Source organism: Xyrauchen texanus, chromosome 29, assembly GCF_025860055.1.
Source record: "Xyrauchen texanus isolate HMW12.3.18 chromosome 29, RBS_HiC_50CHRs, whole genome shotgun sequence".
In the NCBI taxonomy this organism is placed as follows: Eukaryota; Metazoa; Chordata; class Actinopteri; order Cypriniformes; family Catostomidae; genus Xyrauchen; species Xyrauchen texanus.
In genome coordinates this window covers 37,773,578-37,904,729 of record NC_068304.1, presented here as the reverse complement: position 1 = coordinate 37,904,729, position 131,152 = coordinate 37,773,578, and the positions used below count along the sequence as shown (strand labels likewise).

Here is a 131,152-nt window from a genome sequence, read left to right as displayed (position 1 = left end):
GGACGTTTGTTTACATTCCTCTCTCGGAATGCCTTCGTGATGTCACAGGAGCCAAACGTTCGATCTGGAGTTTTGAAATGAACTCCTGTTCTCTTTCCAGTGGGCGTCTGGCGCGTGTTAATATTTCGCGAAAAGACGAGGGGCGAGCGTTTTTAAATCCACGCGACACCACACGCACGCCCACTGCGCGCGGACATTCTGAAGCCGTCTAATCTCCGGCAGCAAAACTAAAGCCGTTTAGGGATCCATTTAGTGATAAGCCCGAGAGCGAACATGGATGGAGAGGAATTTGCAATGACGAGAGCGATGCTGACCGGATCTGTATGGCTGCTCTGCTCCCGTGGAAACTAGAAGAGACCAACATCGCGCGCGTTGTCATTAATAAACCTTGCCAACCGCTGATATTTACCAGTCTCCGACTTTTTATATATTTTTTTAGAATCCACGTCTCCAGAGTTACGCAAACATGGGCAAAGACGAATGCAAAACCATGTTGGACGCCCTGAACAAAGTAACGGCTTGCTACAGGCATCTGGTGATTGCTTTGGGGAGCACGTCGGATTCTCAAAACCTACGAGAGGAACTTAAAAAGACCCGCAATAAAGCCCAGGAGTTGGCCGTGGCCAACAGGACTAAACTGACGACTCTTTTGAAAGACAAGAGCATCAGCAAAGACGACCGCGCCGAATACGAGCGCCTCTGGGTGCTCTTCACCAGCAGCATGGAGCTCCTGGAGGTGGACATGAAGAGATCCCTGGAGATCGGGCAGGATTTCCCACTCAAAGTGCCAACGAGACACCTCATCCAAACGGGCATGACCGGCAGCACCACGACCGTGGCGGCCCGAGCCATGAGCGTCCAAAACATGAAATACGAAGCGGACGCGAACATCGACACGGCGGATCTCAAAGAGCTGGAGACCGAGATTGCACAGGTGGACCAGATGATGGAGGAGATGGAGATGAAGGTGCAGGTGGCGCATTGGGCTGTCGAGGCGAAACAGGAAGCGGGCGCCGAGTTAAAATCCACAGCCAGTGTCGGAAATTCGTCTGTCGGTGTCATCTCGATTTGCGAGGAGGAACCCAAAGAAACGGTGGAAACAGAAACTGACATGATGAAAGTATTCGCAGGCATTATATTCACTGCGGTTTTATTAATTGCCGGAATTCTGGGCTACCTGGTGATTAATCTTTGAGTAACGGGTCTGGTTGCAGATATGTAGTTTGGCCTGTTTATCAGGATGGCACTGACTCAGGGCTTAGATGTTCGGTCGGAATGTACATGGAGGCAGCAACATGTTGCTTTAGTAGGTCTGTGAATTTGTGGAGGCATGATGTCTTGATGTCATGATGTCATGATGCTGGAGATCACCTCCCCAGCATTTAGATGGCAGTGCTAGCAGCTAATGGCCCATCATTCTGATTACTCTACTAAATAGAAGGCAACAGATCATAATCAGGATTTATGAGCCAAAAAGAAATTCACTGCATCACTTGAAACTTAAAGAGGACTTAGTTGTAGCATATACATTCTATATGTGTCCTATACAGAGTAGTAGGCGTATCAGAAAGTGGACATTTGGTCACTGGATGAAGACCCACGACCAACTTGTGACACTTGGACATCATCAAAAGGCTCTGCATATTAAACCGATGTTTGTTTCTCAGTTTATATTAATAGGTGACATATATGAGGTTGCTCATGATGTCACCCTGTTCTACAGATGGCCCGTCATTGACTGTTTGCACTCTGGCGAAATGGGCCTTACAGTAGATGTGTCGCTGCATACTTTGCAACAGTTTCAACATTTTAGTGTTTGATTTGTACATAGGAACTATACTCATGTCATATTAGTGTACATACAATATATTTATTATAATAAATGAAGTTAATGATGCTTGTGTATTATTTGGATTTTTAGGCTGTGAATCATGCCCATCACGTTGATGTTAAATACATAACATGGGTAAAGCTGTAATGTCATATAGCAATCACACTACAGTTGGTTTACATTTAGAGTACATTGAAATCTTAAAAACTTTATTAAAGAGGTGGTATTGCATAGCTGGCCTGTTCACAGAAATGTAGCCATCTCTTGTGGCCCATTAGATATATTATCTAATGAATGCTGATTGAGCCTGTCTTCACTGAAAACCCTTATAAGTATAATTGCACTCATTTAATTGAGTAAACTCGTTCATATTGAATAAACTTACCTATATAAGTTGAGTTAGATGTAAGTAGACTTCACTCAGATTTGCTATTTATATATTGTTTTTTTTCTACTGTTAATAATTTTAATTGAATTGATTCGATTTTAGATCAAGTAATAGCATCAGCTCAAATAAAGATGATAACTGATCCAAGGTCAGTTATAAATGAATTCTCAACAGAAATGCATACTGTATATACCTGTACTTCAGTTGAACATGCACAAGGAGACCTGTGATTATGATAAAAGGGTCCAACTTGACTAAATGGGACAATGATCAACCCAATGGTGATGCCACACAAAACATCTATTTTCAACATAACAACATGAATAATACTACAAAAGAGCTAAAACCGCTATGAATTCTTAATAACAACTATTTCAATTCCCCAAAATGTTCCCTTTGACCACGAAAACATAATTAAATAATTAAAATGCAATGCATTGTGGGTATTCCCCATAGCCTCACGTATGTACTCAAAATGTTGAGTGTATTAAAACTCAAAATCTTAAGCCTATGGATTTTTTAAGATAAATAATTTCAATGAACTTAAATATTTGAGTTGTGAGCCCAAAACTTGACATTTCGAGTAAAGACGACTTTACGGTTTGCAGTGTATGCAATCTAATTCTTGCTCGAAGTTTGTAATAGTTATTTTTAAACTCTGATCCCCACCTTTAGACTTTATTTTCAGACTTCAGGATTTAGTTTGAGATCAATTATTGTTGGCAGATGCTTCTTGCTCAGCTAATTAAATGGGTATTTATAGAAGAATTCAGAATCCCATTTGCCTTGCCTAGTCCTTCACCGTAGCTCTACCACAGATCAGGAAGTCTTTTTTGAGTTTTAATGTGATTAGACGTTAGTCCTCTTTACCAAAGGAGGATTTGTACTGAGGTGTACAAAATACTTCCATTGTGTCTGAAAGGGTATGAAGATATGTACGTTCATAAAACGATTAGTAGTATTCCTTATATAAATTGTCTGCATGAAAAGCATCAAGGATGAAAAAGGCTTTATGTGGTATTACATCTAAATTAACCGGTTTGATTCAAGCCAACAACACTACTTAACATCAGTGAATCAACATGAATACATCAGATTGCACCAACAAGACAACTTTTAAGAGTTAGATCACGTAGACGTACATCCTTAAGGGAAAATTGCAGGTTTTACTGGATACAAATGAATGATAAAACTCTGTACACAGACTAGGCCAATAATTTCATCATCATAATCATCATCATCATCATCATCATCATCATCATGTCTGTACAGTGTGGCCAGCTTTTACCCAAGTTTGATCGATTAATTAGTCTCCCTGCTGTGTGACTCAGGGGCATTTAATGATTGGAACAACTGCTTGTTAAGTGGCGGCCTAGAATGGACTGTCAGTTAAGAAAATCGATGCCATTTAAAGGCCAAGTAATTCTCAGTCTGCGTACTCTGGCTCTCTTAAAAATGCACAGTGAAATATATTACTATGCTGCCCTGCCACCTGGTGGAAAATTACAATGTATTGCACATAAATAGAGTAGCATGTTCTATTGGATAAATAAGCTCTTCTTCTTTTATTTACATTTTTTACTCTTCTTCTTTACAGGGACTGTCAGCTGTGGAGTGAACATCAGTGTGTGTGTGGAAAATATATACATGTTTTATTTGATAGGGATTTTTCCACATCTGATCTAAAAGTTGATTAGTTTGGGATTTCATAGTGATCTAAATTGAAAGGAATATAATTTGTTCCATCTCCTGAGAATGATACAGTTCATTTGTTCGTTCATTTGTCTTTGGATTTGCATGGTTTGAACTTTGTTTAAACTAATCTGAGGCATGATCCACTGGCCTGTTATAGCGACATGGTTGTCATGGAATTTGGAGCTGACACTTGTGACATCATAAAGAAGAGGTGGAATGTTATTCGAGATGGAACGTCTGTTGGCTATATAAAGTCCGTGTTTCTCCAGGTTTGGCGAGGACACGCTCGAGACCACTCTAGAGAGAAGATTCTGCGAGGTGAATGGGGTAGTGCGTTAATTGACATTTTATTCAGATTAGACATTTTATACATCATGTAATGTAAAGTAAAGTGAAAGCTGAGAATTATTTTTTAAACAAACACCGGCCGATACAATGAGTGGATACAATGACACCCAGGACGGAAAGGGGCGGCGACCTTGGTGCACATGTTAAAGTTTTGTACATTTGTACAGAGATGATTTCACCTCTAAAGAACAAAATTTTTGGCCAGGCTTCGATCACTATTTAAATGCAATTGTTTTCAGTAACTGATGCCATTGTAAACGATCACTATTCACGAGTCAGCCATGATTAAATTCATTCACAAGTGAAAGTGTCTAATAACAGGGCAGTTTCTGAAATTCATCCAGTAGTTTCTGCTGGTCATGTGATTCTAACATGGCAGCCCCCATGAGGGGGTGTCGATTTTTAACAGCTAAGGTTACTGATACAACTGGAGTCTTAATCTCATGTTAATGGTCATGATTTTATACCTTTGTCAAAATTGCAACTTATTTCTTTAGGAGTAAAACTTCTGAATGAGGAAAAAATGAAAGAGTGCACCTTTAAATAACTAAAACCCCAACTTTGTTGTGCCCTTAACATGTCAAGCTGAGCTCAGCAAACAATACAATGATTTTTAATTTTGTTCCCATTTTAATTATCCAATATTGTCACTCTTATCTCAATTCCATCACACTTCTTCCACTACTAGGCAACATATTTTTAACACCATTTTACATTAAAGTTAATATGTCGAATTTGTAATGTATGATATATTGACTATTCCAGCTTTTTGTTACAATATTCTTAATGTGGTAGTAAGTAGTGAATAACTAAACCACATCACAAGTTGACAGTGAAGAAATTGTTGCAGGGTTGTGTGTAAAATCTGTTGTATATTTTTAGTTTTTTAGTTTTTGCTCAAAATGGCCGCTGTTCCTCGTGTGGTGTAGGACAGAAGACCACATAGCATGCATGAAATCAATGAATAATCAATTATATATATATATATATATATATATATATATATATATATATATATATATATGGATGAAAAGTTCTGATTTAATATCTTAATTTCATGTGACAGGGTTGAGTAGTTGAGTTTGACCATACCCATCAGATTAAATCTTGAAAATATGAATACAAATGATTTCTTACCTATTTCTGCACCATGCTGTTGAAGAAAGCTGAATGATGTCACTTCAGGTTAAAAATGTCACAGATGGATGGAACACAAATTTGTATGGGCTGAAAATGGTTAATGTGATGGGGTTTTCAGACTGAGAGACAAAATGTATAGCCTGGTTTAAATATATAGGATAACTATCATTTTATTGTATAATTTGGATTAGATAATTTTATGAGTGTAACAAAGTTTGTATTTTTAGGGCAAGTGGAGGAGTCAGGAGGCAACGGAAACAGTCAACATGAGTATATTATTACTATTTTATTCGTCTCTTTGATGAGCCAATTCATCAGACTCCAGTCTCTGGCAAGAATCGAATCTCCATTGTCTCACACCGCCTTGCCCCACAGGTCAAAAACCCCTGCTGTAAATAAATATCTCTTTAGTTCACACACATGCAAAGTATTCCAGAGTCATGATTGTCCACTAAAGACTAAAATATAAAAATAATTACAGTAGAATTTGGTTGCTATCTTTCAGTGTCAAGTATCACGTGTGTCTAACAGCAATTTTGACCATGGCCTTAAATAGCTTGTGAAAATAATGATTCTGTCTGCATGTGAATTATATGTTATTTGAACATGAGAACGTTTACCTGTTTTCTTTGACCTATATTGTTGTTGTTTTTGTTTCCCTTGATGCCAGCTCCCCCCATATCAATGACCTTACGTGAGATGTAAGTCCATTTAGACAATACCTTCTCAAATTTTTTTATTTTATTTTTTTATTTTCACCTCAGAAACATCTCCAGACTGCGTCCCTCACTTTCGCAACACTCCACTGAAGTTCTTGTCAATACCTTGGTGACCTCTCGGATCGACTATTGCAATGCGATCCTGCAAGGAATCCCCAATAAATTACTTCACCGGCTCCAACTTCTCCAAAACTCAGCTGGACGCATTATTACCCGTACCAAATCTATTGATCATGTCACACCCCTGTTGATTCAACTGCACTGGCTCCCCATATCACAACGAATCAACTTTAAAGTCTTGTTAATGACATTCAAGGCTCTGCACAACCTCGCCCCCTCGTATATCACAGAACTACTTCAGATTTACATACCCACGCGCCCACTCCGTTCATCATCAGCAGGATTATTGGTAACCCCAGACATCAGACTGTCCACAATGGGAGCAAGGACCTTCTCCCATGCGGCACCAAAACTCTGGAATTCTCTTCCCCATCATATCCGTGCCATAGACTCCATTTTGCAGTTCAAAACCACTCTCAAAACTCATCTTTTCAAGTCAGCCTATAAACTTTAAGAACCTCCACTTTTCCTCCATCAGCAGTAGCCTCTTGGATGTTTTCTTTTTAAATTTATTTTATTATAATTTTCGTTCTTTTAATAGCTAATATTATTTTTTATTTCAATTTTTTGTTGTAAGGTGACCTTGGGTGGTTTGAAAGGCGCCTAAAATTAAATGTATTATTATTATTATTATTATTAAATACCTGCTTATTACCAACTTTCAGCTTCCTGAAAGCGGAAATTCAAAACAAATAAAACAAAAATATCAGGGAAATTATATTTTAAAGCGGGTCTGAGATTAACATCATGTGGAGTTCATTATGGTTCACAATTGGGCTAAGAGCAATCCGGCTTAATGTGCAGAGGTGAATCACTATTCATGAAGTAGTATGTGCCTGTTTTTTTTTTTTTTTTTTAAATCAATCAGAAACGTAATTTAATTTCTCTTTCATTTTTATTTAAATGTTGTCTTCCTTAATCAAAAGAGTGCCATGCAAAAATATGCACTATATCCTATGTTATAAGACAGGATATGAAATATAGCCCTACCAACCATTTATGTACACAATAAAATAAAATTAGCCATATAATACAATACAACAAGCCAGAATCAGTCCTGAAGCAGCAAAGACAAAACAATTATTAGACTGTGAGATGATCCATTCATTATCAATTGACTGTAGAGGTTGACATTTGACCTCTGGTCTCCAGGTTCGGTAGATCAGAACAGCAAACACCATACCAACAGCTGCAATCAATCAACCAACCAACCAACCAACCAATCAGTCAATCAATCAATCAATCAATCAATCAATCAATCAATCAATCAATCAATCAATCAATCAATCAATCAACCAACTAATCAATCAATCAACTAATCAATCAATCAATCAATCAATCAATCAATCAATCAACTAATCAATCAATCAATCAATCAATCAATCAATCAATCAATCATCAATTTCTGTTTTCATAGCCACAATTTCACAATTAGACAATACCTGTTTGCTTTCTCGGTTACCTGCTCATTACCAACAGTTTCCTGAAACAGAAAATCTCATGAAATCAGACTTTGAACGGTGCTTGCTAATAGTGTAGATTTATTCATTTGGCAGACACGTTTATCCAAAGCGATTTACAGAGCATGCAATGTTCACATTTCATCAGTATATGTGTTCCCTGGGATTCAAACCCATAACCTTGGCACAATGCTCTACAAGTTGAGTTATAATAGCTGGAAAGGCAGATGTGCAATAAACTAATCTTATCATATATAAAAGAGATACTAAATGAAAAAAACTTTTGCCTTTTTGCATTGCATTAAGGATATAATGTGTCAGTGATGAAATAGCATGATAAAAGCTTATGAGAGTCAAATAAAAACATCAAATCAGGTAAAAGCAAGACTATACTAAGAATGAGATCATTTACACCTTGGCTGCATTCGAAAGCTGGAAAATGCTGTCAATGGAGCCTATATACAGAGGTATGATGAATAAAGCTGCCTTTAAAACTGTTCTGACTGAGACCAGTCTCCTAAGAGTTCAATTCACCCAAAAACACTGTCGCTTTAGCCATCAACTGATTTGGCAGCAAGGCAGCCATTTAAATGAACTAGTACATGAAATGAAGTTGTCACGTACATAAATTAGGACATGAATAAGCTTTCTGCTCCAGTAATACATTTACATTTACATTTATGCATTTGACAGACGCTTTTATCCAAAGTGACTTACAGAGCCCTTATTACAGGGACAGTCCCCCTGGAGCAACCTGGAGTTAAGTGCCTTGCTCAAGGACAAAATGGTGGTGGCTGTGGGGATCGAACATACAGCCTTCTGCTTACCAGTTCAGGGCTTTAGCCCACTGCAATACCGTAAAGATAATTATTTTACAGTGATATTTACAAAGTTTGTTTACATTGTAATTTGAGATCTCTTTTGGATTTCAAAAATAAAGAAAGTCCCTTTTCAGAGTCAGTCCACTCGGTGGCCATCTTGGGAATGACCAAAATCTCCAAAATGATTGCTCAAGATTTTGATCAAATAACATTTCAAATCAGCAGCAAACTCTGACATCAATGGTATCATGAATTGTGTTTCTTCAGCTCAGATCATGCTAAAAAAATATATATTATTTCTGGTTGGTCCAGCTAATGCACATGCTTGTTCTTGAGTTAACTGTCTGTAATCATAATGGGTGTTCCAATTTCTCCCATTTATTTTAATACAAGTGCTCCATCTCAGGCAAAATAGTCTCTGGATAAAATTACTTCCTTCTTCTAAGAACCGCTTTACATAATGAGAACTTTACATTTACATTTAGGCTTTCCGCTATGACCCGACAAAGAAATATCATCAGGTAAATGACAGGTCTTTTCAGTGTATATTAACCAGCATATCTAATGAAGTCTGTTTCGGGAGATTTGCCAAGCCTTTTCATGAGAGTCCACATTTTTCTGCGTTTGTTCTTTGCGGACATTGTGATGTTTAGCTGAATAATTTGTTAAAATCTATTCCAAAAAGCATGTTTCTCAGCTAAGGGGTGGCTGTGCCTCAGTTGGTAGAGCGGGTCGGCCACTAATCGCAGGGTTGGTTGTTCGAATCCTTGAACTTGGGCAAGACACTGAACCCCAAGTTGCTCCCAATGGCAAGCTAGCACCTTACATAGCAGCTCTGCTGCCATTGGTGTATGAATACGTGTGTGAATGGGTGAATGAATCTCAGTGTAAAGCACTTTGAATACTGTTAAGGCTTAAAAAGGCGCTATATAAGTGCAGACCATTTACCATTTCTCCATAGTGCTGATACTTTGCAAAGTCGCAATGACTTACCCGTCAAAGTTTATGGTGTGGGTAGATGACGTGAAGCTAAGGTCCGATGTTAGTTACATTGATATCATTAACTACTTCAAATTGTTATGAAAGCCAACAACTGCATAAGTTGAGCCTGAACTCATTATTACTCCAACCAACACTTAAAGGAATGCTCCGGGTTGAATAAAAGTTAAGCTTAATCGACAACATTTATGGCATAACATTGATTTCCACAAAAGTTTGACTTGTTTCTTCTTTTCTATAAAAAAAGTAAAAATCGAGGTTGCAGTGAGGCACTTACAATGGAAGTTAATAATGCCAATCTGTAAACATTGAAAAACTGTTACTCACTCAAAAGAATAGCCCCAAAACAACCATCAGCACAACGATTTAACCAACTTTACTGCTCAAATAACACATTAATGTTAAGTTTTAACAGAAGAATGTAATGTAAGAGTTTTATACAATTATAAGCTTCACATTTCTGCATTTAAACCCTCCAAAAACTGGCCGCATTCACTTTCATTGTAAGTGCCTCACTGTCACCGCGACGAAAAGAAAAGATGAGACCGAATTCATTTTGTGGTAATCAACAATATGCCATAAAGGCTGTTGATTGACCTTAACTTGACCCCGGTATATTCCTTTAAAATGGTTGTTGTTCTCCATCTGGATTGCTTGTTTTGGTAGTTCTAACATCACATCTTGCGGAGACGGAATTAGAAAACAGTCCTGCGGCAATTTGAATCATCATGGGACCTCCCAGTGGCTGGTCAGGAAAACTGGTTTGAACAGAGTGCTTTTGCACTCAAAGTAGTTAGCAAGAGAGCGTGAAGACAGACCACAACAACAATACTCTTATGCTTGTTTATTTCTCTTTGTGGATATACATTGTTTGAACTGTTCTTTTAATTGAATAGCTGCTCTTTTTCTTCACATTTCCATTTTTATTTAAACTTTATCAGCAGCAAACAAAAGAGTTCCATGTAAAGATATACACTACACGTGTATATGAAAATAACCCTAATCATCAATTGTATATATTATGATTTAACAGGTCAAAATACATTGGATCAAACTGAGACAAATCTTTCAAAGCCCTGAAACAGCAAAATGGAAATGATTTCTTAGTCTCTCAGATAATCCATTAAATTTCAGTATTATGTAGTGGTTGATATTTGACCAGTGGTTTCCTGGTTTGGTAGATCAGAACAGCACACACCATCCCAATAGCTGCGAGGAGACTTCCAACTATGAACACTAGATTTAGGTTCAAAGCCGTGGAGGACACTGAGGAAAATAATTTATAGTGTCAGTTAAAAAAGCAGTAGCCCTATTTTCATAAAGAATAAAATGATTGAACAAATTAAAATAAGATAAACAAGTAAATTAACACGTAAAGTAAGTAACATACCTTCACGCTCAACACTCCTCTTCAGTCGCAGGGGTCCCTGAGAGACGAAGTGACTGGAGGTCTGGATGGGAGCTTCTCTTTTGTGATGGTGGTGTGATGGTGGAGCTACTGTGCTGTCAACGCAGCCCTGAGAACAGCGGGTGTTGGGATTGTTTGCCTCACATAGGATCACTGAACAACTGATATACACCTAGAGGGACAAAAGAGAGAGTCATTGAGTCCATGAATATCTCATAAGGCCATAAATTAAATGAAGAGTTATGCTTTCTCTCTGCTCCCGTAGGAGCACCTTTTACTATTGTCTCAACTACTCCACTGCTGCAGCAATACTTTCACAACTGGCTCTCCTAGAACCATCACCACAGCTGAAGTGCTTCCCTCCTCCTTACCAGTTCACAAATGCAGTCAATTTCTATTTTTGCTCTGCTTTTGTGCACTTTTTGGGGGTCAATCATAACTACAATACATTATAAACATTAGCCCTTTTCTTGCATTCATATAACCAACTACTACTTTCTTTACACACTTGTAAAAATGTCAGCCATGCTTGCAAACTGGTTGACTGGTCATACTAAGAGACTGCTGGTCTCAAGTGTGTTTTTACCCTTTTGGGGGGTACCCTAGAGCTTGAGCCATACTTCAGGCTCGAGCCCCTCCCTTTCAGACAGCAAGCCAAATTTGTTTACCATTTCTGCTTCAAGGACTACGTGGACATGCAAACTTGTGAAATGGAGTTGCAAATGAAGGTTCAGGAGGAGCTTGCCAAGTTATTCCTATCCATAACAATGCAATAAGCATAGAAGCAGCTGCTTACCTAACTCCCATGACAATTTTCCGGCATCCCTCCAGCACTGAAATCCTCCTTAATTTTTCTAATGATTTTTAATCTTAACTTCAATTAAGTAGTCCAAGTGGGGGAACTTAGAGTTCGAGACGTGCTTCGTGCTCGATCTCGCCCTTTTACGGACAGCAAGCCAAATCTGTTTACCTTTAACAATCTGTTTACCATTTCTGCTTCAAGGACTAGGTGGAAAAATTTCTTTTTTTACCTGATCATGAAGTCCAATGAATTTGAAGGCTTCCATTGCAAAGCGGACCATTGGATTGTGGCTTGTGTAGAACTGAACTGTTTCATCCAAGATGCACCTGAAGTGAATAAAATCAACCAATTAATTGCCAATTGTGACGAAATGATGATGAAATCTTTTTTTTTTTTTTAAGTCTTTGTTCTGATTTCCATGTCAAATATCATAGTCACTATCAATGATCATGGTTTCATGCATGTTCTTACACTGATTATGAACGCCATGAACGCTGTTCTTTTATCTGGGTAATAAATGGACACTGGTAGATTTTTGCCCATTATCCCAATTTCACTCTTTATCAGCGTTCTTACCGGCTTATCTAATATATGCAAGTGTTGTTGTTGTAGACAATTATGAAGTATATATATATTTGCGTGCTGTAGGTTGTAGGAGTATCTGTGCATTTATTTGCCAGTACAACACAATGATGGGAAAACGGGTTGAAAACTGATCTGACCATTCAGACTGAAACATGATTTCAAACCACATAAGAATTTATCCAGATTTAGTCTGGTTCTTGCTGTTCAGACTACAAAAAAAAAAAAAAAAAAAGATGTATATATACATATATTTATTTGAGTGGGATACATCAAAAAAATCGTATTTTTGCTGATCCATCGTGAAAGCATTTTTCTTGTTTACACTGCGTCCATTGTTCATGGTTGGTTGTTCTTACCCATTTTGGATGATTGAATAAGGCGTATGGTAGTTCGGATCATTGAAAGGTGTTGCAACACATGAGTCGATGAAGAGCTCAGTGTTGTTGATTGAAGACTGGGATTCGATCTCCATGTATATCATTTCACCGAGCTCATACTCCACAGGATATGTGTTTGGGTCCACCTTTAAGGTGTAGTCTGCTGTTTCGAAGAGTCCGAAGCTATATGTGAGGGTACCGAAGCCTTTCTCTGTGATGGTGGTCGTGTGTCTCTGTGCTGTGAACTGCAGTGAAACATTGTTGCTCTTCTCATAACGGCAGGAGAACTCAATCTCCACCTCGTGTTTTCTGGTAATGATGCTGTTTGGGTCATCAGTCGAGGTAATTTCATTTTTAAAAATGATGTACAGATCGTCCTCCTATAAAAGAAAGCACAGTGTGAATCTAGAGAAATATTCATGTTTTGTTACTGGAGTCACAAAATGTGGCAAAAAGACATTAAATGATGTTTAGTTTATTTCTTGAGAGGAAGTGCTGAAATGTGTATTGTACTTAAGTACATGAACACAATGCTTCTAGCTACACAAGCTCAATTTTGTGCAATTTTTGGTTGTGTTCCAAAATGTGCCAGACCACATTTCTGTTACCTGATTAATGAGCTACCACTAGTACATTTTCATTAATGCATTTAGATGATGCTTTTATCCAAAACCACATCCGGTTACTCTATTGCCCCCCTGATTACGGAGGTTTGTTAACACCACGCTTGCACAAGAGCACATTTTATGTATGCTCATCAGGACATGCACATGTAATACGTAGACCCCAGTGTAGTTAAACTCCAAAAATAACTCCTTTGCTAAACTTGATTCAATCACTGACAGTGGTTCCGCATGTTTGAAATAAGTTTTTGCAAGTTAAAATTACCATGTAATTTCAACTTTAATAATTCAAGCAGAGGGAACCCAACAGAATCAAGTAAACCCACCAAAATATTTGCATCTCAAAATAACTCAAATGAAACTCTTTAATGACATGCTAGCAAGAGACAGTAAATGTTGGCATGCTAAATACATGGTGGTGGTAAGCACAACTGTGTGCAACATTGTCACTATGCTATGGTTTGCACAACAATTACGAAAACTCAAAATGTGAGAAAAGATTCACCTCAATCATAGTTCCACAGGCATTGAGGGAAAAGTTTGCTAACACGTGAGTGCCGTTTGAGTCTAAAGTGCAGGCGGGATTGTTGAGTCGCAGATAGTCCTTGTGCAGCCCGACAGAGTCCACCTGCTCAATTTCAATGACCATGTTGGTTCCAGTGCAAATCACATTTGCATCAACTGTAAATATAAGCCATCACTGACAATTAATTACCACAATTAAGCTTTGTTTGTGCTTACAACACATGGAGGAGCAGGTATAGGCTGATACACAAAAAATGTGACTGTACTGCTTTTTACAGATTAAGTATGAAAGACATCTTAAATAGGGTTGCCAACTTTTCGTTATGTGAATACAGGGGAGGTGGGGAGGGTTTGCACCCCCTCGAGCATTATGATGCTTCAATATGGGATACAGTACCTTCACTACAGGATGTTTTAAGCACTTTCCAAGCTTAAATACTGGACTGCAGCCGTTAAAATACAGGATCAAGAGTACAGGACGTCGTGATTTCTGCCAAAGTTCGACATTTTGTCTCGGCTGATACGAGACAGTTGGCAACCCTAATTTTTAAATGTATTGCCAGTCAAAAGATTAGACACACTTGACTGAATTTATCAGATATAAGATTTATCATAAGACCCTTTAGATCTGAGTGCTTATTCTCAAAACTTAAAATTAGATTTGCAGACAAATGCAAACAGATCCTGTGCATAAATTGCATGACATTTTTTAAAGGAATTAAAGGACTAGTTCACCCCAAAATGAAAATTCTCTCATCATTTACTCAATGCCATTACATGCATCCCAGATGTGTTTGACTTTCTTTCTTCTGTTGAACACATGAGAAGATTTTTAGAAGAATATTTCAGCTTTGTAGGACCATACATAAGTGAATGGTGACCAGACATTTGCAGCTCAAAATCACATAAATAAAACATACATTTAGAATTAAACCAAAAGACTCCAGTGATTAAATCCATGTCTTCAGAAATGATATGCAATGTCTGGGTGAGAAACAGATAAAAATGTAAGTCCTATTTTTTTTTCCACCTTTACATCTGAAAGTCACATGTGGTGCCTGTTTAGTTTCACTTTCACCAGTGAAAGTGAAAGTGGAGATTTAGAGTCTAAATTATTTAAATATGGTTCTGTTTCTCACCCACACCTATTATACTGCTTATGGAGACATAGATTTAACCACTGGAGTCATATGAATTACTTTTACTTTCCTTTATGTGATTTTTGGAGCTTCAAAGATCTGGTCACCATTCACTTGCATTATATAGACCCACAGAGCTGAAATATTATTCTAAAAATCTTTATTTGTGTTCTGCTAAAGATAGAAAGTCATACACATCTGGGATGGCATGAGTGTGAGTAAATGAAAAGAGAATTTTCATTTTTTGGTGAACTGTCCCTTTAAGGAATAGTTATTGAAGGAAAAACTGCAAACAAGTGTCTAGTGTACATGGATTGAAACTTCCTCAATACTGCTTAGAAAGCATCTCAGGATGCACCTCATGAAGTTGATTGAGAGAATGAACAGTAGCCTACAGAGTACACAGAGCTGGAATCTAGACAAAGAGTAGCTACAGTATTTTAAAGAAACTCAAATATAAGATTTTTTCTATCATTTGTGTTCCAACTGGTTTACTCTTATTCTAAGATGTAGAAAGTATTAATAATGAAGAAATAGAAGGTGCGTCCAAACTTTGACTGGTAGTGTTCATACAAATGTGAATTACTAACCGGTCTGTCGTCCAACGGTGACAATGACACATCTCATTTCAGACTGATAAATGCTAGATCTGGAAATACATAAGAAGAGCTATGAAATACAGTTCATATAGTAGGTTGCTAGTAGCACTCTCATAAATTGAGAATGAATACAATGCACACCCGCTTGAGCTCTCCGCAATGAAACAGACAGGAAAATGATCTCCAAGATCCTCTGTCATTGGCATCCATCTGATGGCGTACTCTCCAGTGCTCAAAGGGTGCTTAGTTATGTTCAGAGGGCCACTAATGATGACATCAGAAACCCTGGAAATGAACAATAAAATCAAGCACATCTCAAACACACATCGGCACTCATAAATACGAATTCACGCATATTTCTGTGAAGTGACTTTACGTTGAATAAGCTGCTGTGGCTTTAACTCGGATTTCCAGTTCATTGAGTGGTGTAGCATGAATTGTTTCTCCGTTGTGGGGAGTTGGTGACACAAAATGAGGAATGTAGAGTCCCTCAGTGCAGGACGGAGCAGGCGGGTCAACTAAATATCAAAATATCAAAACAAACAAGTTGTAGAAACCACACACATTTACATACACATTATCTTGATATATCGGTTAAGCCTTGAAAAAGACATTTCAGTGGTTCACAGCTATTGGAATATTCCTGAAAACAATGAATCTATCTATTTCGAGTAAACATGCACATTATTTTCCTGCATGTTTTCTCTGTAAATACTGGCAATGCTCTCTCTTGGCATTAATCACACAATATTTGTGTAATTTTATACTGTCATTTCTTCTGTAATCTCTCTCCAAAGATTTGTTCTTCAATAGCTTGACATTTGAAATCTGTCTGTATCTAATGTCAACCGAAATTAACTTTTTTTTTTGGACATGCAAAGATAGAAATGATTGTTCAGATATGGTGGATATTCTGAAAAAGATTATCCAAAATGCTGATTAACTTGTTTAATATTTTGAGGTATTCAAATAAGCCCATAAGGGTTTCTAACCTCTCCTGCATATTCTATTTTTGTAGTCAAGATGCAAAAAAATAATAAATAAATAAAATAAAAAGCCATTAAAGGACACCATTCACACACACACACTGTGGACTAATTGCAAAAATTGGTCAATTTTGTTCAGAAACCCCCCAATTACTAATAAAAAAACCCTCCAATTATTCATAAATAATATTGTATGTGTTTTGTAAGCATGTAATTCTGGTTCTGTTTACTCTATCTCACTTTGAAAAGTCTTATTTCATTCAACTAGATGGCAGCAAGCACAATAATATTTTTTCTATCACATTCCATAAAAATATGCAGATCTGAAATGTAGGTGGCACTATAATGCATTTTTATCCCTCACAGATGTGCTCGTCAATAGACTTTCAATCACTAATTGTCATTTTATGCACCACCCTCATTGTTTCATTAAATATCTCATCCTCTGAGTCGACTAGAGTCTCAATCTAGTGACATTAGAGAGCTGAGATCCTTGTCTTTGCGACGACATATAACATTTTATCATCAATAGTCAAAAACATATTTTTATGATGATTTGTTTAGCATGCTTTTCCTGATGGATGGCAGATTTTGTTCTGGACATCTAAGATATAACATTGGATTTTTTCAGCCAAACAAGCTCACAGCTAAGTAATATAATGGCTAATGTTTTAGACAGCTGCCTAAGGTAAAATCATATATGAAGTTTTTAGATATTTGGGGCTTACAGCAGCAATGATCAGTGCATAAAAAGACGTATGTAGTTGATGACTTAAAAAAAAAATCACATTTCATTTTGTGATTCTTTTGAAAATCTTTCAAACTGTATTATTACGCAACAAAATAAACTATACAGTCACATCCCTGAGAATGAGAGCTTTCATTTGATATATGACTTGTTAATTTAATTGCCATGTCAAAGACTTTTGTATTCATATTCATATTTATACCACATTACCTCTAGGGGGCGCTAATTTGCGACGAAGTTATTTTCAGGCCTTATTTTGTAACTTTGTGTAACAGAAATGCAGAAGTGATGATATTCTCTGGAAAGTTCAGGCTCTAAGCTGTCAAACGATACCTCACATGCCTGACATATGTAACGTTTAAAATGTAAACTTTTTTCGCGATATAGCGCCCTCCTGTGGTCCCATCAGTGTGTCCATAGAGTTTAATACCAGCTTATTCCAGATGTCTTATTCAGAGTTTTGAAAAACGGGATGAATCTTATTTGTGGCAATGGAATGAATTCATTTGTACAGTATGAAGCTCCTATTATAGTATAACCAAATTTTCCTTAACATTGCATTTTAATATTGTGCATGTAAAGGCAGTATATTGCATATTTTTATCTTGACCAAATCATGAGAAAGCCTTACCAAGGAGACTAAATTGCAGAGGGATCTTGCTCAATGGATCATAAGAACGTTGATGTGGAGGTATGGTAGTCGTGGTGAACTGTTGATTTGGGTATGTTGTAGTGGTAGTTGTGGTTTGCAGCCAAAGCCACCATGGTGTAGTTGTAGGTGGAAGCGTGGTAGTTGGCTGCAGTGTAGTGGATGCTTCAGTTGTAGTTTCAGGGGTTGTATACAACCAGGACCAAGGTGAGCGTTTGTGTCTTCCACCGCCCAGAGGGCATCTGTAAGACTGGGTTCCATCCGTGTAGGACAGGCTGATGTGCTGTCTTGGGAAGTCCTCCAGAACCAGTTCAAATCCATAGACTCCTGTGTTGTAGGTATAGCTATAGTCTAGAGTGCAGGCATTCTAAGAAGGAATCAATACATACATTTGTCAAAACAGGTGCCAAAATAACACTTTTAAACAGTTTTTTCAATTATTTATGCTCTTTCTTACTTGGTCTAGTTGGAAACCACTGGGCTGGTCACATGTGTCACATTCATTATTCTGTTGAATTCCATATCGACATCTGACCTGATCGCCGTCTGGGTCAAAGGCCATCAAGCGGTATGTACGAGGGCAGTTTTGAGGAACACTAAATATTTCAATATACATAATCAGACATTCATAAAAAGTTATCTACAAATATATGGGTCATTGACATATTTGGTTGTCCATGGTGATAAATATTATAAATCTAGTTTGAAGCACACGTGTTAATTCTGCAGAAATTATTTGTGTCCATAATGGTTTAATACATTTTTGAAAAAACATGTATATCATTTTCTGCAAAAATTATTTAATGATTTAAAAAATTTCATTTTGGTTGTAACCACCAAATAAAAGATATTAAAATGCTTTCCTTGCACATTGAATATATGTGAGTGTAGCCTACACAACTAAATATTTCATTTTCCCCCCAGATTTCAATAAAAGGTTGCATATGTACAGTATATATATATATATATCAGGAATGTTAAAGAATAGTTTTCTCAGGGTTACTCCAAATGTCCTGAACAAAATGTGTCAAAATATCTATTATTTAAAAAAAATTCACATACAGGTTTATAAATATGAATCATATGTTAAAATAAAATTGGGTCACTGCTTATTTTAAAGAAATTATACAAAAAATTATTCTACACGACTCCAATATATTCTTTCCTTTGATTTTTTCTTTTCTTTTTATAATTTCAGCTTATTCAGTTTGATTTTGTATTTTGGACGTTTACACCACATGACATATTTTTAGCCCCAGATAAAATATCAAAATGACTTTGAACAGTACATGAACATGTTCATCATAGCAGACGTGCGTTCAAGTAATTATTTTGTGTGAATTGCATTTTTAAAGAATATTGAATTAACTTAATATATCCAGACAAAAAATAGCATCATGTCATTGACCCATATTAACTCACATTTTTGTGCTCAATATTTGTCAGTGTCTTTTTTTTAATAGTTTAATATGTTTTATGTTCACTAAAGATAATGTAAATGTACAAAAATATGTTTTTGGTTCTTGACATATTAAAGTCATTATGAAATGGAATTGGACCCTATTTACTTTAATGGACGGCCCTGGTCTTACTGTGCACAATTCGACAGTGCACGTGCTTTCAAATATTATTTTATCTTTACCGTAAAAGTGGTAAAATAGTGTTCAGAGGCGACTGGTTGGGCTTATTAGTGTCAGATCTTAAGCCAAGATCCACGTGTGTCCAGAGTCTCCAGGAACCAACACCGTTAACTGTGGGCACCCAGCAGCAAGAATAGTCCCTATAATACAATCAGAACAAAATTCTCTCATCTTTAACAATTTCTCCTATTGTAATCCTCAGAAGAAAGAAAGTCAAATAGGTTTGGAATGACTCGAATGAATATGCATAAATGACAAAATACACATCTTTTGTTAAACCAATAGTAATACATTACAAAGCTATTTAAAATAATTATGGATGGCTTACTGCAGATCAAATGGCATATTCCCATTGATGTTTCTTGTCACAACAGCTTCATTTTGGCACCAAGTGTTAGTGTAAGCGCTTCTTCCATTAGAGCTGCGATCAATCTTTGCACTGACTTGTTTGCTCTCATACCCACAATTCCCAGAGACGCAGTAATATGGTTCGTAATAACACCAAGTCTCATCATACGTTTGCTTGATGCGAAACTCGACCTTTTGATAAAAGAGAGACACACACTTTTACCTAACATGCTGATGATGAGTTACATTACTGCATTAGTTACAGTTACAGTTACATTTTAGAACTTCTTTTTAGTACTTAAACGGTTTGAAAAGTAATTTGATATTAAAGGAATATTCAAGGTTCAATACAAGTTAAATAAAATAAAAATAAAAATAAATAAAGTTGGCTGCACTTTTCAACAGGATTGTATTCAGTAACATTTGATAACTATATTAGTTAACATGAACTAGCAATAAAAAATACTTTTACAGCACTTATTACCGGTGGGCTTGGTTAATGTTCATTTCTATGAATTAACATGGACAAACAATGAACAATTGTATTTTTAAAAACTAAAATGAATCAATGCTGTTAAATTATATTGTAAATTGTAAGTTAATGATAATGCATTTACTCAAGTTAAAAATTGCTGCCTTATTTTAGACTGTTACCAAATGACGGACGGGTCAAACTGATTTTTGTGGTGATCAACATTATGCCACAGATGCTCTCGATCGAGCTTAACTTGTATTAAACCTGTAATGTTCATATAAAGCAGGGATGAACCAATGTATCAGTTGTATGAACAATGTATTTATTGCACTGTATAAAGTTTATAATATTCTTTTTCTGCTTGTAATATAAAGAAACACCTACCAAAATAAATGCCTAATGTTAAATTCATTAATGCATTAAATGCATTCATAAAAACATAATGCTCTTCCAAGCAGATGTACATGGACTCGGGCTGCACTGCTGTTTTGTTGTGATGTTATTGCCATTATTGGTTTTGGTTTTGAGAATTGTTTTTGGTGTCCTATGTTGGCCCTTCTCAGTTTGAGGTGATAGCTATCACGGTCACACTGGTTTATTGAATTGTGTGTGTGTGTGTGTGTGTGTGTGAGCGTGTATTTATCACTTTGTGGGGACCAAATGTCCCCATAAGGATAGTAAAACCCGAAATTTTTGACCTTGTGGGGACATTTTGTCGGTCCCCATGAGGAAAACAGCTTATAAATCATACTAAATTATGTTTTTTGAAAATGTAAAAATGCAGAAAGTTTTCTGTGAGGGTTAGGTTTAGGGGTTGTGTTAGGTTTAGGGGATAGAATATAAAGTTTGTACAGTATAAAAACCATTATGTCTATGGAAAGTCCCCATAAAACATGGAAACACAACTGTGTGTGTGTGTGTGTGTGTGTGTGTGTGTGTGTGTGTGTGTGTGTGTGTGTGTGTGTGTGTGAGCGTGTATTTATCACTTTGTGGGTACCAAATGTCCCCATAAGGATAGTAAAACCCGAAATGTTTGACCTTGTGGGGACATTTTGTCGGTCCCCATGAGGAAAACAGCTTATAAATCATACTAAATTATGTTTTTTGAAAATGTAAAAATGCAGAAAGTTTTCTGTGAGGGTTAGGTTTAGGGGTAGGGTTAGGTTTAGGGGATAGAATATAAAGTTTGTACAGTATAAAAACCATTATGTCTATGGAAAGTCCCCATAAAACATGGAAACACAACATATGTGTGTGTGTGTGTGTGTGCACAAGCATGTGCACAAGTGTGTGTGTGGTAATGGTGTGTTGGGCCCGTCCTGGTGCAGTTTCTCTTCCCTAGCGGTCGGCCCCTGCTCTCTTTTAGAAGCTTTTTTAAAGACAATGTATTGCCTTTGTCCTATGTCGTATGCAAAAGAAATGTTATTGTCTATAAAGTGACTCCAGTTTCTTTTGTTTAGTAAAATTTATATATATATATATATATTTAATGCATGGTCTCATCCCTCACTGGGTACAACGAACCTGTGTCCTCGACCAAGGTTGTTTTTCTTGTTTCAAGTAAGCTTTAAGATTTTTTGGGTGAGTCCCAAAGTGGCGTAGTTGGCTACATTTATAAATATCTCTTCATTGCACTGAACTACGGCAGCCCTCTAGCTCCCCACTCACCGCATTATCATTGTTTTTATATTTTTTTACTTATCTTTCGTTGTGGCTCTCTTAACATTTTGGCCTGTCATGTGTTCAAAAAGTTAAATCCATGTTCAATAGAAATGATTGTTTGTAAAATTGCTAATAACATATGGTTAGCATCTTTGGGGTATTTAAAGCATGATTAATTTGAAAAACAGTAATTTGTTGACAAAAATTATTAAGTGGCAAAATATCTGTATCGGCCTATAGTTTTTTTTTGTTGCTAAAATTTATTTATTTTCAATAATCAATTACATCCAAAGGTTTTTAATATCCATGCATCCCTACTTTAAAGGGATCATTTTCTTTGTTCAATTGATATCCAGTGCACTAATAATGGTGTGGAAGTTTTTAAACACACTTTTATATCGCAAAAATCTGTTAAGATCTGATGCAGGAAGAATGGAATAGATTGCAGAGATAAAGAAAAGTCATTTGTAAAATGCCAATATTGGTGATTCGTTGCATTGTAAAACAATTCTGTCAATTTAAATACAATTTCTTAAAGTAGATTGCTGGAAAAGATCAAGCTCATTGTGAAATGACTATATTTCTAGATTGGGAAAATATAATTTACAGTAAATTCACTATACATTTTTTGTTTACAGTGCCTTATATTGCTGACAATAATTTGTGTGTGCACATATATATATATATTACTAAAATATGAATGCATGTTTTCTGCTCAAACAGAAACTATGCATTATATTTAGAGTGAAATTAATATGCATATGTTTATCTCATGGAGTATATAAATTCATATTTATTTGTATTATATATTACTGGTTAAATAAACACTTTATAAAGTATTAAGATATATTACAACACGCTCCTCTTATACTGTATCTCACCCTAATGCTCCCGTCTGGATTGGTTCCTTTAGGTGAGAAGGTCAGTGAGCCTCCATAATAATGTCCTGCTGAAGCAATAGAAACTAGAAGCAGAAGATTCAACACCAGAGTTGGAGTCATCATGGTGTCTGAGTCCTTTAGCTCTTTCTAATTGCAGAGAGCACCTAATCACCTGCTTTTATACATCTCAGGAGGAATGTATTCTATTGAATAGCATAGGGCTAGAACCAAATTTGAGGGCAGTTGCATGCCTCTTCAAAGAAATCACATGGTCAAAATGTGAAACTAGAAACTGCTTTGACATATGTTTGTGATGCTTGTTCAAACAAACGCATCTTCTATGGCAAAGAATGCCATATTCAGAAGTCTCCACTACGGGCTAAATATAGTCAGAACTTAATGTTTCTTGGTTTGACAACACGTGAACGTTTTGCTGTTTTCTTTGCCCTATATACTTCTGTTTTTGTCCCAGATGCCAACACATGCACAACAGATCCAAAACTCAATCAAACATTGATATGAGCAACATTCTCTGGGCTTCAGACTTTGAAAGGTGCTTGCGGATTTATAACAGGTGGAAGGATTAAAGAACAGAAAAATAACCACACTTTTGTTTTGTTTATATCTCGCTAAATATTTGTGTTGCATGAATGTGTCAGTGGTAAAACATTCTGTTGAAAACTTATCAGGGTAAGAAAACAATGTAAATCAAATCAGGTAAAACTTGTTATTGGAGAATTCCTGACTGGACAGGTAAAAGATTATTGGTAACACTTTACAATTAGGTTCCAATTGTTATCATTAGTTAACAACATTATTAAACATGAACTAAAAATGAACAGCACTATAACAGCATTCATTAATCTAGTTAATGGACATTTCAACATATACTAAAGCATTTTTAAAATCAAAAGTTGTATTTAACATTATTTAATGCACTATGAAAGATGAACAATTGTAGTTGTATTAACTTACATTTACAAAGATTAGTTAATGCAGTAAAACAAATATTGTTAATTGTTTGATCACGATACCTAATGCATTAAATAACGTTCACGAATGGAACCTTATTGTGAAGTGTTACCAGATTCTTTAACAATCAATCACTCATATTTTAAGATTGATGTCACAACATTTATTTTAAATTAGGACCTGCATTAGCTTAGAACAATTATGAGTACATTGCATTCAAATCTGGACTGGATTTTCAAGTTCAACATGAATCATGAGAACATTTAGTTTTGATTTTGTTTCAGCACATACAAAAGAGGCAGTCTCTACTAAATGTAGGATGCCACATAACAATGTACTAACGTCTTTAACTACTGTAAAAGACTAAAATCCACTTTCCTTTTACAGGAACATAAAACTGAACACAATTGAATGGTTGCGGCAGAAGACATTTACATTTATGCATTTGGCAGACGCTTTTATCCAAAGCGACTTACAGGGCACTTATTACAGGGACAATTCCTGTCCCTGTAGATAAGACGTATGTGGCAGGGGCGGAGGAGCGTGATTCCACACACCTGACCCTAATCATGCTAATCAAGCCTTAGAGAGAGATAAGGGCTGACTGGAGACTGCAGAGAGAGAGAGAGAGAGAGAGAGAGAGAGAGAGAGAGAGAGATTTATGGACAGCTGTCTGATGCCTGTGTGTGTGTGTTTGTCTTTTTGGTTAAGTTTATAATTTATTATTATTATTTATTATTAATATTAATATTATATATTATTAATATTATTTATACTGTCAAGCCGGTTCTTGCCACCTACTTTCCCTTTAACCCCTTTACACTGGTGCCAAAACCCGGGAAGGAGAAGGGGGGTGCCGTAGTAGAGTCCTCGCCACTACCATCCACCCCAAAGGAGTAGCCACGGCCATCTGCCGGGGTACGGAGGAGCCTGGCCGCCTGAGAGCGGACGAACGGTCACCGACCGCGAAGGGAGAAGGGGCTCCTAACTGACCGCCTGGAGCTCTCAAGGCCGCTGCCAGGGGCAGACCCCTACCAGCCGCTAAATGCGGCGGGGTCGTGATGATGGGTCATGCTGCCAGGGGCGGGGGAGACCCCTTCTGTTTCCCGGGAATGCGGCGGGGCGCTCCGTCTTTGGCACGATCGCTGTTACGGTGTGTAGGTGCCACAATTTGTTTTGTTTCCCTTCCCTTGTCCCCTCCTTCATCCAGGTAGATGGGGATGACCTGCCGGCAGATGGGGTGGAAGGCACACCCCTCCCCAGGGACAGGGGGGGGGGGGGGTGTACGTAATGCAGGGGGCTCCCCAGCCTGAGAGAATGAGGAAGGAATTTGGCAGGGCAGAGGGCGGGGCCGGGTCGTGATTCCAGGATGAGTTCTCGATCGCTGCATCGGAGAAACCACAGGCGATGTTAGCTGCCCACCCAGTCTGAGGCTGACGCAGAGCTGACCGATATGCTTGCCCAGGCTGCTGCAAGTATCGGGATGGACTGGAACCCATCCGTCCTTCCCTGAGCCCTTGCGGCTAGATGCTTGGTTCCTGGGTTCAGGGCACTGTCTCCGCCCTGCATGCCATGGCCCTCCTGCAAGTACACCAGGCCAAGGCAATGAAAGAGCTGCATGTGGGTAGTCCTGATCCCGATGCTCCCCCCCGCCGTGAGGCCCCACCCCAGGTATGTCAGACGTGATCGTTCCCCTTAGTGCCCCTCGTCCGGAGCTTGGTCGTGTGGCTAACGCTTTCCAACCTGTCGCTGAGGCTGGCCAGGACCATCAGACTTGGCTACGCAATTCAGTACTCCATGTGCCCGCCCCTGGTTCAGTGGCGTCTGCTTCACTTCAGTGCATGGCGAGAATGCCGCCACCAAGGGCGCGATAGAGCCTGTCCTTCCAGCCAAGATGAAAGGGTTCTACAGCCCTTACTTGATCATACCAAAAAAAGGCGGTGGTTGCGGCCAATCTTGGACCTGCGAGTTCTGAACAGGGCCTTACACAGACTCCCGTTCAAGATGCTGACGCAGAAACACATTTTGACGTGCGTCCGGCATCAAGAATGGTTTGCGGCGGTCCTGAAGAAAGTGTACTTTCATGTCTCGGTTTTACCTTGACACAGACCCTTCCTATGGTTTGCTTTCAACGGCCGGGTATATCAGTACAAGGTCCTCCCCTTCGACCTGTCCCCTCGCTTCTTCACTTCCCCATTAAGGGGAATGGGAATGGGGGCGTCCACATATATCAACTAACTCGATGACTGGCTGATTCTAGCACACTCTTGAGAATGGCTGAGCCCACACAGGGACCTGGAACTCATGCATCTCTGCCATCTAGGGCTTCAGGTCAACTGGGAAAAGAGCAAGCTCTCCCCGGTTCAGAGCATCTCTTTTCTCGGCATGGAGTTAGACACGGTGTCGATGATTACGCGCCTCTCAAGCGAACACGCACAGTCAGTGCTGAACTGCCTGAACGCATTCGAAGAGTCTGATCTGAAGAAACTGTTATGTTTTTCTCTGTATCTCAACATAATGACCTATTTGTATTGGAAGGCATTTATTGAAAACTTCCTCATTCATATGTGCTTTGTTTAGAACTGAGCAGTCACATACTGATGTATTTGAGGAAAAACAAAACTCTCTTTTGTTGTTCATTTTGAGAAGTTTCCTGTAAACCATTTTTCATTAGTGTTTGTTTAGTTTAACATGACACTTTCTTTTGACTCTACACAAAGATATTGAGATTTTTTATTTACAAAAGCAGATCAGAATCTGAGCATTGTCCGCTCAGGAAGAAAATAGCACTTGATGTTTAAAGATCTTCACATGTTTGTGTCCATTTGGTTCTCCGTCACATAAACTTGCAACATGTTATTATCATGTTTTTGTACATAGATTGCTGGCATTATTAGAATGAGCTGTTAATACACTCTCTCCTGTCGTGTCCATGTGACTTTGTGTTTCCCTTGTGTGCCTATGGGTGCTTCTCATATCCTAAATTGGGCATCCTGTCGTGACAGATTCTCCAAAACCGCCATCGAAGCTCAGTCGAGTCAAAGATTTCTTGGAGGTGCAAAGTTCTGACTCCAAAAATAGACTTTACTATAAAAATAACAAAGCCGAGATGGTTTATGAAGCATTTAAAGTTACATTTTAGAACAGCCTTTTTTATACAGTTTCTGTTCTCTTTGAGGATGGCTTCTTCATCCAAAAAGTAACCCATGATATCATCCAATAACATCATCCAATATGCCTTGATTATTTACGTCACTCCTTCTAAAAGGGCATCCTGGCTTACCTTACTTAAGTGGTGGCAAAAGCATAACTATTTTATTTTTTATGCATAAAACACACTGTAATCACTTCATATGGGTACATATTTCATATTAACTAACAATCATTACTTTCTGCAGTTATTTGACTAGTATATTCAATTATTTCCTTTATTTCAGTTTATTGGTCACACACAACACATCCCTGTGAGAAGTGTGTGTGATGCCACAGGTGTAACTTCTTTTTTTATACTTGACACATACTTGACCCAAATGCTCCCTATTTCTCTTAATACATGCATCTCGATTCATCCCAGTACTCCAAATTTCACATATTGTCTGCATCAAATCATGCATTGTCAAACTCTGTTCTCTTAAAAGCATGAACTCATTATTTCATTAATCATGCATTGTGTTGAAAATCCCTATGACATTGATGTCATTGAAGCTCCACCCATTGTTGACAGCTGTAGCCTGTTTGCAGTCTAATTAGTGGCCTTTAATAGGGTTGCTTTAGTAGAGCAGTTTACTCCCTGTCCTTGTCTCTGCTGCTCAGGAATTCTCATTTGAGTTATTTAATATATGGTATGCTTCTAATTGTTTGTCATGCAATGTATTGTTGACTTACTTTCTTTGTTTATTCACATTCTTTATGTATTTGTTTAGAAACCAGTCTGATGCACCTATGGAATGACATGTACTGGCATCGGTGCAAATATAATTTTTCCTTTAGCTTTTAGCCTCCTTGTTAGAGCACCCGCCTCCCATGCCGGAGACCTAGGTTCGAGTCCCGTTCGGAGCGGGGCGAGCAGGACCGGTTACATTGGTGCCGTGACCCGGATGGGAGTGAGGTTTAAGGGGGTGAGTGTAACGGGAGCCATCTGGTAGATAGCTGTGCAGTGTGTAAACCTCACTCTCCTGACCTCAAGAGGTGCACTAGCGACTGACGCTGTAGCCTTTAGCCTCCTTGTTAGAGCACCCACCTCCCACGCCGGAGACCTAGGTTCGAGTCCCGTTCGGAGCGGGGTGAGCAGGACCGGTTACACACTCATCAAAATAGACCAACTGAATGATTAAATGAAAATATACTATAATTCTTGCGTCAGCCCACATATTTGAAATCTAAATTATTTAGCTGCTGGGTTGTAAAGAAACAACACAGGATACATAAATATATTTTGGGGTTTTATTCTAATGGTTGTTTAAAAAAAGCAAAAAAGGAAAAAACAGTGGTCGATATTGTATTTAAAAAAATTACATAAATGAATAAGAAAATACAAACAGGGCATTAGCCTGCCCATATACTTCAGCATACATCACCTTAATACATGCTTATATCATTCACAGCATTTTATGTATTTAACACATACTTAAATCACTCAAAGCATTTTAACCAGACTTTAAGGACATGTATCAAAGTTTATATATATACATATATACACATGTTCTCTGAATTGGAAAACACTCTGGGCTGTAAATCATCAAATAAAATATGATTAATTCTAAGTTTACATACCAAGTTCTTGCATGTGTGCCAAAATGTGTTCAAACTCTACACATGCAATCCATAGGCATCCTTCAAAAATGATCCATAACAAACACTCAGTTTTAACATATACACATATTTAATACAATTTCTAAGCATTTTCTGTAAAATGTGATATTTGCCCAAATAATTCTCAACTGATGAACAAAACCGGGAGCTCTCTTGCACAATGTATGTTCTCACATTTCTAATACAAGAGAGTGCTGGAAAACAGCTGTCGCAAAACTCTGGTTCTTAAAGGGGCCATGTCCAATTTATGACATTGCATGACCACATATAAAAAAACATTGGCCAGGAAAAGAACAAATTTCACTCCATGTCATAAAGGATTCCGACCCCTGTGATAATGTATTACCAGAGCACAAATGTGTTGTGAGATGGTGATTAAATAATTTGCTGTTTTATTTTTTATGTTCCTGCTAGTGTAAGGGATTTACTTTGATGAAGTATGTACAAAAACATTATATTGTATCACTATTTCCTATCAGCAAGACATGATTTGCATGTCTTGTTTGAAGGAAAGCATTATTATTATTTGAGGAACTACTTCTGAGGAATATGTCAATACAGTACGATATACAAAAAGCATGTGCATCTGAGTCACTCAGTTTACCAGCTGATCTGTCAATCAAATTATTTTTTATTGTTTTTTTTTTTTTGTGGTAGGCCAACTATTTTTTTTTTGTTGTTGTTGATCTTTTGTTGCTCAATCCAAACATACTTACGAGTTAATTAGTTGCAGTAAAACACGATGAGTAAGTGTTTCTGAACTTCCTTATAATTAATTTGCTGCTCAGATTCAGATATTTTACCTGTGCTGAGTATTCACGCTTATCAATCATCAGCTTACATGAGAGCAAAGAAAATAGTTTAAAAAAAGGATACGCAATATATAGAATACATCACAGATGACCGGGACCGTTGTGAGGAATTCTGGGCCCCTGGCTGTATATTGCACTGGTGTCATTTTTATGTGTTTTGTTCTTGTTTTCATCAGTTCCTGTTCTGATCATGTGGTGTCTTGTCATGTGATTTCCTGTTCCCTCATGTGATCTTGTCATGTGTTTCCCCTGTTCATGTGTCTTGGTTTCATTGGTTAATTGGTCGATTACTTTGTTATCAGTTCTAGTTTATCTTTGGTTTTAGTTTATTAGTCTTGTTATCTTGTTTTTAGTGTTGTCTGTTCATTGGTTGTCTTGTTACCCACGCCTGTGTATTTAAGCCCTTGTGTTTGCCATTGTCTGGTGTCAGGTATTGTGAATTTAACATTGTTGTTTTGGTCCAGTCCAGTCCAGTCCAGTCCAGTTCAGTCCAAGCCAAGCCAAGCCAGTCCAGTCCAAGCCAGTCCAGTCCAAGCCAGTCCAGTCCAAGCCAAGCCAAGCCAAACCAAGCCAAACCAAGCCAAGCCAAGCCAAGCCAAGCCAGTTCAAGCCAAGCCAAGCCCATGTTTATGTTTAAGTTTTTAGTTAGGGTTTTTGGATATTCACGTTTGGAAATAAACTGCACTTGGGTTCATCACTTCACCATCATCTCTTCGTCTGCCTGTTGCCAACTTTGTTACTACTGGGCCCCTTAACTATTTAAAAAAATACAGTTTCGAATTTGTTGTGGGGCCCCCTTGACTTTCGGGCCCCTTTAATTGTTACCACCTTTAACCCCACTAGCTAAGGCCCTGCTAATAACCTCGTATGAACCAACATGGAAATTGCATGGAAATATACTGAATGCCGAATATACCTTATGATATGATAAATATGCTTGTGGGATGGGCTGTAACATTCTATTAAAATGGGAGTGAAATGTGCTTATGTGGCTGTATTGCGTTCAGGTTTGTTATGGGATATTTTGAACCACATACAAAAGCAGTCACATGATTTTAAGACGAATGAAGCTCCTAAGTCGCAGATCAAAAGATGAAAAGAAAAAATGAAAACAGTTTGCCACTGTGTCACTTTCAAACATTGATCTGTTTGTTTGAGCGGCCAGTCTACAGCCCGACACAGCAATGCTGGTTCAACCAATGGAGTAATTTTAGGGTGGTGTGACCCTAAAGATTTAAATTTATTCAAATGTAAAAACTGTCAACACGTAGTGTTTGATGTAGAAATTCTTAATTAATGTAAATTAACTCTTTAGATACATTTTAAATATATGAAATTCATATAGAACATAAAATGTGTTTAAAATGTGTTTGTTTATATCCAAAAATTTTGAAAGATCTCAAAGATCGTTTATATGGTTTCCAGTAGATCTGCGATCAATTGGTCAAGTAAAAAGAGGTTCATGATTGATTCGTTTTGCCTGATTATACACTAGGGCAGGGGTCGGGAACCTTTTTTCACTTAGTGAACAAACAAATATGCTAATATTAATAGGTAACATGTTTCAATATGTAATTGAGTACACGTGCGGTTCTCCATAAAATGACTTACAATTGTTCATGAAAAATTTAATTTCGCTTTTGGGCTGGGCGATATGTAAACAATATGCAAGTTAAGAACTAAAGACAATTATAAATGTAAAGATAATTATAATAATCATCATAATAAATAAGCCTAATAAGTTTCCTTGTGTTCCCAAAAAAATGCTGCCAAATGTGTGTTCTTGTCAATGTATTGTAAATGTGTTTGTTTTGCGTTTTGCGTCACAAAAAATAACGTTCATATAATCGCTTGTAGAAAATGCTCTTAACAGATAAGATCAATAGTTATTGGGGAAACGAGTCCCCTACTGTCAGTAATTTTAACAGTAAAATACTTGATTAACAAATATTAAATGTAAAATATACAGTAAAATGTTTTAATATATTATAAAAGTCAATAAAAGTTTTTACAATAAAATGATGTAAAAATTAAATTATTTAAATGTAAAAAGTAAGATTTTCCTGTAAAATTAATGGTAAAAAGAACAAGAGAGTACATGCACTTTTTACAGTAAATTATTGTTAAAATGACAGTAAAAAAACGTACTCGGGTGTTCCCAAAATTCCCTGCGTGGCCCATTACATTTCATTATATTTTATGGGAATAGTCATGTTTCACCATATTTTTAATATCAGTTACTTACACTGGGGTGTTCTGTGTTATATTTGATGTAATTTAATTAACATTTACTGCATTATTTAAATCTCACATGTGTTTCTCTGATGGTGTTTGTGTGAGTGACACTGAGCGCTGTCTCTATATGTTAACTATTGATGAACTTCATGTCATCATGTGCCCTTCTGTAGTTACTATGGTGATTAACAAATACCTTATAAAGTAAACAACAGATTTTTACAGTTTCAGAAGCATGTTTATGAATATTTGTTACTGAAAATATAACAGAATTTGTTTATTTTTTTTACAGTGCCAGCGTGTAAATTACAACCATTTTAAACTGTAAAATGTACAGGTTGTTCTGTAAAGTAGTTTACATTTTTTAACTGTATTTTTTACATCATTATCCTGGCAACCACATCTGCCAGATTTTTTTTACGGTCTATGAATGTTCGTGTGTTGGAGAAGCTTTCATTGCACTCAGAGCTCAGCGCTCACACATCAAATCAGACGTGCATCGGCGGCTTTCCTTTCGTCTGTTCTTCAAAATACAGTATAATCACGTTTTGTCAAACGTGTGTCTTTGTGTCTAATTTCTTGTTATATATCACTCAGAGAAGTCTTACAGGTCGCCGTCCACAGTGGCTGGTGCATCGGGGTTACAGTTAAGTAAACCAAGACGTTTTATTGATTAACTTTTCTGTCAAAAACAATAAGGCCACTTTTCAGCAGTACACAAAAGTTTTCCTTTTCAGCAACACAACACTGACATGCAGACACATGCAGACAGCTTTGTGAGTCTCTCTCTCGCTCTCTCATCTGCCACTGTATCCTCTTCTTAAATGCTCCCCGTTCCTCACTAGAACTCGAGGCCAGTGTGACACACAGGTGGAACTCATTTGCAACTTATCTTCCCGGCTTCACTCTGCACAGCCGGCGCTCGGCCCACCCTACTCGCCACATACCCCCACCGCCAAACTCAGGTCGGAGAATTCTCCGGCCTGTGACATACACCCCCTCCCCCCATGTTTAGGGAGGGAGTGTTGACGCATCAGGATGGTCTCCGGGTCCGACCCGAACGTGCCTGGGAGTGGGAACAGTACAAGGGAGAGCAGAGAGGGAGGGGGAGAATAGATAGAGAGAGGAGAAAGCAGAGAGAGAGAGAGAGAGAGAGAGAGAGAGAGAGCGAGAGAAGCGGGCTCGACTGGACCTCAGTATGCAGTACTTAACAGTAATGGCACTGGACCCCTCAGTCAGCACCGGATCAAGCACTCCCTCTGCATCATGATCCTTCCTACTTCCCCAGGAATAAAAGCACCCAGATTTCAATCTACAGTGGTGTAATGCATTACTAAGTAATACTGTAATTAAATTAATTTTTAAATTAGGAAAAAAAAGTAAAGTAAGGGATTAATCTTAATTTTTCAGTAATTTAATTACGGTTCTTTCTGAAGTAATTGTGTTAAATATTGTATAGACTATAGAAAAGTTCTATATAAAACAATAGTGAATTTAAAATTTAAATGTAACGTCTAATGTAAAATGATTTAATGCAGCTCCCTTAAATTTTTTTGTCCAGTTCATGAATAATTTAATTAATTTCTATGATTTATTTGAAAGAATTAAAAGAACAGTTTCATGTCTATCCTTGTATTTTTCATCTGGTCGAGGTTGATAAGGGTTTTAGATAGTAATTATTAATAAGTACTTACTTTTACTTACTTAAGTACTTATTAAGTAATAAGTACTTACTTAATAAGTAATTAGTACATAAATCTAATTATACTGTAGAAGAAATAATTAGTAGTTAGTAATTAACAACTTTTTTTAGAGTAACTTACCCAACACTAGTATCCATACACTATCATCCACAACATTAAAACCACATGCCTAATATTGTGTAGGTCCCCCTCGTGCCGCCAAAACAGCGCCACCCTGAATAACAGAGTAGCATTCAGAGATGATATTCTTCTCACCACAATTGTACAGAGTGGTTATCTGAGTTACTGTAGACTTCATCAGTTCAAACCAGTCTGATCATTCTCTGTTGACCTCTCTCATCAACAAGACATTTCCATCCACAGAACTGCCACTCACTGGATGTTTTATGTTTTTGGCACCATTCGGAGTAAATTCTAGAGACTGTTGTGTGTGAAAATCCCAGAAGATCAGCAGTTACAGAAATACTCAAACCAGCCCATCTGGCACCAACAATCATCCATGTGATTAACTAACCAGCCAATCACGTGGCAGCAGTGAAGTGTATAAAATCATGCATATACAGGTCAGGAGCTTCAGTTAATGTTCACACTTTTATTCTATCAGAATAGAGAAAAAATTTGATCTCACTGATTTGGACTGTAGCATGATTGTTGCGTGCTCGCGGTGGATTTAGAGAATTGATGCATCCTTAATGATGGCAGACTTTGAGCGGTTTCCATGTCCTGGGCTCGTGGATGGAGGAGTGAGGAAACGAGTATGTACAATTTAGGAAACGATAAACACCCTATCTGTTAGTTCAACCTCATACAGATGGAGGGTGTAGGCAAAAATCAGTTTGAAACAATGTTTATTTTTGCAATTTTGCTTGGTGACACAAGTGTCACACTTCAGCTTTAACTGAGATTAAATAACCAGTGTTGGGCATTAGTGTCACCTCAAATAATGCTATTAGTGTAACTACATTTTTTAGTAGTGAGGCAGTACTGGTGCTCTTTTTGATATCACATAGCCTTTCAGTAGTAAAGCTGTTTTATTGATTATGCAGCACAGTACAGAGTATATATAGCTCTACTTCTTACCTTTTTGCACTATATGATTATAAATAGTGTCTGTATCGGCCGATATTTGCCTTTAACCGATATATCGGTATTGGCGTATATGTTTACCGATATGCGCAGATATGATTTTTTTTCAGAAAATATAATGCAGAAAACAATACTTTAGAATTGGTCATTACATAGTTTGTCCGGCTGTGCGAGCTCTGACTCCATTGTTTACAGATCTGACTCTGAGCTGACGGTGACTCTGCAGACAGGGCAGAGTTAAGCGGTGTCTTCACGGTAAGTTGAGAAGTACATAGTGGAAAATGTATAAACAATGACCCCATCATTAACCCTTTTCAATATAACTAATATAACATTAACCCTGTCCCCGACAACCATGTCACTCTTGTCTGTTTGCTATTAGCCAGCTTTAATTTGTCAGTGCAGTAAGTAATGTAGCAGATTGAAAGGTAAACATCAGAGCATCTTTTTGCAGCTCAGTAGACAACAGTGCGGTGCTGGATTGTGTCTGTTGAGTGTTGATTTCATGCTACACTGTTACCAAGTTGGTGAGATGCAATGCTGGTCCATCTTTTACTCTGTGACAACGAGCTAATAGCTAACTAGCTAACCATGTAGCTACTTTCATTGCTTGTCAGTTGAGTGGAAGCTAATGTGTAAGCATGTATTCACCAAACTGTTTTTTTCAGGATTCAAAGTTTGGTACCCCTTTCAACAGAACAATTCGAGTTATTGCATTTATAAAATATAATATCTAAAAGTCTGGTTTTCCACCATTGAAAATGTATCCTGAACTTGTATAGCAGAATTCAGTGTTTATCTGTAAATTTCCCACCCTCTAAAATCGTTATCGGTATCAGGCTAAAAAAATCCCATATCAGTCAGGCTCTAATTATAAAAACCAGTGAACAACATTTAATAAATATGAAAGTGAAAGTTGTTGTTTTTCCAAATGAGCTTTTACTGACACAATACAGTACTTTATTTAAAATCAGTACAAAAGTCCTTTTAAAGGAAAACTTACTTTTCATTTAAATCGTATTGTTCCTTAATCCCAGCTGTAGGAACATACAGTAAATGTACAGTAGATGCACAGAAATATAGAGCATTATGCTTTGAGAAATTATGAAACAGAGCTGACAAGCTCAAAACTCATGTGTTGGCAAGGGTTGGTATCTGACGCTTGGCCTCCTGGATCTGTAGAGAGTCAATCCGCACACCATGGCAACTGCTGCCAGGAGACCGCCAGTGATGACAACAATGTTCAGATTCACACTCTGGCTCACGGTGGTCTCTGAAATATGAGTTAAGAAATTCTTGTTTTTGTATATAATCATCTATTACACAAGTTTAATAAACAACAGATGCAAAATCAAGTCTTACCTGACACACTCCTCTTCAGTCGCAGGGGTCCCTGGGAGATGAAGTGACTGGAGGTTTGGAGGGGAGCTTCTCTTTTGTGATGGTGGTGTGATAGTGGAGCTACTGTGCTGTTGATGCAGCCCTGAGAACAGCGGGTGTTGGGATTGTTTGCCTCACATATAATAATTGAACAACTGATGAACACCTGCAGAGGAAAGACAGGAGTGAGAGAGAGAGAGAGAGAGAGAGAGAGAGAGAGAGAGAGAGGGACAGAAACAAAGTTAAAGTTGAGCTATTGCTTGATCTTAATGACACACTGTGTCCTCTTGCACACATATGCATGCCTATGATTGCCATTTTTACTTTCAGGCAGTGTTGGGGAAGCTACGTTGAAGCTACTCATAAATTAAAGTATTTGAACAATCTGCCACTGTTACCTGGTCTTGCAGCCCAATGAACACGAAGGCCTCCATGCCAAACTGGAAATATGGTTCGTGATTAGAGTAAACCTGAACAGATTCATCCACTTTGCATCTGAGAAAAGAAAAGACATTTTGATTCGTTCGTGGGCCAAACTGATGTGACAAAGGTGTCCTGCATTTGCGTTTGTTGAATCTCACCCATTTGTGATGATGGGATAAGATATTGGGTGATTGGGATCATCGTAGGGTGTCGCTACACAGGACTCAATAAAGACCTCAGTGTTTTGGACTGGAGTGACCGGCTCAATTTGCATGTAGATCATTTGTCCCACATCATACTCCAGTGGGTATGAGTTTGGATCTCTTTTGTTGTAGAAACTTGCAGAGTCATAAAACTCAAACTGATAGCTGAAGGAGCCAAAACCTTTCTCAAAGAAGTTGATGCCAGGCCTGTGAGTATCAAACTGTAAAGTAAGGTTGCTCCTATTCTGGTACTTGCAAGAGATTTCAATATTTATTTCATGCCTTCTGGTTATAATGTCTTTGGGGTCATCAAATGCAATGATTTGATTCTTGAAGATGAGTTCATCATTATTCTCCTTCAAAGAAACAGATGTTTTTTAAATTGTTACTGGGAATCACTAGAACTAGTCGCCAGTTTAAGTCTCAAAATATATAGTAATCATGTTCAAAATGTTAAACAGGTAATAAATAGTCATTTGAAAACTGTTGGGGTGTCTGACCTCCATCTGAGTGCCACAACCATTTAGAGGTGTGCTGGCAAACACGTGGGTACTATTGGAGTTAACCCGACAAGATGGATCTATCAGCCTCAAGTGATCGCCATGGATCCCTTTGATGGAAGATCTCTCAATTGTCACTGACATTGAGTTGTGTTCACAGGTTACATGCGCCTCAGGCCCTGAAAGTAAAAATAGTTGTTTATCATTGGTATACATGCTCTTTTGTCAAAGTAAAAATGTCTTCCTAAATGAAACCTACCTGCTTCCTCCACTTTTATGATGACACACCTCATTTCAGATTGGTAAATGTTAGACCTTAAAATATAAAGATTATTTTTTAATACAAATTGACATTGAAATGATGTGGGCTTGGACTAACATGACTTTACTGTGTCTAACATACCCATATTGTCATATTTAACATGAGTGAAACATACCCATATTGTCCTTCTGCAATGAAACAAAATGGAAAATGTTGGCCGTAGTTATCTGCAGTTGGTGTCCAGTTAATCACATACTCTCCAGTGATAGTTTTGTGCTTTGAACTGTTCAGAGGTCCACTAATGATGACATCAATGATCCTGGATGACCAAAAAAAGAGTACATATAACTTAAGGAGTGCACAAATTGTTTAATCCAATTGCAACATTATTAATGTGTCCATGCTTTTGCTTGTAGTGAAAATATTACAACATTAAACCTATGAGGAGTTACATGCATGCTTTGTTAATTTATTTCAGTATATTTCAATACCTTGAAAAAGTTGCAGAAGCTTTAATTCTGATCTCAAGCTCCTCATTCAAGTGTGCCGTCAGGAGATCTCCATGATGAGGTGTTGGGTGGAGGAACCGTGGTAGATATTCACCCTCAGTGCAAGATGGTGCTGGACCATCAACTGAAACAGCAACATACAAATAAGGAAAAGTTGCAATATAATTTTGAAGCATTTTTAAAAAGCATTTAAAATGGCAAAGTACCTTGGAGGGAAAACTGAAGAGGTATTTTGCTCAGTGGCAAAGTAGTAGTTACTGTTGGTGTAGAAGTACTTATTGTGGTTGTTGTCAGTGTAATAATAGTTGTTGCCGGCATGGTTGTAGTTGGTGGTATAGTAGTTGAAGTTGAGGCAGTCGTAGTTGTGGCAGTAGGTAATGTGGTTGTAGTCATTGCAGGGGTGATTGTAGTAGTAGGTAAAGTGGTTGTAGCCATTGTAGACCGGAGTGTAGTAGTAGGTAATGTGGTTGTAGTCATTGGAGGCGTGGTTGTAGTAGGTAAAGTGGTTGTAGGCATTGTAGACCGGACTGTAGTAGTAGGTAATGTGGTTGTAGTCATTGGAGGCGTGGTTGTAGTAGGTAAAGTGGTTGTAGCCGTTGTAGACCGGACTGTAGTAGTAGGTAATGTGGTTGTAGTCATTGGAGGCGTGGTTGTAGTAGGTAAAGTGGTTGTAGCCGTTGTAGACCGGACTGTAGTAGTAGGTAATGTGGTTGTAGTCATTGGAGGCGTGGTTGTAGTAGGTAAAGTGGTTGTAACCATTGTAGACCGGACTGTAGTAGTAGGTAATGTGGTTGTAGTCATTGGAGGCGTGGTTGTAGTAGGTAAAGTGGTTGTAACCATTGTAGACCGGACTGTAGTAGTAGGTAATGTGGTTGTAGTCATTGGAGGCGTGGTTGTAGTAGGTAAAGTGGTTGTAGCCGTTGTAGACCGGACTGTAGTAGTAGGTAATGTGGTTGTAGTCATTGGAGGCGTGGTTGTAGTAGGTAAAGTGGTTGTAGCCATTGTAGACCGGACTGTAGTAGTAGGTAATGTGGTTGTAGTCATTGGAGGCGTGGTTGTAGTAGGTAAAGTGGTTGTAGCCATTGTAGACCGGACTGTAGTAGTAGGTAATGTGGTTGTAGTCATTGGAGGCGTGGTTGTAGTAGGTAAAGTGGTTGTAGCCGTTGTAGACCGGACTGTAGTAGTAGGTAATGTGGTTGTAGTCATTGGAGGCGTGGTTGTAGTAGGTAAAGTGGTTGTAACCATTGTAGACCGGACTGTAGTAGTAGGTAATGTGGTTGTAGTCATTGGAGGCGTGGTTGTAGTAGGTAAAGTGGTTGTAGCCATTGTAGACCGGACTGTAGTAGTAGGTAATGTGGTTGTAGTCATTGGAGGCGTGGTTGTAGTAGGTAAAGTGGTTGTAACCATTGTAGACCGGACTGTAGTAGTAGGTAATGTGGTTGTAGTCATTGGAGGCGTGGTTGTAGTAGGTAAAGTAGTTGTAACCATTGTAGACCCGACTGTAGTTGTAGGCAATGTGGTTGTAGTCATTGGAGGCGTGGTTGTAGTAGGTAAAGTGGTTGTAGACGTTGTAGACCGGACTGTAGTAGTAGGTAAAGTGGTTGTAGCCATTGTAGACCGGACTGTAGTAGTAGGTAAAGTGGTTGTAGCCATTGTAGACCGGACTGTTGTAATAGGTTCAGTTGTGGTGATGAAATGGTGGTGGGTAGTTGGTTGGACAGGTGGATTTCCATGCCCATTATTTGGATGTTGGACAGGTGGCTGTTGATTTGGATTTCCATTATTAGAACGTCTATCTCTGATGACACTGATTGGAGATCTTGTCACTGAAGGTTGGTTGGTGTAGGAGAGAGTAATTCTGTGCTTGGGGAAATCCTCCAGTACCAGCTCAAATGAATACACTCCAGGCAGCCATGTGTAGTCATATGACAAAGAGCAGCTACTCTACATTTTGAAGAAAAGAAAAAAGTGACATTTTACTTTTCATGAGAATGTCTATTCCCATAATAGCCTAAATCGCTATTTTACCACGGGTCTGTTGAATGCTTGATTCTGATTTGTTGACAGACATTAGGTGTGCAATTATATTCTCTCCGTGGCGGAAGTAGTTCCACTCACAAGAGCAATTTATGGATGAAAACCAAACAATGTCTTGAGATAAAACCCTGAACCATGTCTTAAAGCGTGGCAACCGTGATATAAGCAGAATAATTTGCTCTTGCCAAGTCAAGACCACTGTGCATAGTGACCACATTACCACCTTGGGTGTGCCTTATTTTTCAATAATTCAATGGTTCATCATCAATTATTTATTACATATTTCACAGTCATATTTCATTTTTTCTTACCTGATCTAATGTAAAACCTGCAGGTTGGTTGCAAACTCCACACTCTGAATTGTGTCTAAGCCCATATCTGCATCTGACCTGGTCACCATCAGGATCAAAGGATAAAAGATTGTACCTCCTGGGACAGTTTTGAGGAACTCTACAACAAAACAAAACAGCTGAATTCAGTATTTGATTACTATCAATATTACAGTACATAGCATGATGAGAATGAAAAATGAATGGATAGTACAGGCTTCATTTAATTTTGTTTAAAAACTGTTTACCTAATCAAGGGTAGGGTAGTGGTGATTGGTGATCTGTTGGGATCTGAGGTGTCCGATCTCACTCCAAGATCAATATACGTGAGAAGACTCCAGTCTCCACCATTTGTGACTGTGTTGTAGATCCAGCAGCAACTGCTTTTGCTGTTGACAAGTTTAGAGATTTGTTGAATAAATGTGTATTTGTAATTTAGTTTATTTTTTTTACAATTTTACAATTCTACTCTAATGGTTTCTGTTCTTATAAATATGTGTACTTACATTAGCTCAAATTGGTTGTTGCTGGATATGGTCTTTGTTATCACCCCCTCAGACTGGCACCAGTTACCGCCATTGGGACTGGAATCTACTTGACCAATTGCAAAACTGTTCTCATTGCCGCAGTCTCCAGACCTGCATCCCCAGGTGTTATATTGGTTACAGGAATGGTAGGTCTCCTTGAAGCGGAATTCCACCTGAAAAAAAAATCCATATTTGATTAAATTACCTTAAAGATTTAAATCCATAAGATAAAACTGAAGTAATTCAACATTCCCTTCTGCACACTTCAGAACACCACAGGAAGAAGCATAAAACATTGCTGAAGTAACCAAGCAAAACTATTATTCTCACTCAGATTCAATTCTGTAAGTTAATAAAAGGTGTGACCTTGTAGGTTCCATCAGAGTTTCTTCTAGGGCTGAAAGTCATTGAGCCTCCATAAAAGTGCGAGGCTGCACCTGTGCTGACCAGCAGCAGGACCAGGAACAGATAGATGAAAAACATGATGTTTAGTGCACAGATCTCAGCAACATGCTTCTCTTTTAAAGAACTTGATGGAGGAAATGACAATGTTTAATTTAGTTCAAGGACACACATTTCCAGTTAATATGGAAGTTGCCATTCTTGTTTTTATAAAACATTATTGCCATTCCCGGCTGTCTTCAGTGAGCATCTAAGGCATTCCACAAGCAGCTGTGGATTTTATTTAAAACGTTAATATACTGCAGTTCTTTTAAGTGAATGCTTACAGCATCAAAGTAATTTTATAATATCATTATATTTTGCAGGGTATAACATTATTTATCCTATTTTATTTCTCTGTGATTAAATAAAAGCTCATGTGTTTATACGACTCATATAAAGTAATGCTGTCTTTCAAGGTTTTTTTAAGTAATGCTGTCGTTCAAGTTTTTTTTTTTTTTTTTTCAGGAAGCTACTGTGAAAATTTTGTTGTTGCCAAATCAAAAAAATAAACTGGTTTTATTGATCTAGATGAGCAAATTCATTTAAGTTGATAGAACAGTTGCTGAACTTTAATGAACCTATTTTTGTTTTTCTTTTCAAATTTGGACTGTACTAAGCAGTCAAACCCGACAATCTTCAGCTTTACGCCATTTGTTTAATTATTTTCCAGTGGGTTTCCCTATTTTCCTACAACTTAAAGGAATAATTCAACCAGAAATGAAAATTCTCTGATCATTTGCTCACCCTCATGCCATCCCAGATGTGTATGACTTTCTTTCTTCTGCAGAACACACATTAAGATTTTTAAAAGAATATCTCAGCTCTGTAGGTCCATACAATGCAAGTGAATGGTGACTAAATCTTCCAAATTCCAAAAAGCACATAAAGGCAACATAAATTCGATTCGTCAATAGTGAAATGTTTTGTAATGTGTTCACCCCTGTCACCGTTTCATCATGTAGTTTGAAAACGCTACGACTTCAGTGACAAGACGGACAGGTGCGTAATATGAATGTGGCGCTATTGTAAATAAAGTCTATTGAATTGAAAATTCAATGTGCTGCCCTATATGGTGAATTTGTCCGATTTTCACTGACTTAAGTCTATAAAAGGAACTGGCACTTTGCTTTTGCCCTATACGGTTATGTAGCATTCCAAGCAATTCGGAATGTCGGAATTTTACAACTTCATTATAAGAAATATGCTAGACTTCCAAGTTGTAAACTCGTGTGGAATTCTTCAATTCCAGTTTTGCCAAGATGCAGGTGTGTGACATCACAAAAACATGTTTGCTCCAAAGAAGATGTACACAGTAATACCCATCAATGAGTCAAAGTTCCTACATTACATAGTAATAAACTTGTTTAACTAATATTTTAAAACACTGTCAATTATATCATGTTTTGATGATCGTATAAATTGTATCTGTTGATAGTTGAACATCTGCTAGGCAGCATTGCAGTCCAAACCGGTTCAATCCTTGTGTATTTTTGGTCTTTTTTTTGTATGGCGAAATATTAGGTTATGCAGTGCTGTTCATAACAATATAACAATTTCCTTCTCTATCACTTTCTCCTTCTTCTGTTTTTGGTGATTCACAATCTTGTGCATATCACCTCCTACAGGGCAGGGAGGAGAATTCAAGATAAAAAAAAAAAAATGACTTAAAATATATATTTGTTTGTCAACCACACCTATCATTGATTTAACCACTGGAGTCATATGGATTACTTTTATGCTCCCTTTATGTGGATTTTGGAGCTTCAAAATGTTGGCATCCATTCACATGCATTTACATTTATGCATTTGGCAGATGCTTTTATACAAAGTGACTTACAGTGCACTTATTACAGGGACAATCCCCCCGGAGCAACCTGGAGTTAAGTGCCTTGCTCAAGGACACAATGGTGGTGGCTGTGGGGCTCGAACCAGCGACCTTCTGATTAACAGTTATGTGCTTTAGTCCACTATGCCACCACCACACCACATGCATTGTATGGACCTACAGAGCTGAGATATTCTTCTAAAATCTTAATTTGTGTTCTGCAAAACTGAGCCAGTCTTGCTTTATAATCACTCAAGCATAGGCGATCAAAACTTCAGATGTTTTTGATGCATTGTTTTCAGACCTCTTCTGACAAGCAGCCAATAACAAACAATTGCAACAAGACTGTAATCATCTTCCCAAGTCAGCTTAATGGATCTCATCTTTTACATAAATTACTGAATGCCCTACCCCGATCCATGTTTTAGCAATAAGCCTGAGGCTTTAATTTAAAGTGATTTTTGGTAACATTTTACAATAATGTTTTCATTTATAGCATTAGTTAATGCATCAGTTTACAATATTTTTCTTACAGCATTTACTAATCATTATTAATGTTAGTTAATAGAAAGACAATTGTTCATTGTTAGTCCATGTTAGATCATACTGCTTAAGTAAGTAACTCATATTTACTTAAGGTTAACAAATGCAACTTTTGAATTAAAAAACGTATTAGTATACAGTATGTTGAACTAAACATTAACCAAGATTAATAAATGCTGTAAAAGTATTTTTCTTTGTTAGTTCATGTTAGCTAATGTTAACAAATGCAACCTTATTGTAAAGTGTTACTTGATTTGATATGGGGTGCTCTTAGCATACCTGTCAACACACCCGTTTTTCCCGGGAGTCTCCCGTATTTCACACCCATCTCCCAAACTGTATGGCCCAAACCTCGTTATATGAATAATCACGTCAATATAATATTGCAAGGCTGTCCAGTTGCCAGATCTTGTATGAAACGCATCCTACTCACACAATCGACACATCATACACATTTCAAACCATTTGTGACCTCAACCTGGCAACCTACAACCCAGTTGCGCGGTTGATATCTGCGCAAGTTAGACGCGGGAAACTGAATCAAGCGTCACTGGTAGAGATGGGAGGAGAAGACTCAGGTGGTGTTCCGGCGAAAAAAATCTAAATACATGTAAATTAAAAACAGCTGGACAGAAGAATTTAATTGAATTTCTCGGAGCCATATCGACAATGCCCATGCCTTTTGCAAAGTGTGTTGCACTAATTATAATACCGGACACGGTGGTAAAAATGACGTTACTCAGCACATTAAATTACAACAGCACAATTTGTATGTATTTAGCTTGCCTCTGCCATCCAGCCCCCACCCCCCACCCCACCGGATTTTGGTACCCAAATGTTGACAGGTATGTATCTTAGACACAAGAAACAGAGTCAAATGGGATTTAAATCATATGAATTCTATTATTTGTATTAATATATTAATTAGCGGAACAAACTAGTTCTTTATTGTACGCTGTATTGTACAGTTGCCAAGTTTGGCACATTAAATTACACTTTATATTTTATACGCTTTATATTTAAGCCTATTTTATGATTAATGTATTTAAATTTTATGACAAAATTCCATCAAATTGAATTGCGTTTTTTTTTTTTTTTATTTTTTTTTTTTTTTACAAAATGACATTCATAAAACATAAATTATTTGTTTTTTATTTTATTTAGTTAAAGATTACTCATTTAATTTTTATGGAATTTTGTTATAAAATTGAAATGCATAAATCTTAAAATATTTTTTTGAGTGAAGTTCAAATTATACTCCGTCAAAGTTGTGTTTATCAGATTTTTTTTTTTAACACTGTTCAAGGCTCATCCAATCAGAATTTAGAATTTTATTTTATAAAATGTATTTTAAGAAAGCTCAGTTTTGACATGAATTTTGCTTGGAAATTGTTTTACTTTCTGGTGAGGCAATGCTGCGGCTTATCTGTAAAAAAAAAAAAAATACTTTACCTACCTGTTGACCTACCTACAGACCTTTATACATTGATCAATTCATCAAATTTCCCTTGGTACCTTCATTGATCAGATATATTTTGCTTTTCAATCATCAGATCTTTTTTCAAGCTTGCTTGCTTTTAAAAAGCAAATATTTGCTTTGTTTCACCTGGTGACTGACAGGTCTATCTATGGAAAGTACATGTGTGCCAGTATACTGTTGCATCACTTTTCTGTATGGTTGCATTTTAGGTGTTTCTTAAATGCGATAGTATTATAGTATTATATCCTCAAAAACCCTGAAAAAAGATCAAGATAAATTGTTGTCTTAAGGGCAAACTAAAGATAGGATTCATTTTCCGTGTCAAGAAATGAAACTGATTGTATCATTTAGAACATATAAAACATGACAGTTGACATCTAATGACATCTAAATCATAAATCATAAATGAAAACAGTTCATAAACCAGTTTCATGTTGAAAAATTGTTTCAATCAAAACTTGTATTTTTGTACTTTTAATTGTGCAATTTTATTACTACAAGAAAAATAAATAATAATATTTAAAAAAATAATCTACATCCTCCTTTTCTTTAAAAAAAGCAAAACAGTCTGGGTTCCAGTGAGGCACTAACAGTGGGTCCAATCTGCAAACATTTAAATAGTTTCAAAAGTATTATCTTCCACAAGAGGTAAATAATATGTGTCAATATGATTATGGTATGTATAGTGATTTTATAATATCACACGCTTTACATTTCTGCCTTTAACCCCTTCAAAAACTGGCCCCCATTCACTTCCATTATAAATGCCTCGCTATAACCTCAATTTGTGCTTTTTCAAAGAAATGGAGGGACGAGTTGAAGCTAATTTTTGTGGTAATCAATAAATGCATTGAACCTGGAATATTACTTAGAAAAAATCAATACAAAAGTTCCGATTTCCTTGAAGCACACAAAATCATTTGTGATGAGTAAATGTGAAATACATTTGAGAAATGTATGAAACCAGCTAAACATGGGTGTGTGCATTGTTCCAAAGACAGGCGGGACTATCTTGATTCATCCGCCTGTATTTGTATGTTGAAAAAAATCTTCTTTGTCTTTTCAATTTCTCGCAATCACGTGCTATGTATTGCTATGTACTGAAAGTTAAAAAGAAAGCTGAAACAATGTTAACAAAGAAATAATGAGGGAAATAATATCTGTGATGGCTACCTTCAGTCTTCATCGCTAGAACATGATTATGCAATATACTGTATGACTGTATTTACTGTAAAGTGGCATTGTCTAATATGCTGAAGCCAAATGGGTCCATAATCATGTATTATTGATCTAAAAACAAAGAGTGACAAAGAGAGACTTTTTGTCATTTTAGGACATTCAATTCCTCAAAATACATAGTTTAAAGTATGTTTGTGAAGTTTCAGCCCTGTGGCTTCTGCAGCATTGCTGTCATATTATTTCAGTCACCAGGAAGTGTTGCTTTCACATAAATGCTGTGAGTGTATTAGGAGGAAATGAATGCTAGATTATTCCTGAGATTTATTTTTATTATGTTTTATTATGCTGAGCATCAAGAGCCTTTTAGTAAGATTATATGATTTCAGTTTTGTTGGCAAACATTTATGGTAAATAAAAAATAAAAAACGGGAAATTACAAAAATAAAAATCATTGCAAAATGTCTATAATAACTTTCTGGGAAAATGTATTTATACATGTAATAATCTAAACATATAATACTGTAATTAGTATTGCGTTCAAGTTCATTTTTCATTCAAGTTCATTAAGTTTTTTTTAACCTTCTAGAAAGTTTGAGATGCTATTTATTTGATAGATGTAAAACGGGAGGTGATGTCGCTCTCTTTTGTGTAGGCCCCGTCCGGCAGTCCGAGGGAGTTGTACCCGGAACCGTCATGTCCTGCTGGAGATAGGAGGCAGGGGCGAGGAGCCTACCCCCCTGCGGGACAGGGCTCAACTGGTGGTGGTGGGGAGGTGGAGGTTACAGTGTTAGCACACCGAAACAGCAATGTGATAGATTGTGAGCGGACTTATGAAGCAATGGCTTACGTGCAATTGGCTAGGAGTTACCCAGCTAATGATGTGATGATGTACACCTGCTGGTCTTCCCGCTAAGAACTACGCTCCACTTCCATTTACTCCATAAATAACGAGCACTCAAAAAACTAATAAATGCACTCAAAAAACAAAAAACAAATAAATATTTTAAGATTTAGACATTTTCATAACAGATTTACATCAAATTGAATAAAGTAATCTTTAATAAAATAAATACTAAATATATTAAATTAATTAATTTAATTAAAAATTCCACATTTCAATTTGATGGAATTTTGTTATGAAATAGAAATGCATAAATCTTAAAAAGGGTACAAAACTGTTTGTGTGTGTTTTCGTCATGTTGGTTTCGATGTATGGGCTTAACACAGTAATATACAGCAGCACATAAAATTGGGTATGCGACCTGAAAAGTATTGTAGTAAGTAAAACTAAGTTAAAAATAAGTTGAATTGCATGCAAATACACAGCATTCTTCTCCTTTCCTAATGTGCTCTAAGTCCTTGTGGTGGCGTAGTGACTCGCCTCAATCTGGGTGGTGGAGGATGAATCTCAGTTGCATGAGACCGCCAACTTATCGTGTGGCTTGTTGAGCACGTTACCACGGAGACATTGCGTGTGTGGAGGCTTCACGCTATTCTCCGCGGCATCCACGCACAAATCACCACGCACCCCACCGAGAGCGAGAACCACATTATAGTGACCACGAGGAGGTTACCCCGTGTGACTTCACCCACCCTAGCAAACAGGCCAATTGGTTGCTTAGGAAGCCTGACTGGAGTCACTATATATAATATATATATATATTTGGGCAAAAACTGGGCCAATCCATTTTTGTTGAGGTCCACCCAAATGTAATGTCCTGGCTACGCCCTTGAGTTCAGCATTTCACATTGTGAATAAAACAGATTCAGTTTATCCACACATGATTAAATAAAACAAAATTGGGTATTTTTGCTCTTTGAAGAAAGCAAAGAAATGTATCATAAATGCACAGCCAACATATTTAATGTTTTTGAGCTTTATTTCAAGAATACAGAAATTTTATATGTAGTTTTACATAAAGTTTATATTTTATTTTCCTTATCACTGCCCCAAAAAGAAAAGAAGGAAATACAACAGTGTAAAATAATAATAGGCAACATACAGAAAGCAATAGGACAACACAAGCCACCCCAAAGCTATTGTTGTACTGTTCAATTTACTGTAACTGGAAAGACTTCTTTAACCTTGGTGTTGTTTGTGCGCATTAAATGATCTCAGAAAGCAGACAATAGATGCATGCGGTCAAGTGCTTTTGATTTTTTGGCATTATATACCAAAAGCCCAATTAGTGCCACAATGGAGACAATGAAGAGTCCTGCAAAGACACCAGTGCTTGTACTGACATGTTCTGATCCTCCTTTTTCTGAAAATGCGAAATGAAAGAACAATACAGTTACATGAAAGATAGTAGCATCACTCCTACTTTAATCATCACGATATCTCTAATATACCTGCAGCAGAATTGTGCGTTTGTCTAAGCACACGCAAGGGACCCTGTGTGATGTAGTGCATGGCTGTTTCTTGGTTCAGATCTCGTCTGCGCTTGTGTGAGGTTTGCTGAAGACAGCCTTGGGCACATCTGGAGTTTGGGCTTCCTTCCGCGCACAGAATCACAGAGCAGCTTATGTACACCTGTCGACAGAATTTCAGTCTGTTATGTAGTTTAATGTTCCAGCGTGGAACTCAATTTACAACATTAATTTGCATGCATCTGTAGTACCTCATCGAAGCCGCCTGTGAACTTGAAAGCTTGGATTTCAAAGTCGTACTTTGTGGAATTGTTTGAATACACCTTGACTGTATCATCCAAAATGCACCTGTAATGACACATTCCAAGAGGTTAGAGAGAAAACGCAAAACTATATGTTTACTGTGTTCATGTCTTAGAAAATAATACCCTCTCAATAGCGTGCTTTGAACTCATTTCAACTCATCTCATCAGAAAAAATATCACAGTTACTTTAAGTCACTTACAATGGAAGTAAATGGGGCGAGTCCATAAATGCTAAAATACACACTGTTTCAAAAGTATATTAACAAAACATTATACATGTTAGCATGTCAGGGTGTGTCAGTGCCCATGGCATGGGTAACTCGGACATTTGTGAGGGCACCAGTAATCCAGACAGATATGTAAACATTTTGGAGTAGCATATACTGCCATCCAGCACCGCCTTTTCCAGGGATGTCCCGGAATTTTCAGCAGGACAACTTAAAACCACATACTGGCCGAATAAGCAGAGAGTGCGGGTGCTGGATTGGCCTTCCTGCCGTCTTGGCCATCCCCAATTGAGAATGCGTCGCGCATTATGAAGCGCACAATATGGCAATGAAGACCCCGTACAATTGTGCAGCTAAAAACCTGCATAATGGATGAATGGGTGGAAATTCCACTTTTTAAACTTAAAAAAACATGTGTCTTCAGTGCCTAAATGCTTAATAAGTGTTATTAGAAGAAATGGTGATGTTTCACAGTGTATAATTTACACATTACTCTTTTTGGTTTTTATTAGCATTTTTCAAACTTTCCCAACTGTTTCGGAATTCTTTTATTTATTATTAAACCATATTTTATTCACATTTTTATTTTAAGTGATATGCAGAAAGATAAAGATCTCCTAGCAGCAGAACAGGTTTCTACATATTAAGTACTTTGCTTGACATGTCACAAAAACACTACAATTATTTGACAGATCATTTTTCCTTCAGTACGGTATAAGTGATATGTGAACCAGTGCATTGAAAAAAAGGGTGATGTTAGCATTCATACGTGTTTCACACATTACTGAGCCACACCTGCTGCCACAGTAAGACGATAAATGGTTTAGAAGAAAGCCACTGTGAAGTGTGCAACAAAAGAAGGTTGAATTTTGGACATTACTGAGTCCAACCTGCTTTTGACTGGGTTTGAAAGCGAAACCTTGTTGTTAGTAGCCTGTTTGTCTTATTAACTTAGCAAATTAAGTTCCTCTAGCAGTTTTAATCACAAGCTTTGTGTACGGTGAATGTACTTCGTCCAATTGGTTATGGGACAGTAAAAGGTGAGACTGTTTGAACAAACCCCATCCATAGGTATTGCACCATTTGTCGTGTGTTTGAATGTTGTTCATGATGTGAAGTCTCACCCGTCTTTGATGATGTCGTAATAGAGGACACTGTATGGATTGTCTTCTGGAGTGGCCCTGCAGGACTCGACAAAGAGTTTGACCTCTGGGAGAGCGGAATGGGCTTCAATGCCCATGTAGAGCATCTCCATGAGCTTCACCTCCACTGGATACAGTTTGGGATCTACCTGACTATTGAAGTTGTTGTCTGTGAAAACTTCAAATGAGTAACCAAAAGTGCCAAAGCTGGATTCAGTGAAGATGTAGTCAGACTTGTGGTTGACATAGTGGCTGGAGACGCTGGCTATTTTGGGATATTGGCAGGAGAAGCCAATCTTTACTTGATTATGTCTGGTGATGACAGCATTCGTGTTCTCAAAGGAGTTGATCTCATTTTTGAAGACCATGAAATCTCCAGAGTCCTGAATGGTGATGTACAAAAGGTTTACGTAGAAACAGAAAGAAGAGAAAATGAAGAGAATATTAATGGAGACTGGAGACAATTGTAACGTTTATTTCCATTTTATTTTTATTTTTTTATTTTTGATTGGCATAAGAAACATATGTGCCAAAATTAATGATACAATTATTTTAGAAAGACTGGATCATAAGATTGAATTTAATACAAGAGCGCCCCTGCTGTGAGGATGATTGTAAAACTCGAGGAAAAGTTCAATTTACCCATATCTCATATACTGTAAGTGCACACCTCAAATTAATTATATCACTGCTTTAATACTTATTTATGGGTGTTTCTTTAACTTTGGGAACGTTTAGCTCCCTTTAGCAGATTTCTAGGAACATATTTGTTCTAGTTTTTTTTTTTTTTTTAATTATGCCATTTGTATCCGAAAGTCATGAAAATTCCCACCACAGTGTCATTTCCAGCACATCTCAAATTCGACTCTTGTGTCTTGCAAAAGCTCATTTCTGAGCTAACATTTTATGTATTCTAAAATACACACAATTAAATTATATTTTCACACTTTTTAGATTATATGGCAAAATCACAGCTTGATTGATAATGATGCACAATAAAAATATTCTGCTCACATGTAATAGGATAAGATGGGTAAGATGCCCCCCTTAAAAACAATGTTCATTTACCTTTAAATTGTAAAATGGGGCATCTTACCACAAGGGTCTAACTTTACCTGGGCTTGTGTGACAGTTTTTACAGGTTTATTTAAATTCAGAATTGTTAAAACATTGACAATGATCTTTAATCCTTGTTAATAAACGATACCCTCATGAAAACTACCCATGGATTTACTGTAGTAATATTGTATTCACCATGACTGTAGTAACCATGTTTTTTTTTTTTTTGGCAGTAACCAAGGTTTTAATACAGTTAACCATGGTTTTGCTACAGCATTACTGTAGTGTCCATATTGTAATAGTTGTAATAGTAGCCACATAATAAAATCTATGGTTCATTTTGTGGTTTTATATGATGCTTATACTTACAAATTTTTAAAAGGTAAACAAAGCAGCCTAATAATTTTCTGATTAGGCCTATAAATATATATATATATATATATAGCAATAAAACAAATAGAAATATCTGCTTCAAAATTGGTTTCAATTCAAAAGTACTGTAAACTCTAACATTGTCATAAATGGAAATATCAAGTTATTCCCTAAGTCTCAATTATACATTACTTCAAATGTCAAGTTATGGGACAATAACTCAAATATCAAAGTTCCTTTAAGAATTTAAGTGTTATGAACTCAAACAATTGAGTACAAAATTGAGGCTATGGGGAATACCCACAATGCCTTGCTCTTGTATTTTTTAATTACGTTTCCTTGGTCAACATATGGGGGCATTTAAATAGTTGTTATATAGAATTCATAGAGGTTTCACTGTAGTTATTTTGTAGTGCTATGTTTTGTTGCAAATAGTTGTTTCAGTATCCCCACTAGGGTTTTCTGTCTCCTTTGGTCAAGTTGGACCCTGTTAACATTATCTCAGAATCAGTAATAATCTTCATTATTTAAGATGTGTTATTGTAAGACCTAAATTTGAGTCCAATCAATTAAATTTATTAAGTTGAAACAACTATATCTAAATAGCAAATCTGAGTTAAATCTACTTGTATCTTATAAATAGTGAAGTTCATTCTATACTAACACCAAGTTAAGTGAAATTACTTACACAAGTTTTGGAGACACTGTTACTCAATTCAACTGAGGAAATGAGTTTACTCAATCAGTTGAGTAGAGTCAACTTATTAGGGTTTCCAATTAATCAAAACTTTGTGCATAAGCTAACTAAGTGTCCTCACAATATTTTATTTGTGATAAAATGCATTTCAACTGCCCGTCTTTTCCCCTACTGTGCAGAGAGTTACTACAAATGTCCTACATGTTTACTTTGAAGAACACAGATGGCAGTTACTGTACCTCCACTGTAGTGCCACAGGTGTTGAGAGACATTGTGCCCAGGATGTGGGTTTCATTTGAGGTAAGAGAGCAGGTGGGATCTCTCAGTTGGAGCCAGTTCTGGTCAATGGCCTCCATGGATGCTTTACTTACTACAATGCTAATACTGTTATCCCCACAGGATACCTCTGCTTCACCTTAATACATATTAATACATTTTAACAAGTTTTACCAATCTAGCTTAACTTAACATACCCTGTTTTTTCATACATTAAAAAAACAATGCTAGAAACATACTTTTCGTAAGTAAACGTATGCAGATGTGAGCTCTTAGCCAACATATTGCCATTGCACGGTCCAGTTGAACACGCTTAACGTGCATTCTTGCATTACTGTGGCGGTAACAAATCATAGTACTCAAGGAGGTGATAGACACACATTCAAAAGTCTGTGCCATTAAACTGCATGTGTTGTTATTCGGGTAATTTGCCATTAAAATTTTGTGATTGTGATTGCTAGATTAGACAGTTATAGGGTGCCCCCTTGTGGCCCGAGACAGAAGAGAGAATGTAACTGCAATAAATGTTTTATTGGCTGTGTTGAAGATGTTATTTCCACCAAGTTGGATTTCGCTAATGGCCTCCATATGCTCAGAAATTGCCCTGGCACCACCACAGGGAATTAGAGAGCATTGGGAATTGGGTTTGCCAAATTGCAGATAAAAAAAAATAGTAAGCACACTATAACTACAGCATCCCTTGTGGCATCATTTTGAATTGCAATCTGACACATTTTGGAATATAACAAAGGACAAAATTTGTGTAGCCAGAAGTTCCTGCCTTCCTGCACTTGCGTAGAGTATGTTTCGGCTTTAAGGCTTAGAATTACATGAACAAGAACATGAACATAATGCTTCTAGCTACTCAAGCTCGATTTCGACCACATTGCAAACGACAATATCATAGGAATTATTGTAAACTCTTCTTGTTAATTTTCTCTTTCAAGTCAGCTACAGTTATGGCAGAAGAACAGTTTGTAGAGGATCTTTCTGAGCAGGTTAGTTATCTGAAGCAGGCCACTATCTTGAAAATACACATTCGTTTTAATGACAAGGTAACTCTATTGCACCCTTGAGGTACTGAGGATTATTACTGCCATATTGCTTTTACATTTACATTTATCCATTTGGCAGATGCTTTTATCCAAAGTGACTTGCAGTGCAATTATTACAGGGACAATCCCCCCGGAGTTACCTGGAGTTAAGTGTCTTGCTCAAGGACACAATGATGGTGGCTGTGGGGATCGAACCAGCGACCTTCTGATTAACAGTTATGTGCTTTATCCCACTATGCCACCACCACTCCCATTTTAACGCAAGAGCACACATTTAGTGCATTCAATTGTACCACGATGTTAAAATATGTGTTTCTACGCATTCATGTCAGTGTATTTGGGTAAAGTAGCTTATGCTTCAGTAAAAAATTAAATAAATATATATTACCTGATAGAACCTTCGATTTTGCCACAACCACAACAATGCATCTCATCTCTGATTGGCTAATTAAGAAAACACAGACAAAAAAGAGCTCTTTAGACAATTTACAGAGATGATCTGTTTGGCTACACAAATAGCCAAACAGCTTAAAGACAAACCTCATTTTACCTGTGAAGGGTCTCTGCTGTGAAACACACAGGTACGTGACGATACAGATCCATTTCCTGTGGCGTCCAGCTTAGTGTTGCCACGGTAACCCCATGATCCTCATTTCTCAGGGTTTTAGACATATTAGAGGGGCCACTGACTTGGAAGTCAAAGATGCTACACGAGAGATGTAAGATCAGATAACATATATTTACTCAAGCGACTATCTAGTAAAACTAGTTTGCTAAATCAAACATTATCAATTGAGCATGTCAAGGTATTCAACCTGATCTAGAGATACATTTAAAAGAATTTCTGTGCTGACAAAGATTTTCATAAAGATTACTAAAGAACTGGGCTACTTTTACTTTTACTTTTGGGCTCCAATTAGTCAGAATAAAGAGTGGGGAATGTGTTTTGTTTTGTTTTGAAGAACAACAAATATATTTGAGACCTGATGTCCGAGCTTTGGGCTCGAAGGGTGATCTCATGAGCGTGTCCCACAGCGGCATGATGTTCCTCTCCATGCAAGGGAGTCGGTGTCAAGAAACTTGGCTTGTTCACACCTGGTACACAACCCTGAACTGGCGGAAGAACTGCAAGACAGTATAAACACAATTAAAGCACAGAAACGCACAAACACAATGAGATTTACTATACACTTCGCTTCATTGACTCTATTTTGTTCTATACAATGAAATTAAATGGTGACTGAGGCTAACAGTCTGCCTAAAATGTTATTTTGTGCTCCACAGACAGAAATAACACCATGTAGGTTTGGGGTGAGTAAAATATAACAGGATTACAATGTTTGCGTGTACTATCTTTTTAAGAACATTTAAGAACATCACATTTGGGTTAATGATGACTGTGGATGCAAATAATCATACTAGTCTACAATCTTTACCATGCAGCTGTGATTTTCAGTCATTTCTTTATCACTTATAAATGTATATATTTTATAAATGAAATTGCTACACATTTTCACTAAAAACTGCTTTTTATTTTAGTTTAGCGTTTGTTTTTATTTGGTAGGCTGCAGCCCAGAAGAAGCCTCACAACAATCATTTCAGTATATTCCACAAGACAAAATAATAAATGAAATTATCCTGTTTATAAGGGCATTGGATCTTAAAATCATGTGTGGTCTTCTTTGGCACTAAAACCTTGTTTACATGAGACTATGTTGATTCTCAGAATGAGCCACATAATCCACACAAAAAACTTGAGCACATTGGATAAGCTGCTAAGAACGCCAGTAAAGGTGTTTACATTAAAGTAAGCCATAAGACCCCAGTGGTTAAATCCATGTCTTCTGAAGCAATATGATAGGTGTGGATGAGGAACAGATCAATATTAAAGACATTTTTCACTGTAAATCACCACCTTTGACCAGCTCCAACAAGTAGGTGGCGATATGCATGAAGAATGTGAATCACCAAAAAAACAAAAGAAGAAGTGAAAGTGGAGATTTAGTAAAAAAGGACTTAAATATTTATCTATTTTTCACCCACACCTATTATATTGCTTCTGAAGACATGAATTATAGCACAAGAGTTGTGTGGATTACTTGTATGATGTCATTATTTGCTTTTTGAAGCTTGAAGATTCTTGTCACCATTCACTGGCATTGTATGGACCTACAGAGCTGAGATATTCTTCTAAAAACCTTAATTTGTGTTCTGCAGTAGAAAGAAAGTCATACACATCTGGGATGGCAGATGTGGGTGGGTGGGTAAATGATGAGACAGAGAGTTTAAGCATAACTGGTGTAAAAGCGTGCATGTTAACGCGCTCAATGAAATTTTGTGAAAATAAAAACATTTTATTTCACAGACATAAAGCTTTGTTTCTGCTACATTCATGCTTATTGATGCTGAAAAATGCTTAAATCTTACTCTATAAAAGATTTCATGCCAACCTGGCACACTTTATTGCAAATGACCTGCAAATTGAATGATTGGATCTTCCTTAAATGTGCTCACTGTATTGCATTGTAAAGTCAGCAAATGTGATAAGAAACCTTACAGGTGGGACATGTCCCTGCCATTTTTTGAAATAGCTTGTCAGAAGTGTCAGAGGAAACATGTCCAGTTCTTGAGCCACATTGTGAGGTCAACAAACTGCCCCAAACTGCCCCCACCACTTTTTAAAACAAAGTGACACCTATGTAAGAAACTGGCCATTTCTGTCAATGCTTGCTATTTTATATTTGTTTATGCATATAGAGCAGACCGTCATGGAACGGAGTTTGCCGTGTGTGGGTATGCCGAAGCTCTGAGGCTTAGACTAACTTATATATTCAAGCTCCTTAATGCTTCCCAAATTACAAATGTACATCTGTTTTATTGCACTTAATATTGTTTGACTCATAGCAGATAATGCAATGATTCTCACTTACTCTCAACTCCAAACTGCAGAGGCACTCGGCTAAGTGAAGTTGGGTTAGTGTTGACAGTCAGATTAAAAGCACTACTGACTGAGGAGACCCCATTTCCGTCTGTCACAGTGATGTCTGAAACAGGATAATCCTCCAGCATTAGCTCGAACACATGCAGACCAAGAGCCATTGAACCGTTTCTGTGCAGTGTGCATGAGCCCTAGACACAATACAAAATACATTTAATAAGTCATAAGAGTATGCATGTGAATAGTGGCCAGAAATCTGAAGGTCCAGACACATAAAGACAGCATAAAAGTAATCCACGACTCCAGCGGTTTAATCTATATATTCTGAAAGGACATGATAGGTGTGGGTCCTTTTTTACTATAAAGGTCCATCTTTGCTCAGCCCTGACCAGTAGGTGGTGATATGCATGAAGAATGTGAACCATCAGTGCGGCATCAGAGAACATTACCTCATCAAGATGTATGTTTTGGTGTTGATGACACGATGAGCAGTTGGCCTCGCTAAACTTGCATCTCACAACATCTCCATCTGGGTCATGGGCCATCAGCGGAAAGCTCTGGAAACAGTTCTGAGGAACCCTGATTACAAACCATTATCAAAGACAAGATGATGCAAGCTGTATTATGGTTTTATAGACAGTAAATGTGATATACAGTATTTATAATTATAAAATGCGTAGTTTTGGTCCTGAATGCTGATTGGATGGTACAGCATCCCAGCCATGCTAAAACAACTGTGATACAGCTGTTCACCGACAGTAGCTTCAGTGTACTATGTCACAGATAGAGGCTAGTTTACACACCAGGGAAAATATCTCTTAGTGTATAGTATTTTCTAAATAAAATTGTATCTTTAATATTGCTATTAGCCACTTTATTATCAGTAGTACTGAAAAGCAATAATGTGTATTTAAAAGGTTGTGCTGTAATTTTAATATATACACAGTTAAAGAACATCGTTTGTAATCACGTCAGCTCTTGTTCCTTATTGCTTAAAGGAACAGTTCACCTAAAAATGAAAATTCTCTCATCATTTACTTGCCCTCATGCCATCCCAGATGTGTATGACATTCTTTCTTCTGCAAAACACAAATTATTTTTCCCCCCCCAAATATTTCAGCTCTGTTGATTCTCACAATGCAAGTGAATGGTGACCAGATCTTTGACTCTTCAAAAATCACCCAAGGCAGCATAGAAGTAATCCATAAGAGTTAAATCCATATATTCTGAAGCGATATGATAGATATGGGTGGGGAACAGATAAATATTTAAGTCCTATTTTTCTATAAATCTTCACCTTTAACCAGCCCCAACCAGTAGGTGGCGATATGCACGAAAGAAGAGGAATGTGAAAGTGAAAGTGGAGATTCATGGTAAAAAAAGGACTTAAAGTTTGATCTATTTCTCACACACACACACTTAATCTTGGTTTGTGTTCTGCTGAAAAGAGAAAGTCATACACATCTGGGATGGCATGAGGGTGAGTCACATTTCTAAGTGAACTATCCCTTTAATGGCATTTTTTTGTAGCGCGTCTCTGAGTAAATGTTTTGTTCAGACAGTCAACATGAATACTCTAGTTTAAATAGCATTTACCGTCTTTTTTTAAGGGAAAGAAAAAACATTGCTGCTGTTTATCACTTTGTTTCAACTTCGACTGTAAAATGTGTTTTTTAGTTTTAATAGCTGTATTTATTTTTATTATGTAATTTTATAGAGCACACACCTTATAGTTGATACTGCTGCCGAAACAGGAGATCTGTTTGGAGACTGAGTGTCCGACCGTTGTCCTGTGTCAACACGAGTGTGAAACGTCCATCCACCAACATCATGAACATTATTTTCCCAGCAACAACCAGAGTCACTGAAAGACATATTTGATCATAGAGCAGCTGTTAGAGTCCATGTAATTGCATTAAAATATTAAGGAAACTCTTATGCTGATAATACCATTATCATATGTAGTAAATTACAGTATAAAATAATACAAAATCGAATCATATGCACTATTACATGTTATAATAATACATAAATCTTCCAAAATTAGCTGTAACTGATTTTAATGATTATATAATAATTACAAAATTATTACAAAAAATTACTAATCTATAAAAAAAATTCTTCTTCTTCTTTTTTACAGAAAGTTTTTGTGAATGAAGAGGTTAATGGAATTTTAGGGTAACCATGGTTGGGATATTTTAATTGGAATACTTTGACCTAAATATTTATAACTGTAAAATAACCGTTTATGGTTATTACAATCTGCATTTTGTCACAATATAAGGCAGAGCATATTAATTCTGTATACGTTAATAATTGTAACGTTTAACTCTAATGACAATAATATTAATACAAATTAATTAAAACATCAATAAAAAAAACAGGATCTTTGTGATCTTACCCCAGAATGAAGGGGCCATTGTTGGTGACGTTGGTGGTCATGTGGCCCTCCGACTGGCACCACAGGTTTTGATCTTGGTCCTGATCTGTCACCACATCTGTGATCAGTGATGTGTATGGGAGGTAGCTACAGCCTCCACTCTCACAGACCCAGTTAAGATAAGACCCACAAGGCCCCCTATTGGACTCTCTGTAGTAAAAGTTCATCTGCAAGAAACATACAGGGCAGGTTGGGGCTAGTTGTCACACAGTAACTGTTAGGGTTTGAGTCAAAAGTCAAACTACGCAAATGCCTCAAGCAGTGGATTTTATGTTGGTATCAATCACCTAGTTCAAAACCTGTGTTCAATAACAACATTTATGTGAATTTTGCAAATCCTCCAAACTAAAATTGTGTGTGTGTGTGTGTGTGTGTGTGTGTGTGTGTGTGTGTGTGTGTGTGTGTTTTCCTCATAAATGTCAGGTCCGAGCATATGTTTTAAATGTTGTCATTTTACAGAGTTTGTTAATGGCCAAAGCATTATTTTGATATTTTTGGTTACCTTTTCTATTTTTGCCAATTTACTGTAATAGCCTATTTAAAGGCAGGTTTCCATTGTGACAACTTCTAGGCCAAGATTTGTTCAATGTTTTACCCTGGGCAAAAATAGTTAAAAAAGTACAATACAGCTTTTTATGTAGCCAAGACTTTAAGGTATGTGCCGATACAGAAATTGACTTTCAAAAATAAATCTACCCTGAGTGTGACAACTAGCCCCATTTTCTCTTCCAACATCTCTATCATGAGCTAATTCGGCAATTTAATATTTCACTTTTGTTGAAGTTGCCAGGGGCGGTTCTAGACCATTTAGGGATGGATGTGCTTGTAGGGGGGCAACTGTATTACACCTTAAATGTCCCCTGTACACAAATAAAATATAATTTGCTGTTTTAATATTTGCGGACATGCAATTAATTAAAGATGTTTCATTAGGTCAATACACCCTAACATTCTGGTTTTACCCACAAATTTTAAGCCATGTTGCCATTGCTGTTCTTTACATTTATGCATTTGGCAGATGCTTTTATCCAAAGCGACTCACAGTGCACTTATTAAAAGGACAATCCCCCCGGAGCAACCTGGAGTTAAGTGTCTTACTCAAGGACACAATGGTGGTGGCTGTGGGGATTGAACCAGTAACCTTCTGATAACCAGTTTGGTGCTTTAGCCGACTACTCCACCACCACACCACCATTCTATAGAATGACTAATGCAGTCAAATGTATTGGGTAAAATTAATGATAGGTTACATTAATATTAAAATTAATAATCTCGATTACTATGAGTTTAAAAAAGTTACATGCATCTTAATTATAAGTGTCAAATAAGATGGCTTTAATGTGTTTTTTTAATCATTATTATGTCTGTCAGTGTTTATGTGCATTCATTATTGAGCACGCTTGGTGTGCGCCCTTTTATTAGAGAATGCAGTTGTTAATATTAAGCGTAATTCTCCGTTATTGAGCACCTGTGTGCCTCTCCCTAGTGATCGGTGTGCTGCACGTTAAGTATTTGATTGATAAATGGTGTTCATAAAGATGACGTTGTGTTTGTTATCTACACGCTGCTGTTTCTTTATACCTGTCAGAGCATGTGAGCGTAGCGGAGCGTGAGCGTAGCGGGGAGCGGAGCGGCAATACTTCCTCCTGAGCGGAGAGCGCCTTTCTGAAGATTCCGCTCCGCTCGCTCTGTCCGCTCAGCGCGCTCGCTCTACCCGGAATGCCCTATTGTGATTTGCTAGTTCGAGAATCGGTGAATTAGCTAAAGCAATAGTGGGTTGGTTATGGAGTTCAAATATTGTTTTAAGGAAGTTGCGAGCCTTATGCATAAATGCACAGTAAAAATCACAGTTAAGAACGAGCAGGGAGGAGAAATTGAAAGGGAGTGTGGAGAGACTGTGAGAGTTAGCAAAGATTCATATTGGAATCTAAAGCGTCACATTGCCAGAAAGCACGAGGATGTGCTACGCAAACATGGTAGTGCAGCAAAAGGTGAGCATTCGAAAATAAATTAATAGATAAACTTTAGAACGCGCGTTTCTTTTACTAATGCCAGTAAATCATCCAGGTGTGCTTTGATAAGATGTTGTTAAGTGCATTTCACCTGTGTGTGCTTTTATGAGCATGATAGTCCAGATGTGTTTTGTGAAGCTAAACTGCGCGCCAGTTGTTTCTATACCTGTTTCTATACATCTGTTCCTGCATGCTGTTTCATGAGTCACTTCATTGCTTGTTTTGCCAAACTTTTTGCACTACATTTGTCTTGTTTCTGCATTGTACAGTGCAAAACATTAAATTAAAGACAGTGGGTAAAACACCTCATTAAAAATAACATAAGTGTGTGCTGTATATTGTTCCAGAAATGAAAATGTGACAGAAACACATACAAAAAATATTTTATAATGAATGCTTGCCAAATACAAAAGAGCGATCTCTATCGAGTTGGGATCGTGTGCATTCAATAAGACAGAAAATCAGATCCAGATCAGGATTTGTGATAATAATGTGGGAAATTGCGCTATAAAAGTAACTTAACTTACTCTTACATTTACTCCAGCGCATATAATCCACATTAAGTAGAACTGAAACTGAAGCTGACAGGTCCAAAGAATTGAAACTAACACTGAAGTGAATATTTAATTAATATTGAACTTAAAGGGCACCAATTATGCCCCACAAGATGTAATTTAAATCTTTGGTGTCCCCAGAATGTGTCTGACCCCACAGATCATTTATTATACCATGTTGAAAATGGCAATTTCTGGGTGGGAATAAAAATAAGCTGTTTGTTTGTGTGTGTGTGTGTGTGTGTGTGTGTGTGTGTGTGTGTGTGTGTGTGTGTGTGTGTGTGTGTGTGTGTGTGTGTGTGTGTGTGTGTGTGTCTTTAAATCCAAATGAGCTGGTGCTGCCCGCCCCATATCCAGAACAGAGCAGAGTTTTGACATATCTGCTTCGGATAACTAGACATCATAAGCAATATGACTGACAGCGAAAATAGTGGTGTTCACCCCTATATGTTTGAACCGGAGTCAGACACTGATGAGGGAGAGACTCCGTCAGAAGTAACAATTTTGAAAATGAACCAGGAAGTGTCCGAATGGTCATTTGATACATTTATTTAATGGTTGTAGAGTTTTTTCAGCAGATTTGCAAAGATGGATGTGCAACACACAGACACAAACACTGTTACAACGTTCGCTATGCGCTATAACGAAGCACACACAAACAAACATGTCCGTCGGCAGTCGTGGGCGGGGCCTGTACAAAGTGGCGTCACTTTGTACAGAATATGCGAACAGCTTGTTCTGAGACAGTGCTTATGATTAATGGTGATTAAAAAGGACTGGGTGAATTTGTATCATTATATGGTGGTTCACACACGCTGCCAACACACATTTATGTTCAAACACCATGTGAAAGTGAATTTTGCATAATAGGTCCCCTTTAAGTTAAACTTGACCCCGCAAAATATCATTATGCAGTCATAATGCATTGAAGCTTTGTTTAAATATACTTTTTTTGGTCTATTCATTTTGATGTGGGGATATTGAACTCTATGTAGGATTGAAATCGAGAATTTAGGGTGGCCACCTGGGGGTTGCACCAGGGACCCCAGAACCACTCCTGGAAGTTACACAGAGAATATTAACTTATTTAATCTGTTTAGATTACTAGTTACTTATAATGTAGTTAATGTCAATTTTTGGACTCCAACGACAAATACAATAACTACAAATAGAACAAATGCAAAGGAATATACATCATTACATTAGGTTAATATTAATAAATTAGTTCAAAGGTATTACACTGAACTTACCTCCAATAATCCATCTGGATATCTTTTTCCTGGCGTGAAAGTCAAAGACCCCCCATAGAAACCTACGGCTGAGCCCACAGAGAGAGCCAAGCTAATCAGCAGCAGTGCCATGGTGTGAGCCATATCTGATGAAATCGCACTGTGTGCAACAGTATATACGAGAACAGGGTGGACACTTTCTTTTTTACATGTTGTTGTCTGACTGGTTCTACCAGCTAAAGACGAGAAGAATGGCAGAAATCTGTTTCTTTGACACAGGGATTATTTTTGCATCTGCTTAGTGGTTATTTCCTGATTTGGAGAAGTTTTTCAGATAGTAATATTATCTACGACTAACATGTTTTACATTCCAAATGATAGGAAAATCATACTGAATTTCAAAACCGAGATATTTTAGATAATTTAACTCTATGCATGTTATAAATCTTATGTCCTGGTTACTTATTATTTTAATATGAAACATGAATATATATGAATGTATAATGAATATACACATATATAATGTTATATCACTAATATTACTTATTAAAGGGGTCATGACATGAGAAACCAAATTTGCCTTGATCTTTTGGTATATAAGAGGTCTTTGTATCATTAAAACGTCCTGCAAGTTTAATATTTTAAGACGTCCTCCCCATTCTAAACGAATCATTTATTTAATCAAGCTCAAAATACAGCTCGTTCTGGATTCATGGTTAGAAGTGACGTGTCGGTTAGAAGTGACGTAACAGCGTTTGCATATGACCGCCTCCAGCACAACATAACTACGCTTATAAGCGCAAGACAACTACGCTCATTTCAGTATCGCCGTGCGCCTCACAAGTGTTCAGTCGATGGACAGCGAGCTCTGACAGAGACTACTTGTGCACAGGAAAATTACGATGCCACACAGATGTGCTGTTCCTGGCTGTGGTCAAACAAAACCTCTGAATAAGCTGCCGAAAGATCCAGGCGTCAGGGAAAAATGGATGCAGTTTATTTTTTGCGGACGACCCAGTCACGGCAGTGTTAACTTAAGCGTTTGTTCTGTACATTTTAAGGATGACTGTGTTGAGAACAAATCTCAATATGATGCTGGCTTTGCCAGAAAACTGTTGCTCAAAGATAAGTCCGTGCCGACTATTCTGGGAACAACGACGACGCAAACTGTAAGTAATCTATTTTAAACTTTAAACTACTTTTTAAAGCGCAATTTCATTCATTATGAATAATCACAGTGTTTTTACTTAGTTTACTTGCATATTGTTCTGGCTGGGGGCGTCAATAATTGATACATAGGCACTGACGTTAGCCAATCATAACAGTGGGCGTTAACACTGAAGTCTTAAATGGAAAACGCCCCCAAAACAGACTGTTTGAATCAGAGGATGAGAAACAGGGTGGGAAAAGGTCATAAATCACTAGATTTTAAAAGTTTTTCTTAAAAAAAATATATTAATACTATAATTGCACCTAAGGGAACATAATAATACAATAAAAAAACCATGTCATGACCCCTTTAATATAAATCGAGTGCGATTTTTGAAATGTGAGAAGCCTTTATATGATAGAATTGTGTGCACAGATTTTCTGTCATCATAAAAAAATCTGCATAGTGTCTTAAGGAGGGCTCCTCTTATACAGTTTGGTGAAATTTCAAAGATAGGCTGTCTGGGAGACCTGTTAGGATACTTGTGTGGCTGTGAGCACTAGAAGACAGTAGAGTTTAGCCTTCAAACTAAACAAACACGCTTCCTTGCCATTTAGCAGAGGCTTTACATCCAAAGTGATGGTGAGGTTACTGTGCTGCACATTTTGTGAAATGTTTGTGAAGAGTTTGATATGATGAGTTTAGTTTATTTGAGTTATCAATCAGCATTAATCTCCTGTCATTCCTGGGATTCAGTATTTCGACTTGGAAAGACAGTATTTGTTTTTTCAACTACATTTGATTAATTGTCTGAATACTCCACAACATTATGCACACATTTTCTTTTGTAATTTTTTTTCTGATTTGGACGGGCATAAAGGAAGTGGTTTGAAAATTATTCCACACAAATCTGGTTATATAATAAACATCCACCTACTGCTCATGTGTCCCCAATTTAATGACTACAAATATAACATTTATGACAGTTTTCTCCAGCTGTTGAAGCTATAAATAGGCAAATTATGTGCATTTGATCGCATCAGTTTTGTTAAGAAAAAATGTAATTCAGATTTTAACTAAACCCCTTACTGTCTGTGCTAGCCCTTAACATGTCAAGCAATACATTGATTTTTAACCATGTTCCCATTTAAAGTATTCCCTAGTATTGTCACACTCGTCCCATCACAATTCTCTAACCTCTAGGTGACTTGCAACCACATATTTTTAACACCATGTTTCATTCAAGTAAACATGTAGTATTTGTAATGTATAATATATTGACTATTTTATATTTGTGTTGCATATTTGTAAATGTGTTGAATTACTCAACCCCATCACAGTGAGGAAACGTGACAGGGTTGTGTGTGACGGGGTTGTGTTTTATGCTCAAAATGGCCACTGTTCTTTGGTGTAGGACAGAAGACCATATAGCATGCATGCAATAATAAATAAATTAGATATACAGTATATGGATTCAAATATAATTTTGAAACGTACTGATTTAATGTCTAAATTTCATGTGATGGGGTTGAATTGTTGAGCTTGACCGTACCTATCTGACAAAAGGCAACTTCTATATATGAACACGAATTATGACATTTCTTATCTGTTTCTAATCCAGGCTGTTGAAGAAAGCAGAATGATGTCACTTAATAATGTCACTGATTAATAATCTCACATATGTGTGGAGCAAAATGGTTGGTGTGATGGGGTTGAGTTCAAAATGAGCCAAAATTGCCTGGTTTTTATTTGTAAAAATCATCATTTTTATGTAAACATAACATGAGATATTGTTCTATGCACATAGCAGTTATTGAGGTAGCAGCCAGTTATAAAGTGACAATAATTAAAGTGCAACTCAGGACTCGTGTGTGTGTGTATGTGTCAGTCCAGTCTCTGAGTATTGAGGAGTCTGATGGCTTGGGGGAAGAAGGTGTTACACAGTCTGGCCGTGAGAGCCCGAATGCTTCGGTACCTCTTGCCAGACGGCAGGAGGGTGAAGAGTTTGTGTGAGGGGTGTGTGGGAGTCACCCACAATACTGGTTGCTTTCCAGATGGACCTATCAACACTTCATTTGTGTGAACCACCGTTTAAAAAAAAAGAAAAAAAAAGAGTGAGGTGGTAACAGATTAGTCAAAAAATGCACTATAGAGAGAAGTAGATTCAAAATCTACAGTATAATAAGGAAAATGTTCATTGATAAATGGCAGGTAGGCTAATACAGGACAGAAGCAGCACTGGTAGGTGGTGTTATACGTAATATTACTATAATGTTATGTGCTATTATAATAATACTTTTTACAGCAATACCTGACTGCTATTGAGAGGAAGTTGTGTTGTGTGATGATGGAACCTTGAGAAAATTTCGAGGAGATGTCTTTGTGAGTTAAAAGATAGAAGCCAACATTTGGTAATCATATCTTTTGTATGCAAGACACAAAAAAATGATATATATATATATACCTAAAGGATTATTAGGAACACCTGTTCAATTTCTCATTAATGCAATTATCTAATCAACCAATCACATGGCAGTTGCTTCAATGCATTTAGGGGTGTGGTCCTGGTCAAGACAATCTCCTGAACTCCAAACTGAATGTCAGAATGGGAAAGAAAGGTGATTTAAGCAATTTTGAGTGTGGCATGGTTGTTGGTGCCAGACGGGCCGGTCTGAGTATTTCACAATCTGCTCAGTTACTGGGATTTTCACGCACAACCACTTCTAGGGTTTACAAAGAATGGTGTGAAAAGGAAAAACATCCAGTATGCGGCAGTCCTGTGGGCAAAAATGCCTTGTTGATGCTAGAGGTCAGAGGAGAATGGGCCGACTGATTCAAGCTGATAGAAGAGCAACTTTGCCTGAAATAACCACTCGTTACAACCGAGGTATGCAGCAAAGCATTTGTGAAGCCACAACACGCACAACCTTGAGGCGGATGGGCTACAACAGCAGAAGACCCCACTGGGTACCACTCATCTCCACTACAAATAAGAAAATGAGGCTACAATTTGCAAGAGATCACCAAAATTGGACAGTTGAAGACTGGAAATATGTTGCCTGGTCTGATGAGTCTCGATTTCTGTTGAGACATTCAGATGGTAGAGTCAGAATTTGGCATAAACAGAATGAGAACATGGATCCATCATGCCTTGTTACCACTGTGCAGGCTGGTGGTGGTGGTGTAATGGTGTGGGGGATGTTTTCTTGGCACACTTTAGGCCCCTTAGTGCCAATTGGGCATCGTTTAAATGCCACGGCCTACCTGAGCATTGTTTCTGACCATGTCCATCCCTTTATGGCCACCATGTACCCATCCTCTGATGGCTACTTCCAGCAGGATAATGCACCATGTCACAAAGCTCGAATCATTTCAAATTGGTTTCTTGAACATGACAATGAGTTCACTGTACTAAAATGGCCCCCACAGTCACCAGATCTCAACCCAATAGAGCATCTTTGGGATGTGGTGGAACGGAGCTTCGTGCCCTGGATGTGCATCCCACAAATCTCCATCAACTGCAAGATGCTATCCTATCAATATGGGCCAACATTTCTAAAGAATGCTTTCAGCACCTTGTTGAATCAATGCCACGTAGAATTAAGGCAGTTCTGAAGGCAAAAGGTGGTCAAACACAGTATTATTATGGAGTTCCTAATAATCCTTTAGGTGAGTGTAATATATATATATATATATATATATATATAGATACACACACACACCATTATGTTATTAATTATTTGTAATAATTCTAATATATAATACATACATTTAAAAAAAATAAAATAAATTATATATATATATATACAGTGAGGAAAATAAGTATTTGAACACCCTGCTATTTTGCAAGTTCTCCCACTTGGAAATCATGGAGGGGTCTGAAATTGTCATCGTAGGTGCATGTCCACTGTGAGAGACATAATCTAAAAAAAAAATCCAGAAATCACAATGTATGATTTTTTAACTATTTATTTGTATGATACAGCTGCAAATAAGTATTTGAACACCTGTCTATCAGCTAGAATTCTGACCCTCAAAGACCTGTTAGTCTGCCTTTAAAATGTCCACCTCCACTCCATTTATTATCCTAAATTAGATGCACCTGTTTGAGGTCGTTAGCTGCATAAAGACACCTGTCCACCCCATACAATCAGTAAGAATCCAACTACTAACATGGCTAAGACCAAAGAGCTGTCCAAAGACACTAGAGACAAAATTGTACACCTCCACAAGGCTGGAAAGGGCTACGGGAAATTGCCAAGCAGCTTGGTGAAAAAAGGTCCACTGTTGGAGCAATCATTAGAATATGGAAGAAGCTAAACATGACTGTCAATCTCCCTCGGACTGGGGCTCCATGCAAGATCTCACCTCGTGGGGTCTCAATGATCCTAAGAAAGGTGAGAAATCAGCCCAGAACTACACGGGAGGAGCTGGTCAATGACCTGAAAAGAGCTGGGACCACCGCTTCCAAGGTTACTGTTGGTAATACACTAAGACGCCATGGTTTGAAATCATGCATGGCACGGAAGGTTCCCCTGCTTAAACCAGCACATGTCAAGGCCCGTCTTAAGTTTGCTAATGACCATTTGGATGATCCAGAGGAGTCATGGGAGAAAGTCATGTGGTCAGATGAGACCAAAATAGAACTTTTTGGTCATAATTCCACTAACCGTGTTTGGAGGAAGAAGAATGATGAGTACCATCCCAAGAACACCATCCCTACTGTGAAGCATGGGGGTGGTAGCATCATGCTTTGGGGGTGTTTTTCTGCACATGGGACAGGGCTGACTGCACTGTATTAAGGAGAGGATGACCGGGCCATGTATTATGCAGATTTTGGGGAACAACCTCCTTCCCTCAGTTAGAGCATTGAAGATGGGTCAAGGCTGGGTCTTCCAACATGACAATGACCTGAAGCACACAGCCAGGATAACCAAGGAGTGGCTCTGTAAGAAGCATATCAAGGTTCTGGCGTGGCCTAGCCAGTCTCCAGACCTAAACCCAATAGAGAATCTTTGGAGGGAGCTCAAAATATATATATATATCGTTATTATGATACATTTTATTTTTCTAAAAAAATATTTTTTATATTAACGTCTTCCAAAGGTATAAAAGATATTCTCAACACTGATTTCATCCAATACGTCTTTAAATATCGTGTGGCTGATGGAACTAACAAAACGGAATCTGTTCAATTTAACCGTTGCCCCAAACAACCATTTTCCCACAGTGTGTTATCGCGTCAACAAAAATATATATATCCATTTGGCGCCATCTTGCGACTCATCGTGGTTAGTCACCCACTGTCAATGCCTTGGAGCACAAATTGCACAATATTAAAATTAACCTACAGGTTTTCTTAATCGAGTTTACACAATTCTCTAAACGATAGTCAATGCTTTCAAAACTTTTCACACAGCCGACAAAACAGATATGTAATTCAGACATACAATTCAATTTCACTGCCTAATGAAGAAACATTTTCTTTTCTGATAATGCATTAATTAAAACTCAACACTAACATCAAAACAATATACACGTGTTCTCTATTGAATTAATTCATAACATTTTCAGCTATAGATTGAACGGTGCATCCAGAAAGTATTCACAGCACTTCACTTTCCCCCACATTTTGTTATGTTACTATTTTTGGGCAGTTTCTCCCATTCTTATTTGCAGGACCTCTCAAGCTCTATCAGGATGGATGGGGAGCGTCGGTGCACAACCATTTTCAGATCTCTCCAGAGATGTTCAATCGGTTTCAAGTCTGGGCTCTGGCTGGGCCACTCAAGGACATTCACAGAGTTGTCCCGTAGCCACTCCTTTGTTATCTTGGCTGTGTGCTTAGGGTCGTTGTCCTGTTGGAAGATGAACCTTCGCCCCAGTCTGAGGTCCAGAGCGCTCTGGTTTTCATCAAGGATGTCTCTGTACATTGCTGCATTCATCTTTCCCTCGATCCTGACTAGTTTCCCAGTTCCTGCCGCTGAAAAACATCCCCACAGCATGATGCTGCCACCACCATGCTTCAATGTAGGGATGGTATTGGCCAGGTCATGAGCAATGGCTCTGCCATGTCCCTGGTTTCCTCCAGACGTGACGCTTGCCGTTCAGGCCAAAGAGTTCAATATTTGTTTCATCAGACCAGATCATTTAGTTTCTCATGGTCTGAGAGACCTTCAGGTGCCTTTTGGCAAACTCCAGGCGGGCTGTCATGTGCCTTTTACTGAGGAGTGGCTTCCGTCTGGCCACTCTACCATACAGGCCTGATTGGTGGAGTGCTGCAGAGATGGTTGTTCTTCTGGAAGGTTCTCTTCTCTCCACAGAGAAACGCTGGAGCTCTGTCAAAGGCCCTTCTCCCCCGATTGCTCAGTTTTGCCAGGCGGCCAGCTCTAGGAAGAGTCCTGGTGGTTCCAAACTTCCATTTACGGATGATGGAGGCCACTGTGCTCATTGGGACCTTCAATGCTGCAGAAAACATTCTGTACCCTTCGCCAGATCTGTGCTTCGATACAATCCTGTCTCTGAGGTCTTCAGACAATGGCCTACCTTGGACTTCATGGCTTGGTTTGTGCTCTGATATGCACTGTTAACTGTGGGACCTTATATAGGCAGGTGTGTGCCTTTCCAAATCATGTCCAATCAACTGAATTTACCACAGGTGGACTCCAATCAAGTTGTAGAAACATCTCAAGGATGATCAGTGGAAACAGGAAGCACCTGAGCTCAATTTTGAGTGTCATGGCAAAGGCTGTGAATACTATATGTTTTTTATTTTTAGTAAATTTGCAATGATTTCAAACAAACTTCTTTCACATTGTCATTATGGGGTATTGTTTGTAGAATTTTTAGGAAAATTATGAATTTAATCCATTTTGGAATAAGGCTGTAACATGACAAAATGTGGAAAAAGTGAAGTGCTGTGAATACTTTCCGGATGCACGGTATATAAATCTATGTAAGACAGCACTGTAAACACAGATGGTACAGTAATTGTGGACATTGATCATGGCATGCAGACTAATGCTATTTCTCCCTCCTTTTTCTTTTGTTGAGATTGAAGTCACTGTAGATCTGCTCACTCACTGTAGTTTGAATTCTTTGTGTGTCTCAGAGAGACTGTGATTCTTAACATGATCATTTACTGTAATACATATACCACATTTGATAGGGGACTAAAAGCTCAGAAGAAAAAGGAAACTTCTATTAGACACAAAGAGCTGGATGAGATAGAAATTAAGATGAAGGAAGACATGTGGATTGCAAACTAACACAGTAAAAGACTGCGTATCTGTATCGGTATTACTGTGAGCCCACAGAAACGGAATGTGATTTAGATTTTTACTTCCATACTTCTGAGGAAGTTCAACCTGCAACTGGGTCTGCTGACTCAGTTCTACTCAGCCATCATTGAGTTTGTCTTGTGTACATCTATAACTGTCTAGTTTGGTTCAGCCACCAAATCAGACAGAAAGAAATTACAACGGACAGTCAGGACTGCTGAGAGAATTATAGGTGCCCCCCTGTCCACCCTCCAAGACCTGTTCGTCTCCAGAGTGAGGAAAAATCAATCTGGACCCCACACACCCTGCCCTCTTTGAACTGTTGGCCTCTGGCCAGCGCAACAGAGCACTTAGTGCCAGGACAACCAGGCACAAGAACACTTACTCTCATGCCATTTGTGCAATAATGTATAAATATGTCATATACATATGTACATTTACTCATATTTAATTAAATAACCATACATACCAATTAGCCTGCACATATATTACTACTTGCACATGTACACATGCCATTCTATATTATATGTCCTATTTTTTTGTATGTCTATTCAAACTCTTACCTTGTTTTATATTCTGTGTCTCACTGTAATGTTCTGTGCACACTTGCTTGTTTCTCCTAGGACCAATTCCTTGTACATGGTCACACTTGACATTAAACTCATTCTGATTCTGATTCTAAATTAAATAAAATACTACAGAGTCTGCGGATTTTGCTGACACATATTCTTGATTTTACAGCTGCTCAATGCTATTTTCTATCAGATATTTTGCAGTTGATATAGTTTGAACTTTAATTCTCAACCTGCATTCATAATCTGAAAACTTTCAGTACATTGGCGAAGATGGCACACCTCATTTTTAAACATCTTGCCTACTGAATGTGTGTGCGTTTGTCTGTTTGGCTATACTTGTGAGTGCCACATTTTTGAAAATGTCCTCACTTAAATGGCTTGAGGGATTCACATCAATCTCAAACTCTCGCTCAAGAACAACCATAAAAACAACAACAAACAATTGTGGTAAGTCATGGCATCCGCTCATATTATTGCTTCCTGAATTGCATGCCACAAGTTTACTATAGCTTCTTCCGTTAGCAGTGAGGTGTTTACATTTGATAAACGTAAGGAATTAGTCATGCCAGCACTGACGAAGTCAAGTCATTTTTATTTGTATAGCGCAACACAAATCGTTTCAAAGCAGATTTACAGAAGATCAGGCTTTAACAGAACATAAAACTGAAGAGTCATCATTGTGTAGTTTGATAAAATAAGATTATGAATTGTGTTTAAAAATAAGTAATTAAATAATAATTGTATTTATAACCCCAGTGAGCAAGCCGAAGGCGACTGAAGGAACACAAAACTCCATAAGATGTAGATTAATGGAGAAACATAACCTTGGGAGAAACCAGACTCACTGTGGGGGCCAGTTCCCCTCTGACTAACATCATGAATATAATGCCAATATTACTTATGTATAGTGCAAGTCATGGTTTAAATGATTAAACTAAGTGTTAAGGGTCAGTGTTTAAACAAAGATTTTGTATGAAATGTAAGATTAATGACTAATGTCTTTGAAGTTCATCCTGGATTAACTGCAGAAGTTCACATAGATGCAATTGTCCTTTGTTAGTTGGCTGATGAAGGCTTTTGTTGGCAATTAACTGATAGTCTGTGTATTCCATTTCAAGAGTGTAGTCCATCATTAGACCGAGGTGATGCAGGCAGAGATCAGTGAGGTGCATCGCAGTTCAACCTGTCTGGTAATTTATGTTAGGTCTATTCTAAATCCAAGGTTCAGGCAATGGCATATGAAATATCCCAAGTCTTATAGTTGGAGTTGGCATCAGTTCATCCTCTGAAGTCCATCGTAATAGACTGAAGTGAGATTTGGCTGGCACCGGCTGCTATTAGTCATCATCACACAGTGACACGTGGTTGTTGAGTCCAAGATGAAGCAGGAATGGAGCTGGATCCAGCCGGTTCTGGTGACCTCAGGATAGGAGTCCCGAGGTTGAGACAGGGACACAAATAAAGTAATAATAGCATAGATGCCATTCAATTTATTGCAGAGTTATGATCACTGCTTCTGTTTCTGGCAGACCTAACTAAAGCAGCCTAATTGTGAGTTGAAGGATTAATTATATGTATGCCTGGCTAAATAGATGAGTCTTTGGTCTAAAGACTTAAACTGGGAGTGTGTCTGCATCTCGAACAGTGTTAGGAAGACTATTCCATAGTTTAGTAGCCAACTATGAAAAGTATCTACCTCCTTTTGTGGATTTTGATATTCTAGGAACTATTATCAGGCCAGAATTTTGCGATCAATCTAACGATGTCTGGTTTCACCAGTCGGAGATCACTAGAGATAATGCTAAAGAGGTGTGTGAACTTGCAAAAACAATGTCAAACACTGTAATATGCTCGGGCCCCCTGACTACTCATTGTGGTGATGAGGATTAAAGTAGATTGGTGTCACTGAATGGCTGGATGTCTGAGTGCTGTCCAAAGAATTGCATAGGATTTATAGAAAATTGGAAGAATTTTTGGGGTAGACCTGACATGCAAAAGAGAGACAGACTCCATCCCTCCAGGGAAGGTGCCTCTCTCCTCTCTAGTAATTTGGCTCATAGTCTTAATAATGATAGTATTTGACTAACTGGGGCCCAGAACAGGAAGCAGACAAACTGGCTAATCTGGCTAGCTGCTCCAGTACAACCTGATCACTCCCTCAACTCCACGATCCCCTGCCAGCAGCCATCTCCGGTAGGCCTTTCGGAGCCGTTGGGCAAGGCGAATGGGCGGCCGGTCCTCTCCAACTTCCTGCCACAGAAGAGCTGGCAATTCTGCTCCGGACTTCAGCCAACCCGCTGCAGGATGGACTTCTTCAGGTCCTCGTAAGCCAGGAGACTAGCCGCCGTCAGTTGTTGAGCTACAAGCTGGACTTCCCCGGACAGAAACGGGATGCCCACTGGTCACACGGCCAGCCCCAGATCTCGGTGGTATGCTCAAAGAGGTCTATGAATGCTTCTGGATCATCTGCCGGCCCAATTTTCCAGAGTGTGGGTGGGGGCATGGGGGATGTGGTGTCTGGTGTCGCGGCCTGGGCTTTCTCCTGGCTGAGGAGGCTCTGGATCGCATGCTGAGGAAGAAATGACGATCCTGATCTTGTCTCAGCTCAAGCAGGGATTGGTGGTGGGATTGGTGTAGGCCGGCAAGGGACTTGAGGATTTCTGCCAACTGGGTGTGGGAGGGGACACCATGAGACGTACTTCCTCCAACTCGATTGTTCCTGGGTTTCGTCACCAGTGTAAGGGAAGTCACACAGAATGAGGGAAGGATGTTTCAGTTCTCAGGTGAGCTTTTAATCACAAACTTTGGGGTAACACAGTCACAAATGGATCAGTAACACAAAGGTTTTATCACAACTCTTTAACATCACAACTCAGTAGCTTCACCATGAGACTCTCGTGCCAGACTCTCTCGTGCTCTTCTTTGAAATCTCAGAATTTCTTTTTTCTTAAATGTGTTTGACATTCAATATGCATTTCCCCCCACCAAAACTGTTGTTGTGATATAGTGTCAGCTACTTTTATGTGTATTTTTTAAATAAAAAAAGTTATTATTTGCTTTAAACAAACAGTACAATTCTGCTACATTGATGGTATCTTGTTTGTTATATTATTTTAACTGTTTTGCAATTACAAAAATTGAGTCTCTGAGGGTTAAAATGAGGAAAGATGTAAAAAAGAAAGAGAAAGAAAGATGTAATGTAAATCATATATAGTAAATCTACAACTAGGGTTGATGTATATAACCTTTAAACTATTATTGTGCTCTTAATGCATTTTTATTGACAGAGAGTCATATATTTTTCAAAGTGTTTCATGTCTTTTAAGAATTATTATTTTAATAATAATAATAATAATAATAATAATAAAAAACTTAACTTAAAAAAAAATAATGTAAAATTTGCTAAGAAAATAAATAACATTTAGCTACAAGACAGCAGGCAATTTCTTTAAAGGCGTCTGTTTTAAAATGCCCAAAGAAAATATTTTTAAAAATGCACTGATCTGCTTTGCAAGACATTATTTGCAATATAAAACCCTCTCCAGAGCTGCCAAGTACACGGCCCTCCCATCAGAACCTCCCTTTGATTGACACGAATCTCGACCAATCGTAACAATCGTGTGTTTGTGATGGGCGGGACTTCCTTCACCTCTAGCGCTGGATGAATTTCGGCAGCTCTAGTGACACGTAAAGAAAGGTGCTTTTAGGCCTCGCTAAAACTTCACATTAATTATATTAACGAGTTAAAAAGATTACTTTTCATTATGTAACACGCTACAAAGCTTTGACCGAGCAAGAAGACCGAATACAATTGAATTATTTCCTGTTGTTCATCCCTTTTGACTGTCTGTGGGAACTTTGCAACAACTTGAGACCTTTTCCAAAGGCATCTCTTTCTTCAGAAAATGCCCGCATATCCTCTTCATGCTTCTGACCAGAAGTATACATGTTCATGAGGAATTTCGGAGGGGAAAGAGTTGTTTCGGTACCGCGGAGTGAAAAGGAAATTCCCCTTAGGAAAGTTTCTGTGGAATCCAGGAGAGGAGCGACCATGGGCAACGGCGTGTGCTCCAGGAAGCAAAAGAAGATTTTCCAGACTCTTCTACTGGTCACGGTGGTCTTTGGGATGATCTACGGTGGGATGATGTTTTATGAGATGCATAAAGAGCTGGAGAGGACAGAAGCGTTGGCTCTGAAATATCAACAGCATCAGGAGTCACTCTCTGCGCAGCTTCAAGGTAAAAACACACATCTGCTGCTAGTCATTGTGGCCATCGTGACGTCACACGCCATGGCAAAACATTGTTTGAGTCATTCTTAAAGATGTGCGCTGCTATTCAAAATGTTATGGGTTCAAACCACAAAACAGTAGGCTGTCACAAAATGATGCACACGTTTCATATAAGACAGATATTTCAACTGTATGTTGGCTGATATCTCTATTGAAGTCTCCCTTTGCATGTTTGTAAGCCTGTTTGTAGAATAGAATAGAGTGTGGGTGGTATAACCTTGTAAGGTTGTAGGTTCAAACAACATTACAGGATGTCACATAATGCACAAATGTCATCAAGTTTAAAACAGGTATTTCCACTTTATATATTCTGACATCTTTAATCAATATTGACTGACTATATCAGAGTTTCGAAGAATAGATTCAAACAGGGGTGTCAAACACAATTTCAGCCTGGGCCACATCAGGGTTTACTTCAAAGGGCCTGTTGAAAATGTGGCACCTGCTTTGGTAGCACCCATGCAAATAATAATACACGTTATGTGCATTAAAATGCACATTTGACAGTACAGCATGTTTTGATGCAGATGAAAATGATGATATTAACAACAGTAACATCTGTGCAAAAAACACCTTATTTTTGGCTAAATTTAATATTCTGACAGTGTGAATAAGTTGGTTCTTCTTTACAGATTCTTATCATCCGGCTACTACTGATTGAACTACTGTCATGTCTTGGAATTTCTGAAGGCAAACAAAACAACGTACTTTTTCAACAATCAGAGAAAAAGTACAGATTTTACACCAATTGAAAACTGATGGTTTGGTCCATAATTATGGATAGTGCTTTAACAATGTTTGTTAGTTTTAACAATGACATTTGTAATAGTTCATTGTGACCATGTAAAACCATGCATGGCTCCTCACTACCATGGTTAATAACTATCGTTTCTATATAAAGAACTATGGCACTTTTGTAATGAAAGAAACAGTAGTATAAATACATATTAAAGTTTTTCTGCCAAAACTTCCATAGGTTATACAGTACAGTTAGTGTTACTACAGTAAATCCATGGTAAGGTTTTGTTAGCGTTGTGATCTGAGACTTGAAAAGCCTTCTAATTTATGTTATTTTTGTCAGTGCCGTTTAGAAGTTGGGGCTGTTAATTTGAAACTATAGTTTTATCACCGAGACATACAGTAAGAGTTTTGAAACAGACAATTCACTACTGAACTCAAACGGGTTTCACAATCCCCTCTGCGCATCTCACTGGTTCACAAGCGCATTTAAAATAGTCTGTTTGGTTGAGACCATTCCACGAAATAACGCACCTGCTCTGCCCTCATGCTGCTATGAATAAGCAGTGTTGATAACCCGTGTATTGCTGTTTCATTCCACTATTGAAGCGAGCAAAATGTTCTCCAAATCATAGAGGGAAAGCGCTAACTGATTGTTTAGTGAAACGTTGCGATCCCCTGACATCCTACGTTTCAGAAATGAACTCACGGGCCACATGAAATTAAGCGCGTTTGACACGTGTTGTTATGCGGTGATGTCACTGTGAGTAAAGATTAAGATTAAAGACTTTATTGTCATTGTACTGCTGTGCAAAACAATGAAATTTTGTTGGTATCCCACATTCTCAAACATTTACATAAGACAGCATCAACAATAAATATAAAAATACAGACAGATTAATATAGATTGAAAGGGAAAAAAAAAAACAATTTAAAATGTGTAGTGCACATTTTTAGATGGAGATAATTTATAGATGGAGACCAGTCAGGAAGTGTTAAAAGCATGGTAAGTGTGTGTATTTGTGTGTGTATGTGGTGGGGTTTCTTTCGCTTTGTAGAAAGCGCACAGCTGACGGACTGGCAAGCGTTATGTTGCGTCAAGAATATTAAACGAACCATGTGAAATCCCAAAAGTGGCACTCATAATTCAGCAGTGGCGCAGCGCCGCTGAAAAATACATATGGGGTAAACACTGATATATTGACTATATCCTATACTGACTAAAATTTCTTATGAAGTCTGTTTCTGAAGGTTTTGTAGCCATTTACTATTATAGTCTATTTGTGGGATTGGTATACCCTAGCGATTATATATCTAGGCTGGTATCCACACAACCAAAAGTTTAAAGGTGATAATGGGTGTAATCTAGTGGTTGTAGTGCATGTCAGGATCAGAGTGAAGGGAATGAGAGGCTTAGGATCCAAATGCAGAGTAAACAATAACTGGTTTATTTTGTACAATAAAAAGAGTAAAAACAAACCAAAACTCCCATGAGGGGGAAAAACAAACATAAACTACCTCATAGGGGAAAGAGGTATCCAGGCTGGGGCAGAGGATAATGGAGAAACAGGATCGACCGGACCGACAGAATGAGGGAAGTTAATCCACACTTACTGGAACAAGACTAACTGAACACACAAGACTGGAAACAAGATGAACTGGCACTGGACAGCAAACACGAGGAGACTAAAATTGGGAGAGAAATCAAGTGGGTTAACGGGGGACAGTTGAGGCAAATTAACAAATAAGTAAACAAGGAGGCGGGGTATGACGTAAGACAGAGAGACACATGGTGATACAGAAATAAAACAAAGCCACGTGCCCTTAAAAGACAACAAAACACCTGAATGGCATGAGCGCACATCGCCAAGACAATAATGGCAATATACAGCCATGCCAACCGACAAACGAGGAGAGAATGCGTAACAACGCCAAACGAAGTGATGCCACGCATTCTCGCACTAAACAAAACCTGAGCGTACATCGCGACGCAAGCACCACACGATGCACGCAACAGGCGAAAAAAAAAAACAAAACAAGACAGGACACCTGTGCGAGAGTGTGGCCATATGCAAACCCGAAATCTCAGACCGAAGTGACCGAACCTCAGCACAGCGTGAAGACTACTCACGACCCGGTTGCGCAGCACAACGCGAGACGCACGCGTGTTCACGAGAGAAAGACATAAGCTATTGAGTACATGCTGCCAAGATGACATAAGCGCGATACACCCACGTCAATAACAGACAGACATGGATCAGGGATCATGAGTGTCCGGATCCCGACACAGAGCGAAACCGAACCAGACAGGAAGTCAGTACCCAGACACCATATTCCAGACATGACACAAGACAGGCGGAAGAGCGAACTGCACAAAGACAGACAACGAAACACAAGACAGTCATGGGATGATAATGCGAGGTCTTGTGAGACCAAAACCCAGATTGACAGAGGGACAGTACCCTGACAGCGCATTACATTTCAAACATTTGTAATCAGGTTACAGTAACTAACTTTCATATTACTATTACTAATCTAAAAAAGAAACATCCTCTCATATTGAACTGCTTTTATTTTCAGCAAACTTAACATAAGTTAAAAAAGATTCAACAACTAAGACATAAACCGAACAAGTTTCAGAGACATGTGACTAACAGAAACGGAATAACGTGTCCCTGAAAAGGGGGGGGGATCAAAATCAAAAGCATCTTTCTTTTGGTGTTTTTCAGAGTCAGTAGAAAGGTCTCTTTAGTGTCCTAAGTTTCTGACCTTAATTGCCTACCACCTGTAAGCTGTTAGTGTCTTAATGACCGTTCCACAGGTGCATGTTCATGAATTGTTTATAATAATTCATTGAACAAGCATGGAAAACCTCTCCTTTACAATAAAGATCTGTAAAGTTATTTGGATTTTTACAAAATTATCTTTAAAATGCAGTGTCCTGAAAAAGAGACGTTTCTTTTTTTGCTGAGTTTATTAATAACCTGAGTTACACACATTTAAAATAATATTATATACTGTTTGTAGGATACATTAACCAAATTAATTGCATTTTTGTGACAGCTGAATGACGTATGCCCTCTTACGAGTCAATGATCAAGGAGGAAAACAGACATTATTTTAAATTTGTTGAGCAAAGGCTTTTCTGTGAAAAGTGTTTTAGAAAGTATAACAGATGTATAACAGCAATAATTAAGTAACAATGTTCTTAGCTTGTTTTTGGACATGACTCTTACAAAAAAATATGGATTGTAATTTGTCCTTACAAAAAAAAAGGTATTTAATATAAAGTCTATTAATTGAATTGTGATTACAATATCAAGGCAATCAATAAACAATTATGATTTTTGTCATAATTGTGCAGCCCTAATATACAGTATATATTTGTTAAAGTTGGAGACATAATTGGCATTGATTAATTGTAAAACCAATATATCTAGTTTACTGTATTTCATATGTGAGTAACTCCCAGTTGAAAAGATCCATGAGGCAACAGTGGACTTCAAAGTTTAGTTAGATCTTGGCTGAATAGGTTCTTAGGCATCCAAACTATCTTAACCCACATAATTACATTGAGTGTCTCACCTTTAGCACAGTGAATGCATCAGTTCAGTACAACAGGTCTATTCTTGTCAAGTGATTAGTGCAGGATACGTGAATAGAAATGCTTCAGATGTTAATCAGGTGACAGCTCGGTTCAATGAAGCAGTCAGATTCTTTTTTCTTCTCTTAAGGAAGCTGTCTAATCTAAAGGACCTATACACATTCTGTTGCATATATATATTTATTTACACTGGCAGCCAAAAGTTTGGAATAATGTACAGATTTTGCCCTTATGGAAGGAAATTGGTACTTTTATTCAAGAGGACATTAATAAAGTGAAAAATTTATATTACAATATGAAAACATTTCAAAACGTCTTAAACTACTTCAAAGTGTTCCCATCAAAAAAATCCTCCACGTGCAGCATGACCGCATTGCTGATCCTTGACATTCTAGCTGTCAGTTTGTCCAGATACTCAGGTGACCTTTCACCCCACACTTCCTGTAGCACTTGCCATAGATGTGACTGTCTTGTCGGGCACGTGTCACACACCTTACAGTCTAGCTGATCCCACAAAAGCTCAAAGGGGTTAAGATCCATAACACTCTTTTCCAATGTTTGTGTTTCTTTGCCCACTCGAACCTTTTATTTTTGTTTTTTTTCTCTTTACTGTTGTACATGAAACTGGTGTTGAGCGGGTAGAATTCAATGAAGCTGTCAGCGGAGGACATGTGAGGCGTCTATTTCTCAAACTAGAGACGATGATAAATGGGGCCTGTCTAGATTTGATACAAAAAAAATATTTTTTAAAATAGTGATTGTGCTGTTTTTTTTTTTTTACATCAGTAGTGTCCTGACTATACATTGTGATCAGCTGATTGCCACTATTGTGAATTAATTACCAACGTCCTTCTGTAAAATCAAAATCTGTACATTATTCCAAACTTTTGGCCACCATTGTAATTATTATTATTATCACACACACACACACACACACACACACACACACACACACACACACACACACACACACACACACAGAGATCTTCTGTGTTGCATTTGAGTTTATGCAATGACCCCATGCACAATTTACATAAATACAAATGAGTCTTAAGAAGACAGTGATGGTAATTACAATGAGCCCAACAACTGACATAAATACAGTAGTCTTGTATAGGAGTCAATAGTGTTTCTCCTAATGGAACATTTTACAATCAAGTTGAGGACTGCCGAATTTTAAATGAACAAAATATGTTGGTTGGGTGACTAAACTACATAAGGTGTTATTGTGTGCAATGGGAGAATGGAGTCTGCAGACACACAACACATACAGCAGCAGAACAATGTGTAGTGTTTTAAAAATTTAGGTCACACTGAAAGCTTTAGTTTACATTATTGACAAGCTATTAGCAAGTTAAACAGACAAGCCATCACATTTAACCCCATAAGTCCCCACCTCATGCAATGAGCTAAAATGTATCTTACCTTGCATTCGCTATAAAGTAGTGGGTGGTGGTCACGAAGTTGACTCAAGATATTTGAAGTTTTTTTTTGCATGTTCTGCATACAGGGTGACCATCTTCAATTAAGTTTCTCTCAGCATTCTTGTAAAATGCAAAATATGACCACACTTCAGATTTGGTCCTCTAGAAGGCTGAAAAATCTCCCTAGTGCTGTCACTGCCTTCCGCCATGTTTCACACAAAACAAAATCAGAGCTGCATGCTGCGCGTACGTCAGACTGTTGCTAACTGGTTTATGCCGGACAGTATAAACCATGTGAGGTTCTCAAACCGCAGTAATCAGTAAAACATGGTTTTAATGATAATTACAATTTGAAACGGTAATACCAACCATCGGGAATTTTACCATGGATTATCGTAAAACCGGTAACCATTTCATCCCTAGTTAGTTTTATGAACATATCAACCGCTGGTCAAATGCTTCATTGAAAACTCTGCAGAGGTTGCATTTTATTGGATATAAATGCACATCGAGATGCCTATACCAACAAATCGAGTCATCAATATCTTTAATCTGTTTTCCCAAAAGAAAAATACATTTTAAATGTGTATGCTAAAAGCTTGCTTTGTTCACTTTTTGGATACACTAACATATAGATGTCCTCAAAGCTAATAAAAATGGACTAAAAGTCTACTGAAGTCCACAATTGATTTCACAAGGTCTTTACATTTGGGTTGCTTTGGTTCTTGTTCATCTCTCATTCAACTACTTTAGTCAAAACAAATATTTTGATATCTGAAGTTAAATGTTAAAGAATAATTTCTTCTTGAGGTAAATTTATTCAGTTGCTTCTAATTTACCTGGAATGATTTTCTTAATGCATTTCACATTTCATTATATAAAGATGAATGGCGACTCTTATTTAAGTGTAATGGTTCTGACTCTAAACATATTGCACCCTAATCTTTTGAGATAAGATTAATGAGCATTTGTCTTTGTGGATGACTGTGTGTAACCACTGCATCAGCTGCGTTTGAAGGTAATGCAGATATTTTGTTGGCATCCACCGCACTTTCAACCTGTGCCTAAAATAGCTATTTTTTGTCCATCTGTTCAGAGACAGATGTTTTTCCTTAGTCTTATTCATCAACCACTGAGTGTTCAAGCAACAGAGAGGAAAAGTGGCCCTTGTCTTTGGATTAAATGCAAGCAAAAACAAAGGAAGGGAATCTGAATTAAACAGTTGACAGTGACAGATTAAACTCTAGTTTATTATTTTGCCATATGGACTTCCTTGTGTCTCATTCCTTTGAATGTTTGAAGTTTCCTAAAAAAGCTAATTTGTGTTTAATTATGCAACTTTTGTTTTTGAATTTTGCATTGTTTGAGTTTACTCTGTTTTACATAATGTTTTTGGCAATCACTCATTCATAAGTTGAAATGTAATGACACCTAGATAAATACTCTTTTCATTAGTTGTCCAAGGGAATGCCTGGAGAATACATTGAAATCAAACTAAATATTCACATACAAAAAACTCTTCGTCATACAGGAATCCATCTGCCGAAATTCCAGATTGTGTGGATTCCCATTGAAATGTCTGCATTTTGCTCTCGGTATTTCAACGTGCAAAGGTACATTTGGCTGTGGCTTAAAGGGCCGTTAACACTGATTGTGTTTTGTGGACGTCTTTGACCATTGCGCCTTCAGCGACTCGCCCATGAGTGCCACATTTTCTAGACGCCATATCAGGTAAAAATAATGTCAACTTTTAAAAGCGGGGCTTGAGACATCTGCGTTCAGTATTGTGTGTTGTGTCTGGCACAATAACTTGTTTGGTCTGAACAGCCCCTTACAAAGTTTTGGTTTATGCAGACAAACAAAACAAATCACATGATTGTGTTTGACTTACTGAGGTCAAACAATTATATTTTCAGTCGTTTTTATGCCACTAGAAAGTAGTGAATAACTATAGATGCTAGGGATGGGCATTTTGGTCATTTTGTCTACTCGAGTACTCGTCGAGTACTCAAGGGGCAATGACATGTACATAACTGTATATATGCATTGCGTCTTGTTGTTCCAGTGTATCATCTATTATTATTATTATAGGCTGATATAAAATAATTTGTTAAAAAATATACAAAAGATTGCATAATCAAAATATAGTGCATCATATTTTGTCATTATGTGAAGATTCGCTGCCCAACTCAATGAAAGAATGTGTACAACGCGCGTCTGTCTGTTCTTCCTTCAGGTTACAGTAGTAATCTTTGTAAACGCGCACCAGTTTTTTTAGTGACTGACTGAACCATCTATTTTCAAATCGCGGTTGGCTTAACAGGAGACACTATAACATTGCTTTTTTAATATGGGTGTTAAGTTGAAGTTCAGTTTTGAAGACTTTGCATTCTGTTCCATTTATCTGCGCTCTGTGTCCCCGTGTCCCCAAGTGTTTGCTCATGTGGGGAAAGCCATGATGCTCCATGTTGTTGCTGTGAGGATTCATAAAGCGTTCCATTCAACTCGGAGAGTCGGAACTTCCACCTTTCAACTTGGCGAAGTGCAACGGAATGACATTTTATGTCAGACTTTTAATTTGGAAACTCGTGTGGAAATCTTAAACTCCCATTTCGTCGAGATGCAGGCGTGTGTTACGTAACTCAAACATGTCGGCGCCCGGGGCAGGGAGGTTTACAGTCAGTGACATTCACTTTTATTAAATAATATCCATTAACAAGTCAAAGTTCTTACCTTAAAGCTTAATAAAATGTGTTTAGCAAACGTTATGCAGAGACAGGTGTTAAAAATAATGTTAATTACACACGCTTTTGATTATCGTAACAATAGCATTGCAGCTTCAGGGGTCCAGACTGCGACTAAAAGAATCGATTGCGACAGTAATTGTAATTTATGTGTGCGTTCATATGCGGTTTAGTCAGATATCATCTTGTGAGTTATTAAATATATTTTTAGAGCACGCACAACCATTGTGTCTCACGCCGCCTTTCACCCTTTCGTTTTCTGACAAGCTTGCTGCACCGCACACAACAACAAACACAGCACGAGAGAGTCGTGAACAAATTTCTCTTTTGAACCGGGTCATTTTATTTCATGAAACTGAAGATGTGAACTCTTGAGCTTAGGGCTGCATTCCACTTCACTTTTAACATCCACTTGCTAAAGCTGCGTACACACTGCAAGCGACTTTGTCGCTGCAGGTCGCCAGTGGCTGGCGGTGAAGTCGCTAGTGGGCGTTTCCACTACTGGTTGCCTAGTAACGTTTATAAATGATTATTTGATTATTTAAACCTACTTGGAATCCCCGCGATATCAGATACACCTTTCCATGCAGTATTCTTCTTAAAAATGTCCTTGTACGTGGGAAGAGACATATCATAGAGCACTGGAAAATTGCTAACAGCAATAATTAGCCTTTCATCCATCTTTCCATTACTGCAGGAGCTGAGAGAGAGAGAAGGATCACGTGAGCTCTCCCGTCTTCTCTCCTATTGTCTGTCGCTTCCGTAAGTCGCTCTTCATTTGAATAAAGTTGAACTTGTCTCAACATTGTTGCGTCATTGGACACGCCCACATCTAGTCGCCAACGGTCGCGACAGCTCGTGTCGCCGGAAGTCGCAGTCCTCTCATTGAAAATGAATGGGATGGTGTCGCTGTCTCGTGCGATGTCGTTGGCAGTGTGTACGCAGCTTAACACCCCCTCGCTGAAATCCCCACCACCATTTTGGAAGTCTGTTCCACTTCGTTCAGTGAGCGAGGTAAGTTTCTGTTGACAGACCATCAACCCCTCGATTTTGACCGAGGGAGCGAGACTACTCTTGATTGGGATTGGAGTAGCACAAAAAACTGCATCTGGGAATACATTCAATTTGCACTTTTGTAGTCTCAGCCTGGTCCATCCGGTAACAGTAAAGAAAGACTAAGGCACTATTTTAAAACAATTAAAATTATATAATATATAATCAAATTTTTTATATATATATATATATTCTTTTTGTATAAATTATGAAAGGGTTGTGAACATTTATGAAACAATAGGGAATGCAAACTTCTCAACTATATATATAATGTTTATAAAACCTTCGATGAATGGGTTATCAGCTGACATCTTTTTCTTCAGGTTTCTATGTTGTTTCTGAACAGCAATCTAAATTGAGAAAATCTGTGATTTGGCTACTGAAAACAGCCATTTGGCTCCTTGATGTTTCAGTTTAGGAGCCATTGGCTCCTAAGTCATTTTGTCTGTCTGAAGCCCTGAGCATCATATATTAGTTTGGTCACTTTGAGATGTCTTTGTCCATCAATGTAGCCCTCAAATTCACAACATGATCTCAAAATGAAAAAGAGGCTCCCTCTTTGATGCGTTTGTGTTTAGTTGTCAGGTAAGATGTCCCATCAGAATTGATCACCATCGATCATCGTTTTCATGATTGATTATTACTGCCACGTCCGAGTGCTTGTGCCAATCCCTAATTGAAGCTGTTTTATTAACTGCTGTAAAGATATATCTTTACTTCCCCTTTAATTAGCATAATGAGTACTTGATGTGTCTGCTATGTCATATTACATGTACTGTAATAGGAGGATTCAGGATGAAATGAGAGGGGAGGAGGACAGAACCCTCTAGACCATTTCATCATTGCAAGTGGGACAGCTTGCAGTGTTGGACTAGAACAAATACAGGGAAGGAAGTCTCTGACAGGCTTAATTTCCTGTGGCATTTTAGATTTGGGAGGAGTGTCGTCGAAGCACATTCACTGCTCATGTTACATTTGAAAGTTCAGTGCACACTGAGAGCAGACAGGTCAACCTTTCTCTCATGCCATTAGAGAGAGACATTAAGAGGATTGGATGTGGCACACAATGGGTCAGTGGTTCACACAGTGGAGTCTTGATAAAGAAGTTCACTTTCTGGCTGTGGTACTGAAAAGTGTATAGGGGTATCTTGATACCGAAATTTCAGTAGTGAATACCAATACCATTAAAATGTCTTGGTTCTCGACATCAATTTGGATACCTCAACAAAAATAGGTAAAATACAAAGAAGTTATGAACGTAAATAATAATTTAAAACAGTTGCATGTTTTATTTTTTGCAAGATTTTCACTTGTGTAAATTGCTTCAAGTTTAAGTAATTATTCAGGTCAACAATTATAACAAAGAACTAAGCATGTAAACCATAAACTATGGAAACTTCTTTTCAAAATGGCAGTGAGTGGCTTTCTTTTCAGTATTGTTGTTTGATTAATATTAACAACATAACAGAGCAAAGTCTAATGGGGCTTTTCCACTGCACAGTTCAACTCGACTCGACTCTGCTCACTTTATTGGGGTTTTCCACTGTGGATAATACCTGGTACCTGGTACTTTTTTAGTACCACCTTGGTCGCGGTTCCAAGCATGCCGAGCCAATATTGAATGTGACGTCAAAACCCTGCAGATCACTGATTGGTCAGAGAGAATCGTCACTACCAGCGTCACTGGATTTGTGACACAGGACATCACCTGCTAGTTTTAAAGTTAGCAACAGTGATAGTAGTATCATATGTTCACGCAACTTTTAAATTGTAAAAAGACATGGCTGAGCACAAAACTACACCGTGGTCAATAAACGAGGTGCAGACGTTCCTCTTGTTTGCGTCGAACGAAACGATGCAAAACGAAAAAGTCTTTCAGGAAGTATCTCAGCTATTGGCCACACACGGCTACCACCGGACCTACCAACAGTGTAGGGAAAAGTTAAAAAAACTGAAGTGAACCATCAAGAATAAGGGGAAGTGGTTTGACCAAATGGACGCTATCTAGACTGGCAAACAATGGGAGGGAGAGTGCCCTGGACTGGGCCACGACGTTGTTGGAGTCCACGATGTACGATGGTACACTACTTGAAAGCTTCACTTTATTTAGTTGACCAGCTACTGGAAAGCTTCTAAAACAACCAGCCCAATTTAACTGTTACACTTGTGTAAAATCACCATGCAACAACTGCTTTATGCAGCACAATGAGCTAGTAGCTAACAGCTAGCGGTCGCGATATTGTTCCACCCACATTGATGCAGAACTAAACTGCAGTGGAAATGCAAGATCAGAAAAGTAAAGAGAGTCGAGTCGAACCGGAACGTGCTGTGGAAAAGTGCCATAATGCTCAGATCCCATCTTTTGAGACATACCTGATATTTTAGTTACACCTGTTTGCAACATATTGAGTGTGTTTACATTAATACCGTGTCTGATGGCCATTTTGACCATTTGTTTACACCTGGTATTAAAGGTTCACCCAAACATTTTAATTCTCTCATCATTTACTCACCCATGTCATCCCGTATGTGTATGACTTTCCTTCTATTTCAGCTCTGTTGACCCTCACAATGCAAGTGAATGGTGACTAGAACTCACAAGATCCAAAAAGGCTGAATGTTTACAGCTGAATGTTTATTTTATTTTATTCTTAACTTTGACTGTTTGTCAAGTTTTGAAGAAAGAGAGTATTATGAAAGAGGAAGTAGTTTTCATTTAAAAAGTATTTATTTCACTGACTATATTTTCCAAAAATAAGCAATAGACTACAATATGGCTATTTACTGTATGATGTAAACCGATTTTAATTGGTTTTCCAGAAAAAAATTAATATATCATTATTGTGACACAAAATGACTCATGATATGCAATTTAACTCCTTGTGTGTAATCAAGCGATTTCCATTTGTATACCCATGTTATGTAGGCTTTGGATGTTGCATGTATTGGATAGAACAGATGCTAAAATAATAATAAAGCCCCATCTCCATGAGGTGCATGGTCACATTTTTTAACCATGATGTATCCTGCCATACTAAACTGTTACACCCCTACTTTAGATGGCGGAAAAGACTGTTCTGCTCATTTTTACAGTGTTTTCCATTAAACCAGTCATAGATAAGTTTTAGTATTCGCTTTTCCCATGCCGGTCTGTTATTGTGATATCCACCACTTTAGATAAACCCATCCCTAAATGGTTGTTTGTCAATTTACAAGTCATTTAAACAGTGTTTTTGTGTTTAATTGACTCGACTTTCTGTGTAATAAGGTGCTAAGTGGACCAGACTTCATGCCAGGTATCAAAAATGTGGCTACACAAGACTAATGAAAATACAGGAACAAAACCAAACCTCTCTCTCTTTCTTTCTCACAGTTGTCTATGAGCATCGCTCCAGGTTGGAGAAATCTCTTCAGAAGGAGCGTTTGGAGCATAAAAAATCCAAAGACGGCAAGTTCATTTATACACAGAGCTCTAATTATGACAACAAAAATGACTAATTGATGCAAAGGAAATGACTCCCAAAGTGTAATATCCCAAAGCGTGATTAATACTGCCCAAAGAAACTGTGTAGTGGTTTTGGGTGTCTCAAGCAACATCAATTGCACACTGTTGTCAATGCATTAACCCTTATGGTCCATAAATCTTTTAATCAAACTCAAATGCAGAAGCATCTTCAAAGTATTGCATTTGTCTCTGCAGTAATGCTTGTTTTGTGTGTTTTATTGTTTTTTTCCTTTCTTGCAGATTATCTTGTGTACAAACTAGAGGCTCAGCAGTCCCTCAATAAAGAAAAGGTGAGTTGTCAAAGCTGTGCCGCATCGGTGGTGTATTGTACATTAAAGCTGTGATGGGTATTCAGGTTTGAATCCGGTCTGCGTCATGTCGCTCTCCATTTCCCTTAACAATAACTTGCATGTAAACCTTCAGACAGGACTACTTCCACAGTTAGATTGTAAAATGCCTTGCATACACGCATAGTGCAGTAACAACTATGTCCCTCGTGCACATTTAAGTGGATATTTCCATCTGATTGCCGAGTTCAGGATTCATATAAACGGTTCATGCCATTCAACACACAACTGCATTGAATTGATTTGGATTGTTAAAAATCTGTGGATGTATACATACTTTAGTTAGTATTAAACCTAAAGACTCTAATTAGAAGGTTCAGTTGCAGTATATGTGGTTAGTGCACATTACTCTCTGGTTATGGCAAAACTCCTGTTAACTAAAGGCATTGTTACTGTTACTGACCCGTTACCATCTGAATTAACATTTTAAGAGTATGCGTCCAAAACTATGTGATGGAGTTCCTTCTTTTTGTCTCTAAAGCAAGCTCTGCTCTTGCCCCTCAGTTAAATGTTTCCTGCATGGCTCATGTGTTTCAGAAAGATCAGGCAGGGCCTGTGGCAAGGCCTGCAGTGGTAGCATGATGCCATGCTCACAAAATGACCAGATCTGTTCATGTTTCTGTTTGTTTGTCCACAGCAAGATACCAGCGCCCGCTTTAATTCTCTGCATGCCCAGCATCAGATGTTAAAGGTCAGTGCAGAGAGATTTGAAATGCTTATTTTTGAAAAATTATGTTTTTCATGGGCATAGTTTTTCTTTTTTCTGATCACAGAGTTTCAGAGACAAAAGTGCGGCTCAGTAATACGGATGGCCTAATTTTGGGTACTGTCACGCAGTGCTGTGTTTATCTTGTGGTTTTATGCTTCGCAAACACAGACATTTGTATGTTGTTGTTGTTGCAAATTCTGATAATTTAAATATATCACAAAGGGAATGTTTTCTACGTGACTAACATAGAGGATGTTTTGTTGAAATTGTGAGAATGACTTGTGATAAAAAATTTGGAAGAATGAAATTGTGCAAATTATGCCATTGTTTACATAAAAGTGTGTATTAGCTGTCTTGAACGTAACACAAATAATTTCTAATAAGTTGTTTATTTTTCTAAAGGAAACTATAAGTTAAATATATACTGTAAGTATATACTGTATAAACAATAGTTATAAATATGTATATATAGGGGTGTGTGTGTGTGTGTGTGTGTGTGTGTCTACCCGTACCCTAGCGGAGCTGTAGTGTAGCGGTTAGCGCGCTACGAACCTGGCGACCCAAGTTCGATTCCTGCTCATGGCCAACACCAGTGACGATTATCTGAACCGGTCCCGGGCCTCCCCTAGGTCGACTCAGCCTAAAATGAGTACCTGGTGTAGTGTGTAAAACATCGCCACTGGGGAGACAAAGGCGGTCGGGCGTGGTGCTGGCCACCCACCCCCTCGTTTACCGTTCCGGCCTTCATAGGTGCTCGCTAACAGCACTTGCCCATACCGTCTGTTATGGCTAAATGGGGGATCTTTGTCTTTTTGTGTGTGTGTGTGTGTGTGTGTGTGTGTGTGTGTGTATGTGTGTATGTGTGTATATATATATATATATATATATATTGCTCAAAATAAATGTAATTCTGTAATTAAATAAGTACAAATAAAGGTAGTACAATAAATACTACATACTAAAAATAAGAGCATAAATACTAGCCAATTTAATGTATAATTTGTATGTTCATATTACAGAAATGATTAGGAATAATTTATTTGTCATAAAAATGATTTCAATTATTGATTGTAAAGGAAAATGTATATAAAATGTAAAAGTATATAAACCCTGTAATTAGTGGCCGACCCGCTCTACCACCTGAGCCACAGCCGCCCCTGTAACATCTTTGTCGTCATGCCAGTGAAAATGTTCACCGATCACACCAGAAGGAAAAAAACAAACATGTTTTATGTGTTTTTATTCCATCAGAACCAGCACAACGATTTAAAAAAGCAGTATTATGAACTGCAAGAGCAACATCAGCTACAAGGCGATGAACACAATAAAGCAATAGATGAACACAAACAGAAACTCGGCCAACTTCATCAGACCAAAGAAACTGAAATATCGAAGCTCAAAGGTAATACATTCCATCTTTCTCACTATCTACAAATGATCTTGCACATACATGGTTTATATTGCTCTGACTTGGGGTTAGGTATTTGAACAAACCCCTAACTATTACATTTTTTACACAGAGCTTGTCCTACACCGTTTGCCTACAGACATGATGGAAAGCTCAAATTGTGTGGTTGTGCTATTACTTTCCTCAGCAATCAGACTTAAGATTTTTGCCTGGTGGAAGATAAAACTGGGGAAAAAATCCATAGACTTGCATCAAAGATAGGAATTGTGTGGGCCAGAATGTCATAGACTACGTTCACACTGCAGCTGAATGTGGCTGAACAGTGAATGCAAGTGCAAAAAATCTGATTTGGGCCACATTCAGACGTGGTGTGAACATAGTAGGGTTGTGCCGATGGATGATATCATCGTCCATCGTGATGGCTGACCAACATCACGATGTAGAGCCACCATCGTGATGCCACGCCCTCTTTTGCGAGTCTTGCTAGTGTGACTCACTAATCCTAGTCTCTTCTAACCTAAAAACTTTGCAGGGATTGCTCTGTAAATTAAATTGAGAATATAACTAATGCATATATGCTATTTTAAATACTGTAGTATATGCCAGAGACGTGATGTGTTAGTCTGTGAAAATACCGTGTCAGGCAGGCTGCACAAATATTGATCTTGACATTGTTAGCTTCATGTCTTTTTTTTTACATGACTTACACTGTACATTTTAGATTAAAATATTTTATGTTGTAGGCTACAAGAAAATAGCCTTTATTAATTAATTATTAGTAGTTGTAGTGTCTCAGAAAATCTTGCTCATTGTCACATAGCTCAATTCAATTTTCAATTTTCGTCAAATCAGTTTTGTCTGGTTAATACTTTTAAAGAAAAATTTCCTTGGCCATAAATCCATAATGTCAAATCAAATGAAAGAAACAAGGTGAATATGAATAACACACATTTATTAAAACATAGAAGAACAACAAATAAAACAAGAAAACGGGAACAACACTCAGACCGAAACTCGCCATTAACGTTTCACTTATAATTAGCAGCACAATTAACTTCAGCACAGGCTACAAAATAAATTATGTTATTGAAATATTGTAAAGTGGTCATATGAACTACACAAATGAATGTTTAAAAAATAATATGCAAAATCGAATAGCGAAAAATGCGTAAAGAAGTCTAATATCTTTCACCATAGACCATGTTTAAATTTCGATGTTTCTGGCCAGAAATACCAACATATTCACTTTATCTGGTTTTAATAAGCTGCGGATTGGAGTAACTACACTACCCGCTGTGCTGAAGACCCGCTCTGATGGAGTACTGGTAGCACATATGCACAGATATTGCCGTGCTAATCTTGCCATGAACGGAAACCTTTTGTCGTTCGTTTTCCACCAAGTCAGCAGGTCCTCTTCCCCATCAATGGCCATTTCCTGCAGGTACATGGTCATTTCTGCCTCCACCTTTTGCTCATCAGTGAGTAAAATAATGAAATTATAGTTTTTAAGTGGAAAATAGTATTTGTGTAAAGAGATATATTAAAATAAAAAGTGCACAACTCTTCTTAAGTGAAAGCTAAAAAAAAAAATGCTTCACGTGTCGTGCAACCTACTGATAAAGCGCCGACGAGTCATTAGTTGGGTTAGTAAAATAACGAAATTATAATTTTTCATATAATTTTTGAAAATTATATGAAATTATATAATCCCCGCCCGCCCCGCCCCACCGACGATATCATCGTCCATCGCGATGTTTTACTGTCAACATCGTCAACTGCCAATTTAGGGGACATCGCCCAACCCTAGAACATAGCTATAGCCATAAGGGCTTTTCACACTTAAAATCATTAACCCCAGGTTATTCTTAACCCTGGATAAACAAGTTATCCTGTTTCATGTTTAACACTGTTTTACTTTAATCCTGGATGTTTATGTTACAATGTTTCGCACTGTAAATTCGTAAACCCCAGGTTAACCTTTGCATATTTGCGATGCTGATAATGATTGGACGAATGCAGCTCGTGACAACCTGTCAATGGAGCTGCTCTTCTCTTCTGTGAAATGTCGCCATGCGAATCATCTCTGTTTGTCTTTTTCATCTTCTGAAATATGCCACAAAAACAGCGAATACTGTCTCTTAATCAAGGACGTTTTTGTGTTTGCCACCAATGTGCAGTCATATCAGCTCTCTTTCTCTCTTCCTCAGATAATGTATATAACCTACGTGAGGAGAACAAACAGTTGAGAAAAGCTCATCAGGAAATCTATGTGCAGCTACAGGATACCAGGGTAATTTTCCAACACAATTTGGGAATTGCAGTGCATAGGCAAAACTCATACTTACACACTAAACATTTATGTTTTTAATAGCAGTAGTTATAATTGTAACTCGATGATTTAAAATTCATTTTCAGCCTAATTTCTAAGATCCATCTTATTTCACATCATATTCATTATTCGACACATAATAATATATATTTTTTATCCATACTAAAATTCAATGTGTTTTTGTGTGAATCTCATGAAAACATTTCCAGGTCACATTTCAGTGGTTTAAGAAATGTTATTTTGCATAAAGCCTATTTTTAGGAACATGAAGATGTTTTGCATTGTGACATTATTGTATTGCAATTAAGAACATTTTCACCATTTTTAATATTTCATTTTTATTATTTATTATTAATTTGTCTTTATGTTATTATTATTATTATTGTTTGGTTATTCTCATTGATAATCTCATTAACTGTACTGAATTGCAATATCTATTTTATTTTCTCCAAATATATGAAAGTAATAATTTTAGTACATTTTATTAATACAAATATTAATATAAAAAAATCTACAAAAACTACTTAAACACTGTGAAGTTTAAAGCAGCATTAAATAAAGGCAGTTCAAGTACTACAAGGTGTATAAAAACAATGTAATGTTCCATTTTTATTTATTTTTATTTTGCGCTTATTTATTTTCTAATTTTGTAAAATGTCCTTAAATATGAATTTTCATAAACAAATATTTACACAATCCAAAATATCTGAATGGCCCCAAAAATAGGCTTCATTTTCTTTTTGGGGTGAAATAAGACCTGGACAAATTCTTTGCAGGTTCTGCTGGATGTGCTCTTTTCTGCTATTTGTAGAAACATTAATAATACCAGGCTGTAAATAATGTGCATTGATGAGATTTTTATGAATTTTATACCAGAATGCTTGTATTTGAGCTTTGCTTATGATGATCCTTCTTATAGCAACAGCACAAGAACTTAAAATCAACCCACGACCAGCTTGTGTTGACCCTGGAAGAACATAAGGGTGCGCTAGCAGCGGCTCAGGTCAGGGTGTGCATGTGTGTACGTGTGTGTGCTTTAGGCAAGTGGAATGAGGTTGTGGGTGTGTATTGTGCCTTCGTACGATTGACCAATCAAAGCCGAGCATGTCCTGTGAGAAAGATGCGCTAAACCTGCATTTCAAGTTCTGTCGCATTCCATAGTGTCTTAAAAAAGATTCCGGATTCACTTCCATTGTTAATGCTTCACTGTGCCTGCGATTTTTGCTGTTTTAAAGAAAAGCATAAACAAGTTGAAATGATTTTTTGTGGTAATCGACATTACGCCACAAATGCTGTAGGTTGAGCTTAACTTGTATTGATACCGGAATGTTCCTTTAAAGGTATAGAGCACACAAATATATATTTTGTGATTATTTACTCATCCACATCATGTCATTCCATACCTGTATGACTCACTTTCTTCTGTGGAACACAACAGGAGATCTTTAGTAGAATGTTTACACAGCTCTTTTCCATACAATGGAAGTAAATGGGGACTGAAAAAACACCATTAAAGCATGAAAAACAGAATTCACCCCAAAATCATCATTTACTCACCTACATGCCATCACAGATGTTTATGACTTTCTTCTGCAGAACACAAATTAAGATTTTAGAAGCATATTTCAGCTCTGTAGGTCCATACAATGGAAGTGAATGGTGACCAGACCTTTGTAGCTTCAAAAATCACATAAAGACATAATCACATAAAGACATAATTTAACCACTGGAGTCTTATGGATTACTTTGATTTTTGGAGCTTAAAAACTTTGGCACCCATTCACTTGCATTGCATGGACCAAAAGAGCTGAGAAATTCTTCTAAAATCTTCGTTTAAGTTCTGCAGATAAAAGAAAGTCATGCACATCCGAGATGGCATGAGGGTGAGTAAATGATGAAATAATTTTCATTTTTGGGAGAACTATTCCTTTAAAGTTGTCCATACCATGTGCACTATATTTATAACTCTTATGAAGCTGTACATTATCTTTATGAGTAGAACAGACAAATTTAAGTTGTTATTCACTGATAATCTCAAATCATTGGCGGATGTGAATGTTCAGTTTTGCTGTATTATGATTGCTTACGACACCTTATAAAGGTGTTTAGTTGTTTTACTGAATATTATATTTTAACATGGATTTTGCCATGAAAGAACCCATAGAAGTTGGCATAGTGTTAAAAAACGTATCAACAGTATGAAAACATGCATGTGCAAATTAGATTTTAGCGCTATGTTGGAAAGGAAGATCAAATAACATTTCGGTCTGTTCTTCACTCAAAGTTATCGGATGACTTGAGAAGACTTGGAATATAGCTTACAAGTCATACGGACTATTTCTGTGTTGCTTTTTGTCTTTTTGAAAACCTTTTCATAAAAATCACTATCCCCTTTCATTGTATGATTAAAAAGAGCTGCTCCAACATTCTGCCTAACATGGACTTTTTTGGTTTCACAGAAGAAGGAAAATAAAACCTTTGGAAGAAAATGAGTGTGCATAAATGATGACAAAATTTAGTGTGAGAGAGTGCCTGTACTTGACAATGAAACTGTACTTGTACTTTTCATGAGAATGATAAAACATTCTTCTGTGGAACACAAAAGGAGATTTCAGAATGTCTGAGTTACTCTTTTCCATACAATAAAAGCAAAGAGTGAAATCTTCCCCAGCTGTGTAGCTCTCTAAACTCATGCACACTTCCACATATTTAAGCTTGGCACGCAGGGTCCGAAATTAGCTTTTTAGACTACCAGCCAAGGTGGCTAGTAAATGAAAAACATGACCAGTCAGTCAGATTTCTTACCGGCCAATTTGAATTGCATTTCACGCAAGTGGATTTGATAGACATGAGATACAAAAAAACATTACAAGTTAAAAATGAACTGCACTTTTAAAGAATTTAAGTATTTTATTATTTTTTAATTAATGCATTGCATGAAAGTCCATTTATAGTTCTTTTTCAGCTTATTTGCTTATTACAAGAAAACTCATTATGTGCATCGGTCGCATCCTAAACTTCATACTGTTATATGTTCAATTTGTCATTCGTTTCACAAGCCACAAGTACACATGACACAGTAACAGTTCACAGTTTATTTCAGCTCCGATTTACTAAAAAAGAGCCGGCTCATAAGAATAATTTGTTCAGGAATCGGACAACATTGGTTGCGCTATATGTTGTTCATTCACTAAGTTGTTTGTTGCAGAATATGACTACATTAGTTGCACTTAATGTTTTCTGCTTTAGATTTAGTAGTGGTGTTGCACTGTCATGAAAATCATTCGGTTCCGGTATTTTAAAAACAGTTCTCGGTTCCCAACACTATTACTTAGTAACTTAGTAGGTTTGGCAGTGGATGCCTCAGCAGTTAAGGCTCTGGGTTACTGACCAGAAGGTCGGGGGTTCAAGCCCCAACACCGCCAAGACACCACTGTTGGGCCCTTGAGCAAGGCCCTTGACGCTATCTGCTCCAGGGGCGCTATATCATGGCTGACCCTGTGCTCTGACCCCAGCTTAGCTGAGATATGTGGAAAAAAAAAAGAATTTCACTGTATATATGCAGGAATGTATGCATAACGTGTGACACGTTATATATTATTATATATATATATATACTTGGTTAGCTAGCAGTGACAATCAACATCATTTTTAAGCAAACATTATCTGAGAGTGTGCGTGCGCGTGTGTGTGTGTGTGTGTGTGTGTGTGTGTGTGTGTGTGTGTGTGTGTGTGTGTGTGGTGAGTAATTAAAACTTACTTGCACCTCCACTTGAAATCCGACAGTGATCTTTCTTCTTACCGATAGCATGTACGTTTCTGAACATTGCCTTCATCTTGCTTAGATTTATAGGGGCGGCTGTGGCTCAGGTGGTAGAGCAGGTCGGCTGCCAATCGCAGGGTTGGCGGTTCGATTGCCGGCCCACATGACTCCACATGCCAAAGTGTCCTTGGGCAAGACACTGAACCCCAAGTTGCTCCCAATGGCAGGCTAGCGCCTTGCATGGCAGGTGTGTGAATGTGTGTGTGAATGGGTGATTGGGACACAGTGTAAAGCTCTTTGGTAACCTCTAAGGTTAAAAAAAGCGCTATATAAGTGCAGACATTTATAGCGAACTGAGACTATTGATGAGCAGCGAGAAATTAGCTAACTGGTATTCTGAAAAGCAAAGCCATACTGAAATTCTCTTGTAATAGCATCAGACACCAGCCCCCTTGAAGACACAGATAATAATAGAAAGTAAAAGCGCTACCTAGTCTCATAGAATAAACATTGCTAAAACAAACATTTTGCAAACGTACTTTTACGCACCGCATTCTTTGTTTCGTCGCAGTTTCCTGGTGAAATGAACACTAAAGGCGCTACAACAACTGTACGTATTATTCATTTTAACACAAATTACGACTGATTATTACTTTATAAAGACTTATTTTTCACACTATCGGGTGTTAAATTCAGACCCTGTTGGCACATTATGTTCGGTAACAAGAAACACAAGATGCGTTTCTTGACATGGTACATTTGAATATGTTTAAGGGAAAATGAGAGAGAAAGATTGTCAGTGAATAATGACTTAAATGTAAGTCGGTTTCTATCACAAATCAGAAGATACGTAACAATGTGCAACAGTGGTATGGACTGCTTTTATGATACTTTTATTGTTTTGTTTTTGTCCTCACACCTGGTCACTGCATACTTCCATTGTACGGAAAAGAGCAATGTGATTTTATTCCTCAAAATTTGTGCTTTTGTGATCCACAGAAGAAAAGTGTTACACTTATTTTCACGAGTTTCATTTTTGGGTGTAGACTTCCTTATGTCATGAGCTTAATGTTGGCTTGCTGTGTTGTTGCCCATTTTCTAATGAAGGCCTCACCACAACCTCAAACCACCAAACCTCACCTATTTATAGTCTGTGAAGCTTTCTCTCTGATGTGTTTTTGTACTGAGGGGAAGAGTCTCTGTGGATTACAGGTCCAGGTGAATGAATATAAACAGCTGAAAGAAACTCTGAATAAGATGCCCAGTCTCAGGCAAACAGCAGGAATGCCACAGGCACCTGTTGCTGTCAGTACAGTCCAGAACGGACAGCCTGCAAACCCAGGGGGAAACCATCAACCCCAGGACACTCAGTTACAGGTATTAGAGATGTTTACCCATCATGCAATCAAAACAATGAGTGTTACTTGTCATATTAAGAATTTGACCTGGTTTGAATCTGTCACACAGGTGTGAAAATATCTGCTCACACAATCAGACTTTATTGTAATGAGTCTTTTATTTTCAGCTTTATTGTCACATAATGGAAAGCTGTTTTAGCTCTGATGCCAGACTTACTCATTTGTTATGAACAATCATGTCTTTTGGTTTGTGTCCATAAAGTAAAACCACCTCTATTATTCATTAGTATACATGACGGTGTCTTCAAATTTTGCTCAGTGTCATGCATTTCTCCACCAGCTGCAGAAACCGGAGGAGGTGGAAAAGCCCCATCCACCCCAATTACAGAACAGGGAGGAGGATGGAGAGATGGGCGGAACCGAGGAGAGGAGGAGAGAGCTGGCAGAGGAGGAGATGGAGCAGGCTGGGCAGCCTCAAAAGCTGGAGGAGGACTTTGATCTGGCTCGTAGTGAGGTGGAGGAGGAGCCACATGGCAATCAACCAGATGAGAACGCACTAGCGAGGGAGGAGCATCAAGCTCATCAAGTGGTAAGACCCCAATAGATTCACCTATTCTGCATTTTTAGCATCATAGACGTGCTACTGATGCAAAGGCTGATCCAAACAGTGTAACAATTTTTTTTTGCTTTCTATAGCACTTTTTTTGGCCAAACTCTTAGGCAGCATCACAAGTATTCTTTGTAAATATGACAAGACCTGCATTGAGATGAGCTTGGTGAAAATTGTCATCCAAGGTAGTGGACAGGATTGAGGGACACATTGATTATTGTAAATATATTTTGTTCATTACTTAAAAGTATTGATAGAAAGTAGTTTGATATAATTAAAAAAATTGTCTGAAATTATGTAATTATCATTTATGCGTTATTATGGAATCCGGTTTGCATTGGTGTTCTGTTGGTGTTTATTTTGTAGGTAATGAACGTCTGCTCATTATGCATCTTAGTACAAAACTTGCCAAAATAATAAATAAATGCACATGAAACATTGATTTGAGTTGAAAATATTATTTTGGCTTACGTAGAGATCGCTCAGTGATCGAGAAGCAGGAGAAATTGCTCGCAATACCTGGATGAGCAATCTGATATGTGGAGTTGCGGTTGTTACTAAGAAATATCAGACTGCTTGGTGGCACCATTGACCAATCAGAATGGAGTATTCCAGAGAGCACTGTAATAAGTGTTTTTTTAATGCTTTGTTTGTTGGTAGCTCAGCAACATGCTGTTTTCTCTTTAATTTAACAGAGGTTTGCAATTTGTACAACTCTGTTTCCTGTGTTAGGAAGTAATGGACTATATGTAATTTGAATTATGTAATCAGGTTGGAAAAAATAAGTCTTGACTTTCAAAGATGCCCCAAACTAATGTTTAAAAAAAAGTAGTTAATTGGTACTTCATACAATTTTTGAAACCTGAAATAAGTACCGTAATACTGTAGTACTGTAATACAAAAATAATCTTTTTAGATTGCATAAAAAGTGTAATCTAAAAGATTACAATACGGATCCAATTTTTAGTTGTGTAGTTTGTAATCAGTTGTAAATTGCATTTCAAAAGTAATCCACCCAACACTGCCTGTTACCAAAATTTGGGACATATCTGAAAGTCTAAATCCCTTATTTATAATCATTTAACAAGCATAAAATGTATTTTAAATAAAACCGATAACATGAGAAAATATATATACACTCACCGGACGCTTTATTAGGGACACCTGTACACCTACTTATTCATGCAATTATCTAATTAGCCAATTTTGTGGCTGCAGTGCACAAAATCATGTAGATATGGATCAGGAGCTTCAGTTAATGTGCACATCAACCATCATACTGGGGAAAAATTGTATTTCGGTGATTTAGACCGTGGCATGATTGTTGGTGCTAGACAGGCTGGTTTGAGTATTTCTGTAACTGCTGATCTCCTGGGAATTTCACACACAGCAGTCTCTTGAGTGTAAAGAGAATGGTACAAAAAACATCCAGCAAGTGGCAATTCTGTGAGTGAAAACGGCTTGTTATTGACAGAGGACAGAGGAGAATGTCTAGACTGGTCCAAGCTGACAGGAAGGTGACTGTAGCCCAAATAAACACGTGTTACTACATTGCATCACATCGAACATTGAGGCTGATGGGCTACAGCAGCAGAAGACCCCTCCGGGTACCACTATGATTGGAAAAACATCGCCTGGTCTGAAGAATCTGGATTTCTGCTGAGGTACACAGATGGTTGGACCATTGCAGCCTCAGTTTTCTGTTCTGGACTGACAGAAGTGGAACCCAAATTGGTCTTCTGCTATTGTAGCCCAATTGCCTAAAGGTTCGACATGTTGTGCATTAAAAGAGAAAACATAAACTCACATCGTGAAAATATAAATTAAACCTGGAAATACATTTTTAGGATTTTGCAGGTGCAGTTTACTGAAAAGGGCTGAATAGTTGATTGGCTTGTGATGCGCGAATGGCTTGCACGCACAGCGTTAGTCTCGGCACATTTTAACTTTTTGTTTAGCCTCCCATTCAGCTGATGAAAGCATGCTGCATGCTTATGAGGATGGATTACATCAAGATGTAGATTGAAATGCAAGTGAGAAAAACCTCATATAAATAAAATAGCCTTCTCCTGTCTCTCCTCTCTCGCAAATGCTTGTGAAATAAACACTGGCGGCCAAAGGTTTTTGCTCTTATGGAAAGAAATTGGTACTTTTATTCACCAAACTGGCATTCAGCTGCAAATTTTTGTGCAATTCTTCCCATAAGCCTGCACCCTTGAGTCTTCTCTTTACTGTTGTACATGAAACTGGTGTTGAGCGGGTAGAATTCAATGAAGCTGTCAGCGGAGGACATGTGAGGCGTCTATTTCTCAAACTAGAGACTCTGATGTACTTATCCTCTTTTTTAGTTGTACATCTGGTCTTCCAAATCTCTTTCTGTCCTTGTTAGAGCCAGTTGTGCTTTGTCTATGAAGACTGTAGTTACACCTTTATATGAAATCTTTTGTTTTGGCAATTTCAAGCGTTGTAAAGCCTTCATTCCTCAAAACAATGATTGAATGACAAGTTTCTAGAGAAAGCTGTTTTTATTTTAATTTTATTTTTTTTGCCATTTTTGACCTAATATTGACCTTAAGACAAGCCAGTCTATTGCATACTCTGGCAACTCAAAAACAAACACAAAAACAACCTTAAGCTTAATTTAATGAACCAAATAGCTTTCATCTGTGTTTGATATAATGGGAAGTTATTTTCTAGTACCAAATTAGCAATTTTAGCATGATTACACAAGGATAAGGTCTTGGATGAAAGAACTGTTTGTTTGATAAGTTCTCTCACAATAATTGTGCTTACAGCGTTGAAAGGTTGAGCTTGATGAATGCATTCAAGACTAAAATTTGTGTGAAAATTATAATTTTTTTTACTTGCATTTACTATCATGCTTTAGAAAGAGTCCAAATGTAATTGAATTCGAATAGATTTTTTCTTTGTATATCACTGTAGTGGCTGCTCTCTTTCTCCAGGTGGCACCAGCAGAGGTTCAGGTGCAGCATGCGCAGGTGGAGCGGGTGAGGTCTGCATATGAACAGCAGCAGGAGCAGCAGCGGCTGGTTGCGCAGCTGACGGAGGAGCGCAGACAGCTACACTTGCGTCAGGAGGCCCTGCAAAGTCAGCAGCTGCAGCAGCAGAAAGCGAGAGAGGAGCAACTTCATCTGCAGAGAGAGAGAGAGGAACAGCAGAACAGAGAAGCTGATCTGAAAGAACAACAACTACAGAAGGAGATGATGAGGTCAGAGAACGTTCCCTACAGCTGTCCGCAGTCAGTTATGCATTCATTTAGCAGTAAACTAGTTTAATGGCTCTTTGTTTAGAGTATGTATTGAAAGAAGGCGTAAAAAAAGTATAATACAAAATTGACTATTTCAGCACATTTTGTGTATGCTATGTGCTTATTGGAGTTGTTAGCTTAGGAATAATAAGTTTAAATGCAATCTGCAATATCGGCAGCTCTGTTGCTAAATTTAGAAGATACAGTTTAAACCCCTCATTTGTTTGTATTTTACTTTTCGTGACATTTGGTGGAGAAATGTAGTTTCTGTTTGTCTGGCTATAAGAATATGTAAATCTTAAATTTTCTTTTTTTTATTTGAATAATATATTAATTAATATTTAAATAAAGCAATAACCCACGAGAGACTGTTTTTAACACTGTTTCTGGGGTGATGTTAGCTAGCAAAATTACAGCAAAAGCATTATAATAAAAGACAACATCGTTTAATAAATAATTACATTATTACTAACCCTCCCCCCAAGTATCTTTCTGCATTATAGAGTTAAATGGATGTGTTATATTGCAGTTCTCGTCACTATGATCAGATCTAAGACAGCAAACTGCAATAACTTATTTTGCAAATACCATCATTGTCTGTTATTTCAGGAAAAAGTCACAATATGAAAACATGGATGCTGATATTATCCAGGGTGAGGAAGATACACTCATAGCTGAAGAGAATGGTAAGAATTAATGTGGTGTGACCAATGCTTGTTGCAGTCATGTTTGGCCACACATCAGTGTTTCCTACATCGATTTCAGCAGCAGTGCTATGCCGTTACTGGATCTCCAGCACCATGGCAAAAGAATGATACTCACGATGTGAGCTTGCAGTCTGAGTTGAATGTGATGAGACAAAATGAGCGTGTGCCATGAAAGAACGCGAAAACAACTCGTCTTATTATTGCATTGTGTAGGGCTGAACGATCCCTCTAAATACAATTTAAATCAAGATATGATATGTATATGAAACTGCAAAGTGCTGTGATTTAATGAAATGGTCTGCACACACTGCTCCACCATTCTGCGCTTCTGTTCTCACTCCACAAATCATCTCATGAACAGAATCACAGATGTGTTGCTTTCGATTTAGTTTGGTCACATGTGCGGAGCGTGTTGTATTTACAGCACTCCAAATTCACTTTAAAAGTATAGTTCACCCAAAAATTACAATTCTCTTATCATTTACTCACCCTCATGTCATCCCAGATGTGTATGACTTCCTTTCTTCAGCAGAACACAAACAAGGTTTTTTTTAAAGCATAGCTCAGCTCTGTAGGTCCATACAATGCAAGTGAATGGTGATCAGACCTTTTGAAGCTCCAAAAATCACATGAAAGAAACATAAATATAATCCATACGACTCCAGTGGTTTAATCCATGTCTCCAGAAGCAATATGATAAGGTTGGTTGAGAAACGGATAAATATTTGATCCTTTTTTTACTCTAAATCTCCACTTTCACTTTCAGATGTGATCGTGAATCTAAACAGGCACCACGTGACTTTCAATAGTAAAAGTGAAAGTGGAGATTTAGAGTAAAAAAAGGACTTAAATTTTGATCTGTTTCTGGTGACTACGAGTAACTATACAAATCTAAAACAACCCTATGTCACCAGGTTTTTGTGGACTGAAGAGGAGATGAGAGCATCTGCCTACAAGTAAAAAAATTATTAGAGAATTATTACTTGTATAACAATAATATTTATGTAGTTATTATAATGCAGTTGTATTGTAATGCAAGTGTTCATATGACAACGTAGGTACAGATAAACTTTTGCCTGCAAAAACTAAATTCTGTAGGAAACACTGTCGCACATCCACTATACTGTACAAACACATCTACATAGCCACAGTCATTTTATTATTAAAAAAATGTCCCGTTGTAGAGGGGAACATACATCATGGAGAGCTGAGGCGAGATGGAGAAGAACATGTTCACCACGAGGTGGAGGAGGTGTGGAATCTTACAATATGTTATTATAAGCATATACACTTCTAAAGCTTCTGTTGTTCCTGTTCTCATGTGTAAAAAGCCATTATGTTGATGAATTGTCAACCCTTAGCGCCCCGTCGAAGCAGATGTTGACCCTAAAGATGACCCGAACAATCAGGGCGAGGATGAGTTCGAGGAGGCAGAGCAGCAGCAGCCCCAGGAGGATAAGCCGGCACCTGTAGGTCGCCCAGACATGCACCTGCCCAGAAAGCATCAGCACCAGCCCCATGCTGGAGAACAGCTGGTGGTGAGTGACATCACAGGAAGTGATGGGTCAGAATGTGAAAGTTGCACCGCCTCCGATCCGAGTTGGTTGTTTACACGGATTTGTTTGCTGTGAATTTGGAGAGGTTTCTTAGATGGAAATGCAGAAAATCTCAGATGAGTTTTGTGTGTTTTGTGCAGATGGCTGGAAATCCAGATCAACAGGAAGACACTCTGGATGAGCAGTATCAGGAAGATGGTGATGATGAGGTCAAAGAAAAATGCAAACAACGTGCACACACAGACACACACACACACACACACACACACACATACTGTTCTAAAAGCAGAACAACAAATATTGTTTTTTTTCCTTTTAAATAACATCATTCTCTCTCCAGGCCCAGGACGAGCTGCTAGAGAATCAGAAGCCTGCAGCAGTGATAGAGGACGAGGGAGACCCATATAATGAGGAGAACGGAGAACAGGTACTAAATATTTATTTACAGCCACGAGTATGCTGTTTTAATCTGAAGAGGTTTTATATTTTGGTATTTACTGTCATTATATTTTGTTTGAGTTGATCATTTCTTTTTTCCCTCAAAAGCACAATTAATTTTGCATTTAAACGGAGCGGACCCAAAGGAATGGGAATGTCACTCAGTGTCAATATAATCCATCTAGTATTCAACAAAATTAGCCTCACGTTTATATGCATCTTCTCATTACTCTGTTGCATTTGGTGCAATTGATGTTTCATGTGCTTATCATTTTAAAAACATACTAGTGGTGTGTTGGTTAGCCACATGCTCGACACAATGAGCATATGTATGCGACACAAGTTCTTAAACATTTTGCAATGTTTCTTGATCTCATTCCCTTCTCTTAATAATTTCCTGTCATCTCTCCACTGTATATACACACACGCACTGGTGGCCAAAAGTTTGGAATAATGTACAGATTTTGCTCTTATGGAAAGAAATTGGTACTTTCATTTACAAGTTGCATTCAACTGATCACAATGTATAGTCAGGACATTAATAATGTGAAAAATTACCATTACAATTTGATAAAAATGTTCAGCACTTTAACTATTTCAAAGATTTCTCATCAAAAAAATCCTCCACGTGCAGCAATGACAGCTTTGCAGATCCTTGTTATTCTAGCGGTCAGTTTGTCCAGATACTCGGGTGACGTTTCACCCCACACTTCCTGTAGCACTTGCCATAGATGTGACTGTCTTGTCGGGCATTTCTCACGCACCTTACAGTCTAGCTGATCCCACAAAAGCTCAATGGGTTTAAGATCCATAACACTCTTTTCCAATTATCTGTTGTCCAATGTCTGTTTCTCTTTGCCCACTCTAACTTTTTCAAAACCTGTTTCAAAAGTGGCTTTTTCTTTGAAATTCTTCCCATAAGTCCTCCTGAGTCTTCTCTTTACTGTTGTACATGAAACTGGTGTTGAGCGTGTAGAATTCAATGAAGCTGTCAGCGGAGGACATGTGAGGCGTCTATTTCTCAAACTAGAGACTCTGATGTACTTATCCTCTTGTTTAGTTGTACATCTGGTCTTCCACATCTCTTTCTGTCCTTGTTAGAGTCAGTTGTCCTTTGTCTATGAAGACTGTAGTGACACCTTTGGATGAAATCTTCAGTTTTTGGGGCAATTTCAAGCATTGTATCTATCGCCTTCATTCCTCAAAACAATGATTGACTGATGAGTTTCTAGAGAATGTTTGTTTTTTTTGTTGCCATTTTTGACCTTAAGACAAGCCAGTCTATTGCATACTGTGACAACTCAAATACAAACACAAAGACAATGTTCAGCTTAATTTAATGAACCAAATATCTTTCAGCAGTGTTTGATATAATGGCAAGTGACTTTCTAGTACCAAATTATCAATTTAGATGATTACGCAAGGATAAGGTGTTGGAGTGGTGTGTGTGTGTGTGTGTGTGTGTGTGTGTGTGTGTGTGTGTGTGTGTGTGTGTGTGTGTGTAAGAAATGTCATTATTTTTATGTGTATAGTTTAAATTGAATGTACATTAACTACTGATCTGTTATGTTTGGGGAATTCAATACAAGTTAAGCTCAATCAACAGCATTTGTGACCACAAAAATTCATTTAGACTCGTTCCTCCTTTTCTTTAAAAAAATAAAAAATGTTATGGCCATTGTAATACATCACAGTGTATAATGTAGCACAGCTATTTATGTGATGCTCATGTGTGGATGTTTACGCTTGTTCTTTTGTACAAGTCGCCGCTGTAACAGTAGACTGGTGGCAGTGCTGCAGTTGGGTGAGTCAGATCGATTGCAGCATCTTCTATGGTGTCCAGTTACTGCCATGCCATCTCATGAGTTCAGTCCAGTTCCACTTTAAACATCCAGTCTCAATTTTCACAATACCTCTGTAATTCGGGCAGTGAATTTCAGGATATGCTTTTTATGTTCTTAGAGGGCGTTTTATGTCAAATGCAAGCTTAGTTTAATTGAATAATACTGTAATATATGAAATAAATTTGATTTTGCTTTTAGACAGAAGGAAGTTCTTATATACACCACCTGTATATAATTGTGGCATCATAGTTTTTTCGGATTTACCCATCTCTAAACAACATGTCAAAACAATACAAAGCATGATTGGTTGCTTTGCATGTAAGTCAGAGAGTCTCTTCCTGTGAAAGTGGGCGGTTTTTGGCCAGAATAATAATGTAAAGTGCACTAGATTTAATGCTGATCACCTCAGCTTGTATATCTTTGTTTTTTATTTTTGTGTTTTTGTACAGGAAGCGGCCAGACACCAGGATGTAGCAGTGAAAGAGGATAAACACCCCGCCCAAGACCCCAATGAGGAGAACTACGAAGAGGAAGAGGAGGAAGAAGAGGGCAACGGCGATAACCCGCCTCATCGCGGGGCAGAAATGTGAGTTGATGGTGAGCAAGAACGGCCAGTCGCTGCCACCTCTCTGGATTGGGTTTCTCCTCATCCTCATAAACTCTGTACCAGGAAATGGTTCTGGTGAGCAGGAAACAGATTTCTATTCTGGTCTGCGTGACTCTGAAAGTGAAATGCACAAAAAAGATGCTGAATAGTCGATCACTTACTGACCAAACACACTGCTGTCTGCCTTTACGGTGCATCTGTCTATTTATCTTCATTATTGAGTTCAATTTAAATACTGTTATGTAAGTCTTGCTTTTAAATCAAAATTGCAACTGAATTTTAAAAGCATAGATTTAAACCACCAAACATTCTAGCACTGAAAGTTTTCCCAGGTGCCATTTATCAATTGAATATATGCTGTGTGTGTGTGTATGTATGTATGTATGTATGTATATATATATATATATATATATCTGTCTGTCTGCCTGCCTATCTGTCTGGCTGTCTGTCTATCTGTCTGTCTATTTTTTTTTTCTCTCCATGTGTCTGCAAATGCAAGATAGATTTTGTCTTTGGAAACTGAAACATTTATTGAAAACATATACTGTAACTTTTTAAATGGGCGAGTCTCACAATAAATGTCACGAAATATCAATTTGTTTTTATCCCAAAATCAAAAGAAAAATATGTATTTTGTGTAAAGAAATTAAAGCCTGTCTTACAGTAGGACCATTTACAATTTTCATGTCATGAAAATATTTTCATGGCAATTAAACACCCCTCTCAGTTCTCAGTAGTCTACTGTAATGCAATATATATATTTATATATATATATATATATATATATATATATATATATATATATATATATATATATATATATATTTGAAAATAATAATAATATGTATAATAAAATTTATAATAAAATATTTATATGTAAATGTACCATTTTAAATGTACATCATTGTGGTATTTGTTGTACAGAATTTTATGGCAATTAAAAAAATGACAAAGCAAAAAAATTAAATAATACAAATTGTGGCCAGACAGTGAAATTTGTATTACTGTATTACAGAAATGAGAATGATTATAATTTTTTTGTATGTTTTTGCATTACAGTGTAATGAGAATATTTGGGGGGAAATGCGCGTAATTATCATAAAAATCTAAATATGAATAATAATTTTCTTAATGCAAAATATATTAAATTTTTGGTGATATTTAACCAAATACGACTACAATTTTTTTGGACTGGCAGCAATCACCAATCAGCCTTGAATCCTCATGTGGCATTGACCATAGCCATTAGTCGTCTTTCAGTCAAACTTGCTTAAAGAAAATTAAAACAGCAAATGCATAATGCAATGCTGACGTGGTGCATTATGGGTGAGATTGCCAAAGTATTTAGGTCAGTAGATGTCACTACATGTAATTCAAGCAGATATGCATAGCTGTTGCAAATCATTGTTTTAAATATTTAAATGTCTTTTTGTTATTTACCTTATGGGATCAGTGAATATACTGCCTTAAATTAAATGAAAGTCTTTCAGGTAAATACTGATTTCATTGTGAAACACTTTTCTTTTATTAATAATTAATTTTTATTTTTTTTACATACCACAAAGTGCCTTATTGAGACTATATTGAAGCCTTTTTCTTGCCCAATCTTTTACCACGATTATTTGGCTACTGATCTCTTTGTCGAAGGTTCCTTTCTGGCAGGCCAATTCACATCTGATATCTGCCAGTGTTCTATTAACTACTAGTGGTCGACCGATATATTGCTGAGGCCGATAAATCGTCCGATATACATAATTATTTAATTATCAGGCCGATAAATATTCCTGCTTGCTTGTGAAGCGAATGAGACGTGTAATCGACCTGTCACGTTTTGTTTTGTTGTTACATGCCATCGTGTTACTACAATAATAGACGGGTGTGCAACACAGTATCATTTAAACAGTCCTCATATCAGACGTGTTTGAGCTCATAATGTTAAAGTGCTCGTTTCATTCTCCCTCTCTCCTCAACAGTTCCCTGAAACTTTTAAATGTCTTGTCTAATGAGAAAATGAAAATATCAATAATTCCAAAATATTCCATATACAGATGTAATAAACCAACCTCACACAACTTCAGCAGATCCGGCGTCCTGTGGAGCACTCATAAATCTTCCTCTTATGCACGTATTCTATCAGCATCTCTTCAACAGTTCCCTGTAAATTTGTATGTTCTTTTCTAATGATAAAAAGCAAATATCAATGTAACTTGTATTATAAACCGACTGCAAATATGCAGATATCTCGTTTAACAGATGTAATTCACTAACCTCACGAAAATCCAGTGTTGTCTTCCCGTCGAGCACTCATCTAATATCGTCCTCTGAAGCGCATATTCAATCAGCCAGAATCAAAAACTTCAGGATCAAATGTTCTTCTCATTCACAAATCATGACGGTCACTCCGTGACAATCCAAGTTGGTGATCCAGGCCGTTTAAACTGTCAGGAGATGCTGATCGTGCTGGATCTGCATGAGTGCGTGAGTGCAACTTCCAAATAAAAGCGTGTCACGTGTGCTGTAAGTAAATGTCTTATGCACTATGCACGGTATGTACAATTGAGGGGGCAGTGGTAGCTCAGTGGTTGAGGCTCAGGGTTACTGACCAGAAGGTCGGGGGTTCAAGCCCCAGCACCACCAAGATGTCACTGTTGAGCCCTTGAGCAAGGCCCTTGACTCCAGGTTGCTCCAGGGGGATTGTCCCTGTAATAAGTGCACTGTAAGTCGCTTTGGATAAAAGCGTCTGCCAAATGCATAAATGTAAATGTAAATGATATGATTCTGTATTTTTTTGAGGAAATGCTATTGGTAATGCGCATATGCCAATCATGGTTGCTGGACTACTGTGTGCACTACGGTGTCATTTCCGTCATAATATAACAGTTTATTCATGGGCAAATTAATTATTACAATTATGTCTAAACAGAAATCAGAAGAAACTGTTATCTACTATTTAAAATGCAATATTATATTTTAGATTAGATTCAATGTTTTTAGAAGTTAAAGTTTTGTGTCAAATTTAGTAAATATAGTGCTAAATAAGAGTTTATTCATTATTTTTAGCAATTTTATGTTTTTGTTATTTACTATATTAAATTATATGATATATCGCCATTGTATGGGGCTATCGGTCACCCTGCTTTCTGGATATCGGCACTGGCCACCCTGCTCTCTGGATATCGGCACTGGCCACCCTGCTCTCTGGATATCGGCATCGGCCATTAATAAAAAAAACATATCGGTCGACCACTATTAACTTGTATTCTACATGCTACTGGACCTGGGTCTCGAAGTCTTATTGTCACTGTTAGCATTTAACATATGACAACAGACATGAGGGAAATCAGTGGCCTATTGAAAATGGCGACTGATAGGAGTCAAAATATTTAGATGAAGTGTTTGTATACTTAAGGTGTAAAGAACTACACGAAGCTTGCACAATACACAAAGGGATTAGCCTTACTTAAAATGATTTGTCCTGAATGTATGCTAAATCACTACAATACTGAAATGTTCTATTTATTTTGCCATGTATTTACTTTGTTTTTTGAAACTAAAATAATCTTCTGCCAAACGTTCTGCCACCTTTTTTGTTTTACTGAACAAATAGGAGTTTTAGATTTATCAGATGTAATACTGGTAAACCAGCTTTCTATTAAAGGCTTCACCCAAAAATGAAGATTGTGTCATCATTTACTTTCTAGTTCCAGAACCATATGCCTTTGACAACATGAGTCACCATTCACTTTCATTCATTTTTATTTTTCCATACATTGTAAGTGAATGGTGACTGAGGCTAACATTCTGCCTAACATCTCTTTTTGTGTTCCAAAGAAGAAAAAAAGGAGAACGAGTTTGGAACAACATGAGGGCAACATAAATGATGACATCATTTTTTTTTCTCTCAAATGTTCAGCCTTTTTTAGTACATTATATTTCAAATAGATATCTATAGATGTTTTCCTGCATATTTGTGTGCTATTTTGTTGATAATGGCATGCGAGCGAAATAAAATAAAAAAAAATGGTGGAGGATTTTGCATTCATCCTTTTCTTTGATGTGTGTATGTGTTTTGAGATCAGACCATCTGAAGGTTTAATCATGCACAAACATTGCCTCCAGAGGGTGAGCTAATGTAAATAAAAAAATTATTCAAAAACAGAATAACGTCGTGAGTTTAGTGCTGTGCGCTGACTTCTTTCATCCTGGTGTTTCTGGATGTCTGATGAAGATGCTGTAGAAGATGACAAAGAGGTAGATTCAGGCCATGTTGTATGGTTTGTTGCCTTTCATTTTTCACGAGACAGATTTTATTAATTTTTTTTGCAGTTGCGACGCTCTTTTCCTCTGTTGTAGGTTTGACAAACCTATTAACAGGGCTCCCTCGCTTCCTGTAATTTTGCAGTTTTCCATTTATGCAAATGTCATGGAAAATGAGAAACCATAGACTGTAAAAAAAGATGGCCGACGCCCCTTCGCTGTTTTCCATTGGTGAGAACTGAAGCTGCCAGTGTCCCGATATGGCGCTGACATCTTGGGACTTGAGTCTACGCAGTTGCGATTTCGGGACCAGACCTGCGCAGTAGTGAGCGGGAAGTAAAGCTGCGAAATCAAGGCCCCGCCCTCACTCTCGCTGAATCAATCGCAAGCACACGCCCCTGCACTTAATTATATAAATAATTAATTATATAAATTTAGATATTAAATTTAAAGCTCCAATCTCCTCAGTCCTCCGAAGATCCCGAAAAAAAGTCAGTTGGTGCTTCAGTGACTACTTCGCTCAGAGAACCTGTCAATCACAGCTGTCAATCATGATGTCACAGCACCGTTTTTATAGCATCAAATAACTAAAAACAAACTTATTTTGAAAACAAACACTTGAAATGACATCAACGTGATAGTTTCTGTCATTTACTGTAGTTTCTATCTTTGGAAAAAAATATATGTGAAGTGTAATTTAATTGTTTAGTTGGTCTCACGTCCTACTAGGACCAGTCACCGGGGGGCGATCGAGACGTTTTGGCTTCACTTTTGAGGGCTTGTGTGGCACTCTTGAGAAAAACACCTAAATGTCCAGGAAAATTATTTTTTGCCCTGGAAAATATTTTAGTATAATAAAACTGTTTGATTTTGTAGCTGACAAGGTTTTTGTTTCATTTACAAGTATTGATATTGTGCTTTTTTAATGTATTTTTTTTTTTAGTTCCATCACTGCTGTGGTGTAAACAAATCATTTGATTTGTAAACTTTAAACAATGACAATGGTTGGACCTCAGATTTAAAAAAAAATAACAAATCACACCCCGAGGTGGTAGCATGGTGATGCTGACTTTACATCTGGTATTCAACAATCGGAGTCTGCCTATACCACCGTTACCATATGTAGGGCCCTATGACTTCCGCTATGCTTCAAAATAAATGTGTGAAGACGGGTGCTACACTGAAAACACCTCATTTAGTTGATGACAGTAAGCAGAGCGCTTTGAAGCGTGCAGCACATACAGACTATATATATACTTTTTTTTTTTTTATTATTATAGCTTTTTGGGGTTTAATATCACACTGGGACATGTAGCAAACTGTTTATCTGGAGGTGAGAAACTACCATCAAAAATTCACAGAAATGGCAAAATAAAAGCTCGATTTATATAGACGCCTGAAATGGGGAAAAATGATCACGTTTAATGCAATTAAATAATAATAATACCAAAGCAATATTTATTTATTAGTATTCTGTCGTGCATCATCTCATTTGCCAGCAATATGTCCAGTGTTGTTTTGGATTGTGCTATGAGGACTTTGTAGAAAAGCACTTCATTTGATTAAAAAAATGCAATTTTATGTGGTAAAATGTTATTCATTAAAATCATTATATTTGTATTTAATTAAAGTTTTAACAAATTAATTTGGTTAGACACCATTTGATTATTAAATGTAATTAATCTGTCGAATACGGCATGGATGCCCCTCCATTAACCTCAGTTTTAATGTGTTTTTACTTAAATATTACATCCCCGAGGCATGTAAAATATCGAGGGTTGCATTTCCCAAAAGCATCCCAAGCTTAAGTTAATTGTAGAGACCATTGGCGCCAGTGGCTTCAGCAATCTACTTATAATGCTTTTGGGAACTGTCCTGGAAAATTGTGCCTTGAAAAGAGTTGGTACTCTGATTATCTATTACCTTTTCACTACTTCCTGGACAACAGGACATTACACTATGTCTGAAAATATTTAGCAAAATCACTTTTTTTATTATTATGGGTGCTGGCAAACCAGGCCCATATGTGTACCAGAAATCTTTAAATAAATAAAAATAAAATAAAGCACATTTGAGTCCTTGATGTGTTCTCAGACGTCACTGTGAAGCATTTTAAGTTTACAAGTAATGCTGTAAAAATGAATATCCTACTGTCTAATCAAAGTTTAGAATTGCTGAGCTGAGCCATATTTGTGTTTGTGTTGTTTTTGCCGGCATCTGTAATAAATCCCTGTTGAAACGTTGGAGAAAACTGGTCTCAGCAGTCTGAGGACAAACAAAAGCAGCTCTCGCAGATTTAATACGCTGTTTAATTTGTTCTGATCTTTTGTTTTGCCATTCTTCTCTTTCTTGCGTTTAAGTTTGCCTTGGTTCAGGTTTCAGTGGAACTGATATCGACACCAAAATTAAAACAAAACACTGAAGTGCATATGAATTAGTGATCACCACTGAATCAGTCCATCTCTACAGGACAATGGCAATCGTGAATGGCCATTGAATGTATATGAGACCGTTATAGTTATACATTACCAGTCAAATGCTTGGACACCTTCTAGAGAGCATACATGTAATAACTGGTCATAAAGGCTTTAAATGTAATGTAATGTAAATATTTGTGGTCTTTATTACATTAAGGACCAATAGTTAATTTATGGTGATTATTAAATTAAGAACCAAATTTTATTATATTTGGGGCCTTTATTATATTTAAGACCAATAGTTTTCTTAGCATTAAGGGTGATTTGTTACATTTCGATAATTTTACATTTAGGAAAATTAGTTAATTTTGAGCAATTATTACATTTAGGACCATTTATTTTTTATATTTGGGGCCTTTATTGAATTGAAGACTGCATTTTTACTAAATTTTGGGCATTTTACATTTTGGACAATTAGTTAATTTAGGGAAATTATTACAATTACATTATAAAAATGTTGTATTATTATATTTAGGGCCTTTATTACATTTAGGACCAAATTTTATTGCAATTAGGGCCTCTTACATTTAAGGAGCAATAGTTAATTTTGGGTGATAATTACATTTAGGACCACATTTTTAATACATTTAGGGTACCTTTACATTTATTACATGTAAAAGACCTCTTCCTGTTCCAATAACTCAACTTTAGTTTTGGGTGGAAAAAAAATCATACATAGGCACAATTGACTTGTATGTGCAAAACTAAGCATTTAAGCATCTGCTTTAGAACAAAGAAACGTTATTTTCTGTCAAGTGTGCCTAAACATTTCACTGGTAACTTCAAACAAGGCCTAATCATCCGTTAAACAGCCATGATCACAACCCAGTTGTAGTTTCAAAATCAAATCAAATCACTTTATTTTTCACTTTAGTTTTATCATGGTCTATTGACTGATTTGAAAAGTGTTCATGCATCTTCTTTTGGAAACCCACACAAACCCGGTGAGAACATGAACCGCTTTGCAAGCGCATGCCGTGACATCGTAAGTTTTTGTGTGCTGCTTGCCAGTTTCACATTACTGTATCTGATTTAATCTCTCTGCCACCTCTTCACACCATGTCAGCTGAGCAGACAAGCAATGCCACCCAAGAGCTAAGTCTTCTGTCAAAACAGTCTTAAAGACGAGGCGTGAACTTAAAGACATTGGTTGGCTGTTCATTGAGCAACCAAATAGCCAGAATTAGCCTCATCAGACATTGTGACCTGAACTGACCTAAATAGACATCTAGCGCTATGAGCTTCTCTGTGTTGCATCTGTGCTGATAAATGAATTTGACAATAGTCCAGTTTGTCAATTATATACTTAAGGGATTCTTCCTGTTGCACTACTGATAGTGTAGCGCTCAAGCTACAGGACGTAATCACATACACAAGTAATTGTGAGTGCGTTTCAAAGGTTGCATTTTCCCTCTAAGTTACATGATTTACTCCAGTGATTGTTAAGTTTAGGGTTGGGGTTTGGGTTAGGGGGTACCGTAATCAAATCTGTATTGCAGTTGTGACTGTGTTACGTAATTTACAACTAAAAATACAACTCTTTTGGCGCCACTCTGTGGACATTTCTGTGGAGCTCACACGTACTCATAAGTTCTACAACACTTCCAGCTTCAGCCACTGGGGGGCAAAGATTTTAATTTCGGTAAACACGGACCGATTTCAGCAACAGAACCTTCGACCTACCATCGCCAAATTCACAGTGTGATCAGTCGGTGATGCTTCAATGACGTCAAATACTTACATTTTGGTTTGGAATATACTGCTAAACATATCCTTTTGTGTTCCACATAACAAGGAAAGGGTTTGGAGTGATATGAGTGTGAGAATTGATGGTAGCATTTTAATTTTTGGCTGAACTGTTCCTTTCAAGTCTTAGCTGCTGCTCTCTGAAGTCAGTGCAGATTTATATAGTATTTCCCTTTATTAGAGTAAAATGCGAAAATATGAACCGGAGTTACAAAAATAGCTTTATTAAGTGATATAAATGTACATTAAACACCTTGTAACAGTGCGTTTATGCAGTAAAGCTTTCACAGTGCACTCTGACAGTACAGTACATTGGATTAGATCTTGGCTTTGGTTTTTGCCTTTGAGGCTTTGAGGCTTGACTTTCAGAGCTTCATCGTGTTTCCTGTTTTGATGTCAGAGAATGGTACAAAATCTGGATGCTTCTAGGGACAGAGGCGGCACAGATTCATCCGGTAGCTTGGGGATGCCATCCAGAAATTTGAGTTTTGGCAAACAGGAGAACACACTGTGGAGAAAACAGCACAAATCTCAAGATTAGACTCTCAAAGTCAGACAGACGTGAGCACTTTTATTGATTCCGCTGGGCCTGTCCTTTTCTTTCTTTGTAAATTATCATAAAGTCTTCTGGCACAGGAATTAACTCGAGATATTATGCTCTCTCTGCCTACATGATATCTGTTCAGCCATATTAATTAAAATCTGTAATTAGCTGATTAGTTTAAATTAGCCAAGTTCCCCTATTTGTGACAGCAAGTAATTAAAAGCTTTCTAAAAATAACTAAAATCTCTCAGATTCATCATTTTGCCCTATCTGTATCTGTCTTTCGCTCACCATGAGCGGTAGTCCTCCAGAAACTGGCAGGGATTGTGTTGGAGGGTCAGAGATTGGAGTGGCATGGCCCGCAGCAGAGACAGCTCGCCCAGAGAGCAAATACTGTTTTCAGACAGGCACAAGTGCTGTATCTCGGGAACCTTTGGCAGCTGACGAATGGACGTCAAGTGATTCCGGTGAAGATTCAGGATTTTACATCTATGATGAAGGCACATTGTCAATCGCAACTTTCATAAGTGATGGTGATATGTCATGGTCTTCTATCTACAGAGCACCTTATAGGACACTTTTCCGTCCCCTCGCAATAGTTTGCATTCCTTAACAATACGTTTTGCCTTCCTTTGTAATAGTTTGTGTTCCTTCTCTATGTTTTTCGTCCCCTCGCAATATTTTGTAATCTCTCACAGTCAGTTTTGCTTTCCCTCGGAAAAGTTTGTTTCCTTGCAATAAGTTTTGCATTTCCTCACAAGTTTTGTGCTTCCACACAATAGTTTGCATTCCTTAGCAATACATTTTACTGTACAGACTTTTGCTATAGTTTTGCAATAGTTTGCATTCCCTCTTAATCCGTTTTGGTTTCCCTTGCAATAGTTTGCATTTCTGCACAATAAATTTTGTGTTCCTACACATTGAGATTTGCGTCCCCTTACAATAATTTTGCTTTCTCTTGCAATAGTTTTGAGTTCCCACTCAAGACTTTTGCGTTCCCACACAATGAGTTTTACGTTTTTGCACGTAATGAGTTTTACGTTTTTGCACGTAATGAGTTTTACGTTTTTGCACGCAATGAGTTTTACGTTCCCACTCAATGAGTTTTACGTTTTTGCACGTAATGAGTTTTACGTTTTTGCACGTAATGAGTTTTACGTTTTTGCACGTAATGAGTTTTACGTTTTTGCACGTAATGAGTTTTACGTTTTTGCACGTAATGAGTTTTACGTTTTTGCACGTAATGAGTTTTACGTTTTTGCACGTAATGAGTTTTACGTTCCCACTCAATGAGTTTTACGGTTTTGCACGCAATGAGTTTTACGTTTTTGCACGTAATGAGTTTTACGTTTTTGCACGTAATGAGTTTTACGTTTTTGCACGTAATGAGTTTTACGTTTTTGCACGTAATGAGTTTTACGTTTTTGCACGTAATGAGTTTTACGTTTTTGCACGTAATGAGTTTTACGTTTTTGCACGTAATGAGTTTTACGTTCCCACTCAATGAGTTTTACGTTTTTGCACGTAATGAGTTTTACGTTTTTGCACGTAATGAGTTTTACGTTTTTGCACGTAATGAGTTTTACGTTTTTGCACGTAATGAGTTTTACGTTCCCACTCAATGAGTTTTACGTTTTTGCACGTAATGAGTTTTACGTTTTTGCACGTAATGAGTTTTTACGCTTTTGCACGTAATGAGTTTTACGCTTTTGCACGTAATGAGTTTTACGGTTTTGCACGCAATGAGTTTTACGCTTTTGCACGTAATGAGTTTTACGTTTTTGCACGTAATGAGTTTTACGTTTTTGCACGTAATGAGTTTTACGTTTTTGCACGTAATGAGTTTTACGTTTTTGCACGTAATGAGTTTTACGTTTTTGCACATAATGAGTTTTACGTTCCCACTCAATGAGTTTTACGTTTTTGCACGTAATGAGTTTTACGTTCCCACTCAATGAGTTTTACGTTTTTGCACGTAATGAGTTTTACGTTTTTGCACGTAATGAGTTTTACGTTTTTGCACGTAATGAGTTTTACGTTTTTGCACGTAATGAGTTTTACGGTTTTGCACGCAATGAGTTTTACGTTTTTGCACGTAATGAGTTTTACGTTTTTGCACGTAATGAGTTTTACGTTTTTGCACGTAATGAGTTTTACGCTTTTGCACGTAATGAGTTTTACGCTTTTGCAACGTAATGAGTTTTACGCTTTTGCACATAATGAGTTTTACGTTCCCACTCAATGAGTTTTACGCTTTTGCACGTAATGAGTTTTACGTTTTTGCACGTAATGAGTTTTACGCTTTTGCACGTAATGAGTTTTACGCTTTTTGCACGTAATGAGTTTTACGCTTTTGCACGTAATGAGTTTTACGTTCCCACTCAACGAGTTTTACGGTTTTGCACGCAATGAGTTTTACGTTTTTGCACGTAATGAGTTTTACGTTTTTGCACATAATGAGTTTTACGTTTTTGCACGTAATGAGTTTTACGTTTTTGCACGTAATGAGTTTTACGCTTTTGCACATAATGAGTTTTACGCTCCCACTCAATGAGTTTTACGCTTTTGCACGTAATGAGTTTTACGCTTTTGCACGTAATGAGTTTTACGCTTTTGCACGTAATGAGTTTTACGCTTTTGCACGTAATGAGTTTTACGCTTTTGCACGTAATGAGTTTTACGCTCCCACTCAACCAGTTTTACGGTTTTGCACGTAATGAGTTTTCACGCTTTTGCACGTAATGAGTTTTACGCTTTTGCACATAATGAGTTTTACGTTCCCACTCAATGAGTTTTACGTTTTTGCACGTAATGAGTTTTACGTTTTTGCACGTAATGAGTTTTACGTTTTTGCACGTAATGAGTTTTACGTTTTTGCACGTAATGAGTTTTACGTTTTTGCACGTAATGAGTTTTACGTTCCCACTCAACGAGTTTTACGGTTTTGCACGCAATGAGTTTTACGTTCCCACGCAATGAGTTTTACGTTCAGATGTGCTTCTCAGTCAAAAGCCAGCAGCATCAAATCTGTATTAATGCATAATTTCTTACAATAATTCTGTGAAGACTTGGAAACAATGGAGAAAAGTACTTTTACCTCTAATAATGTTTTCCTTGTATCTGGATTAGCGGTGCTACAGGAATGTACAGGAAATGTAAAAGTAATATAAGTAATTGTTTAAAAGGTCTTTATTCTCAGAATGCAACATCCACAAACGGCAGTGAGGCAAAGAAATGTGCGATGCAGCAGTTTCCTTCTGGTTCATTGGACATGTTACATTTTTTCAGGCAACATGAAGTGGTGTAGTTCCAAAAATGTACTGTGATAAACCCTTTGGCTTCATGAAAAAAATAGAAATGATCAGAACGACATATCTGGGGAAAAATAGAGAAATTTGTTTATTTTTAAAAATACAGTTTTCACTCCGGAACAATTGAAAATCACTTTGTTCCTGCTTTGGGGGACTTTTTTGTCAGTTTTTGTTTTCGTTCCTTTAACCATTTTTAGTCTCCGCCTACAATAGTTAAACCATTACTATGGTTTTACTGCAAACACCATAGTTCAACTGTGGTTACTGTAGTAAAACCATGGTTATTGTTTGCAAGGGAACCCAAATAATTAATTTCCTCCCTGTCTTCTAAGGAGCTCCATATCTCTCTTATATGCACTGGCCTCAAATGTATTTGGACCCTTAAGCCACACATACAAATTTAAGAATTTCATTGCATTAGATAACAAAATGCTGTGTTGCATTTATTTTAAAGGAAGATAGCACACTCTATGTTCTGTTCTGGTAGCTCAAGTGTTGAGATTTGCTCTTGCAGTGCCAAGTTCATGGGTTCAGTTCCCAGGAAACACACAAACTGATAAAATGTATACCTTGAATTGTACGTTGCTTTGGATAAAAGTGTCCACAAAATAATTTTGTAAAGAACACAAAGACAAAAAGTACTAGAACACTTTGTGGTTGTCAAATGTTAGTGGAGCATGTCCATGGGGAGCTGACATCATTCACGTAAAATCACCTCAACACCAGTTGATTCAAATTAATTGCAAAAATGGTTTAGTAAAGCAAAATTGGTTCTAAGAAAAGGTCTATGATTATTTGTCAGCATATGCCACTTTTTTGATTTGATGTTTGGTTTTAAATTAGATTTTTAAGTGTGACTTGAGTGACCACATACTGCTTTTGGGGCTTTTCCGCTGCACAGTACACTCAACTCAACTCGACTCTGCTCACTTTTTGGGGGTTTCTACTGTGGATAGCACCTAGTGCCTGATTCTTTTGTAGTACCACCTCGGTTGAGGTTCCAAGCGAGCCGAGCCGATACTAAATGTGACATCAAAATCCTGCAGATCACTGATTGGTCAGGCAGAATCGTCAATACCAGCATCACTGGATTTCCGACACGCGACTTCAACCCGCTAGTTTTAAAGTTAGCAACAGCAAAAACAGTAGAATTTGTTCGCGCGACTTTCGAATTGTGAAAAAAGAAATGGCTGTGCGCAAAACCATGCCGTGGTCAATAAACGAGGTGCAGACGGTCCACTCGTTAGCGATGAGTGAAACGATAAAGTCTTTCTGGAAGTGTCTCAGCTGTTGGCTGCACACGACTACCACCGAACCTACTAACAGTGTAGGGAAAAGTTAAAAAACTTAAATGACTACAGAACCATCAAGGAAAAGTGGAAGTGGTTCGACCAAATGGACGCTATCTAAACCGGCGAGCAATGGGAGGGAGAGCGCCCTGGACGCAGCCACGATGGAGGATGACACGTTTTGTTACGTTAACTCTATACTCCACTTGAAAGCTTCACTTTATTTAGTTGACCAGCTGTTGGAAGCTTCTAAAACAACCGGGTCAGTTTAACTGTTACACTTGTGTAAAATCACCATGCAACAACTGATTTATGCAGCACAATGAGCTAGTAGCTAACAGTTAGCGGTTAGTGGTTGTGTTATTGTTTTGGTCAGTTTGTGTCATGTTAAGATGATTTCACAGCAGTAGAAGCAGCGCAACTGTGACGATCAGCCTATAATCCCACCCACGTTGAGGGGCACTAAACTGTAGTGGAAATGCAAGCTCAGAAAAGTAAAGAGAGTCGAGTTGAGGCGAGTCGAGTTGAACCATAACGTGCAGTGGAAAAATGCCTTTTGAGGCCACTGTATATCATAAAAGTTACTTTAAGTAAGATAGAATCTAACTCACTACAAAAATTGTAAAGTTTTTACATTTAAATTGCTCCAAATGTCAGATCAAAGAAAAGAAACCTTTCACAGATTTTGTGGCATAACATTTATCTGCAAGCAAATTTAAAAAGGTATGTCTAGACTATGTCAAAGGATATGAAAAACATGACCAAAATGTATAAATATGTAAAATGGCAGGGATTCACAAACTTACTGATGACAATTGTTTTGATTTAAGTGTTTAAAATTTACAAGAATAGTTGCAAGAGTAATCGTGAATTTGACTGGGCCGTATTCATTAGTATTTTCTGTATTTTACTTTGCAGCGTGATTATGCTTGCTTTTTGGACTGCGTCTGATGGTGATACATAATTAACAGTTCCCTAACTACTGTAAAATAAACTAGTCATATGAGATTACAGTACACAGCTAAAGTTGCACTACATGTATTTTTACACAGCCATACACGTACCGTTACAAAACAACCAATGGACCGTTCCCAGTGGAGGATCATTTTTTGAAGGGGAAATTCAGTTTTGTCATTCATGCTGAATTATTCTCCACTTTTCATCATGATCTAAGACCTTCCATCTAGCATTAACTTCCACAGTGTTGGCAGTACTCTAAATAATATTATAAAGAAGAAGCACATGTCTCCGTCAGTATAGAGTGCAGTTTTGTACCTTGGCAGTCTGACAGAACTGAGATCCTGCAGCGCATTATCAACCAGCTGCAGACGTTCCACGCGGATCAGTCTCCTGAGGATACGGGTGAAATTATCCAGCTGGTATGGATCTCCCAGGTCCTGATAAGACAAGTTCAGCACCTAAAGACACAGGAAGATATAAGCAATGTGAAGCTTGTCTAATGGGAAGATAAAAGCAGTTGAAATTAACTCGTAAACGCATGTGATGCCTTTAAAACGTTTAAAGCATTAACTTTTCTTAATCGTGAATAAAGCATTTACTGATTTGACATGTCATTCAGCTCCGTGTGAGTTGAACACTGGTTGGAAAAGGGCAGAACCTTTGCGATGTGTCAGGAGACATTACATAGATGCATGCACACAAACAATAGGGATTCTGTGTTAATGATCAAGTGATGGAGAAAGGAACCCTTTACAATATAAAGCATCATTGTCTCTCTGGTGCCATGTTGCGCTTCCGTCTTACCGGACAATTTGGATGAAGTATCATTTACATGCACAATGAACTAAAAGAAAAATAATTTAATAATATTAAAACATTACTGTTATATTTTGTTTTATTTTTTAAGAAGGAACTAAAGGCATTTTGACCGTAAAATAAGTACTGCATATAGAGTAAAATTTTAAAACATTTAAAATCTGCGGAAATCATGAGATTAATCGTGATTAGCTATGGGAAATCATGAGATTAACCGCGATTAGCTATGGGAAATCACGAGATTAACTGCGATTAGCTATGGGAATTCATGAGATTAACTGCGATTAGCTATGGGAATTCATGAGATTAACTGCGATTAGCTATGGGAAATCACGAGATTAACTGCGATTAGCTATGGGAATTCACGAGATTAACTGCGATTAGCTATGGGAAATCATGAGATTAACCGCGATTAGCTATGGGAAATCACGAGATTAACTGCGATTAGCTATGGGAAATCACTGAGATTAACTGCGATTAGCTATGGGAATTCATGAGATTAACCGCGATTAGCTATGGGAATTCATGAGATTAACCGCGATTAGCTATGGGAAATCATGAGATTAACCGCGATTTAGCTATGGGAAATCATGAGATTAACCGCGATTTAAATATTTAAATCGACTGACAGCACTAACTATACCCATTTGTAGTGATAGACCAGGCCAATGTCGGACAGTATTTAGACATTTTAATCTGTCAACGTTTATAGAGTCCTCCTTACGAATTTCTAATAATTGATCCTAAGAACTTTCTTTCTTTAAGCTTTAAGATTTCTGTGAATCAAGCCCTCTGTCCCTAGACATGGGTGAGGTCCATCCTATGATGTTATTTTGCCAGTTTATCGTCAAAATTTGATCAGAAATATAATTGCACATCAGCAAACCACATGATTTTGTGGGATACATTAGAAGAAAAGCATAACTTTAGAGTGTACACTGTTTGTTTTTTGGCTCACCACACAGTTCTCCCAGTTCTCCTGGAGTCTCTCCTCCCATTTCTGCCCTTCTCCATCCCTCCTCTTCCTCCGGCCTCCTCTGAGAAAAACGTCTTCAGTGTTAACAGACAGCTCCTCTTCTGCAGGCCCTGTTTGACAAAATCACTGACGGTCTGTGTCCAATGATTTTATTTATGCACTGATATATATATATATATTTGTGAATGAAGTGTAAAAGTTCACCCTGAATGACCCCTTACCCTCTCTGACCCTGGGACATGCCAGCTGGTCCCCACAGACATCATGCTCTTCTAACCAATGCCACGAGGCAAACTTGAACCGGCTGGATGGCAGCTGAGTTTAACAATGTAAGATGATGACAACATGATTCAATACAACATATAAACACAAGCTGTCAATCAAACCAGTCAGTGCAATTTTTCTGCTAATTAATGTTAACATTGGCAGTTTTGACAAATATCAACAGACGACATAAAACCAAGGTAATATATGCATGTTCTGACTTTGTCCCCTGTCTACTATTGATAGACTGATCAGTGTGCACGGCCATTAATCGCTTGATATTTGGCCAAAATGATTTTATCAGCATTGGTTGATAGTCGGGTTGACTTGGTTGATTAATAAATTCTTTAAACAGCAAAAATAATTTTACAGCGTTCTATTTAAAACTAGATAGGTAAACTCTGACAAGACACTAGAAGCCAAACTAGTTTTGAAGTTTGATGGCTGTACAGAAATGACAGAAAGACAAACTGACAGCCAGCTAGCTAATCAGTCAAAGCATCGGACAGACATATAGATATTAAACGGGTTTGTTTACATTTGAATTTTCTCATATTTCTGACAGATGGAGTTTGAATACTCTTGGCCTGTTTAAACATTTTGTCAATGTAAGTCTATGGTATTTTTACGATTTTTTATTATCTGCTTTCTGATCAGTTAGAAAAGTCATGAAGTCATTGCTGGATTGTAATCTGGCATACTGGGCTTTTTCCTGATGGGCCGACGTGCTTGGGGGCCGATCATGGGTGGACTGGCCATCGGGAGAACCGGGACTAAGCTGAAATGAGCCGCTGTGTACTGTAGAACGGCCCATAAAATGTTGCCGTGATATGCCGAAGTGGTCAGTGATATGCAGAAAAGGACAGTGACCACCCCACAGGCCCACCCCCATGCACAACGACTTTTGGGCCAGTTTCTATGTAAAGTCCAGGGCCGATTTCTCTTTCTCTTCCCAGTCCACCCCTAAGGTCTTTACCACATTTGGTGGATGTAGCTTAAAAGCTCTGAGGTTTTACAATTTCAAATTTGGGTCTTGGTTTACACTGTGGGTCTGTTCCTAAACTTACTGAGCGTCCTCGGGAGGCATCATAGTTGCGCTACCGACGCAAAAGGCTGTTCCAAAAGGTATGCATCTTAATTATGCTACCTCTGAAGATATCTCGTTTTGGCCAATTTCTAAGGTAGCATCGTATGTATCTTTCCCTGGGTAGGCGATCCCAGAATGCACTGGGATGAGCTTGGCAGAAAAATATATCCAAAATGGCCGACAAAATGAGAAATTTAGATTCTAAATATACTTATAACCCATTCAATACTGAAAAGCATTTATAAAAACAGTTAAATATGACAGAAACCCAACTATTTTTACCCAAAATATGTGTGCCGTACGTATTTAGGCTCATTAGAGGCTTAGAGGATTCGTTTTCGTTCCTTGAACCTTTTATAGTCCCTTTTATAGAGTAATTTTAATAAGGATGCTGCCATAGAAGACAGCTGCCTATGTAGGCAGGAGACAGTGAGGCAGCTCACTAAGTTTTGGAACAGACCCAATATGTTGGCTTTGTCAAGCAAACATAAGTTCATTTATTTTCTGAATAAATATATCAATTGACATTCAATACGACCTATATAGCTCGCCACTAATGTATACCCATAGCCTAGCTTTAAAAAGTGAAGTACACGAAACATGAAAACTAAAACACTTATTTAATATCCAGTAAAACTCAGCATATAGTATACCAGAATAGTAGTAAACATTGTATATTCGTTAAAAAAATATGTAACCTAATAAATGACCAATTAAATGTTCAAATTATGTGTAACACTTTGTAGTTACAGCAGCTGCACATTACAAAATAAACATAAAAATGGGCATTTATTTCTGTCCTACTACCACATTTAGCACAATTAAATAATCTAGCATAAATATACAGATTAAAAGCAGTGACACACACTCCTATGGAGAAGTAGGTACTCACTGGTGTGGCAACAATGCCAGAGTCTGGAGTCAGTTCCACAGACAGAGGAGTGTGTGTGTCGCTTAGTTCTGAGTAATGGGAGTGAGATTTTGGAAAACTGTCACTGCTGGTGTCCACTCCTGAGGAACTAGAGAGAGAAAAGAGAGTGGAACAGATGGAGAGAAATTGTTTAAAGCTGCACTACGGAAGGTTAAAAATGAACAAAAATGGCATTATTGATTGAGTACTTAAACTGTTCAATAATTTACTTGGTAGAATGCTTGGATATGTTGTCTGGTTGGGTTGTTGAAGCTAATGTTGCTTGTCATGCTGGTATGAATCGAACAGTACGCCTTTGCTAACTTATTACAATGTATATCTATTACCTTGAAACAACACTGCTGTTGTTTCCAGGTTCAATAAGGGTGTGTGCAGCTGTTTTCTTGTTTCTTTTGCCCAAGTCGCAGAAATGCAAAAGCTAACATTATTGACCTTCAAGCAGATTGTCTGTTTAAAAGCCACTAGAAGTACAAGTTACTGCAAGGTATTTCCCCATGAAATGTAAAATCATCTCAAGTTGTTTAAAATGTCATGATTTCATAGCACAGTAATTTACATATTAATTAGTTTGGTGTGTAACTTTACTGCTAAAGAAATTATTCATTAAAGGTATTATTGTAATTGTGTTTTGTAAGTTCATTGCATTGTGTAATGTTTATAATCATTGTTTCTGTGTGTAATATATACAAATACCTACCAAAATAAATGAAATCTGAAAAGTAAAGCATGTTGAATAAGCATATGCATAGTATGAATTTATCATATTATAACACAATATGTAAAAATGTGTGTTCTGTTGTTTAGAACTGCAAAAATGATGTAGAAGCGAGAAATTGTAAAATGTTATTTAATAACAAACCATCAATCATCATGTTATCATACTTTTTTTTTAATCTTGTATTTATCTTTCATTGTGACTCTCTTAAAACTTTAAAGCTTCAAAAAAACATATAAACATGATAAAAGTAATCCATTAGACTCCTGTGGTTTAATTCAAGTGTGGTTTTGGGTGAGAACAGACCAAAATATAGCTCCTTTTTCAAGATCTTGCCATTAGAGTCTCAAAGATTGATCATGATTTCAAGCTCGATTACACTTCCTAGCGGTTGATACATGCGCAGAGTGCTAGATGGCGCTATAGGAAGTGTAATCGAGCTTTAAATCATGATCAATCTTTGAGACTCTAATGGCAAGATCTTGAAAAAGGAGCTATATTTTGGTCTGTTCTCACCTAAAACTGATTGGATCAATTCTGAAGACATGGATTCAACTATTCGTATGGATTTATTTTATGCTGCATTTGTGTGCTTTTTGAAGCTTCAAAGTTTTGGTCACCATTCACTTTCATTGTTTGGACCTACAGAGCTGAGATATTCTTCTAAAAATCTTTATTTGTGTTCTGCAGGAGAAAGTCATCTGGGATAATAATTGTATTTTTTACATTTAATTTAATTTATCTAAATTTTGTAATGAAATATATATAATATATATACATACATACATACACAAATACACACACACACACACACACAGTGGTAGCCAAAATTATTGCCACCCTTGGTAAATATTAGCAAAGAAGACTGTGAACAAAATCTGCATTGTTTATCCTTTTTATATTTCTTTCCAAAAATTTACAAAAATCCTTTAATTGAATTAAAACAATTGAAAGAAGGGGAATATCTCATTATTAAATACATATTTTCCCCAAAAACTGGTTGGTCACAATTATTGGCACCCCTAGAAATTCTTATGAGTAAAATGTATCTGAAGTATATTCCCTTTCATATTTTACATTTTCTAGTGCACCTGGGTGACTAGGCACATGCAAATGTTCAGCCATGACTTCCTGTTTCACAGGGGTATAAATATGAGGTAACACACAGGCCAAATTCCCTTAATCATCAGTCACAGTGGGTTGGACTAAAGAATATATTTCTGATGTGCAGCAAAAGGCTGTTGAGCTTCACAAAATGGGAAGTGGCTATAGGAAAATAGCCAAAGCATTGAAAATGCCAATTTCCACCATCAGGGCAATAATTAAGAAGTTCCAGTCAACTGGAGATCTGAAGAATCGGCCTGGAAAAGTACATGTGTCTATATTGTCTCCACGCACGGTGAGGAGGATGGTTCAAGTGGCCAAAGGATCTCCAAGGATCACAGCTGGAGAATTGCAGAAATTAATTAGGTCTTTTGGTCAGAAAGTCTCAACAAATCTATCGGACATCACCTACATCACCACAAGTTGATTCAAATCAAAATCAAATCCCTTTATTGTCACTCCACCATATACACAAGGGCAACAGTGGGTGGAAATCTTGGTGCCGTTCCAAGCAACATGGCAGTATGACAATTACAATAAACATCTCATTTACACATAACACAGTTATCTTGTTACACACCACAATATACAATAAACACCTAATAATATACAATATACAGTATACACAAAATAAGAAGACTGTATAAAAAAAAGAAAAGTTATTTTGAAGGGTTTCAAGAAAAAAGCCTCTGCTCTCATCCAACAACAAACTCGAGCATCTTCAGTTTGCCAGACACTACTGGAACTTCAAATGCGAAGCTTTTTGGCATCAAACACAAGAGATAAAGTACCCAATTCCACGGTTAAATGTGGTGCTGGATCTTTAATGTTGTGGGGCTGTTTTTCTGCCAGAGACATCCTTCTCCTGGACATCTTGTTCGGATGCATGGCATCATGGACTCTATCATATACAAACAGAAAAATAATCAAAACCTGACTGCCTCTGCCAGAAAGCTTACAATGGGCCCTGGTTGGATCTTCCAACAGGACAATGATCCAAAACACAAAATCAAGGTTCTGCAATGGCCATCCCAGTCCCCTGACCTGAACCCCATAGAAAATTTGTGTGGTGAACTGAAGGGGAGAGTCCACCAACATAGACCTCTGAATTTTAAGGATCAGTACAGATTCTGTATGGAGGAATGGTCTCGGATCACATGTGTATACACACACACACACACACACACTCAAATGCTGCACACACCTGATGCCCAAATCTGCTGAGGTTCGTAGCTCAGTAGGTTTTGAGCCAAAGCCTTTCTGTAAAGAGAGCCAACGCGTCCTTACATCCGCTGTGCCGAGGTTCTGGTGTACATTACCATGAACTCTGCACCCTGATCCGGATTAAAGCCATCTATCACCAGAACAGCACCACATTCGAGCACATCGGCCATTTATATCACTAGATTTTACAAGATGTGTTCGATTTGTCACATGACTGTGTAATTACATCCAATACGCTAATAGCTATTAATAAATCAAAATCACTTCATGTCTGATTATTATTATTATTATTATTATTATTTATAAATGTATTGAGCTGCATCTTGTAAATACACATTGCATTTGTATTTGTTTAGTGGTTAGTTACAGTAACGTGAAATACGTGCAAGTTGGACAATGAATCAAATATATGTGTATTAACTATTACAATATAATAACAGTTTTTATAGTAGTCCACTAACAAATCAGCTTTAACCCTAATCTTCATGTCCCAGTGGAAGTGTTCCGTTATGGCGCAAGAAAAGCATCTATTAACGGTCTAAATCAGCTTTAAAACGCGACAAAAACCAAAACTCCAGACAGATCTAAAACACAAGACAAATATAACATGGTTTTGCCATCTGTTCCAGTCGGTGTTCAGAAATAATTCAATTGCGACAGTTTTCCTACCTTTCGGACATATCCGTAGGTTCTGACAGATCCCTGTGGCATTTGACTCCCAGTGAAAGTATCGATTAATGCAGAGTAGAATGCGGTTTTCCATTGATGATAGATGCACAGTCGTGAGTGCACCAGGTGAGCGTGAGATGTGCGCGTGCGCGTCGCAGCTGCAGGTGCGCTGATCTGCGTGCGTAGGGCAGCAGGTGTGCGCGTTGAGTGACAGTGCGTGTCTAAGGTTGCACTCCAGTGACTTTTGGAAAATGCCACACAGTGTTCATATAGATGTGTATATATATATTTACACACAAAATCATGTTGTTTAACCATTGACACACAACACTTATTTCACTAATTTTAACCACTAATAGTTCTAAACATTAATAACTAATATTGGCATTACATGTTCTGATATAGCATAATTGATCTACAGCTGCTTTGAAACTATGCCTATTGTAAAAAGGGCTATACAAATACATTTGACTTGAATTGAGTGACAGTATATATATATATATTTGAAGTTAAAAGTTTACATACCCTTTGGTTGAAGTCATTAAAACTATTTTTTTAACTACTCCACA

General features: G+C 37.6%; 6 protein-coding genes and 1 long non-coding RNA gene across 7 annotated transcripts in view; 3 read left to right on the top strand and 4 right to left on the bottom strand.

The window, feature by feature from the left end:
- LOC127623292 (regulator of G-protein signaling 9-binding protein-like) overlaps positions 1–1,854 on the top strand; it is a 1,856-nt gene extending 2 nt beyond the window's left edge. The window contains exon 1 of the mRNA XM_052097685.1: positions 1–1,854. This exon is cut by the window's left edge and continues 2 nt beyond it. Coding sequence (XP_051953645.1) covers positions 467–1,195 — 729 coding nt within the window. The 5' untranslated portion in view covers positions 1–466 and the 3' untranslated portion in view covers positions 1,196–1,854.
- An 8,481-nt stretch (positions 1,855–10,335) lies between these two features.
- LOC127623210 (uncharacterized) lies at positions 10,336–23,129 on the bottom strand. Its single transcript, XM_052097540.1, has 13 exons — positions 22,969–23,129; positions 19,931–20,142; positions 19,605–19,742; positions 18,420–18,558; positions 17,945–18,329; positions 15,956–16,097; positions 15,721–15,864; positions 15,571–15,629; positions 13,822–13,997; positions 12,673–13,073; positions 11,961–12,057; positions 10,912–11,101; positions 10,336–10,787 (listed from the first exon to the last, which is right to left on the bottom strand). The coding sequence occupies exons 1-13, from the start codon at positions 23,089–23,091 to the stop codon at positions 10,645–10,647; spliced, it is 2,349 nt and encodes a 782-aa protein (XP_051953500.1). The 5' UTR covers positions 23,092–23,129; the 3' UTR covers positions 10,336–10,644.
- A 12,557-nt stretch (positions 23,130–35,686) lies between these two features.
- LOC127623070 (CUB and zona pellucida-like domain-containing protein 1) lies at positions 35,687–38,308 on the bottom strand. The gene is made up of 9 exons (XM_052097267.1): positions 38,072–38,308; positions 37,848–37,989; positions 37,532–37,675; positions 37,354–37,409; positions 37,095–37,273; positions 36,550–36,950; positions 36,367–36,463; positions 35,951–36,134; positions 35,687–35,861 (listed from the first exon to the last, which is right to left on the bottom strand). Exons 1-9 carry the CDS (start codon positions 38,298–38,300, stop codon positions 35,713–35,715), a joined length of 1,581 nt encoding a protein of 526 aa, XP_051953227.1. The 5' UTR covers positions 38,301–38,308; the 3' UTR covers positions 35,687–35,712.
- A 90-nt stretch (positions 38,309–38,398) lies between these two features.
- On the top strand, positions 38,399–39,079 carry LOC127622693 (uncharacterized). Its single transcript, XR_007967995.1, has 3 exons — positions 38,399–38,605; positions 38,768–38,848; positions 39,011–39,079. It is a non-coding gene; the product is annotated as an uncharacterized LOC127622693 (long non-coding RNA).
- A 69-nt stretch (positions 39,080–39,148) lies between these two features.
- Positions 39,149–41,241, bottom strand: LOC127623069 (integrin beta-like protein A). The gene is made up of 7 exons (XM_052097266.1): positions 41,125–41,241; positions 40,738–40,931; positions 40,480–40,620; positions 40,214–40,352; positions 39,601–39,809; positions 39,280–39,529; positions 39,149–39,202 (listed from the first exon to the last, which is right to left on the bottom strand). The coding sequence occupies exons 1-7, from the start codon at positions 41,239–41,241 to the stop codon at positions 39,149–39,151; spliced, it is 1,104 nt and encodes a 367-aa protein (XP_051953226.1).
- Positions 41,242–48,106: 6,865 nt separating this feature from the next.
- Positions 48,107–63,043, bottom strand: LOC127622689 (uncharacterized). The gene is made up of 13 exons (XM_052096720.1): positions 62,927–63,043; positions 59,072–59,277; positions 58,397–58,534; positions 57,120–57,249; positions 56,663–56,861; positions 54,716–54,857; positions 54,283–54,438; positions 54,121–54,176; positions 52,641–52,816; positions 50,256–50,656; positions 48,851–48,947; positions 48,582–48,762; positions 48,107–48,493 (listed from the first exon to the last, which is right to left on the bottom strand). Exons 1-13 carry the CDS (start codon positions 63,035–63,037, stop codon positions 48,345–48,347), a joined length of 2,142 nt encoding a protein of 713 aa, XP_051952680.1. The 5' UTR covers positions 63,038–63,043; the 3' UTR covers positions 48,107–48,344.
- Positions 63,044–75,567: 12,524 nt separating this feature from the next.
- LOC127622690 (Golgi integral membrane protein 4-like) lies at positions 75,568–108,975 on the top strand. The gene is made up of 16 exons (XM_052096721.1): positions 75,568–76,148; positions 89,138–89,212; positions 89,510–89,559; positions 90,254–90,307; positions 91,577–91,727; positions 93,941–94,023; positions 94,982–95,065; positions 99,038–99,202; positions 99,524–99,772; positions 102,757–103,022; positions 103,671–103,747; positions 104,953–105,020; positions 105,130–105,306; positions 105,465–105,533; positions 105,665–105,751; positions 108,056–108,975. Exons 1-16 carry the CDS (start codon positions 75,857–75,859, stop codon positions 108,194–108,196), a joined length of 2,088 nt encoding a protein of 695 aa, XP_051952681.1. The 5' UTR covers positions 75,568–75,856; the 3' UTR covers positions 108,197–108,975.
- The last annotated feature ends 22,177 nt before the right edge of the window (positions 108,976–131,152 follow it).

Bases quoted from the DNA above. Each gene is read 5' to 3' on its own strand.
- LOC127623210 (XM_052097540.1), bottom strand. From the start codon at position 23,091: ATGATGACTCCAACTCTGGTGTTGAATCTTCTGCTTCTAGTTTCTATT. The intron at 20,143-22,968 runs GTGAGATACAGT...TTTTATCAAAAG, and splicing joins ATCCAGACGGGAGCATTAGG to GTCGAGTTTCGCATCAAGCA. The intron at 11,102-11,960 runs GTAAAAAAAGAA...TTGTCCCTCTAG, and splicing joins TCATTGGACTTCATGATCAG to GTGTATATCAGTTGTTCAGT.
- LOC127623070 (XM_052097267.1), bottom strand. From the start codon at position 38,300: ATGGCTACAACCACTTTACCTACTACTACAATCACCCCTGCAATGACT. The intron at 37,410-37,531 runs GTATGTTTCACT...TTATATTTTAAG, and splicing joins ATTGCAGAAGGACAATATGG to GTCTAACATTTACCAATCTG. The intron at 36,135-36,366 runs GTAACAGTGGCA...TTTCCTCTGCAG, and splicing joins TCATTGGGCTGCAAGACCAG to GTGTTCATCAGTTGTTCAAT.
- LOC127623069 (XM_052097266.1), bottom strand. From the start codon at position 41,241: ATGTTTTTCATCTATCTGTTCCTGGTCCTGCTGCTGGTCAGCACAGGT. The intron at 40,621-40,737 runs GTAAGTACACAT...ACTTGTCAACAG, and splicing joins AACAACCAATTTGAGCTAAT to CAAAAGCAGTTGCTGCTGGA. The intron at 39,203-39,279 runs GTCTACAATGGT...CTACTACTACAG, and splicing joins TTACCTACTACTACAGTCCG to TCCGGTCTACAATGGCTACA.
- LOC127622689 (XM_052096720.1), bottom strand. From the start codon at position 63,037: ATGGCACTGCTGCTGATTAGCTTGGCTCTCTCTGTGGGCTCAGCCGTA. The intron at 59,278-62,926 runs GTAAGTTCAGTG...TGTTTCTTGCAG, and splicing joins ATCCAGATGGATTATTGGAG to ATGAACTTTTACTACAGAGA. The intron at 54,439-54,715 runs GTCTCAAATATA...TCTCTCGTGTAG, and splicing joins GCCCAAAGCTCGGACATCAG to CATCTTTGACTTCCAAGTCA.
- LOC127622690 (XM_052096721.1), top strand. From the start codon at position 75,857: ATGTTCATGAGGAATTTCGGAGGGGAAAGAGTTGTTTCGGTACCGCGG. The intron at 76,149-89,137 runs GTAAAAACACAC...TCTTTCTCACAG, and splicing joins ACTCTCTGCGCAGCTTCAAG to TTGTCTATGAGCATCGCTCC. The intron at 105,752-108,055 runs GTACTAAATATT...GTTTTTGTACAG, and splicing joins ATGAGGAGAACGGAGAACAG to GAAGCGGCCAGACACCAGGA.